The sequence below is a fragment of the Coffea arabica genome, chromosome 1e, assembly GCF_036785885.1.
Source record: "Coffea arabica cultivar ET-39 chromosome 1e, Coffea Arabica ET-39 HiFi, whole genome shotgun sequence".
Classification (NCBI taxonomy): domain Eukaryota; kingdom Viridiplantae; phylum Streptophyta; class Magnoliopsida; order Gentianales; family Rubiaceae; genus Coffea; species Coffea arabica.
Window position 1 is genome coordinate 5,183,227 of NC_092311.1, and position 144,179 is coordinate 5,327,405.

Consider the following 144,179-nt stretch of genomic DNA (forward strand, 5'->3'; position numbering starts at 1 on the left):
GATATTCTATTTCCTGCAAAAAATCGAAATGATCCTCTTGATAACAAAACCAGTTTTCAATTGAAGTTTAAAAGGGCCATGTGCACATTCTTGATGATGAATTTGGCTGGAGTCGGAACTTTGTTGCTGGAGCCGAAAGTCAAATATGGTACAAGTTGGAATATTTGGATGTCCTTTGGGACCACACATCAATTTGTGGGCCAACTAGCACATGCATTATCACACCATTAATAGAGGGTAGAAATGGAAATTCATAGCTTAAAATAGTTTGAAATGTCAAACATGACAAATATTTTGGGACAGACCAAAAAGGAAAGTATGACACTATCAATGGGACGGAGGGAGTAATTGACACAACCTAGTCAAGGAGATAATCTTGGCACCGGTTCACACAGTTGATCATAGATACCTAAACTAATTCACACGTTTGCAAATAAATTGGTTAAAACAATTCAACAACCGCCAAACTACCAATCTCTCATTAATTATATGATAGTCCAGATATGCTCTTAAACTACCATCTTGTAAATTAGATAACGCCAAAGATGTTCGAAAGATTTAATCTATTCACAACTTTAGGAATTAGAAAGACCCAATTCTAATTAACAAAACACATGCGGGTTGATTTAAACTAGATTAACTATTCCCACAACCCAGATTAGACTGCTTGCGAGGCAATGAAATTGTGCCGTTGGCTACTAATTTAAGACAATCAAGTGATACGCACCCTTGTCGTAATTGACAGTATACTATTCAGACAATTGAATAGTTTCCTCAGTTTCCATTAAAAATTGAAAGTATTTTCCGACATTGTTCTAATGCTATCAAAAATGTTTTAAACCTAGATCGGGAAATGAATCGAAAGAGCTTTTAGTTCGTGGTTCATTCAATTCGACCAGTTTAATTTCGATTCAAAGGTTTAATAATTTTTATTTATTTTAATGTTAAATAATGTGAGTAAAGCTAAAATATTTATTCTAAACAAAAAAAAGTCAGTAAATTTGGTTGAACCACCCAACTTTTATTGATTTTTACTGGTTTGATTGATTCAATTAAACTTCTAAATCAATTATTAAACTGAACCGAAAACATGACCTCAGCTAGTCAGACCAACCGGTCCAGTTTGGTCTTCAAAACACTAATAAGAAGAAGACGAAAAAATGGTGGTGTCCCCCAAAGGTCTTCTTAAATTTTGATTTTACCTATTTCTTTCTTTTCCCCATTTATCACTTTAAATTTGGTGAAAATGGAAACTATAGAAGCAGTTACGAGCCGAGTGATTTCGTTGTAGATCCAATATCTGAATCTATATAACCCATACTCTGGTCCATTGTTGGTTGTCCACACACTTGTACGAGCAGCATTCGGCCTATGGCAGCCCATCATCCTTTTTCATCCTAAACTTTAACTCTGCTTTGCTTCATAGGCAACGAGTTTAAGGACTACTAAGTCCAGGAACCACTACAGGGCCCTTTGCATTCAGAAATCTGCCCAAAACTGATTCAAAAATGTCCTTGCATTCATTAAATTCGTGAGTCTATTTGTGAGGCCGAATGGCTAAGAAACCTACCATTAGATATCAAGTTGTGGCCAAAATCGGTGCCAGTCATTTCTTTGTATTGTGATAGTGAAGCTATTATATCTAGAGCGCTAAATAAAATATATAATGTCAAATCTAGACATATAAGTCTAAGACATGAATATGTTAAACAACTATTGAATGATGACAATGTCACAGTGGTATATGTTAGTTCATTCAACAACTTGGCAGATCCATTCACTAAACCTCTCTCAAGAGATGTAGTGAAAGCAACGTCATTGGGAATGGGATTAAAACCCTTTGTCTAGAACCACTAGTAATGGTAAACCAACCTTTCTTCTAGCACTAACACTAGATAAAAAGGTTAAAAGGTAATAAAAAAATTATTAATAAGTGATTGTGAGCACTAGAAATTGTATTATACTATTCCAAGGTACTAGTGCAGTTTTGTACTTAAGAGGATGAGTATCATACTCTTAATGAAGTTAAATATACTTTCATAGTGCCTTCATAATAAAGGCTTGAAAAGTGCTTCACCTATATGATCATGGAAGTGGTGCCGCTCCTACCAAAAGTGGGGATTTTTTTTTGTAAATGATCATGAATCTAAGATGGATCACAGGGCCAGTAAAAGTGCTAAATCATTTCGTGAACTATTCTACAAAAAGGGATATAATCTTGTGTGTGCTATTTCTATTTTAACTTTAAAGTCATGGTTTATGCTATATAGCCACCTTGACTTGTTAGAACAAGTGAAATATTTGCACTGAGAAAAGGGTTTAAGTTCACAAACACCTTTCTCTATGCAAGATAATGTCAGTGCTGATTTAATTTCATTACAAACTAAGTTGGGGATTGTTGGTAATAGTTTGTAATGAGAAAGTTGAAGTTCATTGTTCCACATTGAAAGAGGATAGAGTGCTCATTGTTTAAATATGTCTTTGTCTTCTTTCCTTAACAAATTTGTTTCAAATATTAGTTTGGAGGAAAAGTTATTTCAATTTATATTTCATTCACTTGAATATAAATTGAAAGATATATAAAACGTCTTGACAAGGGCACTTGGGGCTTTCTGATTAGGGAGGGGTGCTAATTGATTGTCTGAAATATTTATTTTAGGTAATTAATTAGAGGTAGTTAATGACAATTACATTTAACAGATACATCTGTTAAATCATTAACTACCTATACAACTCTTCATTAAGAGTTGCATCCTTAATGGTGTCTTGAATAGGTGCTTCAATTCTTTAAAATTGTAGAACTTTGACAGAATTGAACTACTTTTATTGATAGTTCTTAGACTTTGTTGTATCCTAAAGGTAATTTGTCTAGTATAGAAGCCAATAACACTTTAAGGAAAGTGTCTTTTTTTTCACGCATCAAAGTCTCAACGTCTGCTTAGTTTAAATCAGTTCTTTACAATGTTTCATCATGTCTTCCTTAGAGATCGCCAGTATTATTACAACCTCATGAACTGGTGATTTGAGGTATTGATCTTGGGAATGAAGGGGAAAACAGGGCAACTTTGAAAGTGGCGAATTAAATTAGATGCCACGTGGTGATTGCAGGGTCCAGGATTAGCACCAATACCATTATATAATGTAGTTTCAAGGAGTAAATGTGCGCATAGGATCTGTATTGCTGCTTTGGGATCCTCTGTACCACTATCCCGTCTAGTGTCAATCTCACTTATCACGTGAGGGTGGAAAAAATTTAAATAAATTGCATATAACAAGTTAAATAAACAGGACGTTTTGCATAAATATAGAAATGTCACAGAGTTGCCACTGAAAAGTGACACCAAGAATCTCATAAGGGGATTTGATACCATAATGCACCGGTACATCTCATCTAATTACTTAAGGGGAATTGAAGTTTTGATCCCAATGTTTGGCTTGGCATAATTAAAATGATTTAAGATTAATATAATTAAAGTTCCATAATAAAAATAATTTAAAATTAAATACTAAATACAAATAACAAAATTCTTGCATAATTTAAATTTCATATTTATTACAATTTTGGATACTTTATATTTGTTAAATCATTAGTTCCAATTGGTCGTCAAAAGGATAAAAAAAAAAGGAATATATTAAGCTGCCGTGTTTGTACGGCAGACGAAAAAATTCAAACGGGCACCCATTGCGTGCTTCTTTTTATTAATTTGTCAGCGGGCTCTTTTTATTAATTGGTCCCTGCCAGCGGGCTCAAACACGGCGAGTTTTATTAATTTGTTAGCGGCCTCTTTTTATTGGCGGGGACCAATTTGTAATTAGAGACCAATATGTTCCTCAAACACCGTGAGTTTCCTTTTTTTAACAAAAAAAAATCCAACTAATAAAATAGTCCGATGTGTGTCAGAGACACGACGGACATGGACAGAGAAACAAACTTTTTCTCAGCTACATTTTTTGGAGTTTTAAATTTTTAGACAATATTTTCAAGAAATTTGCCCATATGCAGGCTATAAATTGAATGGATTCGTATGGATTAGATATTTTTGAAAATATTTTGCAAAAAAATTTACTATAATGGTGTATGTTAATCACATTTTTGTGTTGATAGTCCATTTAAATTAGGTGTTTTTAAAGATATATTTTGAAATATTTTTAAAATTTTATTTGGATATTTTTAAAAATTTATTAAATTTTCACCACCACTACCTACCACTGCCCCTTTCCTCCTTCTCCACCGTCACCATCTTTTTTCCCTCTCCTCTCTCATCTCCTTTTCCCTCCTCCTTTCTCCTCCCTTCCTATTCCCCCGCAACACACCTCCCATCCCTCTCTCTCTTTGGTTGAGCGAGCCATAGGTGTAGCGGAAGCAAAGAGGAATTGCATGAAGCATAGAATGCGAGGAAAAGGAAAATGGTGGAGGGGAAGGAATAGCAAGAAGAAGGAAAAGGAAAAGGGAAGAGAAAGAAGGAAGGAACGGTTGACGGCGGTGGAGGAAGGGAGAGATAGCGGTGGGTGGTGGTTAGTGGAAAAGAAAGAGGTGGTAGATTTATTTTATTTATTATTTGTATTGTGTTTTTGGAGTTCTTTTAAAACATATTACTGTATACTCGCAAATTCACAATCGACCATGGTCAAAACAAATTTTATCCAATAAAAATTCGATACATCCATTTCTTGAAAAGACACATTCTTCAATGACTACATCTTACTCATCTTTCATCAAGAAAGCATTCTCTTGAAGTAAATGCTTATTAACTGAAATCAGATGGCGTTTGCAATAACATTTAACACTCGAAATTTTTGAATTCTTAAACGATCTAATACTTTCATACCCATCTCCCAATTGACTAGAGAGGCTGATAGGATATCCACCTTCCAAACATGGATCTACATTCCGCTGGCTTATAATATGGAGCAGCATGGCCTGCTCCCTGATAAAAATGAAGCAAAATATATAGTCAAATCTAACAGTGTTCTTAACTTAATACAACCTGAAAACCTACACTAAAGCAAGAGAAAGAGGAATTTCTCGCCTTTACAGTTGCAAATGTCATCTTATTTGCATAAGTCCTTGTATAACTGCACGTAGAAAAGAGAATGAATTTGTTTAACTTCATGTTCAAGGTAACTAGGAGAAAATTTTCAATTTTCAATTTTCAACCAACCCTGCAACTTGGCCTTGATGAATCCATTGTCTCCAATCATCAATAGTTGGGTAATTTAGAGATCTTATCCATTCTTCAGTTCCCAAATATGGTGAGATCATATCATGGTCACCACTGAAATTAATACAAATATTGTGCTTTCAACATATATAATCGCCATTAATCCGCGAGTGTGATGATATAAATTCTACAATACGAATATTTTGTTACCAAACCTGTATATGAGAGATCTGTAACCTTTAGTGCTGAGGTTTGCGTGGTATGGTACAGCGCTCCCTGCATTTTTTGTGTATGGTATGCTATAGTTGCATCTAATCCACTCATTAATAGTCCCCTGTCATGTAATTAAACAAAATATATGCAGAATCACATGAAGACAACAAGAATATTTAGAGAATTATGGTAGGTACAGTTGTGTTAGGTGCAATTATATCTTTGATATTGTATTTGTTACAAGTTTTGATGTAGACTTACATTACTTTATCGTGTATATATATATATATATATATATATATATATATATATATATATATATATATATATATTTTGCACCAAATCATAACTGTACCTGTCCGTGCCCAAATTTAGAGAAGCTGTCTTCAAATGGAATATCAAAATGTACAATTTTTACGTAAATGTACCTTTCGCACATGGAGGGCCTCTTGGACACTCCTGTCATTAGCCCAGTAGTATAGAAGCTCCTCTCCGGTCACCTACGTTAACCATGTGGGCAAGAATTAATCGTAATGTTGTCTATGGATAGAAAATCATTTACGTAAATTTATCTACTTGTATAATAAATACATTTTTCAATCATTTTTTTTATCTCGTATATATCGTATCAAAAAATGTTATAATATTTTTTAAAAAATTATTTCAAATAATCTCCTTTCCAAACACACTTAATTTATTGCTTTACACGCAATTTCGCAAAGATAATAGCAATATCTTACACGACATTCAACTGCATTAAATTCCAGAACGTCAAGCTCCTCAAACTTCTTATAGAACGTTTCAACAGTTGATCTCCTGCCACTGAATAAGTTATTTGGCTTTGGTGAAACATCAGGACAAGTGGGCTCCAGCACATGCTCAATGTTGATGTTATCAATCAGCTGCAGAAGCACATATTTTACCAAAATTATTTTAACAGTAAACTGATCGTGTATATATCATCAGTACATAGAAAATTAATCGTTCTTTGTTTAATTTTTTTTTTCAACCTTTGTAGGAGGCATAGACGGTTTAATTTATAAAGTAGGAAAATAGTTTACAGAAACACGAAGGAGAAAAAGATTGCTGACCTTATTGTATGCCTGGATATTCTTCAAGCAGGGCGCATTGCTGGGGTCTATATTTACATATTCTCCTTTACAGGTCGCTTTCAAGGACTGTAAAATTATAATATAGGTTAGTTAGCAAATCAAGGGTAACTGTGCACTAAAAAAATATGAGTGACACAATGTTTTAAAAGATCATCATTCAGCAGCGTGTAACTAAAAAATATTCAACCTCATAGAGTTCATCAGAGATTAGCGCCATCCTATGAGCAAACGGGATTGCATGGTTTCCATCGCCTTGAGTGGTCGGTGCTGGGTTTCCAAGTATGTATCCCTGAAGCCATGGATTTTGACAGGCGTAAGTGACATGTTATCAGTGAAGCATAAATATGAACAATCTAAAAAGTGCTTATTAAAAATGATATGTTTGTCCAAATATGTAATGATCTTGCTAGGTAGACTACAAAGAGAGAAGATTATGATAGTTACAGGACCTTGAGATGAATATGCGGCTCAATCCCAGCATCATTTCCTACAAGGACACCAGATTATGGAAATTTTAGGGTCAAGAATTCTTGGAAATTAATCTTTCCTGTAGTCCTGGAGAAATGAAACTTGTAGTTTTTACTTTTGTTTATGGCAACTTCGATGGATTACCTTGTAGCAGAACGCTCTGAACCATTTTGGTCCAACTTGAGAGAGTAATGCCATCATGAGCATGGTTCGAAGACTCAGTCTCGGCCGAGTCGTCACCGTCTCGGTTTAGTCTGAGACTAAATCGCGACGAAACGATACCGAGATACGTGACTCGTCGAGATATCACCGTGAAGAGTTGAAACGGTCGAGTCTCACCGAGTCATCCCGAGTCAATTCAAATTTTTATTATTTTTACTAATTTTTTAATTATTTTTGTTTATCATATATTTTACAATTTTTAAAATATTAAATATTTCAAAAATTCGCGTCTCGTCGAGATCGCGACCGATATGCCAAGACCGATGTGGAACGGTCCAGGCCGCGACCGCAACTGTGACCGCGACCTTGAACCATGATCATGAGCACTTGTTCATCAAATATAACGAGGAAAAGGAAGAAGGAATATTTTTCTCTTAGAATTAATATAACCTAGAATTCCAAATCAACGGTTTCTTTCTTTATTCTCCAAGCATCTTGGAGTTAATATACTCACAGAAAAGAATAAAAATCCTGCAAAACTCGAATGAATCTTTGTATTTGTTCCTCTTAATGCTCTACCTATTTGGAGTAAGCGGGCAAGACCCCCAGCTAAAGGGGCTTCAGTTGCAAGATTTTGGAAGGCATTTGTAAAATATACAATTTGCTTACAAAGGCGTTGGCAATCTCCACCATCAGATTATAGCATTCGCAGGAAACTCGCCTAAATAAAGAATAACTTCATACCATTTGATACCAGTTGAGCTACAATTGGAACATTAATGCCTGCGTAGGAGTCTCCTCCAATGTAGAATGAATTGGACATGTACTCGGGGTTATCATGTAGCCACTGCAACACAATCAACAATTAAAAGCAATTTTATGAAAGGGAATAATCTCTTTTATGATTTTTTTTTCTATTTAATGTTGAAAGTCCTAGGTCCTTTCTTTCTTTTTTTTTTTAAAAAAGTAATAAATGAGCTATGGTTGACAGTCTAGCTTTGTTTTTTGTGTAGGCTGCGAAGCAGTCCACAATTTGCCACATCATCATAAGTGCGTTGAATTTTTTTTTTTATTGAATATTCATATATCTAAATTCTCATTTTCTTTTGTTTCCTTTTTTTGTTTTGGTCTTTTACAACTATTAAGTATCAACCAGTTTTCCCTTTGCAATCATATTTATGCTGTACTAAGCCATTGGAACTGATTCTTAAGGACGCAAATCTGTAGAAACAAAATGGTGGCACTTACATTTCCTTTTAAACAAAGAAAGCAGCAGAAAATGGAAAAAGAAATAAACTCTGGGGAGGAAATTTTGGCTGAGGAAAAGAGGAAGAAAACCCATCCATGTTCACTTCTATCTTTGTTTCATTTTTAGATCTACTAGAAAAAATCCACTTGACGTGCTAAATTAAATCAAATGAGACCCTTATATATTCATATAAAATTTTTTTATGGGTTCAAAAACAGTTACTAGACATACCTAATAGTTGTTTCGACTGATATAAAATTTTCTATTTCGCACACCCCATAATGGAGGCAGATTTGTTGGGGTAGAGTTATGCGGAATCCTAGATACAAAAGGAAAAGAATTAGTGAGACTATAAACCAATGATCAGTTTGCTAAAAAGGGTTTGTCAACAAATATAGCAGTTTTCTAGTTCGTTTTAAGATCAATTTTTCTAAAAAACTACCAGGTTTGGATGTATTGTGTCTGTGACATCCATACAAATTCGCTAGCATATATGAACACAAAGCCTTATGATTCATTAATTAGATGGGTACTGATATATGTGTGTACCTTCCTAAGAAATTCATACGTGTGTTCAGAAGCTTGCAAATCTGAAGACTGAGAAGCTTTAGCAGTCCGGGCATAAGAAAAGCCAGTTCCCACCGGCGAATCCAGGAAGATGATGCTTGCAAGCTAACAAATGATAACAAATTATTCTGAATCTTGCACTCAATTAGATTCTTAAATCTTGGAAATTATACAAATGAAACACTTCTGTAGCTATGGTATACCCTGTCAATTTAAACCTCTGTTTGCCTTACAAAAACAATTTAAAGAAAAGAAAAAACTCAATTATTGTGTACCTTGGTCCAAGAATAGGGATTTGTCACCAACTTGGGCAATGTCCCATCATACAGTACTCCCTGGAATTTCACTGGTCCTGCAAAGAATCACAAATCAGTGATTTGGTTGAATCCCGCTCCAGTTCATCATCTATTTATCACTCGAAGATTTGAGACGAACAAGATTAGCATAAAACTTCGTCAAAACTATAGAAAATCAAGATCAAAATGCAAAGGAGGTGGACTTGGGGGGAAGGGAATTGGGACTTAAATGCAAAGGCTGAGGCGTAAAAGCCAACCTATCTCATAAGCGAGCCCCGAAAATGAAGAGCAGCCAGGGCCTCCAGTTAACCAAATCAAAAGGGGATCTATTTGAGGATTTGACTCTGACTTGACAAAGTAGTAGAAGAGTTGCACATCCTCCGATTCACCAACTCCAATATACCTGGAAATGTCAGAGAATGAATCAACTGTTTCTTGTAATTTTGATCAACATTAGTTCAGTATCAGTGAGCTGCATATCATGTTATCCTTAGCGACTCACCCTGTTTCGAGCACAAACGGGAGAGGGCCTTCAAATCCTGGAAGAAACTTAACCACGGAACCAGCCACTGCAAGGTTTGGACGTACTGAAACAAGAACAAACAGCAAGAACAGGTTGCAGCAGAAAGAACTGAAGGGCCCACGCACCTTCTCCATTGTCTTGGCAAATAATCAGAGCACCTGATTGGTTTTTTGGGTGATTTGCCGTACCTAATATGAACAGAAAAAACGAAAGAGATTGATTACCTGCCTAAACACGTGTTGCAATTGCAGTTTAGTCCACTTTAGGACTGTAAACGAGGCAAACCGAGTCGAATTTTGAACTTATCGAACCGAGTTCGACTTAATAACAGGTAGGCTCGAGTTCGAGATCAAACTCGACAAGCCAAGAAAATTGAGCTCGACTAAGAAAAAGGCCAGGCTCGATCTCAACTTGATAAGGCTCGCGATCTGTAACTCGATTTTTGGCTCGTGAGCAGCTCGAATTGTCAGTTCGTAATATAGCTCGAATTTCTGACTCGTGAGCAGCTCGTTAGCTCGAATTTCTGGAAATTATTCTAATAAAAAATTAACTAATTATTTTTCTTAATAAATAATAAAATATTAGGAATATATATAAAATTTACTATTAAAATAAAAATAAATAATATATATATATATATATATATATACTCAAACTCGCGAGCTAACGAACTTAATATTTTGATCTCAAGTTCGAGCTCGAATTCGATTTGACCAACTTGAGTCCAGCTTTGACTCGAGCCGCTTGTGAGCCGGTTTGTTTGTAGCCTTAGTCCGCTTTGACAATTATTGTCGTGCCTCATTGGATTTGCCAAGGTATTGTTTGTATAATAGATTATTTGCAAAAATTTATTGCTTATTTCATCAATACATCTTTTTTGACCATCTTTTTATCTCAATATATTATATTAAAAAAGTAATATGATTTTTTTTATATATAAAAAAATTATCCCAAACAATCTATCATCCAATCACACAACCAAGTTTATCCAATTGGGTAATAAACTTTTCAAAATTCTCATTTTGCCACTAAACTATCTTTTTTGTGCCAAATAGCCTGTTAAACTCTTAAAAGTGCTTTATCTTGACCATTTCATTAACCCTTGCTACTAGGCTAATTCCTTAGATCATACCTAAAAAAAAAAGTTCGTCAAATGTAGGTCTAACAAGCCTATGGTACCAAACTATAGCTATCGTGCCTACGTTGCAGGCTACCGTGCTGCAAATTTTTTTTTAAATTGGAGTCTGCTACCATGCACAGTCAGCACGATAACAGGCAGCCGGTAAAAAAAAAAAAAAAAAAAAAAGTGCCAGGAGGAAGCTTAGGAATCTCACATGGTTTTCAGATACGTTGTAGAAAAATTTGACAGGCGTAATATTAATTAATGTTAGAAAAGATCTGACACAAACTCTTGAAAGGAATGCATAATAAATCAAATGAGCCATCAAAGCGTTGAATCTCCTTGGAGTTCACAGACTTGGACTGGTCGTGTTGGTCAAATCGAATTCGAGCTCGAACTTAGTATTACTGTATCATTGATTACCAATTCGATCTGACACACACTAGTGTGCGTGCACACTGCACACAAAGAGACTTGCACGCAAAAACAAATAACCAAAATGAATTCATACACCAATTTCAATTCTTCGTAATTTCTCACTTTCATCAAGGAAAAATCTCATATATTTTAATTACACGGATTCATTCAACAGGAAAACAAAGATCATCACTTTGATATAATCTAAATTGAGAAGAAGTCTTGGAAAAGAGGAAGCAATAAAGACGGAGGATCGGTAGAAGAATCACTCATTATTAACCATTCAAAATTGTATAATCCAAAAATTTTCATGATTTCATACTTCCACATTGAGTAAAACACAATTGATTTCATGAACTAGTCCATTTAAACAAACAAAAAGCGGCAGCCCAAGAAATTGAAATGCATGAAATAGTAAGAAGAAGAGCCGAAATTGACAATCTCGATTACAGGAAGGCACAAAACGGAAGGGGGAAAACAAAAGAAGAAGAAAAGACAACAGAAATGGTAAGAAAATTACTCCAAGGGACTGAAATTCGAAACCTCGTATTCAGAAACAAATGCATCAATCTCAAAATGGTGCGTTTTACTCGACACTACAACAATATGGTACTACTTCCAGTGCTGGGAGAAGCATTTTCATGGGCTAGAAAGAAAGAAAAAAAGAAAAGAAATGCGAAATTTGAAGCGGAAATTGTGAGACATGCCAAGAATCTGATGGCAGAAGTATCAGAGACGAACAACAAGAAGAGCAACCAAAAGAGAAAAAAACAAAATGCACGAATTTTTCAGAGAGAAAAAGGGAGGAGGGGGGAAGAAAAATATATACGGACAAAATAAATGCATACCAACTTCTTCTACGAACAAACATGTGAGATTCCTGAGCTTCCTCCTGGGACAAGGGGCACAAACGGTTGCAGGTGCAACCGTTTGTACCAGTTGTATTCATTTTCCACAGCGCGTAATTTTCATTGCACACGATGTAACTTACTTTGCACACGACGTAATTTTACAACACTTTTTTGTGGGCCCCACACATGACGTGAAAATCGAGTTACATGCTGTAATCTGAGCCGCACAAATTTTTGAGGCCATATCGTGGCCGTGAACCTTCAGGAACGGTTGTCACCGTTCCTGCCCCATTTCCTTCCTCCTGGCACTTTTTTTTTTATTGGCTGCCTGCTACCGTGCTGACTGTGCACGGTAGCAGGCTTCGATTTAAAAAAAATATTTGCACAGTAGTCAGCACTGTAGCCTACAATGATTTAAAAAAAATATTAGGGTCATTGGAACCGAAATTTCTTGATTCTTCAATGCAATTAGTTGAAAGAAAACCCAGAAAACATTGGATTAGATTCAAAAGAAAACCCTCAAATCCTAATAGCTAGACTAAAACTAAAGCAAAAAAAAATTAAATGGTCTCCTTTAAAAAATTCTCAAAAGGAAAAAAAAAACACAGAAACAATAAAACAGGGCCAAGTTACCCTAATATAACTCGTATTCATAGAGGATGAGGACGAGGCTTTTGAAGAGAAAATACCTAGAAAGAAGTGGATTAACAATTGCTACTAAAGCCTCAAAAGGATGATAGTCTCATGAAAATTGTCCAAATTGTCCATTCAAAATAGGAACGCCTCTCACATGAGGTAATTTCTATCCATTTTTATTAACAAGAGTTAAGGAAATGGTTGAGATAAATCACTTGCAAGAGTCTAGTGGACTTTTTGGTATGAAAAATTATCTAGTGAATAAAATGAGAATTTTAAAGAATTTAGTGACCATTTGACATTTACATTTGTTTTCAAGTATTTAAAATCGAATTTAGTTTCTTTATGCAATAAGAATCTTATTCACATTGTCTAAGGCAAATTTAGCCAACCCTGTGGACTGGGCATCACAGGTTCTATATTTCCACAAGTTTGTCCTTGAGCGTTACTGAATTAAAAAAAAAAATGGTGTTTAGTTGACTTAAAGGTCTCCGATATGCCGACCCTCCTTCTATGTCCCCATTGCCCACCTAGCTACACCTCTTTAGTTGACGTTCGGCACAGACTACAGAGATCATGGAAAGCCTCCAATTTACCTAATATAATAATTAATGTTTGATAATAATTGATGTTTTAATATATAGATATTTTGAATGTAAAAGGACCATGCGATAATAATTGTGCTTTTAATTTTAGTATTTAGGGATAGAGGCAAAACGGAGTTTATAGTAGTGTTTTGTGTTTTTTACCTTCTATCATTGGATCCCCTTGGGTGAAAAATTTTATCAATATACTTAAGTGGTCAAAGGTAGAGTGGGAATTAAATATTAGAAGTGGGATAAGGATTAGCAGACAGTTGCAGTTGCGTTTTCTATTCCCAAGATTTTGGGGTGATTTTCGGGCATTCAAAAAAGTTTTGTTTTCTTCTCTTTTTTTATTCTCATTCATTTCGTATGTTACAATTAATAATGGTATCATTTATTAAATTAGCTTGATTTTGTATCAACATCAAAATTCGTGATTTATCTAAACAAAGATTGTTTGACTTTGCTTTACTTCATCGAGCACAACCAATCATAAACCCCATAATTAGAGCTTGAATCAATTGTGGATGTTTAAAATTTCACACCGTATTAAGAGAGTTAAATTTGTGCTCCATCCAAGCCATTATTAAACTTGTACTGTTCTTTTCTTTTTTTTAGTGGAAAATATTTTTGGTACTATTCTCTAGTACAACTCCAACTTTCAAGATTAATATGATCTGAAACGACAATTAGAATAATACATCATATTCTCGTAAAGTTTTGCTCCTACTAAAACAAAAGATAAACCAAAAAAGATCTTGTAACATTTGTATAATTACGTGTAACTCTGTATGTATTGTTGGTGCATTTTAGTCCAAATAATTTTTTAAACTCTAAAGTCTAAATTTGTAACGCTTACGTCAGTATGAGATTTCCTCGAAGGATGCTAAATCAATAACTGAATAAAAAGTCAAGGCATAGGAAGTCCTATTGCTCTTGGACGAGGCTTTAATATTATTTAGACTATGGAGGAAGAAGAGAAAAGATAAACGACTGAAGAATACTTCAATTGTCCCTAGTATCAAACCCTACACCTATTTGAAGGATAAATTGAATTAACTTGAAGAAGAGGTTGCTAATATAACCCAACAGGGAATGAGGTAAAAAGAAGAAATAATTTCAAGGATTCGAGTTTCTCTAAAATTTGTTAGGAAGAAAATTCCTTTGTCTTTTCTTTTTCAATTATCTTTTTTTTGAAGCATCTTCTTTTTCAGTTATAACCTAAAAGTCTTACCATTTGATAAAAGTTGAGCTATAATCGAAACGGTAATGCCTCGATACGATTTTCCACCAACATCGAATGGACTCCGATGTACTCAGTACGGATAAATTAGGCTTTGACTACTTGTTAGATTACCGCAAGTGAGAAAAATTTTCTTTTTATGGTATAAAACTGGTTAAATTCCCATAGCACACGACTTTCGTAAAGATGAGTGATTTATCAACCAGCAAAAAGTTTCATTTATCGAGGTTTTGAGACTGTGAAGGGCTGTTTTCAGAGTTTCTAGATTGTACGAAATCAAGATCAAAATATGGTTGACTGACCAACCAAAAATGGACACTGCCAGCCAAATTTCAATGCGTTTCGGGTTGGACGGAGAGTTTGTCAGATTATTCAATTGGAAGTGACTCTGTGTCTGTGTGTGTATCAACACATATTTTTACTGTAAAGAAGTCTTTAAAAAAAATGTGCAATTTCTTTTTTTTTTTTTTGGTATATACCATGTGAAAAATCTGCAATTTCAACACCTAGTCCCATATGAAAATTCCTAAGATGCTATGACAAATGTGGCAGGATTCTAGCTCTCAAAATCACCAAAGGCAGAAGAATTCAGATCTAGATGTTAGTTGTCTAGGGTTACATCTAAATGTTCTTACTAATTTAGAAAGGTCTTTAAGTCATAAATTAAACTTATAAATACTCAGTGAACCCTACCAAAGAATACCACATATTTAATTTGTATTCATCCGACATTATGCATCTAAACCTTGATTAATTTTTTCAAACTGCATCACGATTTCATGATTCAAATGTTTTTCTTTTAATTAACATCACATACCAAGCCTTTTTAATCGTTTTATTTCAATGCAGTAAATGAGTATCTAGTTGATTGTGAGTTACACTTTCTCGGATTCAAATATAAATTTGCGAAAGTTTGGATATTTATCAGCCTTTGTGTTACGAATTCAAGCTCCAGCCTGCACTCAAGAAATCCTCTAGACTTGATTCATTCACTTACAATATTGCGATTGACACCATGTCAAATGGCAAAGAGAAGCTTCACCACCAAAACTACATGACAAGGTTCAAAGTGTTATGATAGGGTGCATTTTAGTAGGATATTTTGGTCATTATTGTACAATTATTTGACTAAATATTTTCATTAATTGGGTGGATTCTACTCAAATATGATTTTGGTGCCAATTGCAGGATTTGATGCTGAAAAGTGCTTAAAATCGAAATTTAGAGGAGTCGTCGTACGTGGGGCATTTCAAGCAGTAGGGTCTGCTTGAGTAACTGAAGAAACTAAATTATAATAGACTTTATTTTATTTTATTTTACTTAAGAGAGTCTTGTTTTAATTTTTGAATACTAATTTTCGATAAGAGGAAATCTCTCCCTTGAATTTCGGTGTGACCAAAATAGATAGAGGGGAGTATTAGACTCCCGGAGGTCGGCTTTTGCTAGGGGGATTATTTTTTTCGTCTGGCTTAGGTTTCTTTTCGTTCCTTTTTTTTGTTTTTGAATTGGATCGGCGGTAGCTTTGAAAAACAATCAGGGGACAAAGCCACCATTGTTGACTTTGCAATTTTATTGGCTTTTATATCTTGTGTGGATTGAATTAAAGAAACCAAGCAAGGCAATCTCTCGTAAGTCTTGCTAGCAATTAGGAGAAGAAATAAGGGCCGCAATTGTTGACCCTTTGTCTTTGCTTTTCAATTGGCTTTGACTGGAATTGAAATAGGGCATCAGACCCTCTTTCACGTTTGCTCCGTGAGAGACAATTGGAAGCAATTAAATCCCGTGCTTTTTCCTCTTGTGGTGGACCGAAGTGGGAGAATCGATTTGCAAATTTTTCCCAATTCTACGTACGCGGTTTGTTCTCCATCAATGGAGAGCTAATTCTCTAATTCTAATAAGGGGGTAACTGATGAATTGGTTCAATAATTACTGTGAGATTTAAACTATTTTTAATTATTTTCTTCATTGATTGATATTTGTTTGTTTTCTGCTTTTAATTGTTATAGTCCTTGTATATGATTGATTAGTGCGCAATAATTAATTATTCATATAGGCTATTTTGCTAATTAGGAGTAATTGAATCCGTAATTATTCGTTATCCCTATCTTAGTAGCAACTGGCGTAATTGGGTTTATGTCAGGAGAACATATGATCTAACTTAAACAAACCCTCGTAGCGTGTTTGTTAGTTAGGATTGAGCCTTTCTAATTATTAATGCAATCTAGAAATTAAATCCTACGGTCGTACCTAGGGTTGTTTTTGGGTTAGAGAAATAGTTAACGGTCGTACCTTAACTATCGAGAAATTAAGAAAAGGTTAGTTGTTTATCGCGTGCATGACAACTATAACTAATCTATTAATAAATGTTGGAATTATCTGTGAATCGATGATCAGTACATGAACCATTTCCGAAGTGTACCCTTGGCTAGAGTTTCTCTAATTATTTCTTTTAATTAATTATTTTCTGCATTTTATTTATTTAGCTGGCATTTAATCCCAAAAACCCCCCTATTTGTTTTGACTTGAAAAGAAATAACTTTCTCACCAATCCTTGAGGAGACAACTCTACTTGCCACTGTCTACTAGTTGGTGAATTCAGTTAAATAATTAATTCAGGTATATCGAATTAAGCAAACTCTTCGGGAACAGGGTGAATCAAGTAACCCATTGCACACCTAGAGTCCTTACTCCAGTACTAGAATTGATTATTAACTGCTTCAGGTGGTAGTTAGGTTTTTATTTATTATTATTGCACATGTTCGGCACCTGTCATGTTAAGGCAGAAAAAACCCTAAAAATTTCGGTTGAAAAATGTCGCAGCTCGGATTTCCAGTCAATAGGATTGTTTATGATGCATTCATGCTTCAGGTTCTTCACGTTGTCAAGATGTATGAGTTATTTAGGGCTGTTTTCTTCACTCAAATCATTTGTAGTTACCAACACACATAAATATGTGTATGAGAGAAAATTGAACCTCCCTCTCAGAAAGGATTGCAAATTTACAGTAGTATTGCTTTTCCTGGATTCCCAATTCTTGAACCTACAGATCTGCCTTCATTTATTCATGGTTTCGACAGATACCCAAGCGTCCTTGAGGCCTTCATGACCAGTCAATTCTCCAATCTTGATGGAGCAGATAGTGTCCTCATGAACACATTCGACAAATTTGAGTGAAAGGTAAGTGTGTGACCCAAATAGTTGGCTCTTGTATTGATCGTGTATTAATGTAGGGATAATTTCAAAAAACCCCCTTGAGGTTTCTAACAATTCACTTAGCTCCCACCAATTTTAGAAAACTATACTAACCTCCCTCGATTCAATAAAATAATTACAATATCCTCTACTTAATAGATAATTTATCACATATGTGGGATACAAAAACCAAACCAAAAGTAAATGCAAATATAAAAACCTACAACAACTAGTCATCATTCCCAAACCTACCTTAATTAATAGCAGTTTCTTTTCTCTTTTCCTCCTTTTTTTTCTACCTCTTATGATTCTCTCCTTCCTACCTATAACCCCACAGTCTCTTCCATCCATCAACTACACTACCATGCAAACCTATCCGAAGTGTTTATTTCTTGTATATTTCTCTCTTTCCGTGATACTTAACTACTAATCCTATTATTTATTTCTTCTCGTATTATACTTTGCATATATTAAAGTTTCATGGTCAAATTAGATGGAGATGATGAAGATGGCTATGATAGAGAGGGAAAAAAATGAAGTTAATAGGCTATGGTTGGAAGAGAAAAAGGGATGACTCTGAGTTATACTATTATGTTTATTACACACAAGAATCTAATATCTTCATTTAGTTTTATTTTTGTTTGATTTACAAGTATTGGTAGTGGTTTGTCATAGAAATTAGTTTCTCTTTTCCTAACGCCATTGGAGTATGAGGTTGCTCTTGACATAGACATCAATAGTGGTTCGTCAGATCTTCTGTTCAAGAAAAGAGATATGCGATAGGTGTTAGGTTCATAATTTGAGGTGTGAGATTAGCTAAAAAACAAAATATAGTGTTAATTTGGGGTAGGAAACTTTGAGAGTATTTCAATTGGTGGTGTGGTTATGGTCTATTTGTAAAATGATTCGGGTAGAGTTTGGGATTTTGATGATGCTGAAATTGATAGAATTTGGGGATTAAGTTGGAGTGCGATTTTGGTAAAATTTGGGATTTTAGTGATACCAAAATTGATAAAATTTGGGAATTAAATTGGAATTTGCTTGAACGGTTGATGAGGTTTTGGGTTTACAATTATTGTAGAAGCATAGCAAATTTGGATAAAAAGTGTTTGTTGCTTTTTTTTTTTGTTAAATTGATCACTAAACCTTTTTTCACTTTCTTTTGATGTTATGATATTGCATAAGGGTATTTTAGGATACTTAAGTATAATTCTAGCCTAATGGGTCTATAATGTTACTTAAATAGTAAAAGCAAGGGAGGTCAGTGTAATTTTCTACAATTGAAGAGAGTTGAGTGAAATTGTCAAAAACCTCAAGGGAGGTTTCTAAAATATCCGATTAATTTACTATAAGTTATAGGATACTGCCGTTTTACTACTCTTTCACAATAGATATATATATATTTAATAAAGAAAATTTTGAATGAATTCGACTCCAATCATTACCACGGATCATAACTTATTCCGAGATCAGGATTCAAACACATAATTGACCAATATGTGTGAGCAATGATGAAGCGATAAACGGTGGGATTGGAGCGTGGGGGAGTTGGTATTCCCTATTTCACACAAATCGATGTTTTGATAAAAAAAAAACAAATATAATTTCAGATTCTATATCATATCCACGTTGCATTTACTGATTCTGGACAATTTCTTTTGTTGTAACTTCAATTGTTTTTTTTTCTTATCTTAAACAGTTATCTATAATTTTTAAAAGAGCAAATTGCGCGAAATGTTACTAAACTATTGCGAAGTGCCGGTTCTGATCACTAAACTTTTTTATTAGCGAAAAATGTCACTGAACTAGTAAATCTGTACCGTTTTGGTCAATCCGTGTATTTATGCCGTTACAAGAGACGGAAATCAACTTTTTGAGTGGCAATTTCGTCTGCACAGCCTATTCCTTGAAACTCTCCACCATAAATCGCTCGCAAATGTCAGTCAACTTGTAAGTTCAATTAGGAAGTGCAAACCCTTATCCTCTAATAGATTTCTTTTGCAAATATAGAGTAGGAAAAGCAATATACGAAGTTGCAATTTGCTGGGAATGTGTTGAAGCTTCATCAGATGCTCTTGTGGCAGTAAAACCAATTTGAAGACTTCATGGACTGATAGGAACCTGGCAAGGAGATATGTTGAATGTGCTAATGGCGAGGTAAGTGTGTGAAGATATAGGAAATTCGTTAAATTAGGTTAATGTTTAACTTTTTAGACCTTTATCTGCTAAAAAGAACTTGGATAATTTTTTTGTAGGTTGATGGCTGTGGTTATTGGAATTGGTATGATGATGAAATGTGTGAGCGTTCGAAACAAGTCATACCCAGTCTTTTAAGAAGAATAAATAGACTGGAAACCAAGAATGAAACTTTTCAGCAGCAAGTTCTCAAGTTGCAAAAGAAAGCTGAGAAAATGGAGGTTCAAGTAAAAAATTTGAAGGAAAAGCTTGGAAGAAAGAATGGGAAAAAAATGGTCATTGTTCTTTTTGTTATAACCTAGACAATTGTTAATGCATTAGTGTGGATTTGGGGGCCTAACAAGGGACACAAGTTTGGAAGGCTGCAAATTGATGGCCACTAGATTATTGTTGTACTTCAAATCCTAAACCAGTGTTGTCAAATGTTTTAATACATAGCTCGTTTTTGTTGAGGTTGTAGTGTTGTTATATACACCTCATTTTAGTTGGTGTTGTTTACACCTTGGATGGTTGAGATTATAGTTTATGAATAAAAGACTGAAGTATTAGTCCAGCATATGTATTCAAAAGAAAAGTAGCTCACAAATGCATCTACATAAAGCCAAATACAACAAAAGACTAGTGGACCCAGCAAAATGAGAATGAATATGCACACTTCCAAACAACTGCCTTACAAAAGAGATAATTGTCACTGTCATTCCAAACAACTGCCTTACAAAAGAGATAATTGTCACTGTCATTCCAAACAACTCCCAACAAAGTTAGACATGTTTCACATGTAAATAATCTAGAATTGTCCTAGACATAGAATACATCCAAACAAAAGTTATCCAAACAAGTCCTTTAATTTGATCTTCCACTTTTGTTGCTCCTTGATGTTCCAGCCCATCTACCAATCTTGAAAGAAGGTTCTTTGCCCAAGTACTCATAATTGGTATTGATCCTTATCTTGTCAATTTTAGATAGCTTTCTCTTTGAATGGAGAGATTGTTTGTTGGCCGCTGTAGTAGGCTGGTCGGCATCATTGACAGGCCTAACTCTCCTCACCTGTACACAAGTACAATACATATTAACAGTAGCTATTTGCCATAGTAAAATTAAAAACAAAATTAGAAATAAATTTTACACTTACAGGTGTCTTAGTCTTTCTAATCTTCTACTTTTTCGTACTATTAGTGGCATCAACACTATCAACGTTATGAGTTGACTATTTCTGCACTTCTGATAGCTCCGCAGCTTATGCATTACTTTCAGCATGTGAACCAGTGTCGTTATATGAAGTAGCTTGATCTTCAGCTCCATGTGGCTGAAAATTGGCACCCCTTGCAGAGTATCCTTGAACTTTCACATGAGCAAAATTAGGCTCCTGAGAATTAGCTCCATGTGCTGTGCTTGACACATTTTTGGTGCCTTTTGACTTTCTAGCATGTTTAGGAGCCGGAGCAGGTTGACTGCAGCCTTCACCTCCATTATTTTCTGGAACACTTTTGCAGGTAGCAGTATTGTGGCCTGCCTGACAGTGCATGATTACATGCTTTCTTAATTTTTGCACATTATCCCTTCCCACATGAACACCACTTCTATTTTCAGAACTATCTTTTCTTCTTGTTTTCTTGGGCCTACCAAGTTGGACACATACAATTGGAGGATCTAATATGGGAGTATCACTCTGAGGCCATAGAGACTTTCCACTAATTGGATATAGAACATTCTCATATATTTGAAAGAATAGATCTTTACTATAATATTGATCGGCATAGCCATTTGGGTTCCTACCAATTTTTAAAATGGCAGAAATTGCATGGTAGCAGGGGAGCCCACTAATTTGCCACAACTTGCATGTAAATGTTCTGTCTCCTAAGTACACAGCAAACTGTTCCGTCCCAGGTCCCCTACTTGATACCCCCTTTTACTATTTGATATCAGCTTCCATTTCCTAGATAGCTTTTCCCTTTCCTCAATCAAAGCCTTTATTGCTGGTTCCACGGAACCACTACATTTTCTCATTCAATACACCCTATTTGCTATCCTTTCCATTATGAATTGTCTAATCCACTCAACCATCCCAATCACTGGCAACTCTATAGCATTTAATAAATGAGAATTAAATGTCTTTGATAAATTATTAACTAGCATATCAGACTTCATGTGAAGTGAAAAAAAAGCCTTGCACCAGTGATGAGGTGGTGCAGCTCTCTTGACCCATGCGTGAGCTTGCTGGTCATATGCTCTAAGCTCTTTCAATGCTGCCTCATAGAACTCCACTGTTGATGCTGCTGCAATGCTCCAGAATTTTTCTTTAACCACTTAACCAGGGTGCTTTTCTTGAAATTTCTGTACATATGTTGTACACAATATTTATGGCCAGTTTCTGGTAATAACTCGTGCAATGCATTATCAAGACCCTATAAAAGAGTTCTAAGTTTAGTTACTTGCAAAAATATTACTTTATAATACATGCTATAATGATAAAGTACAATACTCCTAACTTTCTGTTGGTCTGAAATAAAAGTATATTCACTGCTAGTTGTTGGTATTTCTAGATCATGAATCAGTAAACGCAAAAATCAATGCCATTGTTCTCGAGCCTCCTTCTCAACAACTTCCTAGGCTAATGGCCACCAACCATTATTTGGATCTGCCCCAATAGCAATCAACAACTGCCCTGGATATGCCCCTTTAGTGTGACAGCCATCAAGAGCAATCAGGGGCCTACATCCCTCTCTAAATCCCTTTTTGAATGGTCCCAGACAGCAGTAGAATTTCATAAATCTGGGATTACGTTCAGGATCAGGTCTTGGGGAATACTTAATGTCTATGGTGGTGTTAAGGTGAGTTTTTTTTGTAGTTTTGCTGCGTACCTCCCAACATCAGTATACTGCTGAGATGCTAACCCTTTGATAGCAGTCTTAGCCATTGCAAGTGCTTTGTAACCTTTGTTTCTTGTGATCTTGCAGCTATATTGCTCATCTATACTCTGTATCAATTGCCTAACAGGCATGTTCATATTGGATCTAACAGACTCTTCAAACTTGTCAGCTACCCAATTGGATGTCATGTTTTTGTTTCTCCATGCATGGCTGCAATTAGTGTGGACATCATAAATTCTTTTAACTACAAAGTCTTGGGTACCCAAGGCAGGAACGTGACTAGCATAAATATACCACTTACACGGATCTACACATTTAGTTCTCATTCTTGTTTGTCACTTGTATACATGTATACAGGTCTTCTACTCAAAATTGCATAATTTCTGAGAGCATCTCTAAACTGTTTTTTGGTTCCAAATTTTTGCCCAACATGAAAATGGGGATCTGTTCCATCTCTGCTAGCATTGAAACTAGTGTATCTCACTAGAACATCTTCATCTTCTGAATCTGGGTCACTATTTAATTCCCCTTCCACAATATCGTCCAATAGTGGGTTGTGTTCCTCTCTATTTTCACATGCTTCAGCTTCAGTTGCTGCACCAACTTCTGTTTCAGCTTCAATTGCTGCACCTTCATTAGTTTCACCTTGACCTGCTGCACCTCCATTTGATGCACCTTGAGTTGCAGCACCATTATTTGATGCACCTTGAGTTACTGTTCCTCCATTTCTAACTCTTTTTACAGAACCAGAAAGGGCCTCTGAGGTACGAGATTTTCTGCTATCTCTGTTTTTTCTATTACTAGAGCTGTCATTGTCTCTCCTATTCTGACTTGATGGAGTTGGGTCATTATCAACTTGGCTATGCATTTGTGGCTCGGACTCCTATGTATTGTTGTTGGCTTGCTCACATTTCCTAGAAGATTTTTGGTATGAATCTTCATCTTTACCAGCATGGTCATGCGTTCATTCTAGAGCTGCAACTGATCTACCAGCTTGGACTCCTTTTTTTCGTCTATGAGGTGCTGCTACCTGTTGTGTAAAAATTTCACCATTATCCAAGATCTCCTCTATTACCACTGAACTCTTTGTCTGTGATAACTGTTCCAGTTGCTTTTTCTTCTACAACTCATATATTTCTTCAACTGTTACAGGATGACAGTATACTTCCATCAACTTGTACTCATTAACCCAACCGCAGAATTGTCTAATGTCTTTATCCGTTTGAAGTTCCATCAGTCCATGGTTCAAATCCCCTCTAGGGTCAATGTAATAATATAATATTGAATCCTTGTGCCCACACTCTTCCACCATTTTATTTATTTCATGAATCGACATAAAATCGGCATGGCAAAGATTGAAATAATCAATCTCTCCACCTACATAACTCTTGTATTTCTTTCCCTCAATTTTACCACGATGGTGGAGTTTAAGAAAAAATATAGGTCTATCAGGGACTGCAACAACAACAAAGGCAAACATCACTATTCTTGTTAATCACCATTTTTTATTGTCATAGATGTTGTTCTTCTTATAAGAATACTTAACCCCTATTTGTTAATTAACCCGAATCAGATAACTGCATTTTGAAAAGTTTATTTTTTATGAGTAAATTACAAGATAGAGGGTCTTGTAGGACCATTTGCAACCCACTTATACGACAAAAAAGGGAAGTCAATCGTTCTTTTGTCCTTTTCTAAACAACTGGATCACATCAGCAAACCCTAAACCCAATAAACACTCTGAATAAATACTTCATTATACTCAAAACACAAACAACACCATTAATCATACAAAATGTGTACGGATTGTAATATTTCTTACCGTATAATGTGTACGGATCAATGAACTCATCCCTTTGCCTTTTCACCCAATTCGCTGCCATTGATCACCGATTCACTGCTAATCTTCGTCTTTTGCTGGTTCTCATAAATCTGGGCACTGATTACTATGATTTTGCTAAATTAATTTTGATACTTTTCGCTATCATTGTTTACTTTGTCAAAAATTTTACCAACATTCCAAACGCCACGGTTAAAGCCTTCATTTACCAGATGAAATTTTTCCCACAAATGCTGTGCAAATAAAATTGCCCCTCAAAAAGTTGATTTCCTTCTCTTGTAATGGCACAAATACACAGAGTGACCAAAACGGTACATATTTACTAATTCAGTGACATTTTTGGCTAATAAAAAAGTTTAGTAACCAGAACCGGCACTTCGCAATAGTTTAGTGACATATCGTGCAATTTACTCTTTTTAAAATTACAGCGGTGTATATGACTCTGCTAATTTCCATAAAGTACATCAGAATTTCGAATTAACTACCCATGCCATAGTCTTATCAGTAGAGTAATAATTTTGTAATGAATTTTTAAAGCTCTCAAAGAGATTGGCTATACAGTCTTGGCATTAAGTTTGTCTGCAAACTTTTTCGTGTAATTTCGATTCAACCATGATTGTAGTTTGTAATAGCAACCAAGAAGTTGAGAATTCTGATTCATCATGCATTCAATATTTTGAAACCCAATTATCTTGTCAAGAGAAGGCTGTTACATGGAAGACCAACTTTCACGCCTCAAATCCGGGTCCCTGGACTAGATTTGCAACGTGGCATGCCGTATCTATGAGATCTCACTCCCATAAATACAAGGCATCGTAACCATAGTTTACAAAAATTCACTAAAATTTTGAAACTTACATATACCAATGAAACATATACATTTCAATAAATTACATCTACAAAATGCTTTATTCTAACTTCCTAGAATTTTAAACACCTACCTATATACCTTTCTCACTTATCTTCTAAACGTACACGAGTCGACTTTCTTGATCTGCAAGAAAGATAACTAGACGTGGGTTGAGCGACGTATGCCCAATAGGTAATACTTACTCCCCTGTCGGATCATGTAGCTATATATATATATATATATACTATATATATATATTTACAAATTCGGTCACACCATGCCACATGCATATATTAATTAAAAACGTTTGTCATCCCGTTTCATATATTACATAAATATATTCCATTGAAAGTGAGAGGCTTAAACACAAGTGACCTCTATCTGACGTGGCACTTAGTCCCATAGATTCTAGAGGTGGCCCCCATCGAACATAGCTTAGAAATATACATAATATGATATGATTGTATTCATTGAACATACTTGCAAATCATAAATTATATCAATCATGCCATCTCATTTCATAACATAGCTCATAAACAAGCACATGCAATATCCGGCTTCTGAGTACTCAGTCTATTAAACCCCTTCTAGGTGGGCAACTAATAGGTTTCATGACTACCAATTGGTTTCATTACATACATAAGTCAATCGGCCGAACTCTATACCGAACTATCATGACCTTGTCAATCGGCCGGGTTCTATACTAGGCTACCATTACCATTAGACAGGACTATAGCCCCTACTGTTTATTCCATGACTGTTTAGAGTTTTTCGTAACATAAAATCATTTCACGCGTCACATGCACCTTTCTTTCGTTTCATGAAAATATTCCACTCATTCCATAAAATATTATGTAGAAAAATATTTCAAGTATTCATAATTTCATGCTTGCAAAACATTTCAAATAGGCATACATGATCCATTTCTTCATATACCAAAATAAAGCTCTTACTCGAAAAATATTCATATTTAACATTTCAAAACTATAGAGGGGTAAGCACCACCTACCTCAAACAACTCTCTTGAAGAAATTCTTAGTGCACCCTTAAACTTGCTTCAAATCTATAACGAATAACATATGTATGTCTTAATCAGCTCATACATCCTAATTTAAAGTTCTTATTTCTATCTTGAATAACCCTAAAAAAGTATTTGATAAGTTTCCTAAAATGGAAGGTTTTTCTTTTCAGAAAGTTTCCTAATTTAAAAGGGTCTCCCTTTTTAGAAGAGGCCATAATTTAGTTATTCATAAAATAAATGCTATGTATTTATTTAACTTACTCATTTGTTTATTTGTAGAAGAAATGGAGGGCCTTATTTAAAGTCACTTTCTAGAGCTGAGACCAACCATAAAAATATATTTCTTTTTATTCAAATAGGACTTAAAAGAAATATTGAACCTTTGGTGTTGTTATTGGGTCCATTTGTCACAACTTAGATTATTATAATTAAATTTAGGTTTTCAAAACTTCCTTAAGAATGTGTGCAACGAGTTCGAGCCTAAGATTCCATGATCAAAGGTGAGGCACGTATAGAAAATACTACACTTTTGTTTTTAAGTTTTATAACATATGTTCATTATATTTGTTTGGGAAAGCTTAATAAGTCCAACAAAATATCCATTAAACCAATTATCTAGTCAATTATTGATTTTATCCTAAAAAGTAATACTAGTTTAACTAAAGCTCAATTCGCTTTCAACCTAAATCAGCCTTTATTAATAATCAGCTTTAACCCACAATACCAGTTTTTTTTTAAATATATTTTAGCTACCCCATTCTAATTATCCCAAATTTCGAGGGCTAATTTGCAATTTGCAACAACTCCGAAAGCTAGACCAAATCAACAGTCTTCTGCTTCCTCTTGTTACTAACAAACCATTCTCACGAAAACAAAAGACATGACCAATCTTTCATTTGTGTTGAAAACTTAGGAATAGAAAACCTTAAGGCATTGAACTATTTAATTATTTTCTTCCTCTATTCTGGAAGTAAAACCAAGAATTAACCACCAATATTTTATCCTTTTAATTCATATTAATGGTGGCCTTGCCTTCAAGTAGGGCTGTCAACGGGTCGGGTCCGGGCCGGAATTCATTATTCCGGACCCGGATCCGAATTACTATGCCGGATCCGGATCCGACCCGTTTATCCGACGGGTCTTTTATTCTATGTTCCGGATCCGGATCCGGCGGGTCCCGGATCCGAATCCGGGTCTACCCGAACAAATTCACCAAAATTTATAATTTCTAATAAAAATGAGAAAAAAATATATTTGTAAACTAATTTCTAACTAATGCAAAGAAAAAACCAAATAAGAAAAGAAATCAAATTAACTTTATTAAAATACATCACCCTAATCAAATTATATTGATAAATATATATTTTTTAAATTATTAATTCATTTATATCCGGATCCGGGTCTAATACGGGTCGGAATACTATATTCCGTATTCGACCCGTTTTTTTGTTTGGCAAAACGGATCCGGATCCGGATCCGGGAAACGGAATTGAATCCCTACCCATACCCGCAATAATTTCACGGATCCGGTCCGGATCCGGGTCTAGACCCGACCCGTTGACAGGCCTACCTTCAAGTGCCCCTTATGCCATAAAATTCCTTCTATTCTCTAACCAAACCCCAATGATAGGCAGAACCATAGAGGTGTTTCAAAAGAGAAATCATCAATTCCTCCCAAACATTATATAAAGCATGGTCTGGTTACTTCACCTTTTTTTTCATTGGTTTGAGTATTCTTTTGACTTTCTACATTCAAACTAATAGTATTATTAACCGGAAGGTAGTCGCATGGCTTATGAACTTCCATAATCTAAACAAAAACACTTATCAAAACTCACAAAACTTGTACCTAATATTTCAGACATGTTTTGGGGCTACTTTGGTTAGTAAAAGAGAAAACTAAGAAATATTAAAAGAAGAGTTCACGGCCTTACTTGTTCATGGTCAGAGGAGCCAAATTCCTGTATTCTGGCCTCTGTCCAATCTCTTGATTTCAACTTTTCCTTTTGCTGACATGTCCTTACTCTCTTATTTTATGGTTTTCTTCTTGTAACGTTGTGAAAGTTTACTCACTATTAGACTAGTTATAGTTGGAGTTGGTTTACGCCACTTCGTCCTAAAATAACTCCACCAACTCAAATTAACTTCCATCTCTTTCTACTTTATCTCCTAGTTTGTCTTCTATAATATCTACAAGTTCATGTTAATTCCTACTCTCTCTTATCATGGCTCTTACTATCACTTGGTGGTTGAGATAAGATAAGACATTAACATCAACCTCTATAGAGATAAATTAACTAAGTAAATAACTAGTAAAATAATTAATAACATCATTTACAAAAAAATTCGGGGTTTCACACCAACTCCCCCAATTTCTTAACTGTTTTTCTTTTTAAAAAAAATTTATCTGGATGATCCACAAACCACAAAGTAGTCCAGACTGGCTTTACATTTTGTGCCCAGAAAAAAAAAAGTGATATCAAAACTCCTTGTAATAAAAGAACACTAAGGATCAAGAATTCGGTCTCTCATGCATGCAGGCCTCACCATATGGACCTGGCTGGTTTAAATGATGGTATTGTTTTAGGATATGAAATTATTTTGCATCACTACACGTTTTTAAATAGTAATCTTTGTTATATTTTCCCAAGTAAGGGCCTAAGCATCCTAATAGTTTCCTACCCTTTGGCTAAACAAAATCTTACCGTACTATGTTTGTTAGAACTTTTCAAAATTTATAAAGGAGCTGCGGATGGAATGTTGTTGGATGGGTCCATGTATCCACTATTCGGCCCGAAATTAGTGGAAACAAAACTAGACTTGTGGATCGAATTCTACCGAGAGAATTGCGAAATTCTATCAAATTGGATCTGCAGGCAAATCCATTAGGATTCGTGGATGGATCCTTAGTAACGGTCAAAAAGTTTAATTTTTTTTTTATTTTGGCACCTTTTCATATTTTGACAGTTAATATCTTTCCAATAGTATCTAAAACATCTAGGAAACTACTGATTACTTGTGTTAGTATGGAGGAACCTATCGGCTAACACAAATCAAGAAAAAGACATGAAATCAAGTTACAACTCTTGACACAAAACAATCTCATTTTATAAAAGATCACGTAAAGAGTGATTTGTTACAGAATTCACTTTCCTACACTCTAAAATACTTTACAAAAAACGCTCCATAGTTTGAGTAGGGTTTGTCTTACTTAGTTCAAGGATTAAAGATAAACAAACTTCAAATTATCCTAAAATATTTGTCCAAGTTTTATTGCATAAAAATACTAGACAAATAAAGTCTAAATAAAAGTGATTTTGAACCACGATTTGAAACCTTTATTTGTTTATTTATCTTTGTATTCTACAGCCATTTTCTTGTAACATTCCCAATAATATCAACTCATTTCACCGAAGGATGGTTTGGAGGAGGATTCAGCTCCTCTCCAATATAGTTTCTTTTCAACTTACCTCAATTACATTTAGATGGATCATACATGTATTAATCCAATATCAAAGCCCCAGAATCATTGTTTATAATCATGGCTCTTGACCCTCGATGATTTATCAATTCGCTTTCTGTTGGTACCTTATTTTTGTGTGAATGGAATGACAATTACTGGGCTTTTGGCCGCGATCTTGTAACCTTGAGTTTGGTAGGTTAGATTTAATAAATCAAGTGCGAATTCAAACTCGAATAATTCTATAAATTAACAAACCAAATTTGAATAAAATTTTGAAATCTTTCATTAAAAACCCAACGAACTTGAACTATTTTTATGTAATATGTACTATAATTGCTCTTTACTTCAAGTGGCAAAAGTGCCAATTTGAGTCTTATGATTCTGCTGGTTAAAGCAACATCACATCATGAATAATTTATTTGCTTCCAAACGAACAGAAGTGTCGCTGCAATTTGTTGGATCTACACGCAAAGTTTCCCAGTTTTTCTGTCGCTGCATTATGATTCTGCTTGGAAGATTATCTTATCTTACTAATTAATTTGTTAGTCTTTTCTGTTTCTAAGCAAGACTTTCAGGCATCAATTATATGGAGTAGATGGAAAGAGATTTTTCAAGAAATTTTTTTAGGTGAAGTAAATCACAAAGACATATCACAATTTGTTTGTCAACTTTGGTTATTGCTTGAAACAGGGACCTTTTACATTTTGTGATTTCTTGTTCTTCTTTTCTTTTTGAAGATCTAGATGGAAGATCAAGGAGAAAGGCTTTGCTTAAAGAAGAATGGAAAACGAGAAATTAGATGTAGAAATTGATATAGAAAGCTTCTGTAACAATTCATTTGACTTATGCATGCTTTGGACAATTATAGTGCTCTTATGAACTTTTTTTCTTTCCTTTTTTTTTTTTCAATTTCAGTTGCAGATTTAATTTTTATATATTTTTTGAGTAACTTCGTCAATTCGCCTTTGAAGATTAAACATCAAATTGGAGTTAAATTTAAGGGATTTAATTTGCAAGAACTGTCGAGAGCAGGAATGAAGAGAAAAAAGTGATTCTTGATAACATATTTATAGGTACAATTTCATGTTTTTGGTAATGTTTTTTTTGCTACCCATACATGATCCCGTACAATTCCACTGATCCCGTAGTCTTTTGCCGATTCACCTCCCGGTTCAGAATCGTAAAACTCTGGTTTTCTACAAGTTTATAAGGATTTCACGGCTGAAAACAGTTTTCAATAGGGAAAAATATTTGTATGTATAATCTCTCAATGTAAATTTTTACAAAAGAATCAAGTTTCCATTGATGTCAAGGGACTGGGGTAAGCTTGAATCCAGTCTACATGGACTCTAATCAAGTTGCTTAATTAGCCTTTGTTGAGATATAAAACCTTCGACTGTAACATGTTGGAACCTATATAGCTTTCTACTAATTCAGAGAAATCAGGACTAAAATAACATTAAGAGTGTGTTTGATAAAATTGAAGTTTAAAAACTGAAATCTGATATCTTAAACCATTAAGTTATAGAATTATTAAATACTAAATCCAATACATTTGAGTGTATATCATATTAAATGATGAGTGAATAACTTATCATTTATTTTAGGAACAAGTTTGGTTTAAAAATTCAGTGCCACTTAATGAATTCAAATGTTCAATTTTTAAGTATCAAACGCATCTAAACAGTTTAGATATGAATTTATTAAATTTAAGTGTTAAATTGAATTATCAAATAATTCAACAATAACACTGTCAAAAATACATTTGTCGCTTGTGTAACATCGATTTCTTTCTACAAAAAATCTTTTTTTTTCGTAAAGAACTAAAATATATTATTTGAACTTCCAAAATGTCAATTTTCTCAACTTGTCACAATCACATTTCCAATTGTTGTTTTCGAATGTAGCCATATATGCGAGTAGCTATTACTTGCAAAATTGGCATTATGTTTTATCTAATGTCTAATTGCAGAGAGAGTATTTGACCTGTTGAATTTGACTTTATTACCAAACACACTAAAAATTGTTTGCCTTCAACTTCCCATTCACAACACTTGCCAATCTCACAAAGTTGAAACCTCTTGAATTTGACAGAAATATAGACAAAGATAACAAGAAACCCTTTCATTCAAAGGAATCCAGGCTCTAAATTCTTCAATTTATCCATGTCTTCTCTGAAACCTGACACAGCATGTTCTTGCAAATACACAGAGAGTTTAAAGCCATCCTTTTTCCCTGCATTTGCTGAAGAATTGGGCAAAAAGAAACAGGGCTCAACACTTCCAAGTAGGTTTCTTGACAGAGGAAAAACTGTAACAGGACCTCCCCAACCAAAGTCCACTGTGGAATGGCCTAAGTGTCTCCAATCAGTAAATCCACTCACCTTTGCTCCTGCTGTGATTCCTTCATGATAATGTAGCTCCTGAAAATCGATAAACGATCGAACATATTCATCGGAGACATTGTATTTGCTCTTGTTGATCAATTCTGCTGTTTTATATATCGGTTGATCGACAAGGTCTCCGGCTTTGGCCTGAACATACATTGGAACACAGCCATTTCCCCAGTATCCTGCTGGTAGCGGTGGCTTGACTAGCTTTCTTACGTTGATTGCATATGCAAACTTAACTTTCTCATCAGATGGGATCCCAGAAGCCTTAACTCTGTTTCACAAATTAAAGATCAAGTCAACGGCAGGGACAGAATTAACAGTTTTTCGATCTCGAGTTCTGAGTTTAAATTTCAACATAAAAAAAAATGACTTAGGTTATGACACGAAAAAGTTGTCACACTTGAATTTTTTCAACAAATGTCCAAGAGGCACTCGTTAGTGAACTTTATTGATATTCAAAGTGCCATTTAAATACACATACTCGTATGATGCTGGCCAAAGAGCCAAAATATTTAAGAATAAAAAATGTATTATATGCAAATTTATCTAAGTAGAAAATACCGGTGACAACGACCAAGATTTTGACTAAAACAATTCAATTCCTACTAGTCCTACAATATCAGTTTACTCCTTCAGTTTCAGTTTACAACTAGATATGAAATTTATTCTACTACTATATAGTCAAAGTCAATATGAACTTTATCTTTTAATATAAAGATGTAAAAACCAAAATATCACACCCCCTTTCTGCTTGGTAGGTGGTTTCTCTACTTTATCTTGATTGGATGACAAATTAAAAAGAGAAAAAAAAACCCCATATAAAAAAAATTCAAAAGATTGCAATTTTAAACTAAAGGTAAAATGGTAAATGGAATCCAACAACTGAAAATTGAACATCAACATACCTTGCACGCCAGATAAAAGCACCCAAAGCCTCAAAAGTGGTAAATTTCGAACCGGACTGCTCTAATAAAATACCCTTGAGCCGGTCCAACCACTCATCCTTCACATTGAAAAACTCCCTAACAACCCGTCCGGTCTTCTCCGAATATGGCGAAAAATCCCGGTCAAGACTCAAAAATTCCTGAACCGGAAACTCGACCCGTGGCGAGTTCCTAGGCCCAAGCAAATTCACTCGTTCCCAGACCGGTTCAACCCTGATCTCACTCGCCCCACGAGCCAACTCAGCCATGTAATTGAAAAACTGAGTCGCCCCGAGTCCATCACACAACGAGTGATGAATCGCCGCCCCGAGAACAAACCCGCCACACTTGAACGCCGTGACCTGCAAAGTCATCGGGTGGGAAATGACTTCATCCGGGTTCGGGTCGGGTACAAGAGCCTCCACGAAGCTCTCATCCGGATCGTCATCAAGATAATCAGCCTCGCTCAATGGGAAGTCAACGCTGGCCCGAATGACAGGAACTCCACGACCCGCTTGGCAATGGAGCTCCAGACGACCATCCGGCTCCCGGCGGCTGAAGCTGCCGGTGAACTGGTAGTAATGGACGAGTGCAGCTGAGAGGGCTGTTGTGATGACGTGGAACGGATCGGAGTTGGGTTTCTTGGGCTGCTGCTGCTGGGCGTCCGAGTTCAAGTAAACCCGGAGATATCGGAAGGTGACGTGGAGGTTCCGGTCGGTGTCGAGGTGGGATAGTGGGAGGACGTGATCGTCTGTGAACGGAGTTTTGGAGGGATAAATTGTGATGGTTTCTTGAACGTTAACTTGCATCTTTTTTTTTTTGGGTGTTGAAACTTGAAAATGATGGGCTTTTGAGGCCAGTGACATGGGTTGGTTTGATGGGATTATATACAAGTGATGAGGTTTTTGGTTGGTGAGGTGGTTGGGTGGCTGACAACTGTGGAGGGCTGTGAATAATAATCATCGAGTATGGAGCATCACTATAATTTTCTCCCTTTTGGAAGGTGGTTTAGGTGATTCAGCACCTTCGAGGAAAATGGCTTTTGAAATTCTAGTTTACTTTCTTTAAAAGCAAAAAAAAAAAAAAGAAAGAAAACACAGGCAGATGCATTTTTTTATCGTTGATTTAAGAGATTTTAAAAAGTATTTCGAAAATATTGCTGTAAAACTTAATTTATTTGATGATTTTATAAATTTAAGAGTTTCGCGATTTCTCACATAACTCTTTGTAGTTTCAAAAGTTATACATGATCATTTCATAATTTGAATTAAAATATCAAAACAACGCAAATGGGCTTCAAATCCTCTGTCCCCAAAATAGTCCATGTCTCATCTGTCCCTTATTTGTATAGCTGATCTTTTGTTAATCTAAACTCAAATAAAACCGATAATAATCGGTTTACAAGTTTTGTTAACCCAAATTCAAACAAATCAATAATAGTTGATTGACAGGTTTACTCAAAATCAATTAAAACAGATATGTTAAAAATTTTTTTATTTTCTTTTTAACAAAAAAGAGTCTTGTTAATCATAAACATAGAAATCAACTAAAACTCTTCTTTATTTTTTACCCCAAATCATCTTTTTTTTTAAACCCTAACAAGCATTTTGATTCACTCATTATATCTTTAATCTTGCAGCAAAAACGCTCAAAGGATCAAGTAGTAAGATTCAATTTCATCTTTATCCAGGTAAAACAAATCAATAGATCATATATGCCAATTTTACAATATATTTGATTCATGATTTGTCTTGTTATATTAGAAATTACCTGTATTCATTGGAACTTGTATGCGATGGGAACAATATTGTACAATCCCTCTCAACATCATTGTTCATATAAGTATCTATATACATTGTGAAGTCAATAAAGTTCATAAACTAGTATCTAATTGAAGTAAAGCCTTTAGTAATGCCGTAAAGCCCCTTTCAGTAATAAACTAGTACAATCCCCTTTCAGTAATGCCGTAAAGCCTTTAGTAGTCAAAGTGATTGAAGTAAACTTTTTCAGTGATAAACATTATAGTTAAAAGCTTTTATTTTTGACTAATGTCATTCGATATTTAAGCAGATCTATTTGTATTTAATTACGTCGTAGATATGGAACATGTCCTGGTGGTTTTGTTTGTAGATGCACAACTGATGGAAAATCCGACAATCTTTAGAAGTTTTGAATTATGAATAGGCAGGGGTTTGATATTGCAAACCAACTTGATAGACCATGGTTATTCAAGTATTAGCAGGGTTTTTAGGTGTACTTAGTAAGAGTGGTTGAAATTTTATTACTATTCTCTTATTTTTATCTAGCAGATGATTTTTTGAGAATCAAATTCCAATATCTAACATTCTTATCAACCATGTGTGTGTTTATATCAACTTATTTAGCTCTTTCTAATTTTTTTCCATCTCATAATTATGTAAATACGATGATTTAAAATTAATTACTTAATAGTTTTGAGTTATCTGTTTTAATTGATTTTGAGTAAGCCTGTCAATCAACTATTATCGGTTTGTTTGAATTTGAGTTAACAAAACTTGTAAACCGATTATTATCGATTTTATTTGAGTTTAGATTAACAAAAGGTTAGAGACACGTGTCAACTATACAAATAAAGAATAGAGGGGACATGGACTATTTTGGGGACAGAGGATTTGAAGCCACGCAAATGATAGTCTATAATGAAACTTATTGAAATATCGAAATTACCCTCGTTTAAAACCTAAATTAGGTGAGAGCTAAATAAGTTGATATAAACACACACATGGTTGATAATTATGTAAATACGATGATTTAAAATTAATTATTTAATAGTTTTGAGTTATCTGTTTTAATTGATTTTGAGTAAGCCTGTCAATCAACTATTATCGGTTTGTTTGAATTTGAGTTAACAAAACTTGTAAACCGATTATTATCGATTTTATTTGAGTTTGGATTAACAAAAGGTTAGAGACACGTGTCAACTATACAAATAAAGAATAGAGGGGACATGGACTATTTTGGGGACAGAGGATTTGAAGCCACGCAAATGATAGTCTATAATGAAACTTATTGAAATATCGAAATTACCCTCGTTTAAAACCTAAATTAGGTGAGAGCTAAATAAGTTGATATAAACACACACATGGTTGATAATTATGTAAATACGATGATTTAAAATTAATTACTTAATAGTTTTGAGTTATCTGTTTTAATTGATTTTGAGTAAGCCTGTCAATCAACTATTATCGGTTTGTTTGAATTTGAGTTAACAAAACTTGTAAACCGATTATTATCGATTTTATTTGAGTTTGGATTAACAAAAGGTTAGAGACACGTGTCAACTATACAAATAAAGAATAGAGGGGACATGGACTATTTTGGGGACAGAGGATTTGAAGCCACGCAAATGATAGTCTATAATGAAACTTATTGAAATATCGAAATTACCCTCGTTTAAAACCTAAATTAGGTGAAGTAAACAAAATATATAAATATGTGCGTGACACATTAATCTCCTATAGTTTTATGTTTTGCCATATAACTCCCTTATAATTTAGCGCTCTATCATATAACTTTTTTGTGATTTTCAAAATATATACATAATCTCTTTGTTGTTAAAGAATAATTTCCAACTTTACATAGGAATGCTTTTGACATTTTAATTGATTCTATTATAGAATGCAAATTTTATCATATTGACACTTTAGTTCAAACAATTAGAGAGTTATGTACTACTTTTAAAACCACAGAAAATTAAGTGAAAAAGCGCTAAATCACAAAGGGGTAAGATGTAATTCACCCTAAATTTAAGTGTGTTTCGCTAGGATAGGATCATACATAAAAAGACAATTCAATTTGAGGAAAAGATTAATTTTAATTACGATAAGTGCTCCCATTTTTTTTTTTTGAAGCATTAAGCAGTCATTGTTGATGCGATCTTTTGGTGATCATGATCGAACTATCGCCGCTTACATATGCTTGCCCTGCATCCTTGAGTCCAAAATGGTAATATCAACTGAGCCCAAAATCGTTTCACGTTTCAATACATCAATAAACTCCCTACTATATATATTGCTAAGAAATTCCATCTATTTTCTCTTTTACCTTATCTACTCAACTTTTTCCACATGATGTACTTTCAGAACCGGAAAGTTCTGTGATGAATTTGAATTTGAATTTGGAGTTATTCGATTCTCTACTATAGCCATAGCAAAATTATTATGGAATTTGTGTCCTAGATACATTTGATTTAGATATGGATCAATGTAATTGATTCTAGACAAAATGTTCTATGTTATAACACGTTATTTTGTTAATGCTTACATAATATGGTGAAAGGCTACAAATATATTGAGTTAAAACCAACTACTCACGAACTTATTGGATCAAAACTCAAATTCGAATTCGTCTTGATCGAGCTTGATCAACTAGAATAGCGAGACGAACTCCAAGGAGCCACAATAACTAGACAAGCTCGAGCTTATGTTTTAACATATATATGGTTTAATTCAACCTTGCATGTATACATGTTATTTAAGATTTTAGTTAATAAAGTATCATGTTCATTTTATGTCTTATTTAACATATACTCCACAACACATTAACTTGTATTGTTCAAACTCAATTAGCTAGATTAAACTAGTTAGGTTCGAGTTTGAGTAAAACTATAAACAAGTATGCTTTTTTTTTGTCAGCAACGATACATGTATATAACCTACTCTATCCTAATCTAGGGGGGAGAGGGAGCCTAAGGAGGCTGTTGTAGGGGCTTGTATATAACGATACAAGGGAGTGTTATGACACAACCTTTAGATTTTTTTCGCTGCTAGTGAGGTTTGAACCCTCACCAACAGCCCAAAGAGGGACTTAATCCCTCCGGTAGCCACTGAGCCATTGGCCCAATGGTTCTATAAACAAGTATGCACCGACCAAGATTTCCACTTTGGAGCGAATTCGCCTCCGCTCTTCACTCTGTTGACGCAGGCAGAGCAGGAAATAGGTGAGCAACGCTACTTCGCGGAAAATCTGTAATCTTTTTCTATTACTTCTCTTTTGAAGAATCAACTATGAATTGATTGACATTGACAAAGCAAATTCTGGTCATTGCCTCAGCTTTTCCCAACTCCTAAGAAACACGTGAGTATATATAGCTTTGAATTGATTATTTTTATACGAGTCAACACACAAAATATTGTATGCCAACGGCAAGATGTGATTTATTATCATTTGTTCGTAACAAATCTCCTAATCTCATAAATGATAAACCTTCATTTCTCTGTCATTTTCCTAAAAAAAAAAAAAAAAACTACATTTCCAAGGGTTTTCTTTCCTCACAAATAAAGATTCTTGAATAGCACCATAACACTCTCCCGAGCAACCCAGATGCTTCGAACAATTATTCATCAACAATCCCTTTTCAATTTTCATGTAAATTTATACTAAAATATACTTGCATAAAAGTGTAAGAACACAAGACTTTACTACTCAAGTTGCATTATATACCGATCACTAATATATTACAAGATTCATTATGACAGAAGCTTGTGTCCATGGAAGCTTGGCAAGAATATTAAACTATGAAGACACTATTATATCTCATTTAAGTTAGATCAGTCTCTTTCTGGGATTTCGCACTTTAAGACTTTATGTTCATAATGATGTCATGCTTGCCTTTAACCCTTCGGAGAAGCAAATCTTATGAAATCTATATTTGCTTAATGAATACAATCTACTCACGATAAAACTTCATATGAGTTCGATATACTTTTATCTTCAACGTTTTAATAACAGACACTTGGTAAATTCCCTCTAAATGCAATGGGCACCAATGGCTCTTTCTGCATTTAACGGAAGACAGACCAAATGTCAAAGTTTCACCTTTGGCTTTATCCTTGATTGAGGTGTTGCCTCTTGGAGAGCTTACTATTATCCATCATCTTCGGTCAAAACTCAAAAAGTATCAGAGGAACATGAGTAGAAGCTTTCCGGTTATGCTATGTGCGTCAACAAATTAGTGACATGGGAGCATTTGAATGGAAATTGGCCTGCTTAGCACCCTAAAACCACATAATAGCACTCTAAAACCACATAGTAATTTTGGGTCATTATTGAGAAAATCTGGTTAGGTGTGCCTAGGATTTTAAGGTAATTAATCTTTACCTGGTCAACGCTGTACAATAAGCTAAACGTGCAAGCTGGCCTCAATTTGACGAATTCTTTTTATCTTTTCAAATTCTTAACTTACCTTGATTAAAGCTTTGTGCTATCAAAAAAAATTCAGAGATAGTTGAAGCAACAGTGCATAATTAAAAAAAAAGGATAATATCAAAAACCTCCCTTGAGGTTTCTCTTAATATCGCCTGGCACCTTTAAAGTTTTAAAAATATCAGTTACCTCCCTTACTGTTGTTATTTGTGTAACAAAATTTTTAAAAATCCTAAACTACCCTTTCACTTGCTAGATAAAAATACTCCTAAACCACTTTATTCATTTCAAGAAAATTATCACCTAAAAAATAATCTCTTATAGTACTACTACATCAAAATGTTATAACTTATAAAAATATAATTTTGAAAAATAAAAATATATTTGAAAAGAAATACACTTGCACAAATTTAATTCTTTATGCTCAAAACTGATTTCTCATGAACTATTTTTTTTCAACATCTTCTCAACCGTTGCCCAAACCATTAAAGTGTACCAATATTTATAAAAATCAACTCAAAATAAGCAAATAAATCATATCCCATTTTATCATAGTCACAAAAAATAAAAATAAAAATAAAATTCAATTTATTATAATTTACAAATAAAATATTGCATAATCATCTAAAAAATGAGTAAGAAAGAATGATAGAGAAAAAGGAAAAGAGAAGAAAGTGACTTTCATTTCTTTTTTGTTATTATTTTTGACATCCATTTATTTGATATGTGAATTATGTATCAAGTTAGGGTTAATATAGTCCTTTTACATTTAATAGGGAGGTAAGTGATATTTCAAAAAGTTTAGTGGTGCCAAGTAATATTAGAAGAAATCTCAAAGGAGGTTTCTGATATTATCCCCAAAAAAGAGCGCTTGTCTATCAGATGTAGAGTTCTAGAAAGTGCCTCTCCAACGTCAATCCCGTCAACCATAACTATTCCGCAGCCTTCAACACGTGGAAAATGGAAGCAGCATAAAATTTTAAAAAAATGGGGATATGTCATGTGCATCGTCCGTCAACAGAAAAGTCATTATAAAAGTTTATCCTTTTTCGCGAAAACATTCGAAGGTATATGTCATGTCCGCGAAAGCCATAACTGAACTTCTCGGATCTTTCACTTTCAATTTCACTTTCAATGTTCTTACCAACTTTGGTAATTTTTTAACGGTTAAGGCTGAATTTTAAGAAATTATAAGGCCTTACTTTTATGTTTTTCGTGAAAATATTTTTTTAATTATTTTTTTTATTTTTCATATATCAAATTATTATCATATATATTTTTATAAAAATTATTAAAAATTATAATCCAAACGGGGCTTAAGTCTTATAGCTCGTTTGGAAGGGCAGATTTTGGTGAAAAAAGAAAGAATTAATAAAGAAAGTTAAATTTTTCTGATGTTTGAGACTTTGGATAGGAAAGAATTGAAAAGAAAAAAAAGGATATCAAATCCCTTTCAAGTTAGAAAGGCTATCCACCTAAAATCAAACAGAAAATAAGAGAATTTGAAGTGGATTAAGTGAATTATTTTATGTATCACTTTTATCCTTACAAAGATTATAATATAACTGTATAACCTAATAGAATATTCATGTAAATTCAAGATTTAAGGGCCTTTAAGTAAAACACAATCTTTTTTTTTCCAGTTCTCTCCATTCTCAATTGAAGGAAATTTACTTCATTCCCTTTCTCCTCCAAAACTCCCAAATAACATAGAAAGATATGAAGTACAATCTTTTCTTTTCTTTTCTTTCCTTGGTTTCCAAACTAGCAATTAGATTTTCAATTGGTTGATGCGATTAAATAAGTGTTTTGGCTAGCAAAGGTTGATTCACAAATTTTTTTTTCGGGTCTTGCAATCGGTTGTATTCTACTTTTAACCAAATGAAATCGAAAATGATTTCCAGCCGATTCGTGTTTTTGAGGCAGCCAAACCCATGATTGTGAGAGCTTAAGTGGATCAGTTATTTCTTTGAAAAAACTTAGGAAAGAAAGTAAGCGCTATATGGACTTGAGAGACTTGTTAAGGAGCTTTTTACTTGTGGCCTTCATATTCTTAATATCCCCAGTGGGAAATTCAAAGATTGCATGCTAGGAAAAGAAAATTCATGTACCTCCCAGCAAGATTGCGTTTTGCTTGGGGTTGGGCATAGGCCTACTTCCTTTTGAATCAGGAAACACGCTAGAGAGAATTTTCCAAGTTGGCGGTTGTTGGTGTTAAAATTTCTTGGATAACTTTGCTAGCTGTATTTCAATTTAGTCATTGTACTATCCTTACATTTCTTTGCTGACTTGTCAAACGGTAAATAAATACTTTGGCTAAAGACCTAACTGAGGACCAAAAATGATGTCCACACCTCCCTATTCCCCACTATAAGTAGCCAAGCATGGGATGCCATGGTACAAGCAAATAAGCCTCAATTCTTCAAGTTTTTTAGTGCTTTGATTTACCATTTATTCAGTTCTTTCCCCTCCTTCAATTGCCAAAAATCTACAGCAAAAATGGCTCCAGCATTGTCCATGGACTCCAATTCATGGGATGTCATAAGTTTTGCCGTAGATAAGGGTCATGGGGTTAAGGGTCTAGCTGACTTGGGACTCCACACTTTGCCTAAGCAATATATTCAACCTCCTGAAGAACAAATCATTAACAGTACCATAGTTACCGATGATTCAATCCCTGTCATTGATTTGTCAAACTGGAATGATCCAAACGTTGCAGAACAAATTTGCAATGCAGCTGAAAAGTGGGGTTTCTTCCAAATTGTTAACCATGGCATCCCAATTGAAGTGCTGGAAAATGTCAAGGAGGCTACGCGTCGGTTCTTTGCACTGCCGGCAGAGGAGAAAAATAAGCATTCAAAAGACAGTTCCCCATCTAACAATGTTAGATATGGCACGAGCTTCACTCCTAAGGCTGAAAAGGCTTTGGAGTGGAAAGATTTTCTCAGTCTCTTCTATGTTTCGGCTGATGAGGCTGCTGCACTCTGGCCATCTGCTTGCAGGTATGCTTAAGTAACTTTAAAGTTGTAGCTAATGATCTTAGTTGCATACGTTGCATTTTTATAGCTACCATTCATATGCTGGAGGTACGATAAAATAGGGACCATACATTAGAGACTAGTATTGCAATGTGTCTCCTAAATATTTAGCACAGCAATATTTTGAGACATGTTATATACTACTACATAAGTAGTGATTATATTTACATTATTTTTCTGATTGCAATTCCTCATATGGTGGAATTTTCTCCCATTCATTGCAGGAACGAAACATTGGATTTCATGAAGAAGTCCCAATTTGTCATCAGAAAGCTATTGGAGGCTTTGATGAAAGGATTGAACGTGAAGGAGATTGACGAAACCAAAGAATCACTCCTGATGGGCTCAAAAAGAATTAACATTAATTATTATCCGAAATGTCCCGAACCTGAACTCACTGTTGGCGTGGGGCGTCACTCAGATGTATCCACCCTAACAATCCTTCTTCAAGATGACATTGGAGGGCTCTACGTGAAAAAATTAGACACTGATGCGTGGGTTCATGTCCCTCCAATTGATGGAGCAATTGTGATCAATGTTGGTGATGCCCTTCAGATTTTGAGCAATGGTCGTTATAAGAGTGTAGAGCATCGTGTGATTGCTAATGGACGCAGGAATAGAATTTCAGTGCCCATATTTGTGAACCCCAGGCCTAGAGACATAATTGGTCCTTTGCCAGAACTTCTTGAGAGTGGGGAGAAGCCAATCTACAAGCAAGTGCTCTACTCGGACTATGTCAAACATTTCTTTAGGAAAGCTCATGATGGAAAGGAAACGGTGGACTTTGCCAAGATATGAATTCATAATTAGAGTTGCAAAATAATTATAGTAAATAAGTCTGAGTAGGGAAGAAAATGGTCCAATACAGCTTTCGCACAAGCTGTTGATAGGCCTCGATTTTTCACATTGAATTGTTTAACTATTGTTTTTGTATTAAGAGAATGTTTATAGTTTGATATTTATTCTCCTAAATGTACCATCATTCAATTTGAACATTATTTTTTTCGTCCCTTTGTAGAAAACTCATTTGTTAGCTTCTTGATATATGTGTTTTCTGCCAAAATTAATTGATATATGTTTTTCCCATTTGAGAAAGAAAAACCCATGATCAGAAAAATTAAAAAGAAAATTAAGATGTCCAATTTCAGAAGAAATAAGGTTTATGCCATTAGGTAGGCAATTGTCGTTATAATTGATAGCCGTCTCAAACTATTTGCACTGTTTTATTTTTGTGGTCAATAGAATACGAAGCTTTCTAGAATTCCAAAGGAAAAAACATGTGCGTGAAAATTACCATAGCATTTGCAGAGTCTTCAGTATCATGCATGAATCAGTAGACCACCCTCTTTATATCTGATGGACCGTCGCTTGATGTTGCACCAATTCTATGAATAGGCTATAATCAATATTCAATATGGGGCCACAAAAACGTGGGAAAACGCCAAAAAGTACCAAAAGCCATATCAGGTCTAGATGTTTAGACAGAGTCTACAAACACCCCAAAAAGAAAAAAAAAACAACTATTTTTCTATATTGAAACAGATTATGCTAGTTATTTGCATTGATCTCTAATTGTAGCCAATATTTCATCAGGAGTAATTTCGAAATGAGAAAGAGATGTATGACAGTTTAGCTAAACTTTCCCTAATTCCAAACAAAGAATAATGTAGGCCGGGCCGTCTTCATATAATAGACGGGCTAATTTGATGTTCCTTTTTCTTCTAGATTAACTCTACTTTGCACCTCTGAACTTGTACTACTTTTCTACTTTATATTTAAAAGTCTTAATTTTGAATACTTCGTACTTTATAGTTTACACTCTCAATTTTAGATATTTTGCACTTTAAATTCTCAAGTTTGTTTTGTGTAACTCAAATCAATGACAACGTTGGCAAAATGTTCAAAATTAAGAGTTGAGGATGTAAAGTGAGAAAGGGGTACAAGTTTGAAGGTGCAAAGTGAAGTTAATCCTTTTTCGTTGTCCCAAGAATTTTTCTCCATGACTATCTGTTTTCTTGTATTCAAATTAATGCCAAATTGGTGTTGATGAATAATTTTCCGAATTGCCATTTGTCTAAGGTTTGAAGCCTAGTGCTCTACCATTTCAATCTTGTGAGTGTGAATGTTAAGCATGCCCCATACTTCCTTTGCCAGGGGTATAAGGGTTTGTCCCCAATTAGAAGAGTGGAAACATGAATTAAGATGTGAATATAATTAAAAGTATAAGGGTTTTGTGAATTAATATCATAGCTAATAGGTCTTTAATTCTTCAAAATAAAACAAACACGTTTCAAATACATTTGTGAATTAATCTCACAGCTAACTATTTTATCTGATTCAGTCGACAATTCGAATGTAGCATCCTAACGTTCTCGATTGGAATTAATAAGAAAGGCTGTGATAAAGGTTGAATTTCATGCATGAGCCTAAATTTTTTTTGGTTTTAGCCAGGAAATGGAATCGAGTGAATACTTTTCTGACATTTTTTTTTGTCTTAGTTCGCTTATTGTAGCTACTCATCGTAAAAGTCTATAACCGTTTATAAGTGCATTTTGTATTCAAGTTTTTTTTTTTTTTTGTAACTAAATTTTTACTGTTACAATGAGAAGTGAGGATTGCTTATTCCCTTGGGTCATTGATCAACTTGTGATTTGTTGTAGCCTAAACAAGAAGACCCTTTGGTCCAAATTTTTAGAAGTTTTGGGCATATGGGACTTCTAAAGTTATTGTGTTGAACTTGATGTTGTTTGTTGCCTAATAATTTTTAGAATTCTGTTCCAAACTTCAAAATTATAACTACTAAAAAATGGATAAAAGTGACAAATACTACAATTTTGCAACAAGTTCTTAAAATTGATGGATATCTAGGGTTTTTTTTTTTCTTTTCTAGAGCCTGTAAAAAACATTGGATGGAGTATATATACCATAAATCAAGAAACACCACTTGTTGGAAAAGAGCAGAATTTTCCACTTTAGAATTTCCCATGAAATCAAAATAAAAAAAAAATTTGTTTATACTTACCAAGTACCAACCCATGAAAGTGCACCGGCGTGCAACCCATGAACATATGCCCGCGTGCAACACAACGGAAAAGTAAACATGCAAAGAGACAAAGAAGCAAGTACAGTGTTACCAAAATAAATCGTTTTTTCTAAGTAGTTGGTGGAAAAAACGAAGGTGATTTGCAAAAGACACATTAATTGAGTTTCCTAGAAGATTCACATCGTAATTATGATTCCCCTATTTTTTATTTTTATTTTTTACAATTTACACATTGTCAACTTTAGAAAAGTATTCATAGCAATATATATGGAGATGTCAATTGTTGCTAATTTTGTTCATAAATAGTTCTTGTTTCCATTTTCTAAATTAATCCAGCACGCTATGACTGTCCCAAATGCGTTTAACTATCCTTTTCAACTATCTAATCAAATTTTGTCATACATGTGAGTGAATGATGTAGCCAAAACATTTATTGTCATTAGTCCATCCCCGTCCTTATGAGTACGAGAGTTTAAAATGGGAGTTAAGGGATCAAAATCTGAGTAGTTGTCAATATTGATGGAATAAATTTTGAAAATCATCTTAGACTAAATTAGCATAATTAGGGATGGCAACGGGGTGGGGTTGGGGCAGGGGACCCCTCCCCCATCCCCCGCCCCGCTGCCTACAAACTCCTCCCGCCCCGCCCTGCTTCCCGTGGGACCAATAAAAATTGGTTATATAATTTTATTATGATTAAATTTTAGCAAATAATCAAGTACTAAAATATCAACACATCATCAAATTATTATTCATTGTAATTTTACAATTGAAACTTATAAAAACAATCAAACAAAAATTATTTGAATACAATCCAACATGATGAAATAAATATAACTAAAGTAGTCAAGTTTTCACTTTTAGCACAAATACAATCACTAATTCATTATTGTACTTGTGTTTTTTTTAAGAAAAAAATGTTATTGTATTAAGTGTAATTAGGGATTTAGTACAAATGTATTAGTAAATTTAGTATAACCAATTAATAATTTGTATTAGTACACATATATAATTATTAGTATAATTAATAATATCAATTATATTATATATACTAATAGACATTATATAATACATATAACTAATAATATCATTATCATAAGTTTGTAACTAATTAAATTATATATTATATATATAATTATATACATATATATATTTTATATATTTATTTTTTTAAAGCGGATGGCGGGACGGGGGATGGGGCAGGGGTACACTCCCCCGCCCCCCGCCCCGTTTCTAAGCGGGGGGAAAAAAATTCTCCCCGCCCCAACCCCCTCCCCATTAGCCCTCCGCGGGGCGGGTGCCTGCGGTCACCCTCCCCCATTGCCATCCCTAAGTATATTTGAACTATTCATGGTTGGTGGGCTTCCTCTGCTTGCTGCCTGCTTTATTCAGACTATCTACATTACTTCTCAATTTAGTTCCTTTATCTTCGTAGAAAGTGACCAATGTATAACATTTATGATATAACCGAAAATTGTGGGAAACTAAAGAATGAATGAGTCACTTGAATTGCTCCGAAACTATTGGAAGGCAATCTTTTAAGTGCCGAAAAATAAATATTCTGTGGTGTTAAAGCAATGAGACGTGAGGAATGACTCTCTTAAAAAATAGCATCCACATTTACAAATGTGAAATATTGATGCGAAAAGTTTTGACTGGCATTTTGTAATGATGAATATGGCACTATGAACCCTTATTGAAATATTGCCGAATATCACATTATAATAAGACATCTATTAGAAAATTGAAAATCTTGGTCCTTTGTCTTAATTAACGTCATTGTTTTCTTATCATGGATATAGTCTTAGTCCCTTAACTATAAAAATTTGATCAGTGTAGTCCGTTGAATAGAAAATTGGTCCCTAATAAATTTTAAAAAAATTTAGTAGCATCAGTTACACAACCTACACGACACGGCTAGATATTCCAGGCACGATACTTGAGTATTCTACTTGTGGGTTTGCTTAATGGAGGAAAAAGGTGAGAAGAAGGCACATAAAACAAACAGTACTGGAAAATCAATACTGGAAAAAAGGCACATAAAACAAACAACCCCATGACTAAATATATGAAGGACGTAGAAACAATTTATTTCAAACTCTCCTGCTTTCCTATTTTTGTTTTTGGCATTGCTCTAGTATGGGTTTCAAACTGTCCGACTCCTGTGAGGTTTCTCCTAAAATCACTTAACTCATAAGGTTCTAAAAATATTACTTACCTTGCTTGATAATTGTAAAATGATTATATTAACATTCACTTGATACATAATTTATATATCAAATAAATAAAGGTCAAAAAATTAAAGAAAAAGAAATAAAAGTCACTTTTTTCTTTTTTTTTCCTTTTTCCAATATTCTCTCTTACTGATTTTTTTGGATGGCTATGCTATTTTTATTTGTAAATTATAATAAATCAAATTTTGTTTATTTTTTCCCTTTTTTGATTGTCATAGAGTCAGGTATGGTTTTTTTTATTTTTATTTTGAGTTGATTTTTAGAATGATTTAGTACAACTTAAAGGTTTCAGTCACGGGTTGAGCAGAGGTTGGGAAAAAAAAAGGTTCACAAGAAATCGGTTTTCAGCATATGAAGTTGAATTGGTGTTAGTGTATTTCTTTACAAAAATCTTTTTCATTTTTTAAATTTACATTTTAATGGACTATAGTTTTGTGATGTGGTGGTACTAGAGAAGATTTTTTAGGTAGTTATTTTTGTAGTAGCAAACAAAGTGGTTTAATAGTATTTTTATTGGGGTCATTTCATGACCTAATTTAAATTTTCCTTTCCCACAATGTGGCTTTTTTTTAAGAGTTCCTTAATTGTCTTATGTGTCACTGAAAGCGCTATTCTAACCTTCACGTTTGTGTGCATCTTTTAATTTATCATCATCAAAAATATTTAGTTTAATCTTCGCATCTGTTTATTTATGATGAATTTGTTGTTCTTAATCTTGTATAAAACTGAGAAAGTTATTCGTGTGTGAACAACACATGGACTATGTAACCTAATAAAAGAACATGCACTATGTAACCCTTTCTTCACTCATATATTCCCAATGTTTTCTTTTATCCAACAAAGACTATAGAGAAGAATCTTTAGTTGGAGAGTAAAACCTAGGTAGACTTGATGACTACTTATAAGGTGCCACGCGTATTTGTGTACCATTTTTATACTAATACGTATGTACTTGATGAATACTTATAATACTTGCAAAGACTATAGAGAAGAATTTTTAGTTGGAGAATTAAACCTAGGTAGAATTGATGAATACTCATAAAGTGCCACGCGTACTTGTGCATCATTTTTGTAATACTGTACTTAGTGTGCTGGTCATCGGTTTAAAATTTGTATAAAAGTTGAGGGCATTTTGCATGCTTCGTTGTACCTGGCCACTGAACTATTCTTGTTTTTGTCCCAGTGTGGAATTCAACGATTGGTTGCGTGTGTTAAGGGTTGGAAATTGGAAGAAAAGGATGAATTGCTCAGTCATTCTTTTTGAATCCGCACATAGTTTTGTGAAGGTAGCCGTGTATTAGGGGATAGAAATTGACCTAATTATCAAATTTTGTACCAGAAAGCATTACACCAGGAGAGTCAATTGAAGTTGGTGGTTGATAAACGGCTTCAATATATACATTGAAGAATTAATTTTTGCAGGACAATTTACAGTCAAGCTTCCTCATGCATTTATACCCTTGTCTCACTTTGCAGTTTGTCCACATTAACTTCATTTATAATCACTTTACTCCCTTTTATACATTGAGGGACAAAAGTGGCCCTTCCTAAATTTTCAATCATTGGTTTGTTACCTACATAAAGCGACAATTATATTAAATGAGTTAAATCATTTTGTCCATGAAAATAACAAAATAAATGAACAACTTTATTTGCTATGTTGATTATCCATAATTTACTACAATACAAAAACATTGATGTATTGACCAACGTACTACTTATATCTAAATCATATTCTTTTGTATTTCATGGGCATTATTCAGTTGAATTACTACAATTCATGTAAATATGCTATAGTTCATTATAAATCAATTATTGGAAAAAATATAAATAAAGAAATTGTACCAAAATTGAGAGAGTGATGCTAAACAAGTAAAAGAATTCATTCACTGTATGCAAATGAGAACAAACTTGTAGGAAACTAGTGGGAAGGAAAAAAAAGACAAACAAAAAATAGGAAGAAGATAAAACATAAGGAAAAAAAAAGGAAACAAATAAAATATAAGAAAAAATAGAAAACGGAAAACAAAAGAAAAAAAATGGCACAATAGCAGGGGCACAAGAGGTGTTTAAAGTAGTGATAGACAAAGTTCAAAGGGGTTGAAGTGAGACAAGCATATCAACACGGGGTTTAAGTGGATTTCAATCATCATTGTGGTACCATTAAATTCGCAACGGATCTTCTGTCCTACACCCTATGTCATTCTCTATCCCACTTTTTATTATATTGTCATTTCGCCTTTATAAACATCATGTTGTAGTTCTTTTTTATTTCCTTAAGATCCAATAACTATTAATTGAATAAAAAATAAATACAATAGCTTCAATAAAGCAATATATATAGTAGAAAATTAAAAAATACAGCAGAAAATTCATAAAAAATCTCATTTTTTATGAATTTTGAGTTTGTTAAATTTTTTGTATTACTCAGTTAATAGTTATTGGATCTTAAGGAAATAAAAAAGAACTAAAATATGATGTTTATGTAGGAGAAATAGCAATATAATAAAACGTGGGACAGATAATGGCATAGGATGTGGGACAGAAGATCCGTGGGCCATTAAATTACTTGGCAAACTGGGCAAAACGGTATTTTTTATTAAGACCCTCCATATTTTGAACAAGGACATAACATATTAACCAATGACAAAAATGAAACATTGACGTTCTCCCAACTACCATAAATAATCTACCATGCCATGTCCTGCAAACCACCAAGTCCTTTGCTGTCCTGTTCATTTTTCACTAAGTCCGTCTTTCTGCCCTCAATCAAATATCCAAATCATCTACAGCAATGGCTCCATCACCATCCATGGATTCCAAGTCATGGGATGTGATAAGTTTTGCTGTAGATAAGGGTCACGGGGTTAAGGGTCTAGCTGACTTAGGACTAGAGACTTTGCCTAAGCAATACGTTCAACCACCTGAAGAACAAATCACAAACAGTACCGTAGTTACCGATGATTCAATCCCTGTCATTGATTTGTCAAACTGGACTGATCCAAAAGTTGCTGAACAAATTTGCCATGCAGCTGAAAAATGGGGTTTCTTCCAAATTGTTAACCATGGCATCCCTATTGAAGTTTTAGAAGACGTCAAGGAGGCTACCCGTCGATTCTTTGACTTGCCTGCTGAGCAAAAAAATAAGCACTCGAAAGATAATTCACCAACCAACAATGTGAGATATGGCACCAGCTTCACTCCCAAGGCCGAGAAGGCTTTGGAGTGGAAAGATTTTCTTAGTCTCTTTTATGCTTCGGATGATGAGGCTGCAGCGCAATGGCCTTCTGCATGCAGGTATGATTTGGAAGTTTTTCAAATGATTCTAAATCGGCATCAGTTATAAACTTGCGAAGCTGTACACACAACTTTCCATTATTTGTTCATGATTACAAGGCAAGCATGATATTCCCTAAAGCTAGTATTGCTCTGCGTCCATAAAAATTTCGAGCTTAGATTGTTTGCACTAAAAAAAAAATCACATTGTTACGATTTAGAGAGCCACTTTGCCTAGTAATAAGCAGCAGAACACTAATTCTTAGGTTAAGAAAATGCAATTAAACATTAGCCGTTGCATGCAAAAGTATCTATGTTTCACGATTTAATACAAGAATTGGCATTCAACAACCAATTAAATGAAAACGAGAAAGTAACAAAAGTATAGATGTTAAAATTTTTAAATATAATTATTAAGAGTTCTAATATCGGTGTACCAAAATTTATTGTGGTGCAATTTGGTTTATCAGCCTGTGAATTGTAGGCAATAAAAGCTTGGATTGTCATTGGTCTACTTCCAAAAAGTAATATAATGGACTATCCTTCTATTTGCAGGAATGAAGCATTGGATTTCATGAAAAAGTCTGAGTTTGCAATCCGAAGGCTAATGGAGGCTTTGATGAAAGGACTAAATGTTAAGGAGATTGATGGAACCAAAGAATCACTCTTAATGGGTTCAAAAAGAATTAACCTTAACTACTATCCCAAATGTCCTGAGCCTGAGTTAACTGTTGGCGTAGGCCGTCACTCAGATGTATCAACGCTAACAATCCTTCTTCAGGATGATATTGGAGGGCTCTATGTGAAAAAATTGGATAGTGATTCATGGGTTCATGTCCCTCCAATTAATGGGGCAATTGTGATCAATGTTGGTGATGCACTGCAAATTTTGAGCAATGGTCGATACAAGAGCATTGAGCATCGTGTGATTGCAAATGGGATCAAGAATCGGATTTCTGTTCCAATATTTGTGAACCCTAGGCCTAGTGACGCTATCGGTCCTCTGCCAGAAGTTCTTGAGGGTGGGGAAAAGCCAATCTACAAGAAAGTTCTGTATTCGGATTATGTCAAGCATTTCTTCAGAAAAGCTCATGACGGGAAGGAGACGGTGGACTTTGCCAAGATTTAAAATATTTCCTTGAAAGAGTTTTGGTTTCTTTTAGTTGTAAAAGAATTATATGCAGTAGAAAACAAGTGTGACTAGGAAAGAAATTCAGGGCACATATATATGTGTGTGCCTGTGATATAAGCTACGGAAAGCCCTCATAATTAATGATACACTAATTTCGTTATTTTAGTACTAAAAGATTATGCGCAAAGTCCAAACTTTAAGGTTTTGATATTGCTAAACCTTGATTTCAGAATAACCTTTTTACATTTTTTTTTTTTTACCTATATACTTAATTAACACGTTTGATTTATTGGATTTAAGCACTATTAACAAGTAACTAAAGACACATATTTGATGAATGTGAAAGTAGAAAATAATAATGAACTACAGTATCAGCTAACCTAAGGTTTTTTTCTTTTCTTTTTTTTTTTGGTGAACAAAATTTACATCTTTCTCCCATTGAAGAACAGCAAAATAATCACAAATAGTTATTGAGAGAACAAGTGAAATTTCAGTTTTAGTGAAAAACACGTTCTCTTTTTCGTGAAGCAAAATGTAAGTTGGCCACCTTCAATCTATTCTTCTCCTACCTCAAATAATTGACCATTCATAAGTCCTTTTCCGATTACTCATAATAGTTGAATAACTTTTTTTCTGCACTTTACCATGTGATAGTCTTTTTCTTTTTTGACTAACTGCAAGTTGAGGAAACAAAAGAAGAAGCCAATTAATTCAAGGAAGACTAGAAACCCGGATACGAGAGAGATTGCTCATTACCACCACAAAATCAGATTATTAAAGATGATTTCAGAAACATCTCTTGAGATTTCTGACAATGTCACTCGGCTCTCCTGACGTTTTAGATATTACATTTAGCTCTCCTACTTTGAGTTTCGATGTAACAATGTCAGTCTAAGTTTACAAAAAATTCATATGAAATGCTAAAAAGTATTTTTAGTTTCAGTTTTGTCCTTCCATGGCTTGTAAAGTATGGTTCCAGATTACTATTGTTTCTTTTACACAAATGACAAGAATAAAAAAATCACAACTAATGTGATGGGTGTATTACAAAGACGATTCCGTAGTTTCCCGCATGATTGCAAACAAAAATTTTACCGAAATTAACTCGTTTTCAACTTTATTTTGGGAATATTGTCTTAGAGTCAATAACGGTTCATTGTTGTGAATATGTGCGCATAATGTTAATAGACCAACCAAAAGCATGTACTTTTTCCAACTCTGTATATGCTTAGTTGGTAGTCTTTGATTACATGTATTTTCGTGGTTTTAAGGTCAGTTCTAAGTTTAATTGTGGAATCGGTATATTAATTTGTGGTAAATGTCATAGGAGGATAGTCTTATTTATTCTAGATTATTGAGGTTTTCTAGCCAAAGTATGTCAAAATATGATTCTACATCCAACCTTGTGAAGTACGCTTAAATCCACACGCCTGTGAATTTCTCGATGGTCTCTAAGAATGCAACTTAAATATATGTTTAGAGAAGGTGCCCTTTTACTTGAAGAAAAGAAACATGCCAGCAGAATTTTTCCAAATTGAAAAGGGAGTTTTTATTAAAGGAAATATGTTAAGTTTGAAGATTGATATTAAGCAGACCATCATCTCCGAATTGCAAATCGTAAAATCGAGCAATGACAAGTGTTCTAAACTATGAATACAGAAGATTAAAGCATTAAAACAGTTGGCCTTTGGGAGTCGGGCAAATGTCACTATTTTGAAGTTGTGGCAACCCCCTAATTGCAGGCTCTAACAATAATTGATGGCTTCCAAGGGCAAATCCATCACAGCTCTTTCCTTATTTTATGTGTCGGTGCACTGGAAGGTGAGTATATGACTAACCAAATTTAAGTTGTCCAAAAACCTACAATAATGTGATATAGAACTTGAAGAATATTTCCCGGAATGAGAAGAGATATATGGTTGTGTGTCTTTTTTATTTTTCTAATATAAGAAAAATCAAGGATTTTACTAATGAGATTATTGAAAATCGTCCAGTATAATTTACTTGACAAAGTCGGTGTGTCTTTAGTCTTCTCATGAATCTACTGTTTATATTAGTAGGTGATCGATGAATTTTTACAAGTGCACAGAATCAATCGTAATAATAAAATCATTTAGAATATTTCAAGGATTAAACACACATGAACGAATTAAAATTAGAAAAAATGTGAAAGATAAAAACGCTGGAATAATAGTCAAAATAATACTGCAAAGCAAATCATTTCTTTTGTTTCAAAGCATAAATTGGAATAAACAAAAAGTGCTCGAAGGAAAACCATTAAATGTTAAGGTTTCAAAGTCATTATTGCATTTAGGTGGATTGGTGTGAATTTAGTCTATTCCTATTAATCAGAACCTTTGACCCGGTAAAACCAAAAAGTTTCCTCGGACTAGGGGTGGGCAAAAAACCCGGTCCGATCCAAAACCCGACTAACCCGATCCGATCCGATCCGAAAAATAGGATATCCGATCCTATTTTTCTTAGCGGGGCAGACGCGGGTCGGGTACCCGCAAAAACGAATACGGATACGGATCAGCAAAATAAAAACCCGCGGGTACCCGACCCGCAGGATATATTATCTAAATATTAAAAAAATAAGGGTTCATTATATAATTTTATAATTTTTAATCCTAAGTGTAAGTAAAGTGGTTCACAACCTCATATTTTAATCTCGTATGATCCGCATCTCCTCATTTTGTCTAAAAAAAAACGAATATTCTTGGTGAAATCTGAACCAAATGAATAAAACAAAGAAAAATTTGTGAAACTCTATCATAAAAATTGTCCGTCCCTTTCATCCTTTTTTATTTTTATTCTACTTCCATCGATCTTTCCTACAAATTTTTCATCAATTCAATCAAAAATTTGTGTTTGGAGCTCCAATTTTTTGTTAGCTAGATAATTAAAACAATTGTGTCTTTCATTTATTTATTTATTTTATTGCAATTGTGTCTCTTAAATTTGTCTCCTTTTATTTTAGTGCAAGAAATTTATTTTTCTTTTTCATCACCTTTAATGCAACAAGGTCTATTCCAACGATGTAAGAAAGTTGGGGAAAATTTTTCAAGATTATTTTAGTTATACTTTCTTCAAAAATTATTAGCTATGTTCAATTCTTTTTCGGACTTGATTCCATAATCGACTTAGTTTAGATGCAATCTTGTACCATAACATCCTTAAGGAAATTGAAAAAGTTGCCATATACTTATTATCCTTGTGTTTGTTATATTGTAGAAGGATGAAATGCGTGAGAATGGTGATGTACTCAAAATTATCATAAAACTTCGTTTTATCTATTAGATATTATAATTCAAATATGTACTAAATTTATGAAATAGGTTTGGTTATTGGATGAAATATGTGAGAATGGTGATGTATGGATTTTGATTATAATATCTCTACCAATGTTAATTGGAAAGCATACTTTTTTTTTATTGAAAAACATGTTGATATTAAGTGAAATTTTTTTTTTAATTAAAAAATAAATTTTTTTAGGGGCGGGTACCCTATGACCCTCCCCTTTTTTTCGGGTACCCGAATAGCGGGTACCCGAAAATATTAGGGGCGGGTTAGGGTCACAAAATGGCTGACCCGATATTTTAGGGTCGGGTCAGCCAAATCTTGTTAGGGGCGGGTACCCGACCCGTGCCCACCCCTACCTCGGACAAACAAAAGTGTTGACCCTCCGTTTACTTTTTTTTTTCTGGTACCTGAGAGTAGGGATGTACGCGAGCCGAGCTACTCGCGAGTAGCTCGGTCAACGACTCGACTCGAACTCGGGTTGACCGAGTTCGAGCCGAGTTTCGAGTAACTCGAATGAAAATCGAGTCGAGTTTCGAGTCGAAATAGCCCAGCTCGAGTCGAGTCGAGTAGCTTGACGAGCCGGAGTTATTTAAATAATATATTTATAATTTAAATAATATATATGTATTATAATTATAAAATGACCATTATGGGTATAAGTTATATGAAATTTACAATATATCCTTCTTTATAATAAAATCCTATAATGGCAAAAAAGTAATAACATAATTGTAAAAAGACCTAAAATGAAAAAAAATTTCGAGCCTCGAGTATCAAGTCAAGCCTCGAGCCTAAAGGAAATTTTTCGAGTCGAGTCTCGAGTATCGATTTTTTGGGCTCGCTCGAGCTCGAGTCGAGCTCGAGCTTTGGTGGATTACACCCCTACCTGAGAGCCAGCCTAGCTATTTGGGTCATTTGCCACGAAGTTGCGAAAAGGACGCAGTGGGAAAACAATCATATCATCTTATCGGTATCTTTTTCCTAGTTATGCCGAAGTTCTGTCATACTACTACTTGCTAATCATATGGATACACGTGTGAGAGTCATTGTGGTTATAATCTGTAAAATATTCCTTTCTGACTCATCCTGCGTTTGGATAGATGCATAAATTAGGGAAGAATAAACTAATCTAGGGGCAGACTTTTCCTCAAAATGAAAAAAAAAAGGAAAAAGAAAGAAAAAATAGACTAGGAGTAAACTAAACCTAGTAATTGCCATGAATGATGGCTGGTTTGGTTTGGTTGGCGAAGTATTGAGAAGCAAGTAATTGGAACCATACAAAAGGACATAAATTTGGAAAAGAATGCCTTTCGTTTGGAGATTCAACATGTAGCACACAATTACTTTTGGCATCCCAAGATTAGGTTAGACATGGAGCCAGAATTTTCTTATTCTTCCTTTTTTTTTTTTTTGGTTTTCTTCACTTGATATCAAAAAACAGATAGAAACGTGAGAAAACTTATAAAGCAGACATGCATCCTTAATCAATCTTGGTGTAGTATATTGATGTCTCATTAAGCTGGTCAATTCAATGGCTAAAAGTTTTTAAAGCTTGTTACTACTTTAATATTTGCAGGCACTTAGTTTTCTTCATTAAAAAAAAATTGGTAAATGTTTGGCCACTTCATTTCCCCTTAGTAAACCACTTACAAGTCTATGTCTTTTTACTAAAAGGTTAATTTCTTACAACTAACTAAATGCAATTTCAGGAAATATGAAAAGCATATAGTTCAAATGGGGTAGGAATTGAATGGCACTGTCTCCTCAATCAATGAAACACAATAGGTTAAAGATGTAAATTATTGTCACTAATTGTTACCACAAATCGCTGTCAATTGTTCGACTTCATCCATAGAACTGTTGGTATCTGTGTTTCGAATTTTCTCAAGGTTTCTTTGGCATTGAAATAATGAAATATGCTTAATGGAGTAGGAGCAAACACCAATTTAGTCCCTAAACTATATTACTAAAACCAAAATAGTCCTTAAACTTTATTATGAATCAATTTAGTCCCTCAATTATTTTGAAAAAGCTGACGTAGTTCTTAAACTGTATCATGATTGAATTTAGTCCCTAAACTATTTTACTTAAGCCGAAATAGTTCCTCAAGTGTATATATACGGCCAATTTGGTCCTTATTTGGTTTATTCACTCGATTTATGAACTTTCTGCAAAGGACAAAATAGGAAATCTATTCAATTTTCTTATTAAAACAATACAAAAACAGATATTTGTCGCGAAATGAACAATGAAATTGAATATTATAGAAAGCAAAAGAAATAGAGCTTCTTATGAAGGGAAAAAAAAAGAGAAGCCGATGCTCAAAATAAAAATTGATATGGATCCGATTCATCCATTAAATGAAGAAAAGAGAAAAAAAAAAAACACAACAATAGCATGCAAAGAGTTGGAAAACAATATGCTAACATCATGATTACCCTTTTAAGAAATAAGGTTGAAAGAACCTCGCTTTCTATGATTCAATTTTGTTGCCGATTTGTTGATAAATATTATTTATCTATTACTTCAATAAGGGCTATGGCTAGATTACCTATTTTACCCTTGATTATTGGTGCAGAAAGTTAATACATAGGTAGATTGGCACAATAAGGACCAAATTTGCCACATAAATACAGTTGAAGGACTATTTCGGCTTAAGTAAAATAATTCAAGGAGTAAATTAGCTCATGATAAAGTTTAAGGACTATTTCAATTTTATTAAAATAGTTGAGGGACTAAATTGCCTCGTAATAAAGTTTAAGAACTATTTTGATTTTAGCAAAATAGTTTGAGGATTAAAAGGCCATCATTAGGAGCAACTGTCACTTCAGTTAATAACATATAGCTGAAGTTTTTATTTTTGGTATGCAAAATACAAATTAGTATAAAGGTTATATTAATCTTGTTCTCTTCAGTTTCAAAATTTGTGAAATTCTTATTTATTCAAGAGGTTTTTTTTTATTTTACTTTTTGTAAGTTGGATGTTTTGAATCCAGAACTTCCTACTTACAATCCCTCCTACCTTACTGTCCAATCCAACCCTCCCTCTGAAGAGGTATAATTACTGTCATAGCATATAGTGAAATTTTTATATTTTTTTAATGAGGCAATTTGAGAGTTAAAGGAAAACTTTAAAATATTTAGGGTGTGCAAATATGATATGAAAAAGTTTTAAGCTGCAACAATGTTATGTATTCTTTCGCCTTAAAAAAAATCACATGCTTTCACAATAACCATTATAAATGTCATCGCTCATTACTAAGAAATCTTTGATTGAGAGAATAATAATAATAATAATAAACGTTTACAACTTTGTTTATTCTGCCGCTGGCAAAACTGAATGTTCGAATTTGACATTCCATGCTTCTCGTAGTGGTATGGCAATGTTGGGTTTCGTTGAAGCTTCGGAGCATAATAAAACCAAATCCATTTAAGAGACAAGAAAAGAAATACACACACACACTGTCCTAATGTTAATTAGGTGGGTCAAATATGCACTTACCGGGTGGTGCAAAGACACGAGGTGGGCTGTCTACTGGCTGCTTTTGCAGTATACTGTCACCGTAAAAATTGTACTATTTTTTACTTCCACCTACCTTTGGTATCAAAAAATCAAATTATTAATAATGAATTTTTGACAAGTCCTGGGGTTGGCTCGGATGGTTTCGGTGTAGTCTAATTAGATCCCGAGATCATGTGTCCGAGTCACCTCTCTACTGCTTGTGTATTCTTGGGAGGCGGAGCGCACAATACAGACATAGGGAGATTAGTTTGGCAAAATTGGGTACTCCCTGTGTTGAAAAAAAAAACTAATGAATTTTTGACAAACATAAATCTCAGCAACCAAAGAGGAGATGAAATAAAAGAATGGGGTGTGGAACTAATGTTATTTCTGGATAGAGGGAGATGATATTACAGTAAAAGTTCACTATTATGCTCTTTATTTGTGTATTTATTGAACTAATTAAGCTTTGTAGTTTTATATCAAACAGTTGCACCGCAAACAAGAAAATCCAGGAATATAGGATGGCATTTTTGAACCATGAAATACTCGATTTTGACTCTGGTTGAAGGTGTAACTGTGTAACCGAGTGGCTATTAGGACTACATATAGCAGAAAGAAATAATAGAAAAATAGCTCTTAGGAGCAAGATTTTTTGAACTTAATAGAAAAGTGGAATAACCTATGTTGACGTAAGAGATTTTGTCACTTGGCATTATCTTTGTGACGTAATACATAAAACATCAGCAAACTAAGAAACCAAAAATTCCAAATTGAAGAACTCTAAAACTGGATTCTTATTTCTTTTCTTTCTTTCTTTCTTTTTTTTTTTGGTAATTCCGAGTCTAAGGTAGTGAGAAAGTGTGGATATGGTTTCCGTAAATAACTTTTGCTAAAGAACTTAAATATAACAAGCAGGGGCAATAACACAAATTGCATCAGTAAATATCTTTTTATTTCCTCCTACACACCTCAGAAAGAAGAAAGATTAGGAAATAGATTTATTTTTTTGTCTGCATTTATTTCTGCAAATAGATTTATTTTCTATTTTCTCCGTTTATCTAATAATACTTTTGTGCATTTTGATGCTTCTCCATTTATTTTTTCCTGTGAAATCACTTAGACAAATTCCTACAATATGACTTATTATACATGTCAGGATTTGAAGAGGGAGTCGCGGTATCGAGGCTCCATATTGAAACTGTGGATCGGAAGTGCTCGAATTCAGCCATTCTTTTTGAATCCGCACACTGTTTGAAAGTATGCGTGTGTTAAGGGTTGAAAATTGACCTAATAATAACATTTTATACCAGAATGCAATCTACGTACGGAGTCAATTGAAGTTGGTGGTTGGTAGAGTAAGTTTTCTTTTGACACCTTCAATACGCTCGAGTGTTAATCTTTGCAGGATAAATTACACTTAACCCCCCGTATAACTCTTGTCTCACTTTGCCCATGTCAACTTTATTTATCATCACATTACCCCATTTTAAAAGTTGAGGGAAAAAAGTGACCCTCAATTCGTTTATTCTTTAATTTCTTTCGTGTTTCCTTCTATTTTTCCTTCTCTTTCCTTTCTTCTAAAGTAGAAGGTATTCATAAAACCTCAATGATTGTTTTCTAACCTGCATATAGTAACAAATACTCCCTCTATTCCAAAATATTTGTCACACTTCGAGACTTGAACTTATTTTCAACCGTGCCAAGATTTCAAGTAATTTTAGTCTAAGTTCCAGCAATACCCTTAGCAATACCCTTCTTCAGTTTCTATGTATTAAGCTGTGTGGAACCCAAGTCTTAAGAATGTTTCCTAACTGTTTTTTGGGAAAGCATCTTGCACGACCATTGTTTGCACTTGCTGTGAGACTTACGCATATCAAGTACAATTCTTGTAGTTTCTTGGGGTCTGTTGGAAGATTAAAAGAAACGATGTACATTTAAGTGGAAATGGATGAAAGTTTTCATTGCTAATTGTGGTAAGTGGCATTAATTTTAAAACAGTTCAAAGAATAAAACATGATACTTTTAATGGGATGAAATATATTATAAATAAGTAAACCCATTATGTCCATATTGAATAACAAGATAACTGACCAACGTACTACTTTATATATAATATCATATTGCTTGTATTTCATGAGCATGTTCAGTTGAATATTGAATTACAACAATTCGAGTAAATATACTATAGTTCATGATAAATCATTTATTGGAAGCGAAAATTAGAAATAAAGAAATTGTACTAGAATTGAGAGAATGGTAATAAAGAAATCAATGAATTCATTCCAAGTATGCAAGTGAGAGCAAACATGTAGGAAAGTAGTGGCAAAAAGAAAGAAAAAAAGACAAGACCATAGTTATCAAATTCCTCCTTTTTTACAATGAATGAAAGGAAAAGAAGTATAAGCAAAAAAAAAAGGAAAAGGAAAAAGGAGTATCAAAAAAAAAAAAAGAGAAAAGTAGCATAACACTAAAGGCATATTTGTCCAATAACCATAGTTATTAAAACCAATCCGACGGGAGGATCGGGTTGGCTGGTCAGTGGTTCAACAGGTGGGTCACACTATATAATAAAAAAATATAATATAATTAAATAAACATATCAATTATAATATAACTACATAAATTCTTAACTATTAAAAAGTCATAACCTATTCATACTTCATAGTTCATAAATACAAGCTATACCTATATGTATTCCTTCGTTCATAAATTCATATTGATAGTATACACAAATATAAATGATAAATCTAAGTGTCAAAGAAAGAAATAAACTCTAATTCCCAAATCCCTTTTCAATTTTTCTTATCTAATTGTCAAAAAGATGACAATGCCCATGCTGGTGTGGCTAGTCAAATTAAAAAATTGGATAAAATGGTAACTTCAGAAAAATTTCCAAAACTCGTCGGGTTTAGTGGGTCACTGGTTCGACTGTCCGGGTCAAACGGTTCAAAGCTAGTCATCTGCAACTCCAATCCAATTGCTAAATCGGCCTGATTCCATGGCCGGTCCACCGATTTGACTGATTCAACCGCCTGGATGGGCCAGATTTAATAACTATGCCAATACCACGTCAAATTCAAGCAAAAGGGGTTTAAAGTGCTGATAGACAAAATTCAAGGGGGTTTAAGTGGAATTCATTCATGATCGTATTATCTTTAAAACCCTTGGCTAACATGTTTTGGTCAAAAAGGTACTTTTTAAAGATTCCTTACTTTGAATAATGGCATAACGTACTAACCAAGGCCAGAACTTGACGTTCTTCCCACTACTATAAATAGTCTACCAAGGCATTCGCCATAAACCATCGAGTCCTTTGCTGCCTTGTTCATTCTTCACTAAGCCAGTCTTTCTACCTTCCTTCAAATCTTCAAATTATCTACAGCAATGGCTCCATCATTACCTATGGATTCCAACACATGGGATGTGATTAGTTTTGCCGTAGACAAGGGTCATGGGGTTAAGGGTCTAGCTGACTTAGGCCTCGAGACTTTACCTAAGCAATATATTCAACCTCCTGAAGAACAAATCATCCACAGTACCGTAGTTACCAACGATTCAATCCCTGTCATTGATTTGTCAAACTGGAATGATCCAATGGTTGCTGAACAAATTTGCAATGCAGCTGAAAAATGGGGATTCTTCCAAATTGTTAACCATGGTATCCCTATTGAAGTTTTAGAAAATGTCAAGGAGGCTACTCGTCAGTTCTTTGGATTGCCTGCTGAGGAAAAAAATAAGCACTCGAAAGATAATTCACCAACCAACAATGTGAGATATGGAACCAGTTTCACTCCTAAGGCCGAGAAGGCTTTGGAGTGGAAAGATTTTCTTAGTCTCTTCTATGTTTCGGATGATGAGGCTGCAGCACAATGGCCCTCTGCATGCAGGTTCGATTTAGCAATTTTGCAAACCGTATTTTGTAAATCGGCATCAGTTATAACTTATGAACTTGCAAAGTTGTGTACAACTACTTTCTATAATATTTTTCATGGCTACAAGAGAAGCATGATATTCATAAAAATATATTTATGGCTAATATTGCTTTACATTCACAAAGATTTTGAGTTCGATGTACCCAAAAAAAAAAAGATTTTGAGTTTGATTCTTTGCATTAAAATAAACCAAATATTAAAATTTAGAACGCCACTTTTGCCTAGTAATTAGTAGTTGAATAAGCAATTAGACATTAGCCATTGAACCCTAGCAGACAATTTTTTATTGCCAGAGTATATATGTTTCACGATTTAATACAAGAATTGGCATTTAGCAACCAATTAAATGAATATGAGAAGTAAACAAAAGTGCAGGTGTTAATATTGTCATAAATATTTATTAAAAGTTCTTATATCGATGGCCCAAACTTTCTATGGTGCAAGGTGGTTGATCAGCCAACAAAATGTATGCAATAAAAGCTTGGACTAATGCTACTATTCTAATTCCAATTACTAATATTATGGACTATTTTTGTTATTTACAGGAACGAAGCATTGGATTTTATGACGAAGTCTGAGTTTGTAATCCGAAGGCTACTGCAGGCTTTGATGAAAGGACTTAACGTGAAGGAGATTGATGAAACCAAAGAATCGCTCTTCATGGGTTCAAAAAGAATTAACCTTAACTATTATCCCAAATGTCCTGAGCCCGAGTTAACTGTTGGCGTAGGTCGTCACTCAGACGTATCAACACTAACAATCCTTCTTCAGGATGATATTGGAGGGCTCTATGTGAAAAAACTGGACAGTGATACATGGGTTATGTCCCTCCAATTAATGGAGCAATTGTGATCAATGTTGGTGATGCACTTCAGATTCTAAGCAATGGCAAGTACAAGAGTATTGAGCACCGTGTGATTGCAAATGGGATCAAGAATCGGATTTCTGTACCAATTTTTGTGAATCCTAGGCCTAGTGACATTATTGGTCCTTTGCCAGAAGTTCTTGAGAGTGGAGAGAAACCAATATACAAGCAAGTTCTGTATTCGGACTATGTCAAGCATTTCTTCAGAAAAGCTCACGATGGAAAGGAAACAGTTGACTTTGCCAAGATTTGAAATATTTCCTCGAAAGACTTTTGTTTCTTTGATTTGTATAAGAATTAGACTAGTAAATAAATGTGACTAGGGAAAAAATTTTGAAGTATGTATGTCTGTGCCTGTGATATAAGCTATGGAAAGTCGTTATAATTACAATTAGACTAATTGCATGTTATTTTTGTACTGGAAACTTGTGTTCTCAGCCTCTAATGTTTAAGGTTTTGGTATTGCTAAACAATGATTTAGGATCAATTATTTTACGTTTTATTTTTCTTTGGTATTACCTATAAACCAAATTAACATATTTGATTAATTGGTTTTAAACCATTAATGAGTAACTAAAGATGCATATTTGATAAATGAGAAAGTAAAAAAAGAAACATTTATGAACCACTGTATCAACTTTGGTTTAGTGGTTAAAATTGAAATTTCAAAAATTAGAAGTTCTAGACTCAATTATTCTTTTCTCCCGTTTCACTTTTTAAATCTCACATTTCAAAAAAAAAATAAAGGCACACGTACACACACACTCTCTCTTTGGTGAACAAAGTTCACCTGCAAAATCACAAGCAATTGCTACAAAGAAGACAAGTAAATTTTGAGTTTTGGTGAAAAACATGTTTTGTTTTTGTATTGTAAAACATCATGATATGGAATTAGATAAATTTTTAATCAATGGTAGGCTTATGAAAATGGCAATGTCTACTCTCTTTTTTCCCCTTTTTCTTTACCTGGACAAATAGAGTGGCGTGCTTTTTGGTACATTATCCGTGAAACGGGTGCATGGAAAATGACCAAATGTAGAGCGACTGAACATTTGAAGAGTTGTCAACATTATTATCTCTAATGGACAGTCTATTCTGGGAAAAGGGAAAACGCTTGAATCAGTTGTAATTTATGGCTCAGCTAATAAGCCAAATTATCAACCTGTTAATTGAATTCAAAAAGAGCAAAAAGTCCACTATTTTGAGAAAGTGGAGCTTAATTCTCTCTAATTTCTTTATTTATGGAATTACGTTCTCCTTTAGAGAACAAGAAAATGACATTTGCTAGATGATTATTTGATTATTTTCGTAAAAAATACTTTTCTAGAAGATTTATTTCTCTAATTTCTGGATCCTAAACCTGCAAGAAATTCTAAATGGCTATATATCCTCTGCTAAAGCAGCAATCTATCTTAAACTCATAAACCTTGACCCTAATTGCACAGATCAATGGCCAGATATATTGCATTGAAAATTGACTCTGATATGCCATGGTATAGGGATATTGTTTTTGGGTCTTAAAATAGATTTTTGAAGCTTATTACCACACTTTTATTTTAAGGAATCATAATCACAATTGCATATCTCATCATGTTTGCAATATCCACGTTAATTTATTTATGTACATTTTCTTCCAAATAACATACATGGATTAATTTTTTCCCCTAAATGAATAACAAAACTTTGACAAAAAAAAAAGGCAAAACTTTGACTATTGAAACAAGCTAGTATTTCAGTTCTACTACACAAAAATATATTCCATTCATACCAAATAATGCGAGCCAGCTGACGATGAACCCCAATTGGTTGGTAAAACAATGAGAGAATGGGCGTTTACTGAGCTTTTTCCAAGAAAGAGAGCAAAAGAGGATGACCGATATCGTGTTTGGAGGGTCAAAACTAACCTCACCTTCATATCCGGAATAAAAATTGGGCTTAATTTTTTTCTAAAATACATACAAAAGAAAATAAAAAACGAGTTGGAGAAAAAAATGAAAAATATGCCACCTTTGATTTTCCTTTTCTATGTACAATGTAGAACTTTTGACTTGACATTTCTTTTTGGGGATTTTGACATATAAGTAAGTTGCAAAAGTGTTTTAAGTTTTCTAGGGAAGACTAATTAGTCTTTTACACGGTTACAAGTCTAGGTCATTGTTAGGTAATAGATATGTCATTGTTGGGCTGGATTATCTTTTCTTGATTAATGGACACAAGCTTTGAAACTTGCAAATGACTCGTGCCTAAATTCAACTCATTTTTTGCGAAGCAAAATGAAAGCTGGCCACCTTCAATCAATGCAAGTTAATTATTCTTGTGCCACAATGAAATAATTGACCATTCGTAAGTCCTTATCCTTTTACTTGAAAGAGTTGAATAACTTTTTTCTTTACTTTACCATGTGATAGTCTTTTTTTTTTTTTAATTAAATGCAAGTTGAGGAAACAAAATAAGAACGCTGTTTAATTTAAGGAAGACTTAAAACCCATAAAAGAAAGAGACTGTCCATTGCCAGCAGCAGAACATGCAGATTGCAGTGATACGGAAGGCAGAAAAGATCAAAGTCTACACCAGGAGAAATGAGATAAGATGAAGAACATTTTTCGGAGGTAGTAGACGAATGATTTATTAACCTAGAGAGAGTACAAGAATGCTGTGAAAGAATCAAGATATTTGACAGAATGAATGAATGACCTCTCTCTCTCCTTCCAGCCCTTTTATTCTCTTGGCCTTCACCGCCTTGATTACATGGAATTAGTTACAACTAACTAACTAACTACTCCATGTGACCGCCTCTGCTAAACTTGCTCCACACGTGATCGTAATATATGAATTACAACATTGCTCTCCCTAGAATGTAGTAATTACATTTGCATGCCTATTCCTACGTATCAGATGCTCCCCCTCGAGAAAGTCCTTGTCCTCAAGGACTGAAAGTAGGAAACCTCTGGTGCAAATCATACCAAAACTCCCACGTCGCGTCTTCCGGAAAAGAGTTGCTCCATTGTACCAAGACTTGAGTGGCCGCCTGATTTCCACGTTTAACCAACCTTCTGTCCAAAATGGCAACTGGCTACAGCAGTAAGTATCCCTGCTCTGTGGTAGTCTCGGGTAGATGGGGCGTGACAGGTTGCTAGTCAACCTTCTTCTTGAGCAATGAGACATGAAACGTCGAGTGAATATTGGCTTGAGCAGGTAGCTGCAATCTATACGCCACCTTCCCTATTCGTTCCTCGACTGGAAAAGGACCAAAGTACCTGGGAGACAACTTCTGGCAGCTAGACGACTTGAGAGAATGCTGTTGATATGGTCGTAGCTTCACATGCACCAAGTCGCCTACCTGAAACTCCCTATCCGACTTGTGTTTATCAGCCAAGTGCTTCATTCAGTGTTGAGTAGTCTTGAGGTGATGCTTGAGTGTGTGCAGCGCCCTCTCCTTAGCAGCTAGGCTCCTATCCACCGCCTCCACTGTAGCTGACCCAGGCAGATAAGGAGCGTGCACAGGTGGTGCTTGACCATAAACCACCTGAAACGGGGTAGTCTTAATAGTCGAATGATAGTTAGTATTGTACCAGTACTCAACCAAAGGCAACCAAGAGTACCAAGCCTTGGGGTAGTCACTGGTCATGCAGTGAAGATAACTCTCTAAACACCTGTTCACCACCTCAGTTTGTCCGTCCGTCTGAGGATGATAAGAACTCGAAAACTGCAGCTGAACGTTTAGAAGTTTGAACAACTCCTTGTAGAACTAACTGAGAAAAATGGAGTCTCTATCACTCACGATAGTATGCGGCAGGCCATGTAATTTGAAGATGTGGTCTAAAAATAACTGAGCAACATCTAAGGCCGTGTAGGGGTGTGATAGCCCACAAAAATGAGCGTATTTACTCAATCTATCCACCACTACCAATATGACCTGCTTGCCATGGGACTTTGGGAGACCCTCAATGAAATCCATTGAGACATCAGACCAGACATGATCAGGCATGGGCAGGGGTTGTAGTAAACCCAGGTATGCCGCGAGGTCAAACTTATGGCGCTGGCAAGTGTCGCATGCTGTAACGAAATCATAGACGTCCTTGTACATGTGCTTCCAGTAGAAGGTACCCTTCATCCTTTGATATGTAACTAGGATACCAGAACGGCCTCTAAAGGAGCTGGAGTGCCATAGTTCGATTAGCTCCCTCCTTAATGACGCTTCCTCCCCCACAACCAGTTTTCCTTTTCTTCTTAGCTGCTGCTGATCCCAACTATAGTGTTTGTATTTTGAGACATCACCCGAAGAGATCTGTTGAACAATATCCCGAGTCTTAGGGTTGTTCCTCCAAGATTGCTCTATCCTAGTCATGAGAGCAGTGGAGATCCCACTAATAGCGTGACAAGCCGCGACTGAGTGTGGTTGTCTGGACAATGCATCTGCTGTGACATTCTCGCTACCTTTCTTATATTGCACCTCATAGTCATACCTCATAAGTTTGGACACCCACTTCTGTTGACTAGGCATAAAAATCTTTTGATCCATCAGGTACTTGAGACTTTGATGATCCGTCTTGATAATGAAATGCCCCCCTAGCAGATATGGTCGCCATTTTTGCACGGCATTCACCACAGCCAACATCTCCTTCTCATACACCGACATCCCTCGATGTTGGGCTGCTAATGCCTTGCTAAAAAATGCTATGGGCCTGCCCTGTTGTAGCAGAACCGCGCCAATCCCAGTGTTAGAAGCATCCATTTCTACCACAAACTTCCTCGAGAAGTCAGGAAGAGCCAACACAGGTGGTGACGACATCGCAGCCTTTAGCTGGTTGAAAGCTTCAGCTGCCCCTTCGTGCCAACCAAAGGCATTCTTCTTCAGAAGGTCAGTCAAAGGACGTGCCAACTTGCCATAATCTTTGATAAATCTGCAATAGTAACCAGTTAATCCCAAAAACCCATGCAGCTCCTTGATGTTTACAGGCGTAGACCATTGCTGAATACAAGCAATCTTATGCGGATCTGCACTAACTCCTGTAGCCGAAATCAAGTGTCCCAAATATTCGATTTGGTGAGTAGCAAATGAGCATTTACTTCTCTTCACCTTCAACTGGTATTGGACCAAAGTGTCGAACACTAGTGCCAAATGCTGCAAGTGCTCCTTCCCAGATTTACTGTAGATTAAAATATCATCGAAAAACACCAATAGAAACTTCCTCAGGAATGGTCTGAAAATATCGTTCATGAGGCTCTGAAAGGTCGACGGGGCGTTCGTTAAGGTAAACGGCATTACTACAAATTCGTAATGTCCATCATGGGTTCGAAATGCAGTTTTAGATATGTCGTCTGGATGCATTCGGATTTGATGATATCCGGATCGCAAGTCTAACTTGGTGAAAATAACAGCTCCAAATAACTCATCCAACAACTCTTCAATAAGTGGTATGGGAAATTTATCCTTTATAGTTACCTTATTCAACTCCCTATAATCCACACACATTTTTCATGTGCCTTTTTTTTTTTTTTACCAAGACTACTGGAGATGAAAAAGGGCTATTGCTAGGCTTTATAATGCCGCTACTCAGCATTTCCCTTACTAACTTCTCAATCTCTCCCTTCTGAAATGTTGGGTAGCGATGGGGTCTAACATTAATGGGTTGTACCCTCTCTTTAAGAAAAATTCTATGATCATGTGCTCTAACAGGGGGTAAGTCAGTGGGTTCTTCAAACACTTCCTGGTATTTACGTAACATTAAATCAAGCTGAGATTGGAAGTGAGTTACCTTTGTGTCCCCTTCCATAGACAAGTAGCTCGACGTCACCTTGGGTTCTCCCAACTGCTGGACCGAAATGAAGCATAACTGGGCTGACTCAATCTGCTCTAGTTTACCCAAAAGTTTTTGCATCTGCTTCTTTGGAATCAGCTGGGTAACTTGTTGCTTGGAACCCCGTAGTGCGACCTTGTTGCCCCTATGCATAAATTCCATCTTTAACTCTGCAAAATTCTACTTGACATCCCCCAACGTGGAGAGCCACTGCATTCCCAGTACCACTTCACAGCCCCCAATCGGCAGGATCAACACATCTCCTTCAAAGTCTTGCCCCTGCATTTTCCACCGAAATTTCGGACAGAGCTTGGTGGTCGTGAGGGCGTTTCCATCCGCTACTACTACCTTCACCGAATCCACCTGTACTGTCTTAAGGCCGAACCTTGTCGCCATTTCTGGGTGCAAAAAATTGTGAGAGCTCCTACAATCTATGAGAATACTAAAGGTCTTCTTGCCAATACTGCCCTGCACTCTTATAGTGCTGAATTGGGAACCTTCAAGCTGCTCATTGTATTTGCTGATATTTGTGCTAAATCACCTTCTGTCGCTATCTCTTCTTCCCCTCCTTTGTGATCGACTTCCTTCCCAGACTTCTCCTGTTCCTCTACGTACTCAATCTTGTATAGTTGCCTCCTCCTGCAGTGATGGTTGGGCCCGTACTTCTCATCACACCAATAACACAATCCTTTGACCCGTTTCTCATCCATTTCTGACGTACTCAAGAATCGAGCTGACTTCCTTGGCTCTTCCCTCTTTCCTCCAGGTCTTGGTAGCAACGGACTATTATTGGTACTAAGGCTCCCTAGGTGACTGAAGTTGCTAGTCACATCCTTGGCGTAGGAGCTTGTAAACTTATTGTATCTCCCCTGCCTTAGCGAGTTCTGAATTCTAGCCTCCTCCATCTTCGCTAATCCAACCGCATGCTGTAAATCTTGTGGCATGAACATCCGCATAGCTAGCTGGATTTCTTCCTTTAATCCTCTTATAAAACAGCTCACAGCGTATGGTTCCGGTAGGTCGACTCTGTTTAGCAATTCTTCGAACGCCTCTTGATATTCCCTTACTGACCTGGTCTGTCTCAGTCCTTTCAGATCTCCCATGGGATCATCATACAGGCAGTCCCCAAACCGCGCCCCCAAAGCCTTCACATACTCCTCCCATGACGGCGGATCTCTGGAAATCCTAGCCTTCATATAGACTTGGTGTCATTGCAGAGTTTTACCCTCCAAGTGCATGGCTGCAACTCTGACCTTTGCTCTCGATGGCGTCTCATCCACTTCAAAAAATCGGTCACATTTGTACAACCAACTCTTGAACCCTTTCCCATCAAATCGGGGAAATTCAATACGAGAAAACCTGGTGGGAGTCTGATAGCTCCCCCCATAGCTGTTCCGTTGGCCAGTCTCCGATGACTGTGGGGATCCTTGCTATCCTTGACTCCGTTGATTGCAAACTTCTAAAACCAGGTTCTTGAGAGTTCCGATTTCCCTCTCAAACTGATCCTTTTGCCCTCTTAGCAAATTCCTAATAGTTTCTTCAAGCTTCTTGTTTTCCTAACCTCTAGTGCCTTCCGCCATTGTTCCTTCCTCCAATGCTGAGCTAGGGTAAACCTAGCTCTGATACCACTGATACGAAAGGTAGAAAAAATCAAAGTCTACACCAAGAGAAATGAGATAAGATGAAAAACATTTCTCGGAGGTAGTAGACGAATGATTTATTAACCCAGAGAGAGTACAAGAATGCTGTGAAAGAATCAAGATATTTGACAAAATGAATGAATGACCTCTCTCTCTCCTTCTGGCTCTTTTATTCTCTTGGCCTTCACCGCCTTGATTACATGGAATTAGTTACAACTAACTAACTAACTACTCCATGTGACCGCCTCTGCTAAACTTGCTCCACACGTGATCGTAATATATGAATTACAACATTGCTCCCCCTAGAATGCAGTAATTACATTTGCATGCCTATTCCTACGTATCATGCAGTTATTACATTTTTTGGGTCAAATAATGGGTACGAAATTGACAAGAAAAAGAAATATAGATACTTCTAACGTGGTGGGTGAAATAGAAAAAGGATTCCATAGTTTCCCTTAGTAGTGAAAGAAAGGGGGTTTCTGGTAAATGGGTACAAGGGACAGGAATAGCATTAAAATTAATGATACCCATACACATCTTTTGGTATATTGATATGAGAATCATTCAGTTAAATTGAAAATGTTAGTTTTTGTCCCTATTATGCCTCACTTATTGTTTGGGTTTCAAATTAATTAGTTCTTTTTTTTTGTTGTTGACAAGGAAAACCGCAACCGTTACCTGAGAATACGCACTGGATAAGCCCCGTCCCGTGCAATAGTTTGCCAATCATATAGAGGGATAAGATGCACTAGACAAACCCTGTGCGACGGGCAGATGTCCCAAGAGAGGTTTGAACCCAAATTGGTAGGAGGCATGACACGAACTTTACCATCTCGACCAACTTAAGGCCGGGACATTTCACTTTCAAAATCATTCTACCATTTCGGCCAATTCAATTAATTAGTTCTTTACTGCAAAGATCATTCCACTTCCAAACAAAACAAGGAAAAATGACCAAAACCCATACTGATACCGAGGCTATGATTTTGATTTCGATTCCAATTTCATAATTTAAATCAAGCACCTCCTATAATCTTACAGAAATTTACTCATTATAATTGTGTAATTTTGGAATTTGTGTTAAAAATTCCATGACAGTTCATTTTGGCAAATATTTGTAATTTGTGGACTAACGTGAATTAGGCCACAGCATTTATGTTTTCCTTTCATTGACTAGCATGTAATGTCCAAAACTTTAGTTAAGACAACTATGCAGTATGCATGCATTTAATTGGTACTCCTTGATTAAATATATTCTTGTGGATGTGACAAGAAAACCTTAATAATCTGGAATAATCTGGATGTCCACAAAGGCACTTAAGTTGAATTACTTAGCCTAGATCACCCAAATGATAAAATTAAGGTGAGTAAAGATGCTTAAGATGTGCTTGGATGAGCCATTTTTGGCTTGATATGATTCAGGGAAACATTTGTCTTTTCATCAACTTTGGCATCGTTAGTGTTTTATGGTCAAGAGTAGTTAACTATTAGGGTTAATTGCAAAAACCCCATATATTATTACTTCAATTGCATTTAACATCCTAAAGTATTTTTATAGATAATTTACACAATTTAATAAACACCTGGCATTGAATTAATTGTTGACTGAGCTACAAGTTGGATTCTTGAAAATAGTTGACAGAACTACCTCTCAATGTTAACGGCTGTTTGAAATATGGTTGACAGAATGCTGTTTAACTTTAAATCTTTATGCATGTGGTTGCAAAGTGCATTTAAAGAAATGGTTTGGCTATCAGAGCCTCGTTAAGAAGGGTCTTAGGTTTAGTTTTTTTTTTTTTTGTCAAAAGTGTTATTAATTTATAAAGGTATTTAAATGCAAAACAATAATAATTGTAGGTGTGTATATTTATATGATAAGTTTGGTATGAATGAAGTAACTAATAACTAACAAGTGCCCATAAAAAAAAAATCTTAAACAAAAAGGGGCTCTAGATTTTTGTTGCTGTATTAATGTTGACCGTAATAACGCGTTTGTAATTATTTCAGGAAGGAAAAATGAGAATCGAAAGTGACCCTGGCGGAATTTCATTTTTCTTATGGCTTTTAAGCTTCTTTTACAGCTGGATGCAATTGACAACCAATAGAAAATCAACCAATGAATGTTACGCGTTAGAATGCCAAAATAGTAGGATGTCAAACTTATCCTTATAAATCTTTATACTGCATCTTGATATCTTAAATAATTTGTAAGCTGAAATAATATTTGAATGTAATTTTTCATAATAATTAATTTTTCTTTTATTTAAAATAATTTTTTCTTTTATACTAGGAAACAAATGTTTTAAGATACTTTATTCTTTGACTTTTCAACAATTGTGCAAAATTTTTTTTGGATATTATCAAACTTGAAAATAGATTAAATACAAATTATAATTGTTTGACTTCATGTAATTCATATTTTATGTTGCTAATTATATTGCTAGTAAATGCAAAATTTTAACTTAAAAATTTATATTTTAGAATGAATCAAGTCTTACAATTGAAGAATTTTGATATCAATTCTCATTTATTTTTGAAGTAAAAATATCAAGATTTCACTTAAATAGACAAATACTATAGAATAGATAAAACACAAAGTCATAAGACATATTACGTCCTATAAATTAATTCATAGCAATTAAATCAAATTTGTATTTAATATATTCTATTTTGGCATCTAAATATTAATTATACCAAGCATTGAAAATCGAGTAAACATTCCATTCTAACTTATTCATCAAACTCTGGAACAACAAATTTCTTTCTCTGCCATTGTGGGCGGAAATATATTTTAGGGTGAAAAGGCCTTTCTATTCTGAGCATTCTCATTTATCCAATGAGGGGTAATTGTGTAATAATCTTTCCCTAGATGTTTAATCTAGGCAGTTAAACTTTGAGAGAATAGAAATGCAAATTTTTAGGACAAGTCAATGCAATCAAAATTGCTGTAGATATTAAAATTTAGGCTATGGCAATGTCGTTTGTCGAATCTCTAGGGAGAGTCTTAACAAATGGAGACAAAAATTTATGTCCTTGTGAAGTAGTATACACTGTGAGGACTGCTTACAAATTTTGATCGTCCGATGGAAACTGAAAAATAGCACTGCAAAACTGATGATCCAGCCTATGAAGCGCTGCTAGATGATATTTTTTGTTAGTCTATAGAATTCCGTCGCTTGGGAGGTCAATTGGGTTCTTAGAAATCTAAATGTGACTACTCATTTATTAACTAAAAATGTTCTATTTCACATATTTGTATTTGGAGATTTTCTTCACCATCTTTTCTTTTTGCTGTAATTGCTATGGATCTATCTTCAACTTAATAAAATTTTCAGTTTTCTATAAAAAAAAAAAAAACAATTGAGGAGAAAATAATGCAAAGTATTATTAACTAAAACTTTTTTAGTTCCATGAGATCCAATAGTTAATATTAAATAGCACTGATTGTGTTGGTACAATTAAATAGCAGTTATTGGGATCTGTTGCGACGGTTAATTGTTATGAAGCATACCCATGCCACGGCTAATTGTATTGCCAGAAATTATAGGACTGCAGGAAATATCTTAAATATGACCCATCACTTGAAAATTGAGAAAAAAAAATTGTTGGAAAGATCAGTTAATTTAGACCCTAGCAATGATCCCTATTAAGTTTATTTAGCTGGAAAATGCCAACGATATCTATTAAGACGATTACATCTATAGCATCATTCTGTAAGGATTTCTTCAATTTGACATGAAACATATGGTTTGGATTTAAATAATAAACCATAATGCCTTTTGGAATCTAATTTACATAGGGTTTGCTCTCGATTGATTATTTTAACTGATTATAAATTTTGATTTTAGACAGTCAGTTTTTGTGATGTTCATGGTTGATTTTATATTTTGATTATAGATTTTTTAATGACAAAGAAAATTTAAAATCTATAATCACTTGGAGAATAGTTTTTCCTCATTCTTATTATTTTCTATAATCAATTAAAATCTATATTCAAATTTTGTAAAATCTAAAATAACCGAGAACAAGGCCATAAATAGACAGACAATTAAGAAATAATTGAAGAGCTTATCTAAAGAATGTGTTAAAAGACGTATTAATAAGGAATGTTCCAAAGAAATTTTAGTCAACTAAAGTAAAATGTACTGCAATGACTAAGCAATTCTTTTTCTGGTTTAGCTTTGAAATTATAGCTCAGGACCGAAATTAGATGGTGATACTGATAATTAACTTACTTGATATAGAAAGACCATAAAATCGATCCTTTCGCGTCTGGAAATCCAACCCAAGCAAAATTTGACTTGGTAAACTTCCTCAAAATTGAGCATTTATGGATACAAATCAATTGCGCTTGAGTTCTCTTTCACCATCGCAAAAATTTCTACATAGGACACAAACCTTTTATGCAAGTTGGTCCAGATACAACAAATATGTGATTCTTGTTTTTATATTTTCTTTTTTTTTTTTTTTTGGTTCAAAGAAGTACTTGAGATCCATTGCATAGAACGCGTGGACCGTGTAGTCACGCTTACTACAAGATATATATTACCAGTCTGCTTTCAAAATTCAGTTATAACTCAATACAAGTGACAGTCCAAATTTAAGTTTGAAATTTTATGAATTAGAGGTTTTAGCTTTTCATTTTTCATCCTCTTTTTTCACTTCTCAAATTTCACCTGTGAACTATTTCTTGCAAAAAAAATTAAAATAAAAAAGTGGCAGTCCAAATCTCCATAAGAACCTTTTATTCTGTTGGCATAATCCCCAAGGCCCCTTCTGCCCTCCAATTCCAAAGCCCCTAGTAATCAAAAAAGGGACTGTCTATATTACTATGATTAATGACCATATCATTGGTTCCACCTGTATTGAGTTCATTCATAGTATGCCAAACAAATTGTCACCAAAAAACAAAAAGGTTCCAAAATAAAAAAGACCCAATTTACGGTCTTTAGATTTGAATCAAAAGAAATCCAATCCAGGTGCATGTATGTATACACACATTATTATTTATGTATACATGGGTCTGAATAGGGTCTGATTTGAATGTGAGTTTGGGTATGATTCATAGAAAACCAAATCCTACGCAAATCCCTGACTCTTTTATCGGGTCTAGATCTGGGTAGAATTTTGATTTAAAAAATTAAATCCAAATTCTATCCAATTATATAGGATCTGGATTTAATTTGGATAAGATCTGACCTATTGAAATACCCAGTCTTCTTATTTATTCTTTGAATAGTCTCCTTACAATGGAATAATTCTACAGAAATCAGAGAAGAGGAAACTACTGGAGAAAGATTTTATGGAATTTAATTTAAGCTCTAATTGAAACAACACGCAAGGTTTGACAAACTTCAAATTATTGAGTTCACATATTGTATTACTCCTTTGTAGTCGTTGAACATGCACATGCCTTGACAATTGATGTACAGTAAAAATCATAATATGAAAAAGTGTCTATTGTGTCTTCTATGATTCTACACTGTAATCTAATCAATTGGCATAGTTTGAATCAAAATAGTATCTTCCTCGTATTATTCATGAAGAACAGCAAAAAAGACATTTAAAAATAAAAAAGAAGTAATGAGATTCTTTACCGACTATGATGAAGAGAAGAACAATCGTAGTTGCAAAACTAGAGTAACTCCTCATGGTTTGCTGTGGGATTTAAGAGGCTGCAGTGTAGAATTTTCAAGTGCAAAAGAAGTTGACAAATTAACATCTAGTCACACTCATATATAGGTGAGTTAACCAAGAAAAAAGTTAAACCTATTTTCTTAATTTGCGCCTTCTACCGCGAATTTAATATCATTAATTCCTTTTGTGTGGATTCAATCTAAAAGTAGGTTTTTCTCAAAAAAAAAGATTAGTCCTTAACAACCGACTTTTCCAAACATTACCAAAAAATTAGGTGTGATCATGGTTAAAATTTCTTAACTTCACCAAAATTATAGTGAACAATTAAAATGCAAAAAGAATTCCACTCACATATAAGAACTAGTGATCTTTTCTTTTGGTCCACGTGATAATCCAAGATGTTACAAATGCTTATATTTTATCACATATGACATATTAACTAATTTCCCTTCTTTTTGATCCGCACATACAAATGCTGAACATGAAACCTAAAAAGCCAGAAGATTAGACATGAAGTTTAGTAATTAGTGTCCAGGAAAGTAAGAGGAATCTTCCCTCTGTGCTTCCTTTTTATGCCATTATACAAATGTGGAGTTGCTAAGGCTACATGAGTTGTTGAGGGAAATTTTTTGTTCCTTTTACAGAGGTGCGACTAAATGGAATTACTAATATTTTTTTGCTCTAAAGTGGATTTTGCTTAAGACTTGTCCAAAGTTGCATAGGTGCTTGAGGACTATTAAATAAATAATTAGGACAGTTGATTTGTATACTTTCAGAAATTCAAGTCCTGAATACTATAAAATACCCTTTGCTGGACATGCACAAAACCACCAAGTTAACTCTCTTATGAAGTCAGTTGTCTCTCACTGTTCAACTTCAATTATTTGTTTCCAAATACTACTAAGCTCTAAGAAATAATGGCTCCAGCAATGTCAATTGCATCCAACTCAGGGGATGTTATTGATTTTGCTGTGAATGAAGGACATGGAGGGTCTTGCAGAATTGAGCCTAAACGCCTTGTCAGCTGCTGTTTTTCTCCAAGATTGAGTGTTGCCAAAGGGGTTTTGAAGTAGTACATAGCACATCAAGTTCCAAGTGTCTCGTTATTTCATGTAGTACATAGCTTATGTTTTACAGAATCAAAGGGAATAGACGAATTTGAGTTCCTGACAACATGCATCCAATGCAATATATAATGCCCTCGAGCTAATAGAATACTACGACATGTGTCAACAACATTGAATTCCAGAATTTCATATTATTGCAAATTGTATCTTGTCCTTTCCACCATGAGCTTTTGTGAAGAAATGAGCTGCATAATCTGAGTAGAGAACTTTTTTATAAAGTGGTTTTTCTCCACTACTCTCAAGCACTTCTTCAAGGGGACCAATTATTGCAGAAGGTTCTGGGCCTGCAAAAAATGGTGCTGAAATCCTATTATGATGTTTGTTAACAGTAACGCAATGTTCGATGCTCCTATATCTTCCATTGCTGATAATTTCTAATGCGTCGCCAATGTTTATCACTAGAGCTCCATCAATTGGAGAGACATATATCCAAGAATCATTTTCTAGTTTTCGAACATAAAGCCCTCCAATGACATCCTGAGGAAGGATACTAATCGTTGATAAATCCGAATGGCATCCTATGCCAATAGTAAGCTCAGGTTCGGGACATTTGGGGTAGTAATTTAAGTTAACTTTTTTTGAACCCATAAGCATTGATTCTTTACTTTTGTCAATCTCTGTGACGTTCAATCGCTTCATTAGCATTCCGAGAAGTCTCTTGGCAAGTAATTCACATGGCTTTATGTAGTCAAGTACTTGATTCCTGAAATCAAGCAAACGCACATATTTTATGAGATTTATCAGGTCAATAATAGCCTAGTGCCAAGCATGTGATTGCAAAATGTGTTTGAAAACTCTTTTAGAAATTTAGTTGTTGAAACAGAAGAATTAAAATGAATAGGATTTAAGGTCAAGGTTTTGAGACAGCTTGAGGCAGGGTAATGAAAGCAAAAAATGATCCTGGCAAATGAAAATTGAATTCGCATTTAGGGTCGATCAAGAATCAGCAACATGACTTGACGGTTTCAGGTCGTATGAAAAATTGCATTGTATGACAGGCCAAGAATATTGCTCTGTGCTTATATTCTATTTTTGGTAACTACCTGCAGATTGGAGGCCAAAAAGATTGAGCCTCTTCGTCCGAAACATAGAGAAAGGTAAGTTTGTCGTGCCACTCCATAGCAGTCTCTATTTCCGGAACAAAGCTTGTTCTGAGAAAGACATTCGTGGTCGGAGAGTTCTTTTTGTTGTACTTCATCTTCTCCTTTGGTGGCAACTCAAAGAATCTATGAGTTGCATCCATCACACTTTGAAGTATTTCAGCAGGGATCCCAAGATTGATAATTTGAAAGAATCCCCATTTCTCTGCCGCATCACAAACTATATCTGCAACCTTAGGATCGTTCCAATTTGAAATATCAATCACAGGTATGGATTCTTCCAAGATTAAGGTGTGCTCAGTGAACCGTTCTTCAGGTGGTTGAATGAATTGTTTTGGTAGAGTTTTGAGATTCATGTCTGACAAACCTTTGACTCCATAACCTTCATCTATGGTTAGTGCTTTGACATCAAATGAGTCTAAATCTATTGCTGTTGCTGTTTGAGCCATTGGAAGTTTCAAAACTAGGAGATGGAGCATACAAAGTAGAGGGCGTGGGATTTCATGTGGTTCTGGCTGAAATTTATAGGCCAAGTTACGAGTTGGAAATTAAGACCAAATTTATGGCTGAAATTTTTGTTGAGAAGCTATGTAGTTGTCCTCAAGCAACTAATGACAATATTTGATTGGATTTGTAACCGGATGCTCAAGTCAAGTTTAAAACTTTAAATACACATGGCATAAATATCTTGCTTGGACAGATACATTTTAAGAAAAAAAATTAGACCTTTTTTTTGAAGCAGAAAAAATTTTAGACCTTGACACGGTGTCCAATTATTTATTTTTTTTATTTTTTAACCATCTTTTTACATACAAATGCTTTGCTTCTCAAAAAGTACTGTTTGTGTCATTTTTGTAAAAGCCCCTTAGAGCTCCTAAAAAATTAAAAATGCCATCGAAATTTCTCAGAAACATTTTTATCCAATTGTGAATTGCCAAATTTACTCTGTGAACAACAACAACAAAGTCATGGTCATGCTCTTGATTGAAGTAAACGAAAATTTCAGAAATGCAATGTCCTGCGAACATTATTAATGTGACCCATCATTTTGTGCAGCCGTAGCGTCCGGATAGCTTGGAAATGCACTTGCTGCTTCAACAACTGACACAAATAAACTGTTCCTCATTCCTCCTGCATGAGTCATGGCTAAGTATCTCACAAACAGAAAAATTCGAGATCATACTAGTAAAGTATGATGGTTCTCTTTCCTTTTTCAATTATCCAAGCACCAAGAGTAGTGCTGCAAACGAGTTAAGTCGAATCGAACTTTGATCTAATTGAGTCAATAATTGAGTCGAGTCTCGACTCAATTTTACCAAATTCGAATTCAAGCTCCACCTCAAATTTGAGCCGAGTCGAACTCGAGCTCGAGCCTACTGGAGCTTAAAAAAATAATTATTTTATTTTAAAATGAATAAAATAGTAAATTTTCCTTAATAAATAATAAAATTTTATGGATATATATATATATATGTGTGTGTAATTTTACTATTAAAATAAATACGTGTGTGTGTAATCGAGTTGCTCGCGAACTAACAAGTTAAGTTTTTTTTGTGCTCGATCTCGACTTGGACACTTTGGGTTCAATGTCGATCGAATTCGAGTCAAACTTTAACCGAGCCAATTCACGGGCTCTCGCGAATGGCTTGATTCATTTGATGCCCTAATCAAGAGGACAAACTACTGTTAGTATCTATATAGTTCTTTATTTTTTCCTTCTTTTTTAGGCATCTACTTCAGAATTTGTCTATCATGGAAAGGACCAAAAAGGACCTCGTGATGTAAAGGACACAGATGAATTTGCTAAGATATGAGATGTTTAACATACATTCTTTGTTAGAAATTGATATACATCATGTGAGGGAGATATAGCGAACACCCATTATAGAGAGAAAAAACTGTGCTTACTTAATCTTTTCAATGCCTTGTCTTTATTTGATTGATAAGTAGTTCACTAAACTGGATATTAAAGTTTGAAATGCATTGGAAAACCAATTAGGAGTACATGTCTTCACATAGAGCTCTTGGAACGTTCCATGCAGGATAAAAAGCAAAAGTTCAAATGACTTTTGAAGCCCTCGGTGAAGAGAAATACAAAATTAAAGAACTTTTCAAGTGTTTCAGTGAAGAAAAATACAACATTAAAGGCACCAAGGATGATAATTGTATGAGACTATCCAGCGAAATCAAGGCTAACAAACTTTCTCATTTTAGTTTAAACCCACCTTTCCCAAAAAATAGGCTGGGCTTTGACTCCGTCATTGGAGCAACCACTAGCAATCTGCCCTTCCCAAATTTACTTAGTTATGGCCGGCTAAAGCCTAATACTAGTAATTTAATTGCAATCTGCTGGAGAATCAGCTTTCAACTGGAATTAGATCAAGCAAGGTGTCAATTGGCAATTTAATTCTTATGTATGAACATGATCTGAGAGCTGAAAAGCAATGTGATGTCAGTGCATTAGTGGATGGATCCTTTGTTAAAGCAACCAGAAAGGGTGTGATCAGGTTCATAATACAGAAACCAGGTGGCAAAGTAGCTAAGCGGGTATAAACTTTTTTTCTTTTTGCCAGCAGCGATACATTGTATAACCTATTCTATCCTAATCTAGAGGGAGGGGGAGCCCAAGGAGGCTTGTGTGTTATGACTAGTAGATATACAGACCCAACTAAACCAAGAGAGTGCTATGGCACTACCCTTAGATTTTTTTTGCTGCAGGAGAGGTTTGAACCCTCATCTACAGCCCAAGAAGGGACTCAGGTCCCTCCCTGGTGGCCACTGAGCTAAGCTCAGTGGTTACTAAGCCGGGTATAAACAGAAGTCAGCTTTTCAAGTTAGAGGCAACAGCAGGCTTAGAGGCAATGACTTGTGCAAGGATGCTAGGCAATGCATCCATATGTACAAAAACAGACTGTAATGGCCTACTACATCATTTGCAAAGTTCAAAACTAGAGACCTCTCCTTTGGAAGCTAGATCAGTACTTAATGACATCCTAGTCTTATCTCATAATTTTGATCCTGTCATTTTTGTCAAAGTAGAAAGGAATCTGATAATGAGAGCTCATGAATTACCTAATTTAGCTAGAGGGAATGACTTCGAATGTAATGACTTTTCCAGTTGTAATATGAACTAATGGAAACGATGTTTGTGTTGTGTTAAAAAAAAAAAAGAAAAAAAATTTCACATATTCCTTTCATAGAAATTTTGAAGTAAAAAAAACTATTTCTTCACTGTTCAATCTTTTTTGCTTAGAGAAGAGTTAACTATTTCTTCAATGTTAACACATTACTATCGACAAAAATAGGTAGCATTTCCACATATTTCTCAGTATCATCTACAGAGGCAATATCAACTTCCAACAGGTTTAAATACATTTTCATTTTTAAGAATCCATCACTGGATTACTTTCTTTATATATCCATGATCTTTATACCAAAAGAAAAAAAAAAGAACAAAATCGATGACTTGGGTCAAGGCGGGCGACATCACCTCGGCCCAAAATCCCACAATCCCAAATTGCCAAGGCACATTTGCTATCAACACCAAAACCTAGCCTTGCAACCATAAGTAACGAACAAAACGATGACAGATAAATGTTAAACTAAAACTTGGTCATGTCCTAAGTGATTTCAGATTGTACTTGAGCAAGAAAGAAGGGTATTCAATTGTTGAAAATCCAGAAAGGAACTGATAGAAGTGATTTGAGTTTTTCTTTCTATTTGGACATGAAAAGTAACTAAAGAAAGACCACCAAATCTCAGAAGTTTCTAAAACCAAATACACAAGCAAGGTGGAAGAATTCTTGTCATTTTATCTCTGAATTACTAAAAGTAGCCAAATGCATATTGTACAATAAGATGTCACCTCCTTATAGACAAATTTGGTCCAACTTTACCAAATTTAAGAGGGGGAAAAAGCTATGCAGTAAAATTGCTAGTCAAAAGGCCCCCCATCTGATAAGTAATGGAAAATGACCATAAAGGACTGTTGTGAGACAATTTCCATAAAAATCTACAGATCCAATTATTGAATTATCTCAAATTACACAAAAACATTGAAATATCATTCTGGACTTTACTCAACATAGGGTTACACGGAATGGCTGTTATTCAACATTTATTTAGACACTTGCAAACATAACGGCTGTACTAGAATACTTACCCACCGCTTATGGGAGGAATGATGGCCAATTCATCTCTATCTTTGACAATAACAGACTCTTCAATGTACTCTTCATTGAGAGCCAGGACCATACATCCTCGGATCTCTTTTAAACCAGGGAATTTGGCAATGACTTTATCTAAGCAATCAGAGGCACTACTACCAGATGAAACTTCAAATTGCATGTCACTTAAGCCAGTCAGATCTCTGGCCCTGGCGAAAAACAAAACCTTTATCTGAACTGATGCATTTTCCTTCCCGGTTTGTGAAACATCAAGATTTTCAATCTTGTTTCCTACTTCACATACAGCCATGGAAGAATGCTTCTATCAGTATCGCTTGGAGGGACCTGTCCAATTGGTTGATCTAGAAGTCGAAACCTTTGATAATGAAATATCAACCATTCAAATGATAAATTCTTCACAGTGTAGGGATTGGGGTTTCAGCACTTAATTACTATGACTGACAATTTAGATAGCCATAAAAATATAGGCAAACATTCTTCACAACAGAGCATGGGTGCGGGTGCTTCAAGTAGTTACTTGTTCATGACTGACATTTAGACATAGGGATTATATTTTTTATTGTTTACCAGTGTAGCTGGTTTATATTATGACTCAATACAAGCCAGATTCTGTTCAGAATTTGAAAATTTTGGCAGATTGAATCTTGTCAGTTTGGTTGACAGGGAACCATAAACTTGAATTAGAACTATGATCTCCAAATTTTGAAGGATTACTTCCCCCAGTAAAAGCATGAACTTTGCACAAAAAGAATCAACTCAAACAAGAGAGCAAAACCCACGCAAATTTTTAATTATAACACAACAGCAGATAACAAGCACCAAAACAACATTATCCATCAAAGGGAAAGCTAATTTTTGTGCCCTGTCATCATGTTCAAACTTCAAAGCCAAATTAGAAGCATTTTGCTTAAGAATCCAGGAAAAATAATTCCATTACCTGGATAGTTCTCCCACTAGCGTCCAGAAATTCCAATCTGACAGCACCAACACAAGCACTAGGACTTCTAATGCTGAAAGCCAACCGCACTAAAGCAAACAATTTATGAATTTAGATAATAAACAACAATAATTAAAAAAACAAATCAGTATTATCAATTTATGCCAAAAAAGAAAAGATAAAGAAGATTTCGGTACCCACAACCCTGCAACCCAGATGCCCACCCTTTGGAAATTAAAGAAAAGAATTCAGCTGCATATAAAACAAAACTAATTCAGTATTTAATTTTCTTCTCGACAGAACTATAAAAATTGAGGTTCAACTCCAGATTACCTGAATATGTACAACCACATTTTGATAGCATTCTTACTGCAAGAATCAATTCACAACTTCATGGTACACACTATCTTTGTCTAAATAACATTTTTGTCAAAACAAAGTATGCTGCAATATCCTAACAGTAAAAGCAGCCAAAGGTGCAAGAAAATAAAGCATGAGTAGTTTCAAGAAATCTGAAAGCAGAAGTTTAAGTTGTCAAGCGTTTCTAACACTATCATCTTATCCTAGAAAATCATAATGATGAAGGCTAGCATCATGTGAGAACCAAAGATTTAAGAAGGTGGAGAAAACAGTGACAGAGGGATGTCAACCTAAACAGAGGAAGTGAATTTCATTTTAAGAATTATGTCCAGAGAATATATCGCATACGACATACAGATGCTGACCAAATTAACCGACAACAGCTGAGGTGAAAAACAGATCCTCACCGTTGTCAGAGGTGCAAGGTGTACTGGGGCATAAAAGTACAAACAGTACGCATGATTGAAGCACACATGATGAATACAAACAGCAGATATAAATTTCTTCATTTATGTTCGGGGTAATCAGTCACTACCTGGTGCACTACCTGGTGCAATCACTAAATTTCTATGCTTATGCTAACAAAAAATAGTAATTAACAAGTAGTAAGCACAACAATGGCAAAGCAAATATCCAAATCCCATACCAATAACCATTTGGATTCACACCCTTATATAAATAACCAGAACCACAAAGAAGTTCTGATTAAGAAACTCAAACGATTCAAAACAAAGGAAGACTTAAACTGCAATGTCAGCACTATTGAATCAACAAGTTGCAGTAAATTGTGAAACAATTTGAAAATTCTATGATGCATAACCGAACAAATGCAGTGCAGAAATTTCAGTGCTATATCCCACCGACCAATCAAAATACATCATTCATCATTTCGACAACTCGAAAGCCAGAAATGCAGCTGTCATGGAATTCAAGAATTTTTATATACAACAAAAGATGACCAAAACCACTACAATTGGAAGCCGTAACAGATGAAAAAAGCAAGTGCCTTTTCGACATTGAATAAGAGATAAAGCAAAGACTCAACAGAGGTGAAAGTTCAAACAAAATTCTCAATCAGAAATTACAGTCAAATCTCTATAATTTAGCCAAATTTCAGATAGACAAAGTTCAAGAAACAACTTAGTTTCATAACATCCATAAACCAAGTAAAAAAATGACGGTCGGGGATCTCTCAAGGATCAATTTACACTCATTGGATACCAAAATTTCAAACAGGAAGAACCCTAAAAAACCCAAAACTGAGTGCAAATTATTTGCCTGCAATACTCTAGTAATACTAAAAATTAAAGAAAGGAATGAATTGAACTAATTAGTTAATAGATATCTACCTTAGATGAAATTCTCAATTGCTTATCTCTCCTCTGCTGGAAGTCAAAAAGTTGCTTGATTTTTTCTCCTTCTGGGCCAGCTAGAACGAGAGGAGCAAGATGGCAGTATAGAGTTTTTGGGATAATTTCAGAAACCCCCCTTGAGGTTTCTTATAATATCACTTAACATCTCTATAGTTTTAAAAATCTCACTTATCTCCCTTAGATTGACAATTTTTGTAACATTTTATCCCTTTGAAGAAAAGCAAGAGAGAAAATTTGATTTTCAATACTATTCTTATGTTATCCTATTTTTAAAACTTATATCAATGATGAAAATTAAAATAAAGCTAAAAAGTAATGTTAAAAATGTTTAGAAATTGCCCATGTTGTTTTCACAAAAAAAAAAAACATAGGCAATTTTTATATATTTTATCGTGTCTTTATTTTTTGATTAATTGTTTTAATACTAGCTTATTTATAAATTTTTTTTAATATAAAAAGGCTTTACATGCAAACCACACGTATAAAAAAGGTTATTTTAATTTTTAGTACAACTTGTATTATATCATGTATTAAAATATTTCTTGAATACATTGCTTGATTTCCTTAAATTCGTCCTGCAAAATTTTTTAAGATGTAAATAACTTACCAAAATCTTACTTAACCACTTTTTTTGTTGTCCCACCAAACAAGTCAGAGCTTCGGTGCAAATTGGAGATGACGAATATACCTTCTTGCTTTGTTTATGCCTTTATGGACTGTATTATGAAGTGGATCTTGAAACACCCATCCAATGCCTGCTGAACAGTCATGGATTGAGAACGATCCATCAACTAAACCATCTCCATTACAAGCAACCGTGTAATTTTGGATATCAGCTGATTCTTGAAGGGAAAAAAACCACATATTTCTCTAGGAATTATGCCACTGAGTTGAAGAGCTCCTAACTCGGAGATCAAAACAATTCCTTTCGAAAGGAAGCTTGACCTGAAATTGAACAATGCACTGCTTGCAAATTTTGCAGAGGTTCAAACGCTCTGTCTTCCCATATCATCTGATTTCTTGCTAGCTTAAATTTGCTATAGGATGTGTGTCGACGAAGTAACTAGTACTATATAGTACTTGGCATCTACTATGGTTTTTGATGTTAAAAAATTCAGTGAGTTTTTATTTTGTCATCTTTTATCCCCAACTAGGGCACCAAAAGCCATGACATCTTTTATTATATTATATTTTATTTTATTTTGTCAAAACGTCAACGATCTACACCTATTCGTAATTTTATGGGAAAGGAACATATCCAATTGAATCATTGGAAACTAGAAATAACTAAACAGTCACATAAAATGGCAATTGATAACATCTTTTATCCCAAAAAAAAAAACAAAAAAATGCATTAGTTATCTGTTACGGCTCTGACAACTGTATATAACTACCTATTTAGTACAAGAAACATATAACAGACAACTAGACATAAATCAGCATTTAACCTATAAAATGCAAATCTTTTATCAAAAATACAAACTTACTTTTAATAAATTAATTTTTACAAATAAAACTTGGGTGCGTTTGATGAAACTGAAGTCTGAAATCTGAAATCTGAAGTTTCAATCCATTAAATTATTGAATTGTTAAGTATTAAATCTAATACATTTGAGTGCATATCACATACATTCAATGATAAATGAATAGTTTATTACTTAGTCTTGGAAGCAAATTTTACCTAAAAAATTCAGTGGCACCGCACCTAATTAATTCACATATTCAATTTTTTGTTATTGAATATATTAAGATCTGAATAGTATTAGCAAATAATTTATTTTGTTCCATTGCCAAAACTAATAGTAAAACAACGTCATCAAGCAAATGAAAAACCGCCGTTGCTTCCCTTCAAAGAAGAAGACTAGACTAACAGAGTAGCCCATACCATTCCCATCTCAGCTACAATCCTATGCTATAACTTCCATAGCTCCACTTTTGCTTCTCTCTCTCTCACACACACACGCAGTAGATAGACTCAGTTAATTTGGTGCAGATTCGGAGGAGAAAAAGAGAAAAGGAAAAGAAGGTAGACAGAAAGAAAGATATCTTTTACGATCCCAAAACCCTAGATCACTTTCTAATTACTTGATTATTTCTTTTTTATTCGTTTCATTTGGATTCTTGTTCTAATTGAGTTACTTAAATTCGAGAGTTTTTGGTTTAATTTGATTATTGTTGTGGTTATTGTCTTCGCAGGTTTCATTTTCACTTGGATTTGGTCAGCAGTTTTCGTTGAATCCATATCGGCTTTTGTATTTCAATCGGAAAAATGGTGTCCTTTGAGATGAACGATATTAAAAGTGAGTTTTTTTTAGATGAACGATATTTTGTTATTCTTTTGCATTTAATTGAATGATTTGTGCTCTGGTTTAGTGGCACGAGACGAAATTGATATCTGGTGGTTTAGGATTTATGTGGATTTTAGTTGCAAATGCTGTATTTAGGTTATCCATATCCAATTGGTCTGTTAATCGGTATATTTAGCAAGTTTGGATACGAAAATTTGATAGCGGGTGCCTTCTCTTCTTCTTCTTCTTCTTCTTTGTTGATTGTTTGAGCTACTATTTCTAGTTTTCAACTTCATGAAAGTGAAATAGGTAATATGTCGGGTACAAAAATCTGAAATTGTGATTGACTTGACATGGTGTAGAGGAAGCTTGAAGTCAATCTCAAATTTATGGGCAGTGTAAGTTTAATGAAATGTTGGAATAGTGATTATTTCCTTGAAAGATGCTAGCTTTAGTACTTCGGGTGGATACCTGGGATGAGTTCGATGGTATATGTACAAAGGTTGAAGCTTGGGATGCTAGGTTTATGGGCAGTTGAAGCCTAAAGGAGTATTGAGGCTGAATATCTGCTAACAGTAGCGTTTTATGAATACATGGTATATGCAGTCAATTCAGCGGATTGATTTTCTCTACATGGCTAGTTTTAGTAGTGCTGTGACATTGCCAAATCTGTATGAGGACAAGCAAATTTTGGATCACAAATTGATTTGCAGCTGATTCTGGACAAGCATTTTCTTCCTTTTGTTTGACAGTGAAGAGATGATTTGATTAATTGTACAAAGGTCATCAACGATCTGTGAAGTAATTTTGAAGAGAAAACTCATAGTAGTTTCAGTTAATCGTACAATCATGTTTTATGGAGGGTTTAGTGAACTATCAGTTAAAGTGCTGTGCTTTTTGGTTAGTAGAGTCATGCACTCACAAACACTCTCACACAAATGCACACTTCCTTTAGATGTTTAATCTATGGCTTCTAAAGTGATATTATGCTGAAGTTGTATGTTTGTAGCTTTACTGCTTAATAACTTCAGAAATCAAGCATACTTCAGTTCATTAATACAACTTGCAAACTTGATACAAATATGAGAAAGTAGCATTTTGTTGATAAGAACTTACTTCAACTGGTCTAGTACCTTTCATGTTCTTGGATAAATTTATAAGCTGAAAGAAAATATAGATAGAGTTCGAATATGTTCATGAAAGAAAATATAGTGAAAAAACGAGAGGGTAAGTGGATGAATAAGGGAAGCTTTGCAAGTGAGAAAAAGCTTGTGTTAATGTAAATGTTTGACTGGAATAGTTTAGACTACAAAGCTATTGGGAAAGTTATTTATCTTCCTGTTCGCTTACCTTTGAAGGAACAATTAGATTTCAGAGTATACCTGTACAATTGGTGACTTCAGGCTTGAAGACTTTACTAGTTTTGTCCAAGTATAGCATTTCTTTTGCATGCTTTGCCTAATATATATTATTTAAAAACTTGATCTGGCACTTTTAATTCAGTGAAGGGTGGAAGGGACTTTAATCAAGAATTTTAGTGGGTTCAATTGTAAGTGCAACTTCTAAGAGCTTGAACTCATTAAGGCTAATGAGCTACAATGCGAAGGGGCAGGTCGTTGTGTGTGTGTGTTTTTGGGTTTTTGTTTTTGTTTTTTTTTTTTTGGGGGGGGGGGGTGGTGTTGCAGTGTGCTTCACTTTCCCATCGTCAAATATATACACCACCAATAAGGGCCATGATGAGCTGGCTGTGTAAATGTTTGGTTATTATTCTCTTTTTGTGAAGGTCTGACTTTCATTCTTGGTATTGCAACTGAGCTTCTTAATTACTTGTCAAGATGCATTTTAGATACTTTGTTGCACCTTTGCGGTTTTAAAAACTTGTGTTGCTGTTCTGAAACAGAGATTGGCCTGGGATTGACGGGATTTGGGGTTTTCTTCTCATTCCTGGGGGTCATTTTCTTCTTTGACAAGGGGCTAATTGCAATGGGAAATGTAAGTAAAATAGTTGTTTACCGTATTTTCCTTGCTTTGTGCCTCTTTCATAGTCTTTGCCATTTTGCTTAAAACATTTCTTATCACCTTGAATCAGATCCTTTTCTTTTCTGGGGTTACATTGACCATTGGGTTGAAGTCATCTATGCAATTCTTCACGAAGCGTGCCAATTATAAGGTTTGAAGTACTTTCCTGTCTGTGTTAGGTTTCTCAACTTGTGTATTATTTCTTACTGGTTGAGTTTGTATTTGGTTATTCAATAGGGAACAATATCATTTGGTGCTGGATTTTTCTTGGTTATCATAGGCTGGCCAATATTAGGAATCATCTTGGAGGCTTATGGGTTCGTTGTGCTCTTCAGGTTTGTTGGACTGCCTCTGGCCTTTAATGGTAATTTGATCTTATTAGCAGTTATTGGTTTCTCATAAGGTACCTCTTGCAGTGGGTTTTGGCCGACACTGGCAGTTTTTCTTCAAAAGATACCCATTCTTGGTTGGGTGTTTCAGCAGCCATATATTAGATCGGTAAGTTCTGTTTGCAGACTAGGTGTGTTGCAAAATATTTTTTTAGAAGATACAGCATGATAAGAAATTTCAGTGAAAAGGATATGTGGTGCAAGATTTTGGCTGCATGTTCACCAATGTTAGTATTCTTTTGGGTATGCCTTGTGTTATTTAACATCTATATAGCTTATTTTATCATGCATGTGGACTAATACAATTATGATAAATGCTTAAGGGCAACTCTGTGTGCCTAACTCTTTTGCTTACTGCCAACACTCAAAGAGTGTTCTGTGCATTACGATTTTGAAGCCGATTCTCTTTTTTATTTCTTCTTTTTACTTGCGGGAAGAAATAATTTCCGGGCGCTGAGTGCGTTCAAGAGGATGAAGAATCTATTGGTAGTCAATTATGAATTCTGTTTCAATATCTAAGTTTTATACAATGATTTTCCTGACTTACACTTATTTACAACCCCTTGCAAAAGGAAACAGTGGAACTGTGAAAGAGGACCTGATTTTTGATCAACCCATTTGATCACATGTTTTCGTCATTTTTAAGGCACACATTTGCGTTCTAATTGTTCAATTTTCGGAGTTGTGTATATGACAATTTGAGTTGTGTTAGGAGGATCAAAGCAAAGCATAATGTAATAAAGTTGTATTATGCAGTCCTTAAAAATTTAGGGATGTTTATGGCAATGACTAACTTCATAAGTAATTTATGGCTAGTGTAAGAGATTCGACTATTAGAAAGTGAGCTGGCTGACATTTGAGTGATATCCATTAAATTGTGCAATGCAACTTTTCACTTTATTATTCATAGAAAATTGAGAAATGTTGAGCTTTTAGCACTGTTAAACATGTTGATATTTGATATGCATCTATGAAGTCCTCGTTGTGTGTGAAGGCGTGATAAGAGTGATGATGATTGTCACCTGGGATGCTGCTTCTTTGATAGTGATCGCAACCATGTTCTTTTGAATTAACTTCCTGGATTTTCATGAACCCAAAGCTTCGCACTCTTGCCTTGAGGACTCTAGCTTCCTTCTACATCCTCTAAAAGAAGAGATAAAATTTAAGAGAAGTAACATGGAAAGGATGTTCTTTTGTCTAAATGTATGACTGGTGAAAAGATTAGTTTAACTTTTACCAATTTTGTATTTTAGGCATCTTCCTTTTAAATTCGTTCAGAACTGCGATCTTGAGTCTTGCATTTTTTTTTATTATTTTTGTATTCCAAATGGGGGTTTTATGTTTTGTTGTTGGTTTTGTTTACCCTTTTTTCTCTTCTTTTTTTTTTTTTTTAAATGCTTCAGAGATGCATTAATCATTAGGGAAAAAAGATTCTTTTGAATGATATGAATGAAGTTGTGTGTTTTAGCTGCCATTTGATGTTAGAGAATCATATTTTCATAATTACTCTTCTGTTCTCTCACTCTGTTTATGTTGAAATTTTTTTTGTAAAGTTCCTTTCTTTGTTTCATTTTTAAAGATCTGTTTCTGTTCTTGTCCTTATTGGAGTGTTTAAACATATGCATGTGCAATGTTAGTAGATTATATCTGAATTTGCTAGTTCCTCTGTGCAGTTCTTTGATCGCTATCGTGGCAAGAGAGTTCCTGTTTAGTCATCATGCTGGCATGACAGAATCATGATAGCTGTTGGCCTGTGTTTAGGGTGTTGTAAAATACTGAAGGATTAGCACTTCCCTCGTCGAGGATAAGATAGCACTACCAGTTCTCTCTGCAAATATATGGGGATCTAGTAGACCACATTGTTTTATTCTTGGCTCTTTAGGTAAAAATGTGATATTTTTTACTTTTTCTCTCTTTTTAGGGCGTGGGAGGAAGCATGATATGTTCTGATATTTTGAGGGGGCTTGCTATATCTTTAATTGATTTCCTCGAAGGTGTTTTTAGGTTGTGAACAAGCTGTGAATTTTCAATGTCTTACATCTTTTGAGGTAGAGCTGTACAAGCTAAATAGCCAAACCACCGTCTCTTTCCATGTGAAGTAGCTTTTTTTTTTTTTTTTCCCATTTTTTGGTTATAAAATGTATGATGTTTCCTCACATTTTGTTTATGATATGGCAAGGCATAAATTTTGTTTCCAGATTGGGTAGTTCAATTGGATACTGGAGCATCAGCAAGACCAATGGTTCTAACATTGGGCTAGTAGGATCAGACTTCCAGTTTGTGCATTTGGCAAAGTTATGCATATATTCTTACCCAAATAATGGTTATATAGCTTTAGATTATGAAAGTAAGGCATAGGTCGAATTTTTTTTTGGTTTTAATGCAAGTGGAAAGTCTCGAACTCGAAATTTTTTACTTACACTTCCTCCCCTTCCTCCAAACATAGGTTGATTTACTATGGCTTTCAGATGTTAAACTACAATTGTACCAATTTATCAGTCTAGTCTCTGTTTATAAGAAATTAAATCAAAGTATTAGCTTTTTATTGACTCTATGAGTACATACAAAGTACTATTACAAACACAAGCTGCCAGATTTGGTGGGTTCTAACACGAGATTGGCGTATCTACTTGGAGTTGAGAAAGATAATACACAAAGGTGAACGCTGTTTTGGGAAATGAATGTTGCAAGAAATCATATCCCACTAGAAGTGGTAACCACCATAATCAAAATGCAAACTTGAAAGCAACAACAAACAAAAAACATAGGTGAATTCACGAAGCTGACTGGTAGAAGTTTCATATTTGAGTTCCACGGCTGGCCTAAAGCTTGGATTGAATTTTTTCCACGGTTCTCCTATCAACCTGAAATGCCTTGGCTAGAATGTCTATTTCGATTGGTGGATGGATTTGATCCAAAGACAGAATTTGCAATGAATACTTCAAGAAATTAAGGGCAACAACGGGTACACTTCCTAGATTATACTGGAAGTGAATAAGTCCCATTGGAAAAACAAACACATCACCCTCGTTAACACTTCCTAGATTTTCTGGATTTGAAGTGACAAGACCTAAAAGAAGTGTGCCTTCAAGAGGGGGAAAGGGATGGATTAATTGGTACGAGAAAAGAGAGTGTAAGTGAAAATTCTCAGATTTGAGATCTTTCACATACACTAAAAGAAAAAAGTGCCAAAAAAAGGGGTGTGCCTTTAAGAATTGTAATAATCTATGATGATCTAGAGCATGGATGAAACTAGACCTTTCCAAAACTTTTAAATAATTAAGTTTTTCCCTTGAAAAGTTGAATTTTTTTTTTAAAATTTTTTTTTTTGTAAATTTAAACTTTTGCCTTGCAAAAAATTAAAAATTTCTCAAGTTATATACTTAAGTTTTAGTTGAATTAGGGTTTGCTCCCTCAACAGAAAATTTTCTAGTTCCGCCAATGATCTAGGGTGGCAGTGAGGACGATTAATTCCTCTAGGTCCTATATCAACGCGGGTGATTGAGGTGCCAAGAATATTCAGTCCTGGAAACACTTCCACCTTAACTATGGTGGTATTTCCCCCGAAAGCATTATTACTATTTCCAGCCTTATGCAATCCGCTGAAAGAAAAATCATCTACCGTAGCAAGGCTAGGATCCTTGCGGGCAAAGACCATGTACTCTCACTGAGATTATGCAAAAGAGCAAATCAGTGAGCGAAACTAGCTACATACCAAAACGAATCTAGTGTGTTTGGATATAGTAGCAGTATTATTTGAAATAATTACTGTAATACTTTTTGTGATGTGATGCATATGAGATATAGGATACGTAAGAGTATAAAAGAATGATTAATCTTCTATACATTGACAGTGTATACACTTTTATCATTGGATGCATAATACATAATTCGAATTTGAATTTGAAACCCAAATTTTGTATATGTGTTGTGCATCCAACTATGATAATATATACATTTTCAGTGTATATAAAATTTATTCATAAAATAATAGTTAAAAAATTGTATTATGATGCAAGTAAAATAATGTTTTGGAAAATCTTCTGCATCCAATTATCATGTTATTCCTTAATAGGTAGACTACAAAGCATGGAGCATATGCCCTCAATTCCAACCCCTTACTTCCCACTACAAATCTCATTTTTAATTCATTATATAACAGTTACAGCCCTGTATGCACATACCTACTTGAATCTAGGCTTGCAGATTCCTTCGACATCTCAAGTAATTGGAATCATCAATAACCAAGAATTGAAAAATCAACAAAAATAATATGTACGTTGATATGAGAGGGCATACCTGAACTTGTAGCTAGGGTCAAATGCAAAGCCAAAGTAAATGAAACTGGAAGCTATCAAACTTAAAAACGCAAAATGTCTTTAACCATTTGGAACTAGGAATTATTTAGCAAGCTTATAAATAATCTAAGCTAGCTTGGATAACAAAAGGATACAAGGGTAGAAAATTTTTGTGGCTGAAATGAAGTCGAGCTGGTGAGATACTTATAGATGAAGATGAAGAAGAGATTTGATTGAAAAGATTAGCAGGACATGATAGTTGAATCGGCTTGTTGATGTGCGGGACATATTGCTGGTTTGGTAGCAGGACAAATGATAAAAACAGGAAAAGCTCTAAGCCTTCAGAAGCAAAATCTGAGTGAAAAAACAAAATGAATTCTCCCCTGGAATATATAGGAAGAGGCAGAGCCATGCTTTGTAGAGGGTGGCAAATATTGCCTGACCTCAATTTTGCGAAATTAAAGAACAGGTTGGAAACCTTCACAAATGTTTATAATTTTCTTATAATTTACCACTCTCAAATTTCCTTTAATATTGCTCCCTATATTATGGGAAATCGTTATGTTGTCACCGCATTAACTTCCTCAAATAAGCAATTTCTTTTAGACGACCTCTCTAGTGTGGTACAATTGCTTTGGAGCTATTAAAACAAAAATTAATTAATAGAATAAGAAATGACTTCAAAAATTTTACTACCAAAAAATATTCATAGTAGAAACATAATCGTAAATGAGATGTTATGTTTGCGTAGTAACGACATCATATTAGGTTTACAATACTCTTGTAATGGTAATCGGTCTTTACTGCACCACTGTATATAAGTATATTCCTATTTATGGTGTATACACATATAGATACATAAAAGTTCTCATGTTAAATGATAAACATATTTATGTCCTGTACTATATATTGTCTTGGATCATAGTGCTTCAAACGTTGTACTCTAATTTGTGTTTCACTAATATTTGATAAAATATCACTAATATTTGAACTGATATTAGACAGCAACAAATACTGTTGCTGTTTTTGAGTCTACAGGTTCAAATATCAAATATCAAATATCAAGTTTTCCTGTAAAAACAAAATTAAGGTGAATATTAGAAACATGTCGAGCATTTCTCAAGATTAGTTGGTACCCGGTATCTGTGTCCAAATATATGTCTTCTATATCAACAATTTTGTATGAAACCTCATTTCCCATCCTAACATAGCCAACGTCTCCTTCGGTGTAAGTTGAGAAGAAATACCTCTAAGAAATAATATGATAGAATATACCTGAATCAACTACCTAATCACTGTCATAACAGATAATATTCACATGACCATCTGCACAGAACAGAAATATATCAGCATGAGCTGCCAAAATTGCTATAGTCTTCTTATCATCTTTTTCCTTCGCCTTACCTTTTTTTTTTTTTCTCAGATTGTTCCCATTTTAAAATTCTGCACTCCTTCATATAATGTCCATTCTTTTTGCAATAAAAGCATGCAATTTTTTTTGCGATTCAGTCCTGCTTCTAGATTTGTCATTCCTATTGTGAGGTTCTCTGTTTTTGCTTCTCCCCTTTCTTTCTTTCTTTTCAGTCACCAGGGCCTAGGACTCATAGACAATTTCTTGTTTCTTCTTCCTGAACTCTTCATTCATTATAGCCTCTTTTGCAATAGCCATGATCAACACAATATTGGGAGATGAATTACTGATGAAGACCACAATGATTTCTTAACTATCTGATAGTGAACTGAATAGTAAAAGAGCCTGCTCCTCATCATCCAAATACAAATTCAACGTAGCTGCCTGGTTTATCAATCCCTAAAAATTATTCAGGTGCTCAGTCATATCTTCCCTATATTTATATCTCATCTGAGTAATCTGCTTCAGACAATTAGCCTTGTTCAAATCGGTCTTCCGTTCATACATGCTCTCAAACTTTTTTCACAATATATCAGCTTTGGTGCTATTAGCAAAGTGTTGAAAGATACTTTGTCCAATCCACTTTCTAATATTACCAATAGTTTTTCCGTGCATAACTGTCCATTTATCATCACTCATGTCACTTGATTTAGCCACATGCCCTAGAACAGGATCAAACAAATCTTTACAGTACAAATAGTCTTCCATTCTGGGCTTCAAGTAGAATAATTAGTTGCATTTAATTTAGTGAAAATCGTTCAAAATGTTCCTTACATTTTGTAAGATGACTTTTTTCGTCCCTCATATTTTTAAAGTGTAATTTTACATCCCTTACAAATTCACATTGGTCAAATTTGATTTCTATCTATATTTTTGACTAGTTTTTTACCGTAATCCACCACGTGCCTTATATGTGATCATTTTTTAAGGGCAAAATTATCAAATTAAATTTTACATAATCCTATTCATAATCCCTCACATTTCACAAAATGAATTTTTTTTGTCCATAATATTTTACAAAATGAATTGTTTCGTCCCACACATTTTTCAAAATGGATTTTTCATCCCTCATTGATCATGTGTATGAATAGTTTTTTTTAAACTCATGTATATATCTATTTGATTTCATTTGAACAATACGAATAGTATGTAATATATCACTATTTGATTTCACCTAAATAGGTTAATCGTAGTTGTACACATGCTATTCAATAGATATATATAGAGGTTTAAAAGTAACAATTTTGTTTTAAACCTATATATATATATATATATATATATATATATATATGATTTCATCATGTGAACTTATTCAATATTTGTGGCCTTTCACTTTTGGTAATAATTTATTTATTGAGTTGTCTAATAAGACCATCTAATTAATGGGTTTTAACTCAAATTCTATAGTTGTGCTAAAAAATTGTAATTTAAATTTGAAATTTCTGCTCACCACTTTTAAAATTAACAGTTAAATTGCTTGCCTTGTGATTGTTTTAAAATTTGAAAGTATCAATCACTTACTTCTTTTTGTTATACTTTTTCTTTGTTTATTCTTTCTATCCAAATTTAATTCGATATAAACACTCGATAATGTTTAGGATTAAATGTTTTCTTTGTTTTCAATTTTTGAGTAAAAGAAAATAAATATGAGTGAAAAATTAACAATTTTTTTAAACCCATGTATATATTTATTTGATTTCAACTTAACAAATTGAATAGCATGTAATATATCTCTATTTAATTTCGCTAGTGAAATCAAATAGATATATACATGAATTTAAAAAAAAAACTATTCATGCATATGATCAATGAGGGATGAAAAAATTTGTTTTGAAAAATGTGAAAGATGAAAAAATTCATTTTATGAAATGTGAGGGATAAAAAAATTTATTTTGTGAAATGTGAGGGACTATGAATCGAATTATGTAAAATATAATTTGACAATTTTGTCCTTAAAAAATAATCACGTGCAAGGTATGTGGTGGATTCCGATTAAAAACTAGTCAAAAACCTAGTAGGGACCAAATTTGACCAATATAAATTTATAAAGGACGTAAAATTACACTTTCAAAAGTGAGAGACGAAAAATTTTATTTTTCAAAATGTGAGGAATGTTTTGAACGATTTTTCTTTTAATTTAATCATACAACCACTATCCGAGTCCTCCATTTTAACCAGTACAATTGAGCAGTCATGATTGCTCTGATGCTACTTTGTTGAAAAAGTAGTACCAGTGCAAGCACACAATATCAGAATTAGCCCAGAACAAATTATTCTTTCCCCAAATACTAGTTAAAATAAGAATAAATTAAATTACCGAACAACCATATCAACAATAATAATAAAATGTAGAAAAATAAAAGACACATGACAGCAAAATTGGAAAAATCACGAGACCTAATCCAATAAAAAAAATCTCTACTATCACAATAATGAAAATACATAGGTCTATCTGGAATATCCATCTGATAATAATATTACCAATATCAACCAAATTAAATCGCTACAAAATCACCTCGTAAAACTCCAACTATCAAAGAAGTGGGTTTGAAAGAGTGTTACTAAACGAAGAGGAAATTCAAAAACTGAACCAGTAAATGATTAAACCTTGACGAGAAGATCGCGTGGGTAAAATTTTGTCTCAATCAAGTTTCAAATCACCTTTCAATTGAGGGTTCAAAATTGTAAAGAACTTTTTCTCTTTAGATCTCACCTTCCCTCTCTCTCTCTCTTTGTCTCTCTTGAATTGTGCGGCTGGAATTCTTCTCACAAGAAGACTAATATTAGTGCTTCTAATATTAGTCACTTGAAAAGTGCTTCTAGCTGCAGCTGCTACTAATATTAGTCACTTGAAAACCCTCAAGTCTATTAATAGACTTGGTAACATGTGTTTTAAGTTGGCCCACAAATGGACTGGCCCAAACCCAACACCTTCAATAATTGTAACAATCTCGGATGCTCTGGGGTGAAGTTGAGGACGATTAACTCCCCCTGGTGCTATATCAACGCTAAGGTCATTGAGATGCCAAGAGTGTTTAGTGCTGAATACACATTCACGTCAACTACGTTGCTATTGCTCCTGAACGGATCATTACTAGTGTTTCCAGCCTTGTGCAATCCGCTAAAAGAAAAATCATCTGCCGTAACAAGGGTAGGATTCTTGCAGGTAGGGCTGCAAACGAGTCGAATCGAGTCGAGTTTTGGCCTAATCGAGTCGAGTCTTGATTTAATTTTATCGAACTCAAACTCGAACTCGACCTCGAGCTCGACGAGCTGATAATTTTGAAGTTCGACTCGATTCAAGCCGAACTCGAACTCGAAAAAATAAAAATAATTATTTTATTTTTTTAAAAATAAATAAAATAATATTTTTTTCTTAATAAATGATAAAATATTAAGGATATTTATGTAATTTTACTATTAAAATAAAAAATAAAAAATAAATAAATATATATACTCGACTTGCGAGCTAACGAGATTAATATTTTGAGCTCGAATTCGAGTTCGACTTTGACTCGACCAGCTCGAGCTCGATATTGATCGAGTTCGAGTCGAGCTTGAATCGAGCCGCTCGCGAGCAGTTCGATTCGTTTGCACCCCTACTTGCAGGCAAGGCCATTTTACTGAAGATCACGTGAAAGAAGAATCCATGAGGAAATAAGAATAATCACATTTTATAATGATTTGTATAACTGTTACTCTTCAGAAAAAAATATTCTTGTTTCTTGAAGATGTTAACGAATTGAGCTTTGGAAGCTCAATTCTTTCTTTTGGATGTATGTTATTCCTTTGATACAGTAATTGGAATTAGTAAAAACTAAGGGCTTGAAAGCTTGTTATAGTAAGATATTTTATTGGCAAAGCCATACTTGAACTTCTAGGATCTCCAACGCAAAAATCTTGCAATGGTTGTGGATCAACGGCAAAGCCAACGTAAATGAAACTGGAAGGTATCAAACTCAACAATACTATGCCCTTTGCCATTTGGAACTTGGAACCTTTTGGCGAGCTTATGTATGGACCAAAAATGTATAGTAGGTAGAAAAATGTTGAGACTGATACGAATTTGTGTTGAGTTGATGAGCTGCTTATAGAGCAGTAAAGATGAACAGTTCTGATTGAAGAGGCGAGCCGGCTCCATTTTGTTGTAATGGGGAATCATTCAAATCCATTTTCGCCGGTTAATATGGATGAAAAAACTGGAATGATGCATGGAAAAACTAGAAACGGCCTCCGAAAAGAGCAGTATGTTTTTGTCATATTAATAGATTGCATTTTTGTTATTAAATTTATGATTGTTTTTTCCTTGATTTTAGCTAAATATTATATTAATTGATAGATTTTACTTATATTTGATTATTAGTGATAATTGTATAAAAGTGGAGCAAAACGTAGTCAAAGGAGGCAATTTTACAGAGGACTATGAACGAGTTTGACGTGGTTGCGGTCAAGACATGCTGTCAAATCTGAAAGGCTCGAGATTTTTCCTACACATAGAAGTATCCTAATCCAAGTTGAATTTCGAGCAAATGTTGGACTGAAGATTAGGAGAATTTCTTTCCTTATTAGCTGGATTATTTATTTAGAAAATAATTGATATTATCTCTTTAGGGTTTCTTTTCCCATTAGGAGTTATATTTTATTTCAAAAAGTAAAAACTAGGAGATTAGTTAGGAGGAAAGGCTTGACACTTGTCAATTTTTGGCGCCATTGTCGGGAACTGGTGCCTGATTAATTTGTTTCTTTTTGAGTTTATCTTATTTTTATTTTTATTTTTCTCTTATTTTTTTTACTAATTTATGGCTGCTAACATTTAGTATTTTGCTGATAGACTAGATTTTATTCTTAGGAGGGGTAATGAGGCTCATGTTTCTTCTAATGATCAACCTTTAGATACACTAACCTCTCATGTAGAAAAATTGATTGTTGCAACTTGTGGAATTCATTATGCCTCAGGTCATTCGATCGACATGTGCCACACATATCAAGATGACCTGAGTGCCCAAGGTAATCCTTTTGGAGGTTTTCCAACCAAGTCACAAATGTGGGATTACTCTTATTCAAACGTGTATGATCAAGAATGGTGGGACAACTCTAACTTTAATTATGTAGCAAGGCCAACATGTTCTCAACATCAATATCAACAGCAACAACCATCATCCATGTCAGGCATGTCTCTTGAAAAAATGATGAAATTACTAACTGCTAACACATATCTATTTCAATAGGAGACACAAATGAGAATTAGAAGGATGGAGGATCAAATTCGTCTATTTGCATCTACAATGAGCCAATTGTTTTCTCCAATTTGTGAAGAATTGCCCTCACAAACTATTATCAACCTTAAAAAAGATAAAAGTGCAATTACCCTGACAAGTGCCAAGGAACTACAAGATTCTCAAGAAGAAGCATCTACATATGCAGTTGAAAAAGATGTTGAAAAGAAAGAAATAAAACCCCAACCTCAAATCGTTCAGTGAACAATTACCAAATGTGGTGACACCTCCTTCATTTCCCAGTTGACATTCTCCCAACTTTTATTCTGTAATTTTTGTTAGAAAAATTGACTTTATTATACTAGAAGTTTTTGAGTTTCATGGCAGGAATAAGTTAGGAGTTGCGATAACCAAATATCTTGAACCGGTAATTGCTCGTGATGGAGGAGTGAATGAAGAATTAAGGTCATTGCTTAATTGTTTGATGCCATCTATTAGTTAATGTAAGAAAGTAACTCGTGTGCTTAAGGATCACTCTACTGATGAAGGTTATTAGGATTATATAGAGGATGAAACATTGAAACGATCTACAAGATTTTATCCTTCTTGAACAAACATGGCAATGTCTAGCCAAAGACATTAAAAAAAGGCGCTTATTGGGAGATAACCCAATTCATTATTTTAGTTCATTTTGATTACTTTATTTTAGATTTTTTGTGTTTTGTGTGTTTAATTTTGATTTTGTTATTTTCATGGACAGAAGACTACTACCAAACAAGCTGCACCCTGGCCTAACTAGTTCATTAGTTCTAAAGGGATGTTCAAAAATTCCAGAAGACTACTGGTCGATAAGACGTGCCCACGTCTATGAGTCACGCTGGAATTGACAAGTTGAAAATTTTTTACCAGAAGACTCCTTATGTTGTAGGCATGCCAGCGTCTAAAATGACTGAAGAATTTGGTGGCTATTTTCATTCTATTAGTTTCACCCCACCTTTTGCTCCTGATCCTTGGCAATATGATGCCTTCCTCCATGTTCAGGGAGGTTTTGTTGTTCCCCTTTCTATTATTTTGTTCTTTATTTCTTACATTATGGATAATGTAAGATTTAGGTGTGAGAGGTAGTATATTGAAAAAGTGCAAGTGTAGGCATTTTTATTGGAATTTTTGTTCAAAATTTATCCAATTTTTGCCATTTCTTCTGTATTTTTGTGGTTGTCCCTGATAAACGATGGTTAGATTCTCAAATTGGACAATTGTTAAGGGTTTATATACTAATGTATTAAGTATGATGTGGCAAGATCTAAAAATGTCTCTCTGGTGAATATTTGAGATTTTATGGCTTTTCAACTTTTGGTTAACTTTTCTAAGTATTATAAATATTTCTCTAGTATTTTTCATGTAAATTGGTTCAATTATTAATCTTAGTTCTCTATATTTGGGAAATGAAGCGGGCTTGTATGGACTTTAGTTTTAATTTTGTGCTTATTTGTGAACAATATTTAGTTATACTCCGTTGGTTATCGCTGTCTAGTAACCGGGGGCTTTCACCACAGGTGTTGACTTTCGCGTCAAAAAGTGGCTATAACTATGAATATGTGATTTTTAAGCAATAAGAAATAAATAACCGGGTTCTTTCATTTGGTAGATGTCAGAATTCGCGTCAAAAGGTTTGAATGACTAAAGATCAAGCATTTCCCCTAAAAAAAAATCTCAAGTGTGGGGAGCACTTTAGAAAACAAAAAATTTCTGCTAGTAGTGAAAATAGAAAAGTGTATATGAAAGTAAGAGTATGTGAATTGTTATATAAGCCTGCTGATGTATGGGTTTTAATGTTGAGATTTGGCTTAATTGGGTGAATAATTTGTTGACAAATATTAGTTGAATATTTTACATTCTTAGATTATTTGGTCGAGAATTGGAAGAGTCGTTGGTTTTAAAAGTTAAGTGGAGAGATATTTCTTAGAAATTAGCCACTAATGCTTACATGCGTTTTAATTGTACCTTGGCAATAAATGATTTGAGTAATAGCTATTATTTGAACTCATTGACTTAGTAGTGCTTGATTAGTTGTTCTCGTACTTGAGGACAAGTATGATTTAAATGTAGGGGAAATTGATAGGTTGCATTTTTGTTATTAAACTTATGATTGTTTTCCCCTTGATTTTAGCCATATATTGTATTAATTGATAGCTTCTACTTATATTTGGTTATTGGTGATAATTGTAGAATAGTGGAGCAAAAAGTAGTTAAAGGAGGCAATTTTACATGGGACTATGAATCAGTTTGGCGTGGGTGTGGTCAAGACATGCTGTCAAATCCAAGAGACTCGGGATCTTTCCTACGCGTAGAAGTGTCCTAATCCAAGTTGAATTCCGAGCAGATGTTGGACTAAAGATTAGGAGAATTTCTTATTAGGAGAATTTGTCTCCTTATTAGGCAGATTATTTATTTAAGAAATGATTGACATTATCTCTTTAGGATTTCTTTTCCAATTAGGAGTTATATTTTATTTCGAAAACTAAAAACTAGGAGATTAGTTAGGAGGAAAGGCTCGACACCTTTCACATATTACATACATGCAACTGCAGACTCACAGTACATAAGTAGCTCTGTCCCTGTAGTTTGTGCACATATGGGTAGGGTGGCAACATATACATTCCAGTTTAAGTACGGATGGGGGTGATAATTCCATATACCCACAATAGTCATCACAAAATTCTTTTAATTCGATAATGTGTCCAATTGTAAGAATTCATCACAATATTAGAAAAATTATTTATACGTTTTCCTATTTGTTAAAAAAATACAACTCTGCTTACACATTGCAAGCCACTTGAATATATAGATACACACATACACACTTCAATATTTGTAAAACCTAGCTTAGTATTTACTTAAAATGTCTCATTCTTCAAATACTTTTCACTGCAAAAGTTTGATGCATTTGATAATTGCATAATATCATACGATAAAACATTTAACTCCAATTTACATATTTAACAATTACCGAGAGAGTTGTCGAATTTATTGGAGTAATTAAGCCTCCACAAGATTTCACATGTATTGATTCTTCATCATCCCTATAGCTCATCTCAGAGTTGGTACCCTATTTTAGCAGAATCCTTGCATGCAATAAGATGTAATGATTTAGTAAATTTCGAACTCTCAAACGATTGCCTACATATTAAAGCGCCCATTCATTAATCAAATAAGTATACCTATATGTTGGCTTAGACATTAAGATACAGAAGTAAAAACAAGAACTGAACAGTGATCGGAATTATGCCAGTGTTATACATTTCTTTACTTTGTATAGAAACAAGAACTGAACAGTGATCGTTTTTTTGGAGACGGATCGAACGTGGTCAAAACAGGAAACTCCAAGCCTACCAAGACAAAAAAGTGTCTGTTTTATTTATATTGAATTTCATATTCACTTGACGTAAATAGATTTGTGTTTAAACATATATGTTTAGACCAATTTCTTTTCATACGGCAAGATTTAGATTGCTAAACGACAGTAATCAGAGGATACCGGGGGTGGATTTACAGTAGGGGCACTTGGCTCAAGTTCCCTCCGAAAATTTACTAACAACATCTAATTCTGAAAGCATTTCATGTTTGAGAAGTGAAGACATACGTATGATAGTTTTGTTACTTGATGGAAATGGAGTACTATGCAATCCAAATTCTCTTGCTTTTCGTTATCTAGTTCCCATGGAACTCCTTGCAATTCATAACTCGTTAGCTAAATGAATTTTGTGCAATTTTAAATTATTATAAAGAAAATCGTATTATTTGGAAAATATTGAGTGAATGATTTATTAGTTCTTTACATTGAGAAAAAAATACATTTTTTGTAGTTGAAAATGACAAGGCTGTACAATTACACCATGTTATGGCCTGGAATCAGTCCAAATTGTCATGCACAAATGACTGGGATGAGTCAGCAAGGGAGTAGCACCAGAAATGTGATAGCATGAAGAGAGTCACGTGGCTTAGCAATTGACATAACAGAATGAAGAATAGTTATTTGGCGGGAAAAGTAGTTAGTTACTAGCAGGCTGTTTTCTTGAGCTCAAAGCTAAGATTTGTATAAGTAATTCATCTGCATTTGCAGGCAGGGCATGTAATACGTTGTTCCAAGTTTCTTTCCTAATCAATTCAATCCTTTCCTCTCCCTCTCTATTCCCTCTTCCTTATTTCTGATCTCATTCTCAATTCCTTCCCTCTCCTTCCCCTCCCTACCTCAGATATCTTTTCAATTCATTTAGTTCGATCCATAACAGTGGTATCAGAGCTTGCGATCCTTGGATTGCGAGCTTCAATTCACTGACAAACATGGCTGAAGGTACTCGAATGAAAAGCTTTGAGGAGCAACTCAGGAAGCAAGATGTCAGAATCCAAGCAGTCCTTGACTCCATGGTTGCAGACAAGCAAGTCATGGAAGAAAGACTGGAGACAAATCAAAGAGAGATGCGAGCATTAATGGAGGCCAATAATACAGAACTGAAAAACTTTGTGAGTAATCAAATTAGCTCAATTTTGAGGAGTTTGCAAGGCGACAAGGGAATCTTGGGAAATCCTACTGGTTCTGCAGATCGAACTCCTAATCATCGAGCTACTGGAGTTCAAAATATCAGGCATGGTGAATTTGGCAGTTCATCTGGCAGAGAAGGTCAGCATTGGCCCATGGGGGTTCCCAGGCTGGACTTCCCCAGATTTGATGGCCATAGTCCCAAGGAATGGATCAGGAAGTGTGAAAAGTTCTTCCAACTGTTTCGCACTCCTGAAGAACAGCAGATTGACTTGGTGGAACTACACTTAGAGGGCAAGGCAGATCTCTGGTATCAAAATTTCAAAAGAGATCGAGGAATAGTTCATTGGAAGGATTTCAGTTTGGAAGTATGTAGGAGGTTCAGCACTGTAGGGGAAGCAGATGCGGTGGAGGAGTTCAGCAAGCTCAACCAATCATCCACTGTTTTGGCTTATCATGAGAAGTTTGAAGAGTTGAGGTCCATTGTAATGATCCAGGTGCCAGAACTAACTGAATCTTACTACATTGCTAGTTTCCTAAGTGGATTGAGGGGGGAAATTAAGTCTGCTGTGAAGATGCATAGGCCAGACACTCTACAAGTTGCCTTTGAGATGGCCAGATAGCAGGAGCACCATTTGGAGCTTGTTCACAAGTTCAGCAGGACCACACTCAAGAGTACATTACACTCAGGCTCCTATGGTCTTACCAGGGGAATGCTGGGAGTACAGGATCCAGGAGCAAGGCAGGCTAGTACTTCGCCAACAGACTACAGCAAGAAGTCCAATTCACAGCAAGTTTTCAGGAAGATTTCTCCTACTGAATTCCAATACAGGAAGGAGCACAACCTATGCTTTAGGTGTGGAGACAAATTTACTCCCGGACACACTTGTAAGAGCAAGGGGATCCACATGATGTTAGTAGAAGATGAGGAAAAAGGTGAGGCAGAACAAACAATAGAAGAAGAGGAAGTTATTGAGTACATGGGGAACCAGCAGGAGCAGGATGTGATGTTGACCCTGCATGCAATGACAGGGGAATTATCTTCAAGTGTCATCAAAATGCAGGGGCAGTACAAGAATCGTCAGCTGACAATCCTACTGGATGGAGGAAGTACCAATTGTTTTATCAGGAGATCAGTGGCTCAGTTGTACCCAGAAACTGTGCAGAAGCATAGGCCTTTTAAGGTCAAGATTGCTGATGGCAAAGAGTTGCACTGTGACCAGTGGATTCCAGGAATGCAGTGGGACATGCAGGGCCACAAATTTACACATGATGTATTTGTCATGGACCTGGAACCTTATGATATGATCCTTGGGGTGGATTGGATGAAATCCTACAGCCCCATTACCTTTGATTTCAAGAGACTAAACCTGACTTTTGAGAAGGGAGGAGAGCAAGTGGTGTTAAAAGGAGACTCCAACAATGCAAACGTTAGAATGCAGCAAGGCTCAACAGCTCATAAATATGTCAGACATAAGATCAGGAAGGCTCTGCAGCAATCTTGTATGGTGAAGGTTCACAACTCACAGGTAATTTTTGAACCAGATTCTCTTACTCAATTGTTGGCCAAGTATGATGATGTCTTTGCAGAACCTATAAATCTTCCCCCAAACAGATGCCATGATCACCAAATCCCTCTTAAACCAGATGCCAAACCTTTCAAAATTCCCCCATATAGGTACCCCCATGTACAGAAAAATGAAATTGACAAGCAAGTAAAGGACATGTTAACCTCTGGTCTTATACAAATTAGCCACAGCCCCTTTGCATCACCTGCTCTCTTAGTTAAAAAGAAAGATGGGAGCTGGAGGCTTTGTATTGATTATAGACAACTGAGCAATCTTACCATCAAAGATAAATTTCGAATCCCTATTATAGATGACTTACCGGATGAGTTACATGGAGCCAGGGTCTTCTCTAAAATTGATCTGAGATCAGGCTATCACCAAATCAGAATGAGACCTGAGGACATCCATAAAACTGCTTTTAGAACTCATTCTGGACTTTATGAATTCCTTGTAATGCCATTTGGCCTGACAAATGCCTCCGCCACCTTTCAAGCACTAATGAACTCAGTTTTTGAACCTTACATCAGAAAATTTGTCCTTGTGTTCTTTGATGACATTCTGATCTATAGTCCAGATTATAAAACCCACTTACACCACCTATCCTTAGTATTAGGAACCCTGAGACAACACTCCTTGTATGCAAAGATGTCTAAATGTTCTTTTGGTCAAAACCAAGTGGAGTATCTGGGACATGTTATTACTAGTGAGGGTGTGAATACTGACCCATCCAAGGTGGAGGCTATGCTGTCCTGGCCAACTCCTACTTGTTTGAAGGCCCTCAGAGGATTTTTGGGCTTAACAGGGTATTACAGGAGGTTCGTTAAGGGGTATGGAGAAATTGCTAAGCCGCTCACTGAGTTACTGAAGAAGGATCAATTTGCTTGGAGTGCTGTTGCAGAATCTGCATTTCAACAGTTGAAGGAGGTCATGAGTAAATCTCCAGTATTAGCATTACCTGACTTCTCAAAACCATTCCAATTGGAAACTGATGCTAGTCAGTTAGCTATTGGGGCTGTTCTGATGCAACAAGGGAGACCTATAGCTTACTATAGTCAAGTGTTGGGCCAGAAGAACCAGACCAGATCCACCTATGAAAAAGAACTCCTATCACTCATCACAGCAGTTCAAAAATGGAAACATTACTTGATGGGGAACCACTTTATTATAAAGACTGACCATGAGAGCCTCAAATACTTGCTGGATCAGAAAATAAACACTCCCCTTCAACAAAAGTGGCTGGTTAAACTCTTGGGGATGGATTATGAGATCCAATATAAGAGGGGTAAGGACAATGTGGTTGCTGATGCATTATCAAGGAGGGGAGAGCAGGAGGAGTCAGCAGAAACGTTTGTACATGCCATCACTACCATCAAGCCTCAATGGCTGTCAATGGTAGCTGAGAGCTACAATGGTGATGACATGGCCAAGGAGGTTCTACTGAGGTTGGCCATGGGAGCTGAAGCACTACCTGACTACTCTTATAACCAAGGGATCTTGAGATTTAAAGAAAGGATTTGGGTGGGAGCAGATGCTGGACTAAGGCAAAAATTGATTTCCTGTTTTCATGATTCCTGTCTTGGAGGTCACTCTGGGAATCATGGTACTTATCAGAGGATCAAAAGCTACCTATACTGGCCTGGAATGAAAAAGGAGGTTGAACAGTATGTACAGAATTGTGATGTCTGCAAGAGAAGTAAAAATGAGAATTGCGCTTATCCAGGACTGTTGCAGCCATTGGCCATTCCTGAGCAAGCTTGGCAACAAATTTCCATGGATTTCATAGAAGGTTTGCCTAAATCTTTTGGTTGTAATGTCATCTATGTGGTGGTAGACAGATTTACTAAATATGCTCATTTTATCCCTATGACTTCTCATTACACTGCTAAAAGTGTAGTAGAGACATTCTTTGATCAGATCTTCAGGTTACATGGCCTACCAACACACATTGTCTCTGATAGGGATAAAGCCTTTACTAGTTTGTTCTGGCAGGAACTCTTCAAGATGCTTGGCACAGAGCTAAATCTCTCTTCTGCATATCACCCTCAGTCTGATGGCCAGACTGAGAGGGTTAATAGATGTGTAGAAAGCTACCTGAGGAGTGTGTGTATGTATCAACCAGGGAAGTGGAGGAAATGGCTTCCTGCAGCAGAATGGTAGTATAACACTAACCACCATAGCAGTCTACAAATGTCCTCTTTCCAGGCCTTATATGGTTACAAACCTATACAACTGAACCTGAGGCCTGATAAAACAATAGTAGCTGCTGTGGAGGATTGGGCACAGGAAAGAGTAGGCTGGAATTCCTTGCTCAAAGAGAACTTGTTTAAAGCTCAGAACAGAATGAAGCAAATGGCTGATAAAGGGAGGAGTGACGGGGAGTTTATAGTGGGAGAGTGGGCTTATTTGAAGCTCCAACCTTACAGACAACCTCAGTAGCCGTAAGGAGGAATTTGAAACTGACTGCTAAGTACTACGGACCCTATCAGGTGGAACAAAAGGTGGGGACTGTAGCATACAAGCTGAAGCTACCTGCAGGATCCACCATACACCCTGTTTTTCATGTTTCATTGCTCAAGAAGTCACCAAAGGAGCCTCCAGTCAGCACTACCTTGCCTACCTTGAACGCAGATAGTGAGTTTGAGGTCAGCCCCTCAGTAGTATTGGATAGAAGGACTATCTATAGGAAGGGTCAAGAAGTTGAGCAAGTATTGGTACAGTGGGAAAACATGGAACCTGAGGAAGCCACTTGGGAGGATTGGACGTTCATTCATGCTCAATTTCCTTCTTTCCAAATCAATCAATCCTAGGGACTAGGATTGTTTTAGGGGGAGGTATTGTTATGGCCTGGAATCAGTCCAAATTGTCATGCACAAATGACTGGGATGAGTCAGCAAGGGAGTAGCACTAGAAATGTGATAGCATGAAGAGAGTCACGTGGCTTAGCAATTGACATAACAGAATGAAGAATAGTTATTTGGCGGGAAAAGTAGTTAGTTACTAGCAGGCTGTTTTCTTGAGCTCAAAGCTAAGATTTGTATAAGTAATTCATCTGCATTTGCAGGCAGGGCATGTAATATGTTGTTCCAAGTTTCTTTCCTAATCAATTCAATCCTTTCCTCTCCCTCTCTATTCCCTCTTCCTTATTTCTGATCTCATTCTCAATTCCTTCCCTCTCCTTCCCCTCCCTACCTCAGATATCTTTTCAAATCATTTAGTTCGATCCATAACACACCATCAAAACACAAAGAATCATCAAGATCAATTTTAAAACTCCACATATCCTATTTAAGAAGTATGATTGTCTTATTATTAAATTCGTGTATGCTATTTTATGCTAAATTATTCATGAAATACATGTATATTAGTTTTATTTGTTATGTGTATTCTACTATTGTGTTTTATTTTTAGAAAAAAAAAAATCAAGGAACAATTTACGATATTGTCTCTGCCTCCGCTGGTAATTATAGGGAGCTCTTCATACATTGTAGTCTTACACACTTGAGAATTCATTCCAGTACAAAAAGACGCATTCTACACGTTTATCTATTCGTATAACCAATAATAAATAAATAAATAAATCTACATCCTGACTTACCCATCGCGAGTGCAAATTTAGATATTTGAAGACACATATGAAAATTTTTTTCCTAAATTACACATAATCCTATTAAGTTTTTACACAATACCACATGATCCCCTAAAGTTTTAGAATATCCACATAATCCTCTTTATGGTTTTATCTAATGTGAAAAATAACGGAAAACATCTCCTGTTATGGTGATTGCTGTGCATAGATAAAATTATAATATCCACTTTAACCCCCTTATGATTGTGCATAAATATCCACTCGGTTCTACATCATCTAGATAATCTCGTAATGGTTTTATGCAAAGTGATTAGACTCTTATCCAATTTAGCGCTTATGTAAGGGTAGTATTAGTATCCAATTAATGACATTGTGAGGATGGTTTTCATCAAATTTTTATCTTACATAAAATCACAACAGGATTATGTGGCCATTTTGAAATCTCATGGGGTTCATTTGGCATCATACAAAATTATAAGAGAGTTATGGGTAATTTACCTAGGACTTTTCTAGTTGCATAGCTAAGCATGCCAATGGACAAGATTTTGGTCGAAAACATTAAACCCAAACACAACCCTACAAAATCTATTTTTACTCAAACTCACCCCGAACCCTATTGGGTTTTAGGAAGAAGACTCTACCTAAATTCATATGGGTTTAAATGCTCAATTGATATTCACTAATTTGATGATGTCCAATTAAGCAACTTTCAACCTGAAAGTTATGTGATAGTATGTTGAAAACAAAATAGAAAAGCAGCATTCGAATATAACATATACAAATCAGTAGAGAAAAGAGATTTGTTTAATTTGAAGATCATTCTAAGAAAGAGTTTTTTTGATAACACACTACCACTAGATTGACTTGCAGAAATAAGCCTTTATTTCAGTTTAGTTTCTATTTTTTATACACATATCGGTAATTCTTAGACCACATTTGTGTTTTGTTGAATATGAATGCACATCTTATAAACCTTTTTAATGCTTCTTTTATCCGGAGATTGAAGGTGTATATGTTCTTATGTAATTTGTATTGTTCTTGGTGAAACAAAAAATGGGGCATTGAAAGTCATGCACAAGACATAAAAATTAAGGGCCATTTAGATTATGAGTTTTTCCAAGAACTAATTTTTCACTTATAATATTACAATAAAGCCGCCCCTTCCCTCTCTTCTCTCCCAGCCATCTTCCCCTCTCTTTTCCCCACTCCTCTCTATTTTTCCCACCTCCTCCTGTGCCCTCATTTTGTGGTCCTAAGTTGAGTTTTGTCCAATTCAAATCAATTGATATAATTCTTACAACTTGGGTGTAAACTTGAACTTATCAACTCATACAACTAAATTACTATAAAATTCACGATTGTACCAAAACTATCCAAGTTTACACTAAAAGTTATAAGAATTATATGAACTGGTTTGAACTGAACAAAACTTTTGGGGTCCTAAACCTTTTGTTTTAGGTAAGGGTACTTTTGTCCACTCATGAATAAATTTGACACCATGTACAATCTATTAAGTTAAACAGGATGACTGTTATTTTCTGAGCCTCAGAGGTGTATTGATAGTTTGGCCAAACTATAAGGGAGATAAATGTAACTAATTCAATACTTGATTTTGTGCCGCGCTATGAACAATTTTTTAAATTTATAATTGTTTTTCTCTTTTTGTTGCCACTCTATATATGAATATCAAAACAATTATTATCCAATTGAGGCATCCCGCAACATATGGTGAAGAATGGCCTAGTTATTTTATTACTTCTATTGTTTATTTGACTCAATTTATCCACTGCTTGCAAATTGGAGACACATAGTTCTATCTTTGGAATAATTTTAGAAACCTCCCTCCAGATTTCTGACAACACCACTTTGCACCAACTTTGAAAAATCTTACTTGCTTCCTTTATTTTAAGCTTTTTGTAATATTTGAAATCCATTTCAAAATATAATATTAAAAAACTCGTTTTGTGAGAAAGAGAATATAATTGCATTCCAAATTTACTTTTTTCCTATCTTACTTTATAGTATAAAATTTTTTTTACCAGCCCTTTATTTTATTAATATATAAAAACAAAAGAAAGTGGAGGACTGGACCAAAACCCCTAATAAATGGTGAAAAAAAAGAGGAGTACTACTCCCTAACGTATGTAATAATTTAAAAAACTTGAGTATATTAATAATAATTTTAAAAAATCCAAAAGCATGAAGGTTTAAGTCTAATGGGCCAAAATATAATGCACTTTTGAAATACAAAGAGCTAATATTTTAAAATTTATTTGAAGTTTTTGCAAGCTATAAAAGTATTATTTTCTTATTTTAAAGTGTATTGAGTTAATTTAAAAATTTTTATTAATCATTTACTTTTTCTAAATTTTGTAGTCTTTTTTTTGTCCAGATTGATGGCTTGAAAACTAGAAAATGAAAAATACTAAAAATTATATATAAACTTATTTGTGATGTTTTCAAGTTGATACAAAAAGTTATTTTCATTATTATAGAATATTTTAAGCTATTTTTACAGGTATTGTAAATTATTTATAATTTTAAATATCTTAATATTTCTTGTCCAAACTAATGACATAAAAAACTATTAAAGGGCCTTTTGACCCTATAATCAACTTTTTAATTCCAATGAAGGAACCATATCGACTAAATTTATAAAAATTAAGAAATAAAATTAATGTATAATAACAATTAAGTGTTTACAAGAAAAGGGTAAATTTAGAATGAGATTGTATTCTCTCTTCCAAAATGATTTTTTTAATATTATATTTTGAAATTGGCAATAAAGGTTCCAAAAAATACCCAAAGTAAAGGAGGTATGTGAATTTTTTTTAAAATTCAAAGGTGCCAAGTGATGTTGTTAAAAACCTCAGGAGAGATTTCAAACATTACTCTTTTATCTTTTTGACTTTGTATAGCTTCAAACCAAATTGGGAATATCTAGTCAAAGCAACTAAAGGACCGTGCTTAACTTTGACCTTTTATAGCCATATGTATCTTCAAACTTGAACTGGACCGACCGATTTGATCGGTCGAACGGAGAATTAGCTAGGTGCCTGGTCTGAATTAAGATTAAAATTCTGGTGGAAGAAACCCCTCAAAATTGGTCAAAATCCTGTTTTGACAGCAAACCAGTAGAACCCATGAAAATCGGATTTTTTTTGCTATTTTTCAATTTTTTGCTGAATTTTCATTTATCATTGGTTAATTTTTTTAAAGATTTGAAATGGAATAAAAGAAAAATAGCAAGGAAGGATGAGAAGGAAAAGAGGCAGAGGTGAAGAGATCTAAGATGAGGAAGGGTGTAAAGATCTAAAATTAAAACAAAAAGACAAAAAGAAAATGAAGAATGGTAGAATGGAATATAAGAGTAAGAGAAGAATATGGGTTCGAGAAAAGAAACAAAACCGAATATTAGAAAAAGAAAAAAAAAAGAATAAAAGGAAGCCGTACACGAACCAGAGGAAGAACTGGACGGCTACTGACGGTGGGGAAGAAGAAATAATAGGGAATTCCTTTTTAAGTCTAAACTTTTTATATATTGCATTTTGACTCCTAAATGTTTTGAATATGGCAATTACACATAAAGTTCTTTTATTATTTCCATTTGCAGCTTTAGTTTTTGCATTTTTACACGATTCTTAATTTCATTCTAGATTAATTTTCTTATGGAATCCAGTCCAAGGACTTAGAAGTCTTGGGGTTTCAAGCCCCTTTATGCCTCCTAACTTCTTAAATCCTACGTTTCTCTCATTAGAATTTGTTTTTAAAAAAAGAAAAGTCTTGTGAAATTCTAGACTCATTAATGTGAATTTTAGCTTTAGAGAAGTTAACTTGATATAAAAGTTTAAAATTGTACACTACTTAAAAATTTTACTTACAATTTGGTTATCCTTTTATGCGAGAAATTTGGATTAAGTATCAATGCATTTTCATTGTATTTTTATATAGTTAAAATATATTTATAACACCATTATGATTTCATTAAGTTCGAGCCCAAGTGAATCAATGGAATTCATTGGCCCGTGACTCTGAGATCTACAAAGTCATTATTTGGTTTGAGTTTCAAAACACCGTTAACCATATCCCCTCCCTGGAGTCTGCCTTTCATTCTTCTTTCCTTCCTCTCCTCTCCTCTCCTCTCCTCTCCGAAGGACTGGTTGTGGAACGGAAGCTGAATTCCGGTGATGATTCAGCCAGGTCAACTCGGTCTCGGCCTGAGTGTTTGAACCATGCTTGTGATACAGACATAAAATTGCTGTATTACGATTGCCAAATATATATATATATATATATATATATATGTATATATATATATTCCCCTCTTTCAATATATACATCAATTGGTTCGGCAGCCCTCTAAGTCGATCTTTTCTAGAAGGGTTTCTTATAAAACACAGAGAAATTTCCTTCCCAACCCCCAAAAAAAAAAAAAGGAAAAACAAAATCTTGCTCTGCAAGATCTGTAGCAATCTTAACGGGAGTCAATGGAGAGCGAAGATTCTTACCAAGAAAGTGAAGATTATTACCAAGAAAGTGATCAGGAAGATTATTCCATTGACGAGGACGAAGAGTTTAACGACGACAACAACATTGACGACGATGAAGAGTTTATAAAGAACAACCATCCTGAGGAAGAATGTTTGGAGGAGAAGAACTATACAGTTTTGAAGCAAGAAGATATTCGTCGACGTCTAGAGGATGATATAGCCAAAATTTCATCTGTTCTTTCGGTATCAAGAGAAGCAGCCATCAGATTGTTGTGCAGATCAAATTGGAGTGTAATTGAAGTTCAAGACCGGTGGTTCATGGATGAAGAAAAGGCCCGTAAGGCTTGTGGATTATCAGAGAATAAACCAGTTATTCAGAAGACTTCAAAGAAAAAGTTCTTTTGTAGGATTTGTTTGGAGAAAAATGGCAAAAAGAAGGCTGTTTCAGCCGCTTGTGGTCATCTATTTTGCAAGGCTTGTTGGGAAACCTATATTAGGATATCGATCAACGATGGCCGGGGCTGTTTGATGCTGAGATGTCCTCAACCCTCCTGTGGCACACCGGTTGGTCAGGATATGATTAATTCTTTGGCATCTGATGAAGAAAAGAAAAAATATGACAACTATCTTGTTAGATCCTTTATAGAGGACAAAAAGACTATCAAGTGGTGCCCTGCACCAGGATGTGATTTTGCAGTTGAATTCGTGCTTGGGAGTAGCAGTAGCGATAGCAACTTTGATGTTACTTGTGATTGTTCACATGGATTTTGTTGGAACTGTTTGGAGGAAGCTCATAGTCCAGCAGATTGTGAAATTGTGGCCAAGTGGATGGTGAAAAACAGTTCTGAATCCGAAAACATGAAGTGGATATTGTACAATTCCAAGCCTTGTCCAAGTTGCAAAACGCCAATTCAGAAGAGTCAGGGTTGTATGCACATGACCTGTGCAGAACCATGCCGTTTTCAGTTTTGTTGGCTATGTTTAGGTCCATGGTCGGAACACATTACAGGAGGTGTTTACGGTTGTAATAAGTATCAGGAATCCAAGGATGATGAAGCGAAAGAGTACAGTGAAGCTGATAGGAGGGAAAGGGCTAAGTATTATATGGAAAGATATGCACATCATTACGAGAGATGGGCCGGTAACCATTCCTCCAGACAAAGAGCTTTGGAGGATAGGGAAACAATGAAGACTGTTAATATTGAGAAGCTGAGTCAAATCCAGACCCAAACCGAGGGAATGTTGAAGTTTATCATCGATGCATGGGATCAGATTGTGGAATGTAGGAGGGTTTTAAAATGGAGCTACGCCTATGGCTATTATCTACCTGAAGAAAAGCACGCAAAAAAGGAGCTTTTCGAGTTCTTGCAAGCGGAAGCAGAGGCTAGTTTGGAGAGACTTCATGACTGTGCAGAGAATGAACTTTTGGTACACCTCAATGCAGAAGGTCCTTCGGAGGACTTCAATGATTTTCGTATCAAGTTAGATCGTCTGACTCGTGCTACTAGAAATTACTTTCATAAATTGGTTACAGCACTAGGGAATGGTCTTTCAGAAGTCGATTCATAAACAGCTTCCTCATTGCAAGAAGAGAAGCTCCAAAGGATTCCATACATGTACCAGCAATATTGACAGCATCTGTACCTTTCTATGCTTCTTCTTTTGGGCTCTGATTTTCCTGTAAAAGAATAGTTTAGGTTGCGCAAATATATCAGCATTTTGTTGGGATTGAATGATCAAGGTTTTGAACTAAGAGAAGAACAATGATTTTCCAGGAATGTATCAAACAAGATAATGATTTTGTTCATTGGACCTGTTTAATTAGCTGATTGGATATGTGACAAGAGTGTTATGAAACTAACAATTCTCTAAGAAGTTGTAGAGCATCTTTTAAATTAAGTTCACAAGTATTTGAGTGCCAAAAATGTAATTATTTTATGATCTAATTGCTTAAGAATATATAGGGCAATTATTTGGGCTTATAATTAGTTCTGTAGTACTTTCACTAATATGCCTAGGGCTAGAGGTATAAACATGACTTTAAAAATTTGAGATTTAATCTAAGCCCATATTGTATTTCATTGTTCTATAAGTATATATTACCTGACTTTTTGAGTCTATTTTGTTCGAGTTTTTTTGCCAAAATAACACTCTTGCTAAAAAATATTTTCAATGTGATTCATTTTCAAATTTTATTCCCATAATAATGTTATTATTGTCACCTAGTTATCTTGATTGCCATGTAGGATAACAAGAAACGTGAACTAAAAATTTAAATTTTTTTATTATAGAGGCACAAGAAGATTGCATAATTTTGATAATTTCCTTATAATTATTTAAAATATATTCTACCATTATTGACCTTGCTATTATTGGTCTCTGAATTTTTTTTAAATGTATCAAACCCATTGCATATAATTTTTTGAAAAATAAATTTGAAAAATAAAAAATTGCAACAAAATTTGCAACGAAAATTGTAAGCATAATAACAAGAAAAAGTTACAAAAACTTCAAAACTATCATATTTGTTTATGTTATCCTTCCTACTTCTTGAAAAGAACTTTTGCAAAAGTAATCAAGCTAAAATTTTCAAGTTTTTAATCGCAAACTGAAAACTTCCACATTATCTAAGTAAATATTGTCATACTATCTAATACAAGAACTACCAGTATTTGTCAATAATTAGTGAGGTCATCTTTTACATCTTATTTATAATACCACCGGATACAAGAACTATTAGTAGATTAAATCGAAACCGAGACTAGTAAAGTTCATGTATTGTAAAAGAAATCTACTCATGCAATTAAGACCAAAAGTTGCTCAAAAGTAGTACAAACCACCAATTGATTTTAAATAAATGTGCAAAAATATTTCAAGTATATGAGATTATTTAATCATGTAATAGAGAGGCCTAGAAATGAACATGCTTAAACATGTGTTCGAAATCAAACTGATAAGTACATATTTTGTGTGTTTTTAGTGTATTTTATTAGTTAGTTTTGGTATGTTTTAATTACTTTTATAGCTAATTAACTATTTATAGTGAAAATATGCATTTTATGGTTTAAGTAGTAAAAAGTGCATTTCTATGAATTTTAATGGTGAAAACTTCATATTTTTGTAGGCTTAATGATTCAATCATCAAATGGTATGAATTGAGATAATTGGATGATTGATGATGGTTTGAAGTGATAAAAAGAAGACATGAAATGCAAGTTTTTCACCTTGTGGTATTTCGGCTATATCTTGAGCTATAAGCATCAGATTGAGGTGATTCTTAAAAATTTGAAACTAGGAGATATATCTACAATTGGTAGGAAGACATTGAAGGCCAGTTTAGTCGTTTGCATTGTCAAAAAGTAGCAATACAGAAGTGTATTTTCATGGTTGAAACTGAAACAAAGTTCTAACCGGGAGAGGGTTTTTTGGTCATTTCTCTGTCCACAAAACTCCAAATTGGATGATTCTTGAGGCATTGAAAATCTAACTCAAAGGACTACAACCTTTATGTTTTGCACAAGAGCTAGTTCAGCCTCTATCATCGAAAAAATATTAGTTAAATTTGGACCAAAAACAGAGCAATGATGAAATTTGTCCAGAATTGTGCAAACCTACAAAAGTCAATACGTGGGATGCAACACGCAACCTAAGGTTGCGTTTTCGAGATTGTGTATTCATCATTTTCAGCTGTAACTAGCTCTGCAACTTGTTCTTTATTCACACAACTTTCCAGCTTAATTCCAGCAAGCAATTTCGGCAGTATCTGACCAAGAAGAGTGTAGAAAGTTGGAGAACCAACCTTTGAGAGTTTCAAGAGCCAAAAATGACAACTAAAAACAACTCATTTTGTGGCTTGAATCTCTCTATAAATAGCAGCCTTGGAGAACATTTTCACAACTTTGGAAGGCTAGAGAAACTCCACCAAAATGTAGTCTTCACTAGTTTTTATTAGTTCATTAGTATAGTATAGTTAGAGTAGGTTATCCTTCTTGTATTTGTAGTTAGATTTGGATGAATATTTGAAGAGCAAAGATGGAGAGTTTGAAACTGATGTGACAAAGATGACTTCTCTTATATCACTTTCTCTTTGTAATTGAATTCATGTTTAATTATAATACAAGTTTTGTGTTTTTTTTTATCATGTTTAGTTAAACTTTATACTTCGAGTTATGGATGAACTTTCTGTATCTTGTTAGTGATATTTACTTGGTTATTTGATGATATTATTTGAAGCAAGTTGATAAGTATATATTTTACGTATTTTTAGTGTGTTTTATTAGTTAGTTTTGGTATGTTTTAACTAGTTTTATAGCTAATTAACTAGGATTCTAGTGAAATTACGTATTTTGTGGGTTAAGTGGTAAAAATTTCATTTCTATGGATTTTAATGGTGAAAACTTCATGTTTTTATAGGTTTAATAATTCAATCATCAAATGGAGTAAGTTGAGAAGATAATTGGATGATTGATGATGATTTGAAGTGATAAAAAGAGAATATGAAGTGCGAGAGATGAAATGCAATTAAGTTCTAAAGAAATGAAAATTTTCAGCTTTGATACATTTTAGTATTTCGGCTATATCTTGAGCTACAAGTATTGGATTGAGGTAATTCTTGAACCATTTTGAAGCTAAGAGATAGATCTACATTTGTATGAAGATATCGAAGTCCAGTTCAATCATTTTCCTTGTCAAACAGTCAAAATACAGAAGTGCATGTGCATGGTCAAAAGCTGAAACAGAGCTCTAAGTGAGTCGAGATTATTTTGGTCACTTCTTAGTCCGCAGAGCTCCAAATTGGATGATTCTTGAAGCGTTGGAAAGTTAACTCTATGTTTTTCACAAGATCTAGTTCAGCCTCCATCATTGAGAAAATAGCAATTGAAATGGTACCAAATTCACTGAAATGAAAACGCGACCCTTGAATACGCGAGCTGAAGTCGCGTATTCCAAGGTCGCGTATTCTCGCCTGATTTCTGCAACTTGCTCAGCCACTTGCTTTGTTTTCACACTACCTTTTAGCTCTACTCTAGACAAGAATTTCGGCTGCATATGTTCAAGGGACCTTTTGGAAGAGAAAAGAAGTTTTATGTCTTGTCTAAAAACCACTTTTTGACTCTCTTAACACTAGAGATGTAAGAATCATTAAAAAAGGAGAGAGTAGGACATTAGAAAGGGATATAATCATATTTTAGCATTAAAGCTTAGTTTTAGTCTTGTCTTGTTCTCTCTAGCTAGAACATTTTGTGAGAACAATTGGCGACTTCATTATACAACTCATTTTGTTGAAGAAATAGAAGATCATTGGGAGCGTCTTCACCTTTTGGCTAAACTTTCTTTATCTATCTTTTTATTTGTGATTGAATATGTGTTCATGCATTGAAACTATGTTCCTTCTTGTTATTTATCCTAGGAGTAGCTAAACTTCTAGATCTAGGGAGTAAATGAAACTCATGGCTATTTGATAGGAGTTGAATATGATTTACACTTGTTACATCTTGTATTAATTTGTTTATTTATGCATGCTTATCACTTGTTGTTGTTTGATCACCAATAGCAAGTTATTAGTTGTTATTATTCAATGAAAGTTGATAATAATGATGGAACAACATAAATAGAGTTTAAGTAGTAGACTCATGAGAATAGAAATACACTTAAATGGATCAAACTTGCATTTCATGAAGGAACAAGAGTAGATCTAGTTATTCACCATGAGAATAGGGAAAATTAGTCTAGTTTAGGCCATTTCAATCATGAGAATGAGATTTGGTAATATTGGAAATGAATCCCTAGTCAAACAAGAGTTGTAACAAGAGGTAAATCTATTTACTTATATCATTGATGCCATAAGTGGAATATACATCCCTAGACTCAAGTACTTAGTGAATTTTCTCCATTGTTATCTTGCAAGTTAATTAGTGAAGACTCGTTAGATAGTAGTAATTACAATTTCTCTTACTTCAATTGATTATTAGTCTAAATAATAGAGTAAGTAAGGTCTTAGTACTTGTAAAGTTGCTCCCTATAGGATCGACCCGATTTATACCCTAAACTACTTATTGACCTGTATACTTGCAGCAACATGGATATAATTTGGAATTAACTTGTACTCGTATATAAAACCCGTCACAAGTTATTTATCACTTTTGCTTTTCTAATCATGATTAATTGGCCATTAATTGTGATAATTTTAAGGTGTTAAGTTTGCAATGAGAATTGGAATTTAGCACTAGTTCAAAGAAGTGATAAATCTAGGGAGTACACTCACAAGAATAGAGGTGCACCTTTATGGCTTTAGTAACTTGTTTCATGTAATTTCATAAAAGGAATGAGTTTGTAGTTAATTTTATAACCATGAGAGTAGATATGGCTTAATTACAAGTATAGTTGATTCACTACGAGATGTAGATTTCACATACATTAGGAAATTACGCCATAACTAGCCAAGATAATGACATATAAGCAACCGCTAATGTCATTTGCAAGAGTAGTAAGGAATTCCATACCTCTAAGAGCTTTCTATTGTATTTTTGTTATTTTTATAGTGTAGAGTTAATTTCTTGTACTTGTGATAGTCTAAATAATAAAGGAGTTCAAAAATCACCGATACTTGACAATCTTCTCTGTGGAATCGACACCTAATACCCCTATACTCAATAAATAACTCGTATACTTGCGAAACATCGCGTGTGGGGTATTTACGATTTATAAATATAAAACTTGATTGTGGATGAGTTAATTGTATATGTATACCAAGCGCTCGTCACAAACATATTGGGCATGAATCTATGTTATTATGTAGTTTTCCTCTTGGATATTTTATCAAACACGCAGTGTGAGAAATCATTTGTTAAACAATTAGTATTCAAAATTTTTTGAAAGCCATAGGAATGTTCCAAAAACTGTACAATAGAAAAGACGAGAATAATCTTTATATACCTTGAGATTATTGACTTGACACGAATATTTTTTAGATGCTATTAATATAAATATTGGCTTCTTAGAATTACGTTTGACAAGAAAAAGATAACAAATGAAAAAAATACGGGAAGGTTCAGAGAGAAAATTGAGGAAGATATTAGATGAAAAAAAGAAATAAAGGATACTTCTACCTCCATCCTGGCACATATGCAGTTTATGTGGCAAAAAAAGAATCATAAAAGTAATAAATTTTAAAATTAGGTTATTTTGGATATATATTTTGGAAGAAGAGTTATTTTGACAATAAACTCTATTTTGTTCTATAACTCACGGGATTGCAAATCTGCATTTGATGTTCCATGTTAGCAAGATATATTGAGTCTAGTTTGTTGGCCAAAATTTGTTCTGTAAGCGTGATCTTTACAAACTGAAAATGTATAAAAACGATTTGATTTTCTTTTCTAATTATGAGGAAAGATAGAATAACATGTATCATTTCCAATTACAACGTGAGACAAACCTTTTATTTCCGTTGAGCAAAATAAACTTTTTATTCATCAAGTAGAAATTGAAATGGTCATACAAAGGCATAAAAACCAATCATATCAAGAAAGCGTTCTATACCCTATTAATTTTCTTTATCAATAAACACGATCTAAGCGGCCCAAAGTAATGTTTCAGGTGTTTTGATTGAAGCGTTTCTTATACAATGTTTTGAAGCTCCAATATTATTCAATATCTCGATCTTCCTTATCAAAATGTCTTAAGGATGACTTCATGTTATAATATTTACTTTCTGACTCTAGGGTTTCTGTTGTCGAAACCTCCAAAATAATACTTATTTTTACTAAGAAAACAAAGGAATTTCATAATGTGATGATGAAAACCAGGTCGAATCCAAGGAAAAGTTCACTTTAAAAGTCCTATAGGAGTTTAAATCAAAAAAGAAAAAGGGGGTTTGAATTAAAAATTTAATAAACAAATTCAAAAAAATTAAAGAAACTAATCAATTTAAAATAATTCAGTTCAAAGGTTAAACATCCACTCCATAGACTCGGTTGATCACTGAAGTGGAAAAATCATCCTTTCAATTCAAGCAAATATGTTCGGTTAGCCTTAAAGCAAAGGATAACCGAGACATTTAATAGTAAAATTAACTAGAAAAAGCTCCAGTCAAATCCTTTTTATCAAGTGAATTCAATATGGAAAAGCAGTTTTCATTTGCTCAACAATTGCACTAAAATAGAGAATGTAAAATCTATTCCAAGCAACCGTTCAAAAGTATAAATGATTCAACTTGTCTTATTTCTCCCTTGTAAATTAACATAAAAGGGGTAGACAATCAAATTAACTCACTTTGCTTCTTGTTCTAGTCCCTAACAACAATTAAGGATTGAAAGGAACTAAAAAGTATGTATGCAATCTCAAACTACTTCAACAAGCGAGAAACAGTAATCAATTACATAAAAATTGAGCAAAGGAGAAATAAATGCTTATATATAAAGGAATTATAAATAACAAGTGTAGGATATATATATAAAATTAAACTCAATCCATACTTAAGTTTTATATTTATAAATTCCTAAATATCTCATACATGATTTTTCGCAAGTATACGAATCGAGATTGAGTGCGGGATATTATGGGTCAAATCCATAGGAAAAAATAGACAACTACTAGCACTATTGAAACTCTTCTCTTATTTAGATCATCAATAAATTGAAGGAAATAAAACTATGCTAAATTGTGAAAAAAAAAATTAACAAATGAAAGCCCCTTAGGTTATGGAATCCTTAACTACTTATGCAAATACAAATTTTCGAATCATTGAGCACTATTATCTTGGTTAGATATCGTATAATTTCCTTATGTATATAAAACTTACTCTCGCAATGAATGAACTATACCTATAACTACTCTATACCTACTATCGTTGTAATGACACTAACTATCGGTTCATGAAGTTCTATGAACTTATATGAAACAAAAGTCACAAAGGTATATCTCTACTCTCGTGAGTGTACTTCCTAGATTTAACACTTCTTTGACATAGTGTTGAATTCCAATTCTCATTGCAAATTCAACAACCTAAAATTATCAAAATTAATGGCTAGTTAATCATGATTAGAAAAGCAAAAGTGCTAAACAACTTGCTCAAAATAAAAGTATCAAATAGTCAAGAAATCAACACAATACAATCATTGAAAGTTCAACCAAAACTCAAGGTATAAAACTTTAGGTAATACATAATGAAATACAAATCTAAAACTTGCACTTTAACCACACATATGAATCCAATATAAAAGATAAAGAGTTGAAGAAAAGAGAACCCTTGTCACATGAGTTTTATCCCCTCCTTCTTCATTTTCATCTTCATCCTAGTCTAGCTAATGTACAAAAGTGGATGACACGCATTACTATTTAAATTATACTATTCTACACTAATGTAAAAATAAGAAATATAAGAGTTCTAGCCAAAGTTGTTCTTGCAACTCAATAACCATATAGATAAAGAGGGAACCGCCCCTGCCACGTTGGATGGTCGTCCGCCCATGTGCGTTGTGGGGATTGGCCGCTGGTGATGATGTCAGCTTCTCATTCCAGGTAGTTTTTCTTATGCCAGGTAGTTTTTGCATGGGTTTTTTGTTGCCTTTTTCCCGAAAACAAATGTATTGATGTCATTGTTTGTCATTAGTCATTAGTTATTAGTCATTAGTCATTGGTTAGTCTTTTTTTTTGCCAGAACTACTTCTTGGTCAGAGGTGAAATTACGCTTTTCCCCTGCACCCTTTGTTTTTTTTACTTGTTTTCTTACTTCTGTATTTGTTGGTAATAATCTTTGGGGGTGTGTCCATCTGTGTCAAATGGCCTCTACCACCAAATTTTCATTCTTCAAGTTGCTTCCGCTTTTAACAGTCTGACATCTAATCCCTGTACGGCCATGGCAAGATATCTCGTAACCGTTGGGCAATTCGCTCGGTTTTCTGCTGGATATTTTCTTCTTTTTTTGTTCCGTTTATGTTGTTTCTCTTCGTTCTGCCTTCTGCTCGCTGGTTTTTGCTATCGCTTGTTTGCTGTGCTTATGGTGGGTGTACTCTATCTTCATGGTTGCTTTTGCTTTGCCTAATTTTGTGTTGTGGCCTTTTAGGTCTGTTTGTCTTACATTCTTTTTGTTTCCTGGTTGTTAGCTTTATAGTTGGCTACTGTTGCATTGCCGCCTTCCATAAACGTAGGTGCATGCTCTGAGTCTTTCTTCCTCTGCTTTTTTATTATACATTGGTGTTGTGTATGTTCGTGTTCGTTTTGTTCCCAGAGATTTTCTGCCTTTTCTCTCAATTTTTAGCCTTTTCCACATCTTCGTTTGTCATTTTCGTTTGCTTTTAGCTGGTTACTGTTGCATTGTTATCTTTCATAAACACAGGCCCAGCTTCTTAGTTTTTCTTCCTCTTCTTTTTTTTATGATGGGGAGACGTACTGTTGCCTGCATTGATGCTATGCATGTTCATGTTTCTTTTCCTTCCAGAGATTTTTTCCTTTTTCGTTTGGTTTTTAGCTCCCTTCATCTGTTTGTTGGCCATTTCGTCCTTTGAACCTTGCCTTGTGCCTTCTATTTTTGTTCTTTGCTCAGTTTTCTTTTATCTTTTTCCTTTTTGCACTCTATTTGCTTGCTGTAATGTTTGTTCGTGTCTTTTGTAGTTTATTTTCCTTTCTTTTACCTTCTTTTCCATGTTATTCTCTCTTGCTTCTACTGTTCTGTGCATGCTAAAGCTTTGATTGTTTTTTTTTACCCTATAGCAGTCTGTTGCGCCTGTCCTGTTTCCCTTGGTGTTCCTTTTACTTTTGGAGACGTGTGCTTCCAGTCAGTACTTGTTTGAACCAGTTCAGGTTTTTTTACTATTCTGAACTCCTGTTTCTTTCTTTTAATACATTTGTTCTCCCTTGTACTTTTTCGTTCTGCTCTGCATCCTTTTATTATTGTCCTGCCGTGCTCGAACTTCTTCATTGAAAAAAAATGTTTTGGCCTCTGTTGTATACCTCTGTTACCTTCCTCCATGTCTGTTGTTGTGTAATTGCATCTATGCCATTTTTCCTCTTGCCTGTCCTGCACTTTGGATGTTGTTGAGTTATTTTCTCTTTGGTTGTTGGTCTTAGTTTATGTTCTTAAGTGTTCCAGTTGAAGAACATGGATAGGAATGCAAGGCGTCGTAAACGCTATGCAGAAATGCCAGAGCATGAAAAGGCCGATCTTTTACGCCGTCGTCGTGATGCAAATGCTGCAAAGAAAAGAAGGCTTTCTGTTCCTGATAATGATAGCAGAAATGGGTCGCCTTTTAGTGAGGGCGAGGGTAGCCAGCATAATTGTCAAACCTCTCTTAGTAATCTAGGTGTTACTGCGCTTAATGGGCGGGCCGGTGGTTATATTCAACAATCAGATTGGCATCTTAATTTTGAATTTACTGCATTAGATCCTTACAGTCAAACGTCCTTCTTTTCTGGACTTTGCCGCCTGTTTCCATCGACCTCTTCTGGTGGTACATGTTGAATTCTTTATGCTTGTGTAAAACCTCTGCTTTCTATTCTTTCTGCTTTACACTTGTTTATTGTGTACCCTCCTGTGTCAGTTGGTGGTTAATGCTATAGACCAGCGCATGGAGTCAGCGTTTGTCACCAAAGAATTAGTCCAACTGTCTATTTGTAAAGAGCAAAATAGGCACCTTTTTCCTGAAACGCCTCTTGCTTATCTGCGATCTAGTTGTCGCAATGAGCTTCATGGTGCTGTGCATCATACAGATGATGCTCAGTTGTGCTCTATCAGGCAACTGTCTCCTTCTGTGGGACCAGAAACTCTGTCTTCGCCTTCTTCGTCCGGTGGCAATACTGTTGTTTGGCCGTTTTTTGTAATTGTACTTTCTTCGTGCCTATCCAGTGTAGTTATTCAGGAAATCAAATCTATTATTTAGCTTTTGATACCGCTTCTTTATACTAGCTTATGCTTCTATTTATATGGTTACAAGCTCCCATGCGCTTTGTTTTTCCCTTTTTTTTAAACTATTAGGATTAGTGTCGTTTCTCTAGCATGATAGCTTTTCCCGCTGTAGAATTATAGCTATCTCTAGCCGCCGTCGTCGTTCCAAACTTTCTAGACTTGAAAGAATTCCTGAGGAATCTCTTATCCTTCCCAATGTTCCAGATTGTGAACATTGTGGTGCTAAAAAGTTTCACATGGAACCTTCTTCTTTCTGCTGCCGTGGAGGCGAGGTTAAAATTGTCTCTCCTCCCATGCCTTACGGTTTGAAGCGTTTATTCACTGGTTCTGATGAGGAGTGCGAGGATTTTTGAAGAAATGCCGGCACTTATAATAACAACGTAGCTTTTACATCATATGTTGCAAAATATGATAGGGAATTAACAAAGAATAAGCATGGAGTCTATACCTTTCGGGTTCAAGGTCAGGTTTATCACTTTTTGAACTATTTGTTGGCAAGCGGTGATCAGGCTAGTGGAATTCAGTTATACTTTTATGTTACTGATGAAGCATTAAGAAAGAGAACTCAGAACTCTGATAAGCTTCATGAGGATACTTTGAAGCTGCTTATGAGTGTACTCCAAGATAATCCTTATGCAAAATTTTTTAAAAGCTTAAGGGATGTTCCGAACCTTGAGAATCATAGAATTATTCTCAATTGTAATCCTGGACTCGACCAGCGAGTATATAATCTTCCTACTACGTCCCAGGTTGCTGCTATTTGGACTGAAACTGACGAGGATTCAGTTGATATGCGTTCTCACATTCAAGTTTATAGTCACTCTAGCACGATTTATAGAGTTCAGCCTTATTATGGATGCTATGATTCTTTACAGTATCATCTTCTCTTTCCTAGAGGTGAATCTGGGTGGCATTATGGAATTAAACGATTTCATAAAAAGCAAAAAATAGGAGCTTTACCTGAGGTCGACCTATCTGTTGATCTTTCTTCCATAGATACTCCATCACAGCTGTTAGAGCTGGAACAAAGAGGCAGGTTTTTTTCCACTTGCCTTTTTTTGACTTCATTTAGTCTTCAGGTGTACGTTTTTCCTTATTATGTCTATATGTGTGTTCTTTTTAGTTGCTGAGAAGGCTAGGACTGAAGACTATTTTGTGTCTGCTAGAGAATATTATTGCTACAAGTTCCAAGTCAGAGATGATGATGCGTCTATGTTGCTGCACTGTCTTAGGCTGTTTCAACAGTTTGTCGTGGGTTCCTACATTAAGATCGAGACGTCTAGGCTTGACTTTCATAGAAGAAAGCAAAATGAAATACGTACTGAGGTACTCCAAGGGGTTTTAGATAACATTGCTATTGGTCAAACACAGGGTTCTAAAGTTGGCCAAAGGACCATTTTACCTACGTCTTTTATTGGGGGTCCGAGGGACATGAAACGCAGATATTTGGATGCCATGTCTTTGGTTCAAAAATATGGAAAACCTGACATTTTTTTTACCATGACATGCAATCCTATGTGGAAGGAGATTTAGGAAGGTTTGCGATATATAGAAAAGCCGCAGGATAGGCCTGATTTATTGTCTAGAGTTTTTAGAGCTAAATTTGAAGTACTTTAGTCTAAACTTCTGCATAAACACATTTTTGGAGAGGTTGCAGCGTGTGTCTATGCTATAGAATTTCAGAAGCGCGGCTTTCCTCATGCTCATGTCTTGTTAATTCTTAAGCCGGAGTTCAAATTGTTGAATGCTGAATCATATGATAAAATTGTTTGTGCTGAACTTCCTGATCCAAAAGAACACCAACACTTGTACTCTCTTGTTGTTAAGCATATGCTTCACGATTCCTGTGGAGATATAGATAAGAGTTGTCCTTGCATGAAAAATGGTTCTTGTAAAAGTCATTACCCAAAAAAATTTTTCGACCATACTATTCATGCCGAAGATTCGTATCCATGTTATAGAAGGAGGAATGATGGTAGAAAGGTGAAAGTTCGACGACATGAATTGGATAATAGATGGGTTATACCTCATAACCGATACCTGCTTGCTTTGATCGATTGCCATATAAATGTGAAAATCTGTTCCACTGTGAAACTTGTCAAATACCTTTACAAATAAGTCTTTAAGGACTTGATCTTATCAATTTTCAGGTCATTGATCAGGCTTCTTGTACTGACGTTGACGAGATCAGTAATTTTCAGAAAGGTAGATGGATATCTCCACCTAAGGCATTATGGCGCATCTATGAGTTCCGGCTAAGTGAAATGACTCCATCCGTTTATACTCTTCAGGTCCATCTTCCTTATCAACAATCCATTTCTTTTGACAAGGAGTCAGATTTGAGCTACTTGCTGAAAAAATTTGATTTCTCTAGGAGCATGTTGACTGAATTTTTAAAGACAAACAAGTCGAATGCAAAAGCGCAGACCTTAAGGTGTTTGTATAGGGAGTTCCTTGAGCATTTTGTGTGGACTCCTAAAATGAAATCTTGGTCTAAAAGGGACCGCCGACACGTAATAGGGAGATTAGTTACAGCGAGTCCAAAGGAAGGTGAACGATATTTTTTGAGACTTTTGTTATGTCATGTTCGTTGCCCCACGTCATTTGATTATCTTTTGACTGTTAACGGTGAATAGATGAACTCCTTTAGAGAAGCTGCTCTTAGATTGGGCTTGTTGGAATCTGATAACTATATAGAAGAAACTCTAGAAGAAGCTGTAGCTTTTCAGATGCCATCATCTCTGCGGCTATTATTCGCTACTCTTCTATTCTACTGTTCTCCTACTGATTCTAAACTCTTGTGGAATAGATTTGAAAAAGATCTCTTGACAGATTATGTACATGCTTAGAAGTATACTAATTATTCTGACTGTGAGATAAAAAATTGAGTTCCGGAGGACATTAATAGGTCGTTAGTTCAAATGGGAAAGAGTATTGATGAGTTTCACATAGATACTGATTCCTTTGATGCGCCTGAACGGAATACCAGAGAAATGGATAGCGAAAGAAACATTGTGTTTGATCCTGAGGATGAGTTGTTGCCTTCGAAGTTGAATCCTGAACAGCGATATGCTTTTGATTTAATTTTACAATCAGTTTTCTCTTCGAAAGGTAAAGCCTTTTTTATTGACGGCCCTGGTAGAACTGGAAAGACTTTCCTATATAGATCTCTTCTGTCTACTTTAAGATCTCAAGGTTACATTGCTATTGCTGTTGCTACTTCTGGTGTTGCAGCATTAATTCTTCCTGGGGGAAGAACTGCACACTTTCGGTTTAAAATTCCTTTGGATTTCTCAAACAGTAAAACCTGTCAGCTTAGCAAACAGAGCAGCATAGCTAAGTTGATTTGTGAGTCTAAATTGATTCTTTGGGATGAAGCGTCTATGGCTAAGAGGCAAACCATTGAAGCTTTTAACAGTTTACTACAGGACTTGAAAGATTCTGATCTGCCTTTCGGTGGACATGTTGTTGTTTTTTGTGGAGATTTTCGACAGACTCTACCAGTTATTGAGCAGGCTTCTAAACAAGATTTAATAGAATCAAGCCTTGTTAGTTCACCGTTGTGGTTGTGTATGCATAAGTTGACATTAAAAGAAAATATGCGAGCTCTTTTGAACCCATCCTTTTCTGATTTTTTCTTACGGATTGGTGAAGGCTGAGAGCCTGTTGACGAAAAAGGAGATGTAACGCTTCCTTCTCACTTGGTAATTCCCTATCGTGACAAGCACGAGTCCTTGGACAGGTGATTCCAGTGTCTATCGTTCATATTATCCTTTGAATGGCTGTTTACCTCCTATGTTATATTTTTTGACTAGGAATTCCTGAATGTTAAATGCAGATTAATACATTCTATTTTTCCTGATCTGAATCTTTATTCAGCTGATCCTTATCAAATGATCAATAGATGCATTCTTTCTCCTAGAAATAGCTCTGTTGATGAACTTAACGAGGCGATGATTCAGAAATTTCCAGGCAAGCTTTATACCTATATAAGTTCAGATAAAACTGTTAATCAGAGGTTTCAAGGAGATTATCAAGACTTTCTAAATAGTCAGAATCCAAAAGGGCTCTCTCCATATAATCTGTCATTCAAAGAAAACTGTCCTATCATGCTTCTCAGAAATTTGAACCCGGCTGAAGGCCTGTGCAACGACACAAGGCTTATATGTAGAGAGTTACGGCAGCATACCATCTGCGCTGAAATTGTAGTTGGTCAGCACAGAGGGAAACGAGTTTTCATTCCCAGAATTTCTCTACAAACCCCTGATAATGAAAAAAATGGTATTGCTTTCATAAGAACGCAATTCCCCATCCGTCTATGTTTCGCTATGATGATTAACAAGTCTTAGGGACAGACTTTGGATTATGTTGGAATTTATCTGCGCGAACCTGTATTTTCTCATAGTCAGCTTTACGTTGCGCTGTCTAGAGCCAGGGCTCCTGATACAATTAAAATCTTAATTGTTCCTGAAACTTTTGATGATATCAAAATCGATATCAAAACAAGGAATGTTGTTTTTAGTGAAGTGTTTCATTTAGCTACAATGTAAGAGTTCTTTGACAAGGTCAGTTTATATGAAATTATTGCCATTTATAATTGTTATTTCACTCGGTTTCATCTTCATGCCTTCAGATTCATTCTCCTATTTTACTTCAGGATGTCACAGATTTTTCCAATGAAAGACATTCTTCCTGGCACGCAAAATTGGATGTGTAAAGTAACAGTTTAGGAAAAACAGCATGTTACATCATCAATTGCTACTCCGACAAAAAAACAAAAATTCGTTTTTCTGGACTCGGAGGTACATAACTAGCCATTTCGCTATCTCAGTTCCATGCTTAAAACTAAATAGCTAGAGCTTTGAAAGTCTTTAGTGATTATGTTCAGATTTATCAGCTGCAACTTTCACAGCCTTTGTCGTTCCATTCTGTACTGCCTTAGAAAAGTTTATTGCTTCGAATGAAATTATTACCTCGTTCTGATTTTTTATAGGGATCTTTGGTTGAAGGCATCATTTTCAATAATGATATCCCTAAAATGAGCCCTCTTCTGCAAGTGTATAAGAAATATCTTATCTCAAATGCTGTTGTGAGGCCAATTCCTCAAAAATTCCAGTCTAAAGGTCTGCAAACGCAGTGGGTCATATCCACCAAGACACTTGTTGAAGAGGTCAGTGATGATGAAGATGTTGTACCTGTCAAGCTCACCTATACCAAGTTTACCGATCAGATCAAATACATGGATATTAAAGATCAATCTGTAGGTAAGCTTGTTTGTCTAAAATTATATACATATATGCTTTTTCTTTTCTTTCACGTCCTTTGCTCACAATTTCTTTTTTTAATATAGACATTTGGCTGTTATTATATCTGCGTTGGACCGGAAACAAATTAGCAGAGATGGTAAAGAATCCATCGTGCAGAAGTTTGTCCTTGTTAACGAAGAGTATGAGCTTCTCTTGCTTATAATAATTTCTTATATTGACTTTTCGCAGTTTCTGCTATGACTTATTCATTCTTTTCTCTGAAAACCAGCTTTCAAACTGTTAAGCTCTCCATGTGGGATGCTTTTGTCGATGATGAAGGGCAGAAAATTATACAAAACATGCACAAATTTCCTGTCGTTATATGCAGAAGAGTCAGAGTTGGCTGTTATAATGATCCATTGCAAACATTTTCTCAGCAGTTAGCTGTTAGATTTTTTCCCCTGCTCCTTTTTCCCTCAGTCATGCATGCTCTTTTCTTTTAGGTGTGGCTTTATCTACGTGGTTTGAGTCTGTGATTCTTGTTGATCCACCTAACCAAGAAGCTAGAGAACTAAAAAATTGGTAATCTGACGAACGTATCTTTTTTATTTTCGGTGCTCATGTTTCATTTTTAGTTTCCCATTTAGATGTTGAGAAATTTCCAATTTTGTGATGAATTTTAAAAATATTCTACAAAAGGGGTGATTTTGGTGAGGGAATCCGTCGGGGGGTCTTCGCATTCGCGGAATGCGAGCTCAGCAGAGCTCGCATTTCTGAAATGCGAGCTCAATAGAGCCCAGTATAAGTAAAATTTTTGCGCTTATTTTTTTTTCGGAGGCAGAGATTTTTTTGTATTAAAACAAAATGTTTAAAGATCTCGCATTCGCGTTCGCATTCCTTAAAAAAAAAAATTTTTCGGCGCCTTCCGCGAATGCGAGCTCAATAGAGCTCCCACACTAAGTATAATTTAATTTTTTTTTTGCTTTTTTTTTGGGAGCTAGAGAATTTTTTCCAGAAAATAGTAAGAGCTAAATGCGAGCTCCTAAATATTTTTTAAAAAATTTTTCAAATAGCTCGCATTTGATAAATTTGACCTCCAAAAATTGAATTTAATTTTTTGGTTAGATTTCGCATTTATAAGTATGACTTTCAGAAAATTAAATTCAAACTTGCTAGAAAAAAAATTTTAAATGAAATTTATGAGCTCCAAAAAAAATGTAAAATTAAATGTAAATGTTGTTTGTTTTTTAGAATTTGCCTTTACTAAAATGCTGTCGGTAGTAAAATTTTATTTTAAAATCTCTACTAAAATCTTATATTTCGGAGAAATGTTAGAGAAATTTTATTTAAAAATCTGTAATTAGCAGAGGAATAATTTTTTTTTATTTTAAAACTTGCACGTGCCTAAAGTCATCAAATATGTGCTCTAAAAAAAATTCATATTCACAATAATCTTTTTAATATAATTTACTATACATGCATATTTCTTTTATATTAAAAAAAATTGGTAATTGTACGGTTGGAAATACGTTATTTTATTATAATACATTTAAATGGTGGAAAAATTACACATGCATAGTTCTTTCTATTTCATAGATCAATGTAAAAATAGAATGAAATTGTTAACATGTAAGGTGTTGACTATATTTTATGAATAAAATACTAACTTTTTTTCCTTTTTTATCAAATAAATTTTTTTTATCAAATTCTAATTTTCCTTTGTTATTAATGAATCGTATTTATTTGTTGACACCGATGAATATTAGTTATAAGAATCTAATAATTAATAGTCATTAATATCTGTTACAATTTCAACTGTAATTTTAGAAATTTCATAACGCAATGTTATTTAAAAAAATTATATAAGTTATTTTTATGAAGTGCATGTTATTTGTTTGGTAGTTGAAAGGAAAAGAAAAAAAATTAAATCAAATATCTAGCGATTAAATCTTACATGTTTTACCTTTTACAATTATTGGCAGGATTACTATTTTGATTAAAAATATAAAGCGATAATCAAGGCAAATTTATTGTCATGCAAAAATCCTAAAACCCTAAGTGCTAAAGCCGTAAAACACTAAATCGTAAATCTTAGAAACCAAATCCTTGTAAACCCTAAAACATTAAATCAAGGTTGTTGGGTTTATTAAAATCCATTAAAAAATATTTTTGCGGCACGATAGGATTACTATTTTAATTAAAAATCTAAAGTCCTAATCAAGGCACACTATTGTCAAACTAAAATCCTACAACCCTAAACCCGAAAGTGCTATTCTCCTAAAACACTAAATCTTGATCTCTAAAACCCTAAAACCCTGAATCCTAAAAGCCTCAAACCCTGAGTGCTATCTCTAATGTAGTCAGTAGCTGAATCAAAGATATTTTGTTTTCTTTTGTCTACAACTCATTTGGTCTTCTCTTTTTGTGCAGAAGCATGTGCCACCGATTTCTGTCCCTCAAAATAGCTGGAAAAGTTGTGAGAAAGGTAAAGGAAAACGGCTGTGCCACTTGCTGAAGAGAGAGACAGATCCGAGTCTCGGATCCGAGGGTTGAATATAGATCCGAGCTCGGATCTTCAGGATCCGAGGACTTCCCATGATGGATCCGGGGTCGGATCTTCTGACCTCGGATACACTCCTCCAGAAGTACAGATGAGGGATCGGATCTCTCTTTGCTCTCACGGATCCGAGCTCGGATCCGTGCCATTAAATTTCCAGTTTTTCGCTTCTTTCCTTTTTCCTTCATTTTTGCTCCTAATTTCTTGTGTACTTTATCCTCTGGACAATTCTTACACTTCTTTCAGCTTGTGCATGAATTTCATACATCGATATCCTTCACAATTTCACAAAATTAATGCATTAATCCACTCATTTATCAAATTTTGAATACTTAAACAATATTTAAGCAATTATCACCAAAAGAGTTCAAATATGATTTTAATCTTCTCAAAACATACCAAAAGTTCATGCCAAACTCGTACAAAATATACGTTAAATATTCACTTATCAAAATTCCCCACACTTGAATCATTGCTTGTCCTCAAGCAATTTGCACAAAACTTACTTCAATGATTCAATAGATAAAACAATATACGTACTTTTGTCAAATTTAATTCCTCAAGAACCTAAAAACCAATCATTATGTCATTTCTCAGATTACATTAAATACTCATAATATTCAATTAAATAAAAATAATTATGCCTTAATTTCAACAAATTCAACTCAATCTCCCGTTTTATCCTAATTCCACAAATAAGTAAATCACACAGTCTTCTATGGCCTTCCTCGTCCCATAACCGCCAAAATTTTCATAACTAAAAGGAATTTATTCATACTTCATTTTACTTAAATAGTAGAAATGTCTTTTTACGCGAAAATCGACAGTTTTAAGTGAAGATTCCCGGTTACTCAATATTTCACTTATTCAAATTGCTAAGCATACTCTTAATTCCAATACCTTTTTACGCGAATGTCGACATTTGTAAATGTCAACCCCCGGTTACTCAGTATGTGAATCATTGGAGTAGAAAATAATATCAATATATATATATATATATTTTTTTTTTCTTTTTTTACAATTTTTTTTCCTTTTTCCTATAAGCATAATTAAAGGAAGAATCTGGCCTTGTCTTGACTATCTCAATCACTTACTTATAAAATTAAGTAAAAATGAGAAATATCATTAAACGTGCAAAATTCTAAGCATAATTTTCCTTATTTAACCAAATATACTTTCTAAAATATAAAAAACCTAATTGCATAATGACTAATTCCAAGTCAAATAAGGACTAAACTTTCCCAAAATACATATAACATTTTATCCAATGGAAGAATTAGGCACTTAAAATTGAACATTTTGGCCATTAACTTGAAATATTGGAAAATATTTTAAAAAATTTTTACAGAGTTTCCCCATAAAAATGCACAAAACTCCCTGTCAACGACCTCAATTTCAAGAAAATTAACCACAATACAACATTTTCAAATAAAATTCCAACATTTTTAAGCTATAGACAACTCAAATCATACATTTCAAGACACAATCCCCATAAGATAAAGTAATCCCTCCCCCACACTTAAATTTAACAATGTCCTCATTGTGAAGAAGGTAATAGAAACTGAAACTTTCCTCAAAATAAGTGGTGATTCAATTTGAAGCCATTAATCCTCACGATCATCCAAATTCTGTTCACAATGAAACAAAAGAGTACAAAAAACCATGAGTAGCACAAGAGAATCCAATATGAAAACTACAAAGTTTAAACCGAACATAATAAAAGAAAAATATAGCAACAAAAGATGTAATCAGCTAAAGATCTTCATGGCTGCTCAGAACGAGGGTCTACTGCCTCCTCAGTTCCATGAGGACCCTATGATGTACCAATATGCCCCTCCTCCTGCTGAGGCGTCGGAGTAGGTGACCGGCGGATATGGAAATGATCCTCGATCGCATGAAGACGGCGATCATGTCTGTCGAGTCGCTCTGTCATCATCCTTTCGGTCTGGTCAATGCGCTCGACGACTCGTGTCTCCATACAGCAGATGGCATTGAGGAGCTCTTGCCACTTGGATCGCGGCGGAGGTGGTGGTCGTGGAACGGGGGGAGGAAGAGTCTGCTGTGCCTCCGTCTCTTGAGTTTTCGCTTGTGGTTCAGTGTGAAGTGGGGGCTGAGTAGAAGTCGAAGCTTCTCCAGTATCTCGAACCAGAGAAACTCCAAAATCTGTAGGGATACCCAAGGACCGTAATACTGAAACATTGACCTCATCAACTGCCTTGGTAGTAATGGCTCTCTCCGTACCCAATGGTACCTTGAACTTTTCAAACAGAAGAGTGAGGAGATGAGGAAACCCAAAACAAGTCTTACCGGCTCGCATGCGGGCTGTAGTACGCATATAGCTAATAATGATGCTGCCGAGAGGAATTCCTGTCAACTGCCGACCTATTCCATTCATCATCTTATCCAAAAAGTAAAGGTCGCTATTTCGAACTTCTCTTTTTCCACTCCTCTTCGGTACCACATTAAAAGCAAAGAGATAAATAATAAGGTGGTGCCTAGGTTCAAATGAATCGGCATAAACGAGGAGTTTCTTCGAACTTCCTCGTTCCCGGTATTGACCTTTAAGACGTGATACGGCTTCGCCCACTTGCCATGGATCACGTGCCTTAAACTCCTTGGTCAGTTTCACGTCTTCTCCGTCGTCCTTGAGTTTGGTAACTTGAGCGATTTGCTCCCGGTGGATGGCCACTCTCTTGCCTCAAACCCAAGAGACAATGAGATTTCCACTATGGCTCTGTTTGTTCTCGACATTGGCGTAAAACTCCCGAACCAAGTTGGGATAATAATGTCTAGGCAATTTCAGAATATTGGCCCATCCGAGTCGACCAAAGGCGGTGGACACCTTATAGTGATCGTCCACCTCTGGTGCCAAATGCTTCTCGATGATAATCTCCTTGGCCAAGCCTGCCTCATACCACTGCTGATTTTCTAGCGAGGTGAATCGCGTGGTATCATAGTCTGGAAGCGGCTCCTCGCGGCCAGTAGATGCTGTCTTTCGCCTGGAGCAAGGTGGCGGCTCAGGAGAAGGAGATTCCTCCTCAAACGGCTCCTCATGCAATGAAGGTGTATGTTCCTCACTTGACGATAGTGTAGGAGTACGAATATGAGCCCTCCTTGTATGAGCCATAGTATCTATACACAAACAAGATAAGTATTTATTAGAAACGATAGAAACTTGCTCACATGTGTTAAATAAGAATTTAAGAAAATTTCGGCAGAGTTTCCCCTTGAAAAAGGGCTAAACTCCCTGCCAACAATTGACAATTTCAAGCAAGTATTGTTCCTAACATTCCTCAAATCCAAATCCCACATTTAGAAAGAACATTACCAATCATGTCATGCATAATGAGTCCAAACACCTGAGAATTATAGCCATTTGCAAGAATGAACATCTCAAACACTTGAAAATATCTCCAATCCAATTCTTGTAAAGCCACATTTTCATATGCATTGCCAAAATATCCTTAATTTACACAATTATCAACGTCTAGCCGTTTTGTCAAAGGAATACATAACACTCAGTTTGCATACATATGAGTTCCAATTTATCCAAGAAAAATGCAACTTATCTCAAAAAGATAAGTGATTTCAAGCAAAAACAATCACTGTGCTTATGTAATCATAAACACGCTCTTGTACCCACTGGAATTTGCTCTAATGATAGCATATCATTTTCAATTTGGTACAACATGGATTGATACTCCTCGGAACAAGTTCATATATTCCATGAAAGCAAACATTCACAAGTGAATATCCTCAAATTCACAATTCTCTCAAAAATAAGTATGAAACTAGTTGTGACAATCTATTTAAGCACAATGTAGCACATTTATAACAAAAGTTCAACATATAAGCAATTATTAGAATATGCCCAAAAACTAGAAAAAATGTAAAATTAGAAATTATGGAATCTCAAAGAAAATTGCAAATTGATACCTCAAAATCCAAATTCACCCCCAAATTTGAAAAAAATCCGGTGCGGCCCGAAATTCAGTTTTGACGATCAAAATCCCCGAAATTGATGTTTTTGATTCGAAGTTGTTGAGGGTTAATGCTCACAAGAGGTTAGGGAAGGTTTTTATTGTGAAAAAATGGAAGTTTTATGGATGAAATGGAAGATTGGAAGAAGGGATTAGGGTTTCGGTGAGAAGAGGGAAGAGGAAATCTGGAAAATGAGGAACCGAGGCCTCGTTTCCTTTCTTATCGCGAACAGATCCGAGGTCGGATCGTTTCTGAAAACCCTCGGATCCGCACCACCAGAAGCACAGACGACCCCTCGGATATTTCTTGAATTTGTTCGATCCGAGCTTGGATCAAAGGATCCGCGGTCGGATTCATCTGGGTACTTATGATCCGAGCTCGGATCTGTATTTCTCTGCACTAATTGTAGAAAGTGCAATTTTTCAAACTTTTTCTCCCTTTTTCCGGCCAATTTCAAAACATGCTTTGGAAAAACTTTTTATCAATTCTAACCTCCCACGCACATGTAATATATCAAAAGTACAATATCCAATCTCTTAAAACACATCAAACACACCTACATTGCAAATCAAGGGGTGAGATTCTTTGATCATTTTTGCATTTTTACACCAAAATGACACTTTTGGGCATTAAATGCACATCAAATGAGTCCATGAGCATGTATAAACATGTTATCACCAAAACTCACTTGAATATACTGAAAATGCAACATTGTATGTATGCTTGGGAATTCTAAACACTTAAAGCACAATTTGGTAAGAAAACCTCCCTTTTTACACTTGTTCTTCAATTGTACCTCCAAAATAATGTTGAAACTCCGGTACCTCCTGCAAACAAGTGAAATATATCTAATTAGTCAATTAAATCATACCAAAATGTAAGAAACACATAAAAACACAACTACAATATTATTATTGGGTTGCCTCCCAACAAGCACTTTTGTTTATAGTCGTTGGCTCGACTAAAAAAAATTGAATCATTTTAGAATATTAGGGAGCGATTTTCTCCCCATGGGTCGAAACTTCCGAGCCAATCCACCATGTGGTGAGCCAATAATTTTATTATAATACAATTATTTTAACGAAATAACTACACATCTTGCTTCTTTATTTTCAAGGTCAATATAAAATAAAATTAAATTGTTAATAAGTTAGGGTTTAATTTTCATGAACAAAATTGGAATCTTATTTTTAACTTGCCCATATGAGAATATTAAAATTTGTTCCCTATATTTAATGGGGAAACTACGAATAACAAAAGGTAAAAAATAACAATATATAAATATATTATAAATAGTATGTTTAATTTTTTTTTTGTGAAGGTCCGACATGTAACTAACTTACCGTGTATGAACTAGAGAATAGGTTAGTATAGTTTACCTTTTTTATATTTATTCTGTTCATGGGAAAAAAGTATTTCTTTGTAATTTTATCCTACATTTTTTGTTTTGTTTAAAAGAGTACTCATATAAAGTGAGAAATAAGATACGCGTGATGGCATTGTTTCACTCATATTCGTGAAATTTTAGAATATATACAAAATGTCACCAAAAAAGTATGTAATCCATAAGTTAGGTTATTTATACAATAACGATATAAGTTGCGTGCCATCAATGTTGCCCAAGTTTTCCATGAGTACCACATGTTGTTGGTTTGGGTATTTTTTGGCTTCGACGTGGTTGGTTTGGCACTACTGTATGGACTTGAGTAATATGTGTCAACAGTGTAGCATCTTGAATAAATGTGCTTGTGCCTTCACCTCCTTCACATTACTCAGAAGTATGCTGATGTGAGTCCTTATCGGGCGTAAACTCTGGAAAAGTCACAGGGGACCTATAATGCCCAATCGATACACCTCTCTCATGCATGACTTCGGTCTGAGGTGTGACAAAAGTAGATACGCTAGCTTGGTCCTTAATAGCCATCGAACCTCCATGGAATCTAGTTTGTATGGCGGGTTCTGGTGATCGGAGTCTACGACGTAGTCCACCGCCATGCTGACTTCCGTGGGTATTTCTAGGAGCTCGCTGAACACGACATGGATCAGCATACAGTGGAATCTCCTGTGGTACGTGTGGAGGGCGAAATGCAAGTCGGCGTGACTCCCCTACATGATGCAAAGATGTGGATGCAAAGTCCTTCAACTCTTGAAAATATCTGCTGTGTTGTTCATCACTAACTGCAAGAGAGTCATGTGCCATGAAATACATGCGAGACATGGCATCGCTCTGAAGAAACAAATATAAGAATAAGAAGGAGATACTGTGGTAAAAAATAGTTTAAGAAGTGAGTAAACTCAAAGTGATTATTAAAAGTGGGTTGGAAATAAACTTACAAGATATTGTGCCCTAGCGCTATCACCCTGAAAGCCCTCTGGGAAAGCGAGAAATCGACTTGAATTTGAAATATAAATCACCGTCCGCTCCCGATACCACTGAACATACTCATCCGATGGATATGTACTATCTTCAATTACAGTGCCATCTTGTACATGCACACGTCGATCAGTCCAAATATCAATATATTGTCTATGCGTGGTGCTCCAATCTTGATTCGCCCTACCACGACGATCTAGAGAATGTAGAGCTGCCTGATTATCTGTCAACCTCATATCAGGCAGGGACTGATGAAACCCAAACTGCCGCATAACCCGATGATGGAGGTGCGGCTCAACTACATCCCAACAAATAAGATACGTTACGGATCTCCAAATGTCCCGACCTGCAGTACAATACGCAGGAAGAGAAGCGAGAATGTCCTCCGAATTGGTTGCCATATGAACTGAAAAAAATATAAAATCAAAATTGTTTCATTTTTTCTATTAAGAAATAATAAAACTTCCCAATATTCAAATTGGACAATTTCATGAAAAAAGTTCTAGTCTCCGGTCAATTAAAAAATTTTTGAATTTCTAAAAAAATTTCGACAGAATCTCCCCTATAACTGGAGGTTAATTCCCTGCCAACAAATTCAATTTCCATTCACAAAATGCAATCTGACAAACTTATGCTTTCAGTTGACAAGAAATATTATGACAAGACTACTGGCACAACTTTTCAAATATTTCTATTGTCCGAACATATGTACAATACCTCTTCAGGACGCAGGCCTGTCAACTGATCTCGGAATGCGGGCACAACATGCCTAACAACTCTGTGTACGTCCAAGTCATTATTTCACCTATATTTAATAAAGTAGGAACCTGTTTAGAACAAATTAAAGTTGTTTCAATAACAAATATCATTAAAACAACCGAAATAAGGACGAAACGCGCACCTAGCTCCATATGGACCAGGGTAATGCTCCAACGGCACGATTCGGTCCGGACGCATGATTGGTATATGTTCCCAGATCCAGAGCTGTTAGAAAATTAGAATCAATATTAAAATTATAAAATGATAATATGCAAAAAACCCAAAACATATCATTATTGGGTGCAATGTACCTGTAGCAAAACTAATGGACCGGCAATAGCCGATTTGGCAGGATTCGTGGCATCACAAAGTGACCGATAGAGAGTCACCAAACACGCACTACCCCAACTATATTGCCCAACAGTTTCCAAATCCCGCAATAATGGAAGATACAACAAAGGGACTTTGTTGCCGGACTTATCGAACAATAAATGTCCACCTAATATCAGTAAGAGGTAGATGCGCGCACGCTACCTACATTCAACATCTGAAGCATTGGGTGGCAACTCTGCGTCCAAGGCTCTTGCTAAACATCCCAATTTTAGCCTCTGTCCATCAAAGTATCCAACTGCAGGAGAAAATCCAATGAGCTCCTCACAAATGGCTCCCACTCCTGAATGCTGCGGTATGTGTCTATCCCTATAACCGGTGGACAATCGATGTACAACCCCCACAACACCTCTACATCCTGTAATGTCACGGTAGCCTCTCCAACCGGTAAATGGAATGTATGCGTCTCGGGCCGCCATCTCTCCACTAAACTTGTGGTCAAAGAATGATCAATCATCTGATATCCACTCTCAAGCACCCTCTCAAATCCAGCCAAGGCAATATAACGACAAACCCGATCAGGAATAGGCGCATGCTCCCAAAATCCTCTGTCACACCATCTGACATCTAACTTATTGCCCTCAATATGTCCATTAAAAATGGAATGTGCCCGGTGTGCAGTTCTCGCCGATATAATGTCGTGCACGTATGGTCCTGGATATAGGCCAGGAGGGATAGGAGTGTCGGCCATAATCCCAAGCAAATATCTGCATCGATTAAATTCAATAGTTATGTATAAGTACTTCCCAAAAGTTTGTGTATACAATTGTGACCTATAAATCGCGTTGAAGATTTTTTTTGAGAAAATTTTGACCATATATCCCTTATAAATCGACTAAAACTCCATGCATATCTGTTATTTTTTTTAGAAATATTTGTTATCCCTCTATGTATTCATATACTGCAGCAATCTATTTGTAGTCATATTTTAAAAGTTTTTAAAAAATTTGACAGAGTCTCCCCTATAAAGCGGCCATAACTCCCTGTCAATCAAACATCAAAATACCATATCCTGCATATGCAAGAGCATTAACACATATAACACACCATCCGAGCATTTCTTTAACAAATATGTTAACAAATCAATGGATAGGGGATGTAGCGATAAATGAATAAAACTGTTGGGCTGCACGTTT

At 34.9% G+C, this 144,179-nt stretch overlaps 7 protein-coding genes, 1 long non-coding RNA gene and 1 pseudogene across 8 annotated transcripts; 5 read left to right on the top strand and 4 right to left on the bottom strand.

Moving 5' to 3' along the window:
* Nucleotides 1-4,611: 4,611 nt before the first annotated feature.
* Nucleotides 4,612-9,907, bottom strand: LOC113688265 (serine carboxypeptidase-like 7). Its single transcript, XM_072052323.1, has 14 exons — nucleotides 9,732-9,907; nucleotides 9,487-9,632; nucleotides 9,209-9,285; nucleotides 8,916-9,038; nucleotides 7,862-7,964; nucleotides 6,937-6,974; nucleotides 6,675-6,776; nucleotides 6,467-6,553; nucleotides 6,116-6,277; nucleotides 5,804-5,875; nucleotides 5,378-5,496; nucleotides 5,163-5,276; nucleotides 5,031-5,076; nucleotides 4,612-4,928 (listed from the first exon to the last, which is right to left on the bottom strand). Exons 1-14 carry the CDS (start codon nucleotides 9,884-9,886, stop codon nucleotides 4,845-4,847), a joined length of 1,428 nt encoding a protein of 475 aa, XP_071908424.1. The 5' UTR covers nucleotides 9,887-9,907; the 3' UTR covers nucleotides 4,612-4,844.
* Nucleotides 9,908-32,015: 22,108 nt separating this feature from the next.
* On the bottom strand, nucleotides 32,016-34,313 carry LOC113698517 (tetrahydroanabasine acetyltransferase-like). Its single transcript, XM_027218363.2, has 2 exons — nucleotides 33,333-34,313; nucleotides 32,016-32,698 (listed from the first exon to the last, which is right to left on the bottom strand). Exons 1-2 carry the CDS (start codon nucleotides 34,214-34,216, stop codon nucleotides 32,164-32,166), a joined length of 1,419 nt encoding a protein of 472 aa, XP_027074164.1. The 5' UTR covers nucleotides 34,217-34,313; the 3' UTR covers nucleotides 32,016-32,163.
* A 7,638-nt stretch (nucleotides 34,314-41,951) lies between these two features.
* Nucleotides 41,952-43,593, top strand: LOC113688561 (feruloyl CoA ortho-hydroxylase F6H1-3-like). The gene is made up of 2 exons (XM_027206418.2): nucleotides 41,952-42,535; nucleotides 42,796-43,593. Exons 1-2 carry the CDS (start codon nucleotides 42,033-42,035, stop codon nucleotides 43,367-43,369), a joined length of 1,077 nt encoding a protein of 358 aa, XP_027062219.1. The 5' UTR covers nucleotides 41,952-42,032; the 3' UTR covers nucleotides 43,370-43,593.
* A 7,014-nt stretch (nucleotides 43,594-50,607) lies between these two features.
* Nucleotides 50,608-52,361, top strand: LOC113690170 (feruloyl CoA ortho-hydroxylase F6H1-3-like). The gene is made up of 2 exons (XM_027208001.2): nucleotides 50,608-51,145; nucleotides 51,680-52,361. The coding sequence occupies exons 1-2, from the start codon at nucleotides 50,643-50,645 to the stop codon at nucleotides 52,251-52,253; spliced, it is 1,077 nt and encodes a 358-aa protein (XP_027063802.1). The 5' UTR covers nucleotides 50,608-50,642; the 3' UTR covers nucleotides 52,254-52,361.
* A 10,060-nt stretch (nucleotides 52,362-62,421) lies between these two features.
* On the top strand, nucleotides 62,422-64,252 carry LOC113689788 (feruloyl CoA ortho-hydroxylase F6H1-3-like; annotated as a pseudogene).
* A 13,767-nt stretch (nucleotides 64,253-78,019) lies between these two features.
* Nucleotides 78,020-79,760, bottom strand: LOC113688278 (bi-functional coumaroyl CoA and feruloyl CoA ortho-hydroxylase F6H2-1-1). The gene is made up of 2 exons (XM_027206065.2): nucleotides 79,113-79,760; nucleotides 78,020-78,772 (listed from the first exon to the last, which is right to left on the bottom strand). Exons 1-2 carry the CDS (start codon nucleotides 79,646-79,648, stop codon nucleotides 78,196-78,198), a joined length of 1,113 nt encoding a protein of 370 aa, XP_027061866.2. The 5' UTR covers nucleotides 79,649-79,760; the 3' UTR covers nucleotides 78,020-78,195.
* Nucleotides 79,761-83,168: 3,408 nt separating this feature from the next.
* LOC113698526 (uncharacterized) lies at nucleotides 83,169-86,161 on the bottom strand. The gene is made up of 3 exons (XR_003450224.2): nucleotides 86,003-86,161; nucleotides 84,294-84,382; nucleotides 83,169-83,711 (listed from the first exon to the last, which is right to left on the bottom strand). It is a non-coding gene; the product is annotated as an uncharacterized lncRNA (long non-coding RNA).
* Nucleotides 86,162-87,880: 1,719 nt separating this feature from the next.
* On the top strand, nucleotides 87,881-92,919 carry LOC113698535 (vesicle transport protein GOT1-like). The gene is made up of 7 exons (XM_027218391.2): nucleotides 87,881-88,052; nucleotides 88,223-88,326; nucleotides 90,215-90,306; nucleotides 90,404-90,484; nucleotides 90,571-90,668; nucleotides 90,750-90,831; nucleotides 92,396-92,919. Exons 2-7 carry the CDS (start codon nucleotides 88,296-88,298, stop codon nucleotides 92,432-92,434), a joined length of 423 nt encoding a protein of 140 aa, XP_027074192.1. The 5' UTR covers nucleotides 87,881-88,052; nucleotides 88,223-88,295; the 3' UTR covers nucleotides 92,435-92,919.
* Nucleotides 92,920-115,355: 22,436 nt separating this feature from the next.
* Nucleotides 115,356-117,638, top strand: LOC113689297 (probable E3 ubiquitin-protein ligase ARI8). The gene has a single exon (XM_027207089.2). It carries the CDS (start codon nucleotides 115,829-115,831, stop codon nucleotides 117,398-117,400), a length of 1,572 nt encoding a protein of 523 aa, XP_027062890.1. The 5' UTR covers nucleotides 115,356-115,828; the 3' UTR covers nucleotides 117,401-117,638.
* The last annotated feature ends 26,541 nt before the right edge of the window (nucleotides 117,639-144,179 follow it).

Excerpts from the sequence above, each read along its gene's own strand:
- LOC113688265 (XM_072052323.1), bottom strand. The coding sequence starts at position 9,886 with ATGGAGAAGGTGCGTGGGCCCTTCAGTTCTTTCTGCTGCAACCTGTTC. Across the intron at positions 9,633-9,731 it reads CCGTTTGTGCTCGAAACAGG|GTATATTGGAGTTGGTGAAT; the intron begins GTGAGTCGCTAA and ends TGACATTTCCAG. Across the intron at positions 5,876-6,115 it reads TTAATGCAGTTGAATGTCGT|GTGACCGGAGAGGAGCTTCT; the intron begins GTAAGATATTGC and ends TGGTTAACGTAG.
- LOC113698517 (XM_027218363.2), bottom strand. The coding sequence starts at position 34,216 with ATGTCACTGGCCTCAAAAGCCCATCATTTTCAAGTTTCAACACCCAAA. Across the intron at positions 32,699-33,332 it reads GCTTTTATCTGGCGTGCAAG|AGTTAAGGCTTCTGGGATCC; the intron begins GTATGTTGATGT and ends TTTGTGAAACAG.
- LOC113688561 (XM_027206418.2), top strand. The coding sequence starts at position 42,033 with ATGGCTCCAGCATTGTCCATGGACTCCAATTCATGGGATGTCATAAGT. Across the intron at positions 42,536-42,795 it reads CTCTGGCCATCTGCTTGCAG|GAACGAAACATTGGATTTCA; the intron begins GTATGCTTAAGT and ends CATTCATTGCAG.
- LOC113690170 (XM_027208001.2), top strand. The coding sequence starts at position 50,643 with ATGGCTCCATCACCATCCATGGATTCCAAGTCATGGGATGTGATAAGT. Across the intron at positions 51,146-51,679 it reads CAATGGCCTTCTGCATGCAG|GAATGAAGCATTGGATTTCA; the intron begins GTATGATTTGGA and ends TTCTATTTGCAG.
- LOC113688278 (XM_027206065.2), bottom strand. The coding sequence starts at position 79,648 with ATGCTCCATCTCCTAGTTTTGAAACTTCCAATGGCTCAAACAGCAACA. Across the intron at positions 78,773-79,112 it reads TTTTGGCCTCCAATCTGCAG|GAATCAAGTACTTGACTACA; the intron begins GTAGTTACCAAA and ends GCTTGATTTCAG.
- LOC113698535 (XM_027218391.2), top strand. The coding sequence starts at position 88,296 with ATGGTGTCCTTTGAGATGAACGATATTAAAA. Across the intron at positions 90,307-90,403 it reads GGCTAATTGCAATGGGAAAT|ATCCTTTTCTTTTCTGGGGT; the intron begins GTAAGTAAAATA and ends ACCTTGAATCAG. Across the intron at positions 90,669-90,749 it reads GGGTTCGTTGTGCTCTTCAG|TGGGTTTTGGCCGACACTGG; the intron begins GTTTGTTGGACT and ends TACCTCTTGCAG.
- LOC113689297 (XM_027207089.2), top strand. The coding sequence starts at position 115,829 with ATGGAGAGCGAAGATTCTTACCAAGAAAGTGAAGATTATTACCAAGAA.